The sequence below is a fragment of the Bufo bufo genome, chromosome 3, assembly GCF_905171765.1.
Source record: "Bufo bufo chromosome 3, aBufBuf1.1, whole genome shotgun sequence".
In the NCBI taxonomy this organism is placed as follows: Eukaryota; Metazoa; Chordata; class Amphibia; order Anura; family Bufonidae; genus Bufo; species Bufo bufo.
In genome coordinates, this window is record NC_053391.1 from 315,365,848 (window position 1) to 315,510,026 (window position 144,179).

General features: G+C 43.3%; 1 protein-coding gene and 1 long non-coding RNA gene across 2 annotated transcripts; one reads left to right on the forward strand and one right to left on the reverse strand.

The window, feature by feature from the left end:
• The first annotated feature begins 27,814 nt into the window (after positions 1-27,814).
• On the forward strand, positions 27,815-108,653 carry FOXO6 (forkhead box O6). Its single transcript, XM_040424310.1, has 2 exons — positions 27,815-29,551; positions 103,968-108,653. Exons 1-2 carry the CDS (start codon positions 29,243-29,245, stop codon positions 105,348-105,350), a joined length of 1,692 nt encoding a protein of 563 aa, XP_040280244.1. The 5' UTR covers positions 27,815-29,242; the 3' UTR covers positions 105,351-108,653.
• On the reverse strand, positions 73,160-87,892 carry LOC120995238. The gene is made up of 3 exons (XR_005777552.1): positions 87,880-87,892; positions 83,081-83,083; positions 73,160-73,345 (listed from the first exon to the last, which is right to left on the reverse strand). It is a non-coding gene; the product is annotated as an uncharacterized LOC120995238 (long non-coding RNA).
• Positions 108,654-144,179: the final 35,526 nt, after the last annotated feature.

Here is a 144,179-nt window from a genome sequence, read left to right on the forward strand (position 1 = left end):
ACCTAATATAGGGTGTTGATGTCATTAGACCACACCCCTTCTCATTACAGAGATGCACATCACCTAATATGCTTAATTGGTAGTAGGCTTTCGAGCCTATACAGCTTGGAGTAAGACAACATGCATAAATGAGGATGATGTGGTCAAAATACTCATTTGCCTAATAATTCTGCACTCCCTGTACATGTAGCTATGTTCAGTCATGTTATATATCTTTCCTAGGGTCAGTCATAAACGTTAAACCTCTGGGGGTGGATGGCGGCGCCTGTGTGAATCCACAGCTCAGAAGCGATACGGCCCAGAAGCTGCAAAAAAACACCTGTACTTGCCGCTCTCCAACATCTAGAGCTCCAGCAATCCAGCGTCCCTGATTCTCCATCCCATGATGGATAAAGGAAGGGGGAAAAAAGAGCCCATTGAAGCTCACACAGTTCTTCCCTGTAATGGAGTCCTCCCAAGATGGTGCCGCTCTGCCTCATGCTGATAGCGCACCTCTCCAGACAGTTACTATTTCTCGGCAGCAGCGCAGATACAGAGAGCAAAGGGGTCTCTTTCTTCTGTCAGTCCTGGCTCTTCCCCTGGCAGGACACTATCTGAGGCGGTTGTCAATGATGAGGCCTTGCCTATATCTTATGCCAGGCACAGGGGAAACCCTTGCCACACAGACACTAACTACAGCAAGCAGCCACTGAAGCTGCGGGTAGAAAATACTGCCCCTATTTCTAAATCTCTGATCAGAAACTTGTTGAATGACTTAAAGCTCTCAATACAGCAAGACGTCAGGTCAGCCATCTCTGAAATATAGCAGGAAATTGCTTCTCTGGGCAACTGCACTGGTCATATAGAATCTAAAATGGTGGGGCTCACTACTGGCCATAATAAGATTGTTGATGTGGATAATACTATGGATGATGAAGTTTCTGCGCCTAAAAGCAAGATAAGATTGCGGACATAGAAGATCGATCAAGGCGCAATAATGTCCGTTGTAGAGTAGTGTCCGAATCAGTGAAATTAGAATTGCTGATGGATTTATTTGCCATCTTACTACCTCAAGCAAGTTCTACAGATTTTCTCATAGATAGAGCCCATCATTTACCAAACCCAAATTGCTCTCAGCTGCTATGCCTAGGGATGTTATAGCCCACAAACATTGTTTCCACATAAAGGAAAATTTAATGACATCCTCAGATCTTTCCGCAGCTACCCTGGCAAAAAGAAGGGAATACAGCGTGGTCACGAAAGTGCAACGGGAACACCAAATCCCTTACAAATGGGGGTTCGCTGTAAAGTTGATTGTTACCAAAAGAGGGGAGAAACACGTGCTCAGGTCCCCGAGATCTGTATTACAAATTTGCCGAAACTCGAATTTACTTCTAGAAGAAGACCCTACAAGTTCTGTCAAGAGACATTTCTCCCAAACTCATTCCCGATGGGTGGATTACAGTCACACACAGGAAGTGTCAGACGGTTTGAAAACTCCAGAAGGGGACTGTCAATCATCTTTATTGAATTTCTCCTTTGGCTTCTGAACAAGTCAGGAGTGGCACCCGCGTCGCTCCTGATCCCGGTACAGCTGCCGCTGCATCTCCCCGTTGCGCGGATCAAAACAACCGGCGACCAGGGGGGGTTGCCAATAGCAGGCCGCGACAGGGACGAGTCTCCCTAGCATCATATGCTATTTGAAACCCTCTGATACGCCGGCTAACTCTAGACCAATTTCACCTAAAGATATATGCGAAGATATGGGGGCTGACATTCTCCATATGTTGATACACAATAACTAGGTTGGCTTTATTAAAGGACATCAGACATCCAATGGAACCTGTAGATTTCTCAATATACTCTTAGTAGTGGCTGGACGACGGACACCTTCTCTGTTTCTCTCACTGGATGCAGAGAAGGCGTTCCATAGGTTTCACTGGAGATACCTGGCGGAGGTTCTCAGAAAACTTGGCTTTATATACTCACCCTTCGGTGAGCGTTTTTACCTTAGGGTCTCTCTCTAGCCTCTTTGGTATTACTAATGGGGTTCGACAGGGATGCCCATTGTCTCCTGTCATTTATGATTATGGAGCCGCTAATGCAATAACTTAGATCATCCCCTAATATTGAGGGCATTAGAATTGGATCTGTTGATCACCGTGTAGGCCTTTTTGCCAACGATTTCTTATCTGTCTCAGTAAACCTGAAACCTTTTCACCACGTGGTTGACCTGCTTACACGATTTAGTGCAGTTAGCTATTACAAACCTAATACCACAAAGTCCCTGATCTTAGAAATGGAAATACCAACTGAGGTTCAGGCACACAATTCGACTTTCGTTGGACAGCTGAGGGAGTTCCATATCTTCCAAACTGCAATAAGTGAACTATCAATCCCTAATTAAGCAACTACTCAAAGATGTTAAATCCTTCACTTATCCCATCTCTTGGATGGGACGTATTGCAGCTGTGAACATGTTTTATAATATTTCTGTAGTCTTCTCATCTCCATCCCACTCCAAGTTATTAAACATTCAATCAATTCTACTTAATTTCATTGGGACCAACTGCAGACTGAGAGTACTTGCTTGTATTTTATTTCTCCCTATTAGGGCTAATGCACACGACCGCACCGTGTTTTGAGGTCCGTAAATTACAGATCCGCAAAACACAGATGCCTCCCGTGTGTTCCATAATTTGCGGAATGGAACGGGCTACCAATAAATTGAAATGCCTATTCTTGTCCACAAAACTGACAAAAATAGGACATATTCTATTTTTTTTTGCAGGGCCACGGAACGGAGCAACGAATGCGGACAGCACACAAATTGCTGTCCACATCTTTTGCGGCCCCGTTGAAGTGAATGGATCCACATACGAGCCACAAAAAATGCGGCTCAGATGCAGAGCCAGACAACGGTCATGTGCATTAGCCCTTAGTTATGGTGGCTGGGGATGCCCCTTAGTATTGTGGATAGAGCAACTTTATTAGACCCACTTAAAAGCCTATGGATAGGGGGTGAATATGAAAACGCACTTAGCTAATGGAACTGAGATGAAAGACTATTTATGGAGTGCCTCCTTGAGCAAAAAAAAAAAAACACTTTGCCCCTTCGCTAACTCTCCAGATGGAAATTAATTTGTGTTTTGCAGTCCCTAATTCCTGGAATGAATCTCTCTGGGTGGGTGGCTCGGTGCGCTATATATTTACACTTAGTGTTGTCACATCTAAATGTATTAACCATTTGGAAGCTTCCAGGAAGCTATTATATAGATGGTACTACACGCCATATAGGTAGCCCAAAATCTACCCTCAGACCTCTCCACTTTGCTGGCAAAGCACTAGACACATTGGGACCTCATTGCATATCTGGTGGCACTGCACGGGTTTGGGGAAATTCGGGGATGACATAGCTAAACTATTGTGGCAAGTAGGTAATTGGGGGTCAGACCCCCTGATGTGGCTTTACTATCTGTGGGGTTAGAGAAAATGTCCATTGCAGATGCAACTATTATATCCCACATACTTACAGTAACAAGAACTTTGGTGGCAAAGAATTGGAAGTCCACTGAATTGCCTACGCTGGAGGAGAAATGTAATAGTGTGCAATATACAGTGCTGCCCATAATTATTCATACCCCTGGCAAATTTTGACTTAAAGTTACTTTTTTTCAACCAGCAAGTAATTTTTTGACGGGAAATAACATAGGTGTCTCCAAAAAGATAATAAGATGATGTACAAGAGGCATTATTGTGGAACAAAAACGTTTCTCAGCTTTTATTTACATTTGAGAAAAAAGTGTCCAGTCCAAAATTATTCCTACCCTTCTTAATAATCAATAGAAAAGCCTTTATTGGCTATTACAGCAATCAAACGCTTCCTATAATTGCAGACCAGCTTTTTGCATGTCTCCACAGGTATTTTTGTCCTTTCATCTTTAGCAATGAGCTCCAAATCTTTCAGGTTGGAGGGTCTTCTTGCCATAACCCTGATCTTTAGCTCCCTCCACAGATTCTCAATTGGATTCAAGTCTGGGCTCTGGCTGGGCCACTCCAAAACATTAATGTTGTTGTCTGCTAACCATTTCTTCACCACTTTTGCTGTGTGTTTTGGGTCATTGTCATGCTGAAATGTCCACTGGTGCCAAAGGCCAAGTTTCTCTGCAGACTGCCTAATGTTGTCATTGAGAATCCTCATGTATTGCTCTTTTTTCATGGTGCCGTTTACTGTAATTAGGATCCCTGGTCCATTGGCTGAAAAACACCCCTAAAGCATTAGGTTCCCACCACCATAATTGACAGTGGGGATGGTCTTCTTTGGGTTGAAGGCTTCTCCTTTTTTACGCCAAATGAAGGAAATATCATTGTGACCAAACAATTCAATTTTTGTTTCATCTGACCATAACACAGAAGACCAGAAGTCGTCTTCTTTGTCCAGATGAGCTTTTGCAAAAGCTTTTGTGTGCCCTATCTGGAGAAGTGGCGTCCTCCTTGGTCTGCATTGTGCAGTGTCCGTTGGACTGTCTGCCTTGAGACATTGCCATCAGCAGAGCCCAAATTCACCAGGATGACCTTGGTGGTGATCCTTGGATTCTTTTTTACCTCTCTAACTATCCTCCTGGCCAGCACAGGTGTCACTTTTGGCTTCCGACTACATCCTTTGAGATTTTCCACAGTGCGGAACATCACACTGCCTCCGCCGTGTTTTACAGAGGATGTGGTATGCTTTGGATCATGAGCTGTACCATGCCTTAGCCATACTTTTTTCTTTCCATCATTCTGGTAGATGTTGATCTTGGTTTCATCTGTCCAAATGTGCTGTTTTTTTAAGAAGTTTTTTAGCAAAGTCCAATCTAGCCTTCTTATTCTTGAGGCTTATGAGTGGCTTGCACCGTGCAGTGAACCCTCTGTATTTACTTTCATGCAGTCTTCTCTTTATGGTAGATTTGGATATTGATACCCCTATATCCTGGAGAGTGTTGTTCACTAGGTTGGCTGTAGTGAAGGGGTTTCTCTTCAACATGGTAATTATTCTAGGTTCTTCCACCACTGTTGTTTTCCGTGGGCGTCCAGGTCTTTTTGCATTGTTGAGGTCACCAGTGCTTTCTTTCTTTCTCAGGATGTACCAAACTGTAGATTTTGCCACTTCTAGTAGCAATTTTTCGGATGTGTTTTTTTCTGTTTTTGCAGATGAAGGATGGCTTGTTTCACCTGCATGGAGAACTCCCTTGACCGCATGTTTACTTCTCAGCAAAATCTTCAAAATGCAAGCACCACACCTCAAATCAACTCCAGGCCTTATATATGCTTAACTGAGAATTAAATAATGAAGGAATTGCCCACACCTGCCCATGAAACAGCCTTTGAGTCACTTGTCCAATTACTTTTGGTCCCTTTAAAAACAGGGTGCCACATGTAAAGGAGCTGAAACTCCTAAACCCTTCATCCAATTTTAATGTGGATACCCTCAAATGTAAGCTGAAAGTCTGGACTTTACATCCATGTCCATTATATAACTATAACTTGAATATGTTTTAGTGAACAGGTAAAAAAAAAAAAAGTGTGTCAGTGTCCAAATATATATGGACCTAACTGTATATGAAAAAAAAAAAAAAAAAAGAATAAAGCTAAAATAAATTAACACAAACACATAATTTTTAAGAATAAAATATATTTTTATTCATAAACAGTGGTATAACGATTGCTGTTGGGGGAAGAAGGCCCACCTAGATCCCAAAGCAATCACCGCTTTCAACTGCATCCACATCCTCAGGATGCAGATCACAAAGAGATTTTGGTATCCTGCTCTGGTAAGAAACAGGCTGCTTAAGGCTTGTTGCCAGCCAGAATTTAGGATCATGCTCAGGACATCAGGCATAACTGTACTTCAGCAAAAGCGCCAGGCCAAGGACAGCAGGGTGTAGGCAGTGGACCTGCTGTCCAGCTGCTCATCGTGGGAATGGGGTTAGGTGACTTTTAGTTTTCTATTTGTACAAAACGGGCATGAAGAGGGACAAAAGGGGACACAAAGTGCAGGGGGAAAAGGGAAATTAGTACTAACTGTAGGAAAATACAGGGAGGACACTACTACTGCATGGGGGCACAATGCTATTAGATACTGGCACAAAGGAGGATGTTATTATTGTGAAGGGGGCACAATGGGGGACACTACTACTGCATGGGGGCACAATGCTATTAGATACTGGCACAAAGGAGGACAATACTATTGTATGGGGGCACGATGCAGGGATTACTATTGTATCGGACCAAAATGGGGAGGAAATTATTATTGTATGGAGGTACAATGAGGGACATTACTATTGTATTGGACCAAAATGGAAGGGCATTACTATTGTATAGGAGCACAATGAAGGCATTATTATTGTATGGGACCAAAATGGGGGACTTTACTATTGTATGGGGGCACAATACTATATAGTGGCACAAAGGTGGACATTACTACTCAGAGGGGGGATAAACTGCCAGATAGACACAAGGGGCATTATTACTCTTTGGGACACTATGGATAGCAATCTGCAGACATGAAGAGGTTGTGGCTGGAAGAGTTCTTCATGGTGGTCTGTGCTGGATGGATTTGTAAGTCACTGGATAGAACTGTACTGTACTCACTTATTTGGATTGCATGTCGAACTGGTATTTATCACTATCTGGTCACTGTATGATGGTTATATTAGTGTCAGCAGTTACTCCTCTATTCATAAAATACATAAAATGAAAAAAAAAAAAAAATACCACAGTCCCTACCAGACAGAGAGAGGACAAAGACGTGGTGTAGCAGCCACCGTGTGCTAGTCTTCCATCAAACTTTCTCAGCCGAGACTGATGCAGGATCTACAAGCGGCAATCAGGCTATATTTTGCCGTATAGTGCGGATAGTGGACCCATTCAAGTGAATGGGTCCGAGCCGCAATACAGGATTTACAAGGCTGGTGCCCATGCATTGAGGTCTGCAGTTTGCGGTCGGCCTATGTTCATGTGAATGTACCGTTAGGGTAGAAGGTTTCTCTGCAGGAACATCAAGGCCAAAGCCAGTGGAGTAACTAGAGTGTTATGGGCCCCAGCGCAAACTTTGGATCGGGCCCCCCTCTCCCCATTTTTACAAAGAGCCGGCAAATTTTCTTTACACTAAGGACTCTTTCACACAAGCGGATGCCGTGCGGTTAATACGCCGCGTGAAAGCGAGCCAAGCCCCGTTCCGGACAGCAGTGACACGGAGCAGTAACATGACTGATAATGCTCTTTGCCTCTCTGTGATCTTTTTGCTACAAAATCACCGTGACAACTTTATCTCACTGTGATTTTGTAGTAAAAAGATCACAGAGAGGCAAAGAGCATTATCAGTCATGTTACTGCTCCGTGTCTCTGCTGTCCGGAACGGGGCTTGGCTAGCTTTCACGCAGAGGATTATCCGCACAGTATCCGCTCGTGTGAAAGAGCCCTAAGCCCAATGCATGGCTACACTCACCCAGTCCTAATAAAATCTGATCCTACCTCATCCAGGGTATCGCTGGCATCGGTGTGATGTCCACTGGATCAAGAACAAGGTCCTTGTGGTGATAGAGAAAAAAAGAATAATTAAATAAGGAAGGGATGGTGACTGCCCCAGTGAAATCACCAGCAGGGGGCGCTGTGCTGGCCTGTAAGACTCAGCCATGCCAATGTATAGCAGGGTAATCTAGGACATTTCCCCTAAGTGCTACCACACAGTACTAATGCCCACATTGTGGCCCCTCACAGTACTAATGCCTCCCTCACAGTAGTTATGCCAGATTATGTGCCCCTCACAGCAGTTATAACCAGATATGTACCCCTCACAGAGGTCATGCCAGATATGTGGCCCTCACAGTGGTTATGTCAAATATGTGCCCCTCACAGTAGTTATGTCAGATATGTGCCCCTCACAGTAGTTATGTCAGATATGTGCCCCTCACAGTAATTATGCCAGATTATGTGCCCCTCACAGTAGTTGTAGCCAGATATGTGCCCCTCACAGTAGTTGTAGCCAGATATGTGCCCCTCACAGTAGTTGTAGCCAGATATGTGCCCCTCACAGTAGTTGTAGCCAGATATGTTCCCCTCACAGTAGTTATTGCCAGATTATGTGCCCCTCACAGTAATTATTGCCAGATTATGTGTCACTCACAGTAGTTATGCCAGATTATGTGCCCCTCACAGTAGTTATGCCAGATTATGTGCCCCTCACAGTAGTTTAGGGAAAAAAGCTGTGACCCCTGAAAATAAAATGGGGATCACTGGGGGAGAAGGCAGACACTACTGTGATTGCTGCTAGGTGCTACAGCTCCACTCCTAGTCAATATCATTTCTTTCCTCCATCCAAATGGGACTTGTGCATGAAATTTGGTGACTGTACCATGCTACCTGTGGCTCTCCATGCTTATGTCAGATCGGCTGATAGAATGGAATTACAATAACCTTAAAGATACATTCACACGTTGCAGTAATGCTGCAGATTTTCTGTCATGGAACTGCTGCAGAATATTTCCTCACAAGGTGCAGACTGCATGCGGTTTTTCTGCAGCGCAATACAGTTCCAGCAAAGGGAATGAGATTTGACAATTCTCATGTTCACTTTTGAGGTTATTTATTAAGATCAGAGTTTTAGAGGCCAGCCTTAATACCCCTTGCGCTGGCACATGACGCACCTGACGTTATGTAGAGGTAGCGGCTTCTACATAACTTAGGCGCATCCACCTCCGGACTAAGATCATTTTCTACGCTTAAAACATGCGTAGAAAATCTGATAAATGAAACAGGCTGGCCGGTCCGCCCCCCTTTCTCCACCCACACCAGGCCCCCTTTTTTAGACCTGGCGTGAGTGGGGAAAAGCCACAGATTCTGCCGCAAGTTCCCTTTGCGACCGAATCTGCAACAGATATACACCAAAAATTAGCGTCTATTGCTTTTATTTTTAGGTGAAGAAATTGACCTGTTGTGTGGATTTAAAAAACGTCAGAATGTTTCAATTGTCAGAATTGTTTGCGCAATTCCGTACCTTCTGTAGAGTGGTTTTCCTCATGGACTTCAATGGGGCTGAATTGCGATAATTATGTGATAAATAGTGCGGTTTTACATGTGGTGTTTGGTGCAGACAAATCCGCCAAGGGCCAGGGTGACACGTAACAGAAAATGCAGAGGAAAAATCCACTGCGGTTTTTGTTGGACTTTCAGTTTTTGCTGGATTTCCACAGCAAAAAACTGCAACAAAACCACACGTATCAAGTATGCGTTTTTTGCTGCGGAAAAGCCAGCACATTTCACCCTCGCCAATTGAGAAGGGTGAAATCCTCAAGAGAAATCCGCTGTATAAGCTGACATACCGCAGATTTCAAAACCGCAATACCGAAGCGGTTTTACTGCGTTTTTTTTTTACACAGTATGTTGATGAGAATTCTGAAATTCTCATCCGCTTTTCTGGAACTGTACAACGCTGCAGATTTGCTGCATGAAAATCCACAACGGCAAATCCACAGCTAATCAGTCACGTGTGAACCCAGCCTTACGGACGTATAGGCTGTAGATTTTCTGCTGCATCTGCCCTGTATCTGATGGAATTCTGCAGCAGCAAAAGCCACATCAAAGAGTGCAGAATTCATTGTGGAAATGCTGCAGGTCTGCCGAAAATTTCATCTCTGCACTGCGTAGTGGACGTAAAAGGAAGTTCTGTGTGGATATTCTTGAGGAAATTTATTTCTTTTTAAAGGGAATCTGTCGCTCAGATTTTAGACCATTATCTGCAGTAATACATGAGCGGGACATGTGCGTTCCCAGAGCCAGAAGCAATGAGCGCTTCCATCAATACAGATGGAAGCGCTCATTGCTGGAGTGCAGGGGAGCTGGGTCCTGTCACTCAGCTCCAACATTCAGGTTGGGAGGAGCCTGAAGCCTGGGAATCTGCTTGTGCTCCTCCCACATGGTGCCGCAAAGCAATCTGTGCCTGCAGGAGAGAGAGGCATCTGAGCTTCAGGAATGGGACAAGGTGAGTAGTTACTGGGTTTTTGTTTTATTAACACAGAGGGAGAGCAGAGGCCTTTACTACTATGAAGAGGACACAATAGGCATTACTACTATGAAGGGGGCACAATAGGCATTTCTACTATGGAGGGGCATAGAGGGCATTACTACTACAAAGGGGCACAGAGGGCATTACTACTGTGAAGGGGGCACAGAGAGGGAATAACTACTGTGAGGGGGGCACAATGAAGACATTACTGTCAGGGGGCACAATGAAGGGATAAATACTTTAAGGGGGCACAATGTGGGCATAACTACTGTGAAAGTTGCACAATGAGGGCATAAATACTGTGATGGGGCACAGTGTGGGCATAACTACTGTGAAGGTTGTACAATGAGGGCAATACAATGAGGGGTATAATTTTTTTTTTAAGTATTGGGGGTGCCAGAGAAAGGACCTGCCCCGGGTGCCAAACACCCTAGGCACAGCACTGGTACAGCCTCCCTAAATGAGAGACCAAAGGGTCTGTTTATGCAGCGTCCCACTAGTGTACGTGGGCACTGCAAAAGTTTATTATGTCATATGTTGTATCATGCTGTATTTTATTCTTATGTGAAATTCCTGTTACCAGGCTGTCAGGTGCATTCCACACATTCCACCACTAGATGGGGGTAGCACCACAATATATATATAGCACAGTTCAGGCCTAGTTAGTGAGTTGGAAAAATGTAGGCGTTGGAGTTAGAGTCTGGAGAAACGGAACCAGGCAAAGAGCTGAATATCAGTGAGTACATAACTATCTACGATAGCCTGAGACATAACTACATTTACAGCCTGTTACTGGGATTCATCACATCCAACCTGCATGTTTATAAGAGACTGTTTTATAACTGGATGTAAACTGTTATCAAGATCCTGGTTACAGTATAGTTCGTAGTTGGATTCAAACCTGTCTCATTCTTCTATCTCCATACTACAACCACTCTTATCATTTTGCACCACCAAGGTGCTGGCGTCACGACATTACCTAAGTCAGGGGCCCAGCCGCACAAGCACTCAGAAACCCAATCACCACCAAGGGCACCTCGATCACCAGCTGGCCAGTGTCCCCTGTAATAGAGCGTGCCTGTAACAGTACAGCCTGGATCGCAGCGGCTCCCTGTGACTCCGCCCACTTACCTCCGGGCCTTAAATAGAAGACAGGTGCTAAGCAGGGTGTTCCACTAATGGAGTGCGCACCCTGCTAGCTCCATTGCATCTGAGGACTCTGTCCACATATCCAGACCTGGATCCCTAACAACATTGTGAAGGACTGCCTACCTTCTTGCCACTGGCTTCCCCACTGCTGGCTTCCTAGCCAGGACCAACTAACCGCAAGTATATGCCTGTTACCTGCTCTGATTAAGGTCCTGGAACTGCAGGTGTGAGGCGATATTCCCAAACCAACTCTGAACTCAGGACATGCTATACAAACTCTCAACCTACTGCATATTATATACTAAACTGAGGACATGCTATACTAACTCTGAACCTGCTGCATATTATATACTAAACTGAGGACATGCTATACTAACTCTGAACCTGCTGCATATTATATACTAAACTGAGGACATGCTATACTAACTCTGAACCTGCTGCATATTATATACTAAACTGAGGACATGCTATACTAACTCTGAACCTGCTGCATATTATATACTAAACTGAGGACATGCTATACTCACTCTGAACCTACTGCATATTATATACTAAAACTGAGGACATGCTATACTAACTCTGAACCTACTGCATACTACATACTAAACTGAGGACATGCTATATACTAACCCTGAACCTATGGCATACTATATACTAAACTGAGGGCATACTATATACTAACTCTGAACTGTGCACAAGCTTATACTAACTTGTGACTCCTGTAATACTGGGGGACCTTCCTTTCCAGCAGTAACTAATTAGATGATAGCGGTAAATGATTTTGTTACCCCAAACTCTCCGCCCAAGACTGAGAGAGACGCCTGGGGTACATACTGAGTAACCGCGAATCCCACAGCCAAAAACAAGGGCGGTGGGATAATAGTGGATGTCCATTGCTTCCGCAGTTGAGATCCTAACTGATCAACTAGGTGCGTTACATATTAGTGGAACCCACATGGATCCAGCGGAGGTTGCAGGTCACCTCGTCACCCTCACTAAGAGGGTGGAGACCCTCAACGTGACTGTACAACATCTCCAGCTAGAAAACCAGGCACTACGGCAACTTGTCACTCAGGGGCCAGGACACCCCCGTGATGGACCAGAACCCAAGGTCAGCCCACCTGAGATATTCTCGGGTGACCGAAGGCAGTTCAGGGATTTCCTGAACGAGTGCAAACTAATGTTTGAGCTGCAGCCCCGGACTTACCCAACTGACAGAACAAAAGTACTTACCATGATCTCTCACCTCAGGGGGGAGCCCAGAGCATGGGCCAATACTTATTTAGAAAAGGAAGACCCAGTCCTGGATTCCTTCCCTCTGTTCCTTGAAAAAATGGCCCTTCTCTACGAGGACCATAGTAAACAGCTGACCGCTGAGACCGCTATACGCAGCCTTAAACAAGGGAGACGACCTGTAGAGGACTTTATTGCGGAATACACTCGCTGGGCCCGGGAGACTGAATGGAATGACCTCACCCTTAGGAATCAGTTCCGCCTAGGTCTTTCCGAGGCCCTGAAGGACGAATTAGCCCGAGGAGAATTACCACTTACACTTAATGCCTTGATGCAGAAGGCCACCACCATTGACAGACGGCTGAGGGAACGCAGAGCCGAGAGAGTCTCAGGCTTCACACCCAACCCAAGACCGTCCAGCCAGGGTCCTGCTGTAGAGATGATGGAGATTGGGACGATCCGAGGACCTCTGACCGAGAGAGAGAAAGCCAGGAGACGTAACCTCAACCTCTGTTTATACTGTGCATCTGCTGACCATACCGTTGACGGATGCCCCGCGATACGTAAGAAGTGCGAAGGTAAGAGCGGCACGTTTTGTACCCTAGGCAGTACAAAAAATAGTACTGGTGGTTACATATACACGTCTCTCACCTTACAGTGGGACCAAAACCGGATTATCGTTGAAGCCATGGTGGACACGGGAGCTTCGGGGAATTTTATCGACATGCATCTGGTTGAGCGAAATAAAATTCCCCACATGAGAAAAAACATTCCGATATCCGTGAGTTTCATTGACGGTACCACTTCTAGTCCTATCCACAGTCAGACTCAACCCCTCATGGTGACATGTGAAAATAACCACACAGAATTCTTATCCCTTGATATCATACACTCTCCATTGTTTCCCGTGATTCTTGGGTTGCCATGGTTGCAAATACACCAGCCAACCCTCCTATGGAAACAGGGGAGAGTTCAGTTTACGTCACCTTATTGTATGGAGACCTGCTTTCCTCTCAAATCTCTAATGCACGTGGGAGTGAACCAGGTTCCCAGCCAATACGCAGACTTTGCTGAGGTATTCAGCGCAAAGAAGGCGGAATCTCTTCCGCCCCATAGATCTTACGATTGCCCCATAGACTTGCTGCCGGGTAGTGAGATACCCACGGGTAGAATTTATCCATTGGCACAACCAGAACTTGTTCACCTCAAACAGTACCTAGAAGAGAACTTACGAAAAGGTTTTATTCAGCCTTCAACCTCCCCGGCAGCAGCAGGGATGTTCTTCGTGAGAAACAAAGACTAAAGCCTAAGGCCCATCATAGATTACAGAGCCTTGAACAAAGTAACAATCAAAAATCGGTACCCCTTGCCGCTAATATCCGAACTCATAGAAAGATTACAAACAGCAACAATCTACACCAAGCTGGATTTGAGAGGCGCATACAACTTAATTAGGATCAGAAAAGGTGATGAATGGAAGACAGCCTTCCGCACTCGGTATGGACTGTTCGAGTATACAGTGATGCCCTTCGGGTTGTGCAACGCCCCTGCCACATTCCAAAATTTTATTAACAACATCTTTAGGGATCTACTGGACGTATGTGTAATCATCTATCTTGATGATATACTAGTGTATTCCGATAACTTACACGATCACAGGAAACATGTCCGTTGGGTTCTTGCACGGTTAAGTGTTCATCGCTTATACGTCAAACAGGAAAAATGTGTGTTCGAGACTACTTCTCTTCCCTTCCTCGGATACATAATTTCCCCCAAGGGTATCCAGATGGATCACTCAAAAATCACTTGCATCCAAAATTGGCCGATTCCGGATTCCAGGAAAGCTCTTCAACGGTTCCTGGGGTTCTCAAACTTCTATAGGAAATTTATTAAAGATTTCTCCGCTACCACTAAACCACTAACCCACTTAACTAGTGTCAACACGAAGTTCGTTTGGTCCAAGGACGCCCAATCAGCGTTTGAGTTATTAAAGAACAGGTTCACTACGGCACCGATACTGACTCTCCCAAATGCGAACCATCACTACGTGCTGGAAGTAGACGCATCCCAGGCAGCCATAGGAGCCGTTCTGTCCCAGCGAAGCTCTTTATCACCTCCGTTACATCCTATCAGGTTCTACTCCCGGACGCTAAATACCGCCGAATTCAATTACCCCATAGGCGAAAAGGAACTCCTCGCCATAAAATGCTCCCTGGAAAATTGGAGGCATTTACTTGAAGGATCAATACACCCCATCACAATTTATACGGATCACCGTAATCTACAATACCTGAAAACCAATAAAACACTATCAGGCCGCCAAGTACGGTGGAGTTTTTTTTTCGACAGGTTTAACTTCCAAATTACATACCGACCAGGCTCAAAAAATGGGAAGGCCGACGCCTTGTCACCACTGGCTGAAATTCGCACCTCAGACACGGCCCCCACATGGATCATTCCACCGAAGAAACTCGTCCTTGCCACCATAACGTTGGAAACCCAGCTCAAGGATGCTCTAATTAATGACCATGCTAATACCCCCCCTGGTCTTTCGCAGAACCAACAGGGTCTCCTTTACAAGGACAGCCAACTGTATATACCACCCTCCCTCACCAATCAGGTGATCAAACTTTGCCATGATTTACCCCTCGCGGGACATCCCGGCATTGCTAAAACCACAACCCTGATACGCAGGAACTTCTGGTGGCCAAAGATGACCAAACAAATTGAGGAATACGTTTCCACGTGCGAGACCTGTGCCTCATGTAAAACTGACAGGAACCGACCTTATGGTCTCCTAATGAGTCTTCCCATCGCCAACAGACCCTGGGAATGGGTCTCGATGGATTTCATAGTTGAACTTCCCCTTTCCAGAGGAAACAATACCATCATGGTGGTAGTGGATTTGCTGACTAAGATGGCACACTTCGTGCCCCTCAAGAAGTTACCCTCCTCCAAGGAAACGGCCGTGGTATTCCTGTCTAATATTATTAAGTTACATGGAATTCCTAGCCAGGTCATATCAGACAGGGGTTCGCAATTCGTATCCAAATTCTGGAGAGCACTTTGTTCCAGACTTCAAATCGACCACAGAATGTCTACCGCCTATCACCCCCAAACTAATGGGCAGACTGAAAGGGTGAATCAGTGTCTGGAACAGTTTCTCAGATGTCACTGCTCATTTCTCCAGGATGACTTGCAGGGCCTACTTCCTCTCGCTGAATTTGCCAATAATAATTCTACGAATTCCTCCACATTACATACTCCATTCTTTGCTAATTACGGATTTCACCCTAGGTCTCTTCCTCAAACCAGCCTTCCCACAAACGATTATCTGACCACTTTGCAAACTACCCTTAAGACGCAAAAAGACAACCTTCAACGGGCAAAGGAAAGACAGAAGTTTTACTACGACCGTCGTAGGAGAGAAAATCCTCCCTACCAGGTCGGAGACTCGGTTTGGTTATCAACAAGAAACCTTCGGTTGGGGGTACCTTCCAAGAAATTGGGAAGACAATTCCTGGGTCCTTTTCCGATAGATAGGATTATTAACCCCAACACGGTGAGACTCACCCTTCCTCCTCGATTACAGGTACATCCCACATTCCACGTGTCACTACTGAAGCCGTTTAGACCTAGGCCGTTCCCATCAAATGATCCTCGACCCTTGCCGCCGATAGAGGTCCAAGGAGAAGAAGAATTTGAAGTTGAGCAGCTCATTGATTCCAGAAGAAGACGGGGGAAGATCCAGTATCTCGTTAGATGGAAGGGGTATGGTCCCCAGGATGACTCTTGGGAAGATGTGCAAAACGTTCATGCTCCCAGACTCCAAAGATTGTTCCATAGAAGATTTCCCAACCGACCCTCTCCTAGTGGGGTACCCCGGAGGGGTCCCTTAAGGAAGGGGTACTGTAACAGTACAGCCTGGATCGCAGCGGCTTCCTGTGACTCTGTCCACTTACCTCCGGGCCTTAAATAGAAGACAGGTGCTAAGCAGGGTGTTCCACTAATGGAGTGCGCACCCTGCTAGCTCCATTGCATCTGAGGACTCTGTCCACATATCCAGACCTGGATCCCTAACAACATTGTAAAGGACTGCCTACCTTCTTGCCACTGGCTTCCCCACTGCTGGCTTCCTAGCCAGGACCAACTAACCGCAAGTATATGCCTGTTACCTGCTCTGATTAAGGTCCTGGAACTGCAGGTGTGAGGCGATATTCCCAAACTAACTCTGAACTCAGGACATGCTATACAAACTCTGAACCTACTGCATATTATATACTAAACTGAGGACATGCTATACTAACTCTGAACCTGCTGCATATTATATACTAAACTGAGGACATGCTATACTAACTCTGAACCTGCTGCATATTATATACTAAACTGAGGACATGCTATACTAACTCTGAACCTGCTGCATATTATATACTAAACTGAGGACATGCTATACTAACTCTGAACCTGCTGCATATTATATACTAAACTGAGGACATGCTATACTAACTCTGAACCTGCTGCATATTATATACTAAACTGAGGACATGCTATACTCACTCTGAACCTACTGCATATTATATACTAAAACTGAGGACATGCTATACTAACTCTGAACCTACTGCATACTACATACTAAACTGAGGACATGCTATATACTAACCCTGAACCTATGGCATACTATATACTAAACTGAGGGCATACTATATACTAACTCTGAACTGTGCACAAGCTTATACTAACTTGTGACTCCTGTAATACTGGGGGACCTTCCTTTCCAGCAGTAACTAATTAGATGATAGCGGTAAATGATTTTGTTACCCCAAACTCTCCGCCCAAGACTGAGAGAGACGCCTGGGGTACATACTGAGTAACCGCGAATCCCACAGCCAAAAACAAGGGCGGTGGGATAATAGTGGATGTCCATTGCTTCCGCAGTTGACATCCTAACTGATCAACTAGGTGCGTTACAGTGCCCCGGAGAATCTAGTGCTGTTCTCCTCTTCACTGCACTGCTGGCCCAGGGAGGCATCTGCTAACCGCGAGTACCCGATGAACTGTTGTAACTTTCTCCCCTGCGGACCGGCACGCTGCAAATTAAAATTGGCACCACGAACAGGATCAATATCCTCTGTGCCTTATGTGAATGAGCCTCATTTGTTTTACTGGTTTATTGGGCTAAAGAACTGTTCAAAATACTTAAAAAGTGCATAAATGTGTTGTGCCAATTGTCTACTTTGAAAACACACTGTTAAAAACTGGAAAAAGTGCAGATTTTTGTGTCACTAGAATAGCTTGCTGTGACCGAATTGACTTTTACCTTGAACCTAAAATGGCCACCGGAGGCCTTCTTATCTAGTTTATGGCGCTATCACTCTGCAAAACACCCTGTTCGGCAGGAAAAATAGAGTGCCACCCCTTGAAAAGTGCGGGGAAATAATTTCTGCTACGCCATCACCTCATTACCATGGATTACAGTATGAGCGCCGCCTCCCCTGTGCTGCAGAACCTAAGGGGCATGTAAGAGGAAAAGTGGAGCCTGCATGATTAATGAATCACTCTGCTAGATGAGTGGCTGCTTACAGACACGCAGAGAGACGCTAAGATTACCGTTATGTCACAGCCTGAGCCGGAGTACGAGATGGGGCACCACCTGCATACCAATCAGGTGAAGGACTGCTACCCTATCCTTGCTCATGGCCGTGTGAAGGATTCTGGAATTACCAAGGCATTATCAAGGCATCTACGGGTCTACCGCACGTGAACTGCTGTCACCACGACAGCAAGAACGGTTCGCCCCACCTAATCCATTATGGCCTGCTCTTATGGCTGAAATTCGTGAATCTGCGAGAAAGAAAACCAATCGCACTAAGATTTATTATGAGGAGCTCACCAAGAGACTAATTGAGCATCCAGAAGATAATCAGCCTCGGCTGGAACGGAGAGCGGGGACAGTGCTGGCCTTCGATAAAGAAAAGGGCTATGGCTTCATAAAAGATCATGTTACGGGTAGGGATTTTTATGTGAATCGCCGGTCCGTGAAACGGAATTACCTGTCGAGTCACCTACATAACCTGACAGAAGGAGAGAAGGTGGCGTTCACCCCTGCTGAGGGACTGCAAGGTCCATACGCGACAGCTGTATCCAGATTGCGTGCCGAACCAGAAGACTGGGACTGCACACATGATGCCGCGGAATCGGAGAGCACGTCTGAATTCCCATCGGGGCCTGTCCGGTCCAATTATCAGCAGAAATCCTCTTTCATAGGCCCCAACATCTGGAGAGAAATGCCAGTTCTTATCCAGCATTTGACCGTAGTCGTCAAGCCCAAGTAATGGCCAAGATGGAGGTGCAAGAGAAGCTTCAGGCTTACCTGGAGAGCCAACGCCAGATGACTGCACCCCAAGGGATAAATGATCCTCCCGAATCAGAGCCTGAAAAACAGGTTGTCACACCGAAACTTGCACATGTTACAGAAAAATTGTGCTATGCTTGGTCGAGAATCTGTACCCAGGAGGAGATCTTAGCTGATGCCATCGAACCTACGGGAGTCCGGGTACAGATCTTGTCTCCCGACAAGAGTCCTTTGGCCCGTACCTGTGGAGGATCCAGAAGAGGAGGATACCTATTTGTGAGTAGGCCTGTAGGCCATTCTACAATAACTATGCCACTAGGGAGTTCTTCTTTGTTGCTCAGCATGGACTGTTGCCAGTTTTCCGAGGCACAGTGACAGTTTCCCAAGTCACTGCACAGCCTGCTGTCCCTTTAAGGAACTTTCCAGGATCCCTTCTGGCCTGTGTTCTTCTGACCCAATTGCGCCTGGTTTGCACAGAATTTCCCCTTCCTATTCCCCCTTCAGGTTGATAGGGGTTATGCAACAGGACTATCATAATGTTTAAGTCATGTACCCAGAAGGACATTCTTCTGTGCTTGTTTTTTATGCAATTCCTATGTTTACAAGTCACAGACTTTTTGCACTTTCCTTATTATGCTACACTAAAACGTTTTATATTCTAAAGACTTGGTTGGACTTTGCCATGGACTTTGCATTATGTTTGTGAGATAAACGCCCATTTGTGTCATCGGCAAGTTCAGAAGATACGCCGCCCCACATTCCCTTTTGCGTTGTGACTCACATCATTTATGATGTTTTTATAATGTGTATTTCTATAAGGTGTATTTTTATACTGTTTGTTATTTATGTCTGTATGCCTGCCTGCATGCTTTCCCTTTATATTTTTCAGGAGATTTCGTCAGGTCGTGGATGTGTCGAGGGCGACACATATTAAACAAGGGGGGTATGCAGCCTCCCACTAGTGTACGTGGGCGCTGCAAAAGTTTATTATGTCATAAGTTGTATCATGCTGTATTTTATTCTTATGTGAAATTCCTGTTACCAGGCTGTCAGGTGCATTACACACATTCCACCACTAAATGGGGGTAGCACCACAATATATATAGCACAGTTCAGGCCTAGTTAGTGAGTTGGAAAAATTTAGGAGTTGGAGTTAGAGTCTGGAGAAACGGAACCAGGCAAAGAGCTGAATATCAGTGAGTACATAACTATCTATGATAGCCTGAGACATAACTACATGTACAGTCTGTTACTGGGATTCATCACATCCAACCTGCATGTTTATAAGAGACTGTTTTATAACTGGATGTAAACTGTTATCAAGATCCTGATTACAGTATAGTTCGTAGTTGGATTCAAACCTGCCTCATTCTTCTATCTCCATACTACAACCACTCTCATCATTTTGCACCACCAAGATGCTGGCGTCACGACATTACCTAAGTCAGGGGCCCAGCCGCACAAGCATTCAGAAACCCAATCACCATCAAGGGCACTTCAATCACCACCTGGCCGGTGTCCCCTGTAATAGAGTGTGCCCCGGTGAATCCAGTGCTGTTCTCCTCTTCACTGCACTGCTGGCCCCGGGAGGCATCTGCTAACCGTGAGTACCCGATGAATTGTAACTTTCGACCCACCGTGAACCTCACGCGTTCTCCCCTGTGGACCGGCACGCTGCATTTATACCTAGAGATGATCGGGCAGAGTACTAAGAATGAAGCAGATGTTCCCAATAGTTGTCTGATTGTCAGTGAAGATGAGGGCTGTATTTAAATGCAGAAATCACCTCCACTGTATGGGGATAAGCAATTCATACAGGGATCACTTGTCCCCATAGAGAATCATTGTTCCTGAGCAGCAGATCACTAAATCTGCCTTCCAAAAACCATATGGCGTTCCTTTCCTTCTGCGCAATGCCATGTGCCCGTACAGCAGTTTACGACCACATATGGGGTGTTTCTGTAAACTACAGAATCAGGGCCATAAATATTGAGTTTTGTTTGGCTGTTAACCCTAGCTTTGTTACTAGAAAAAAAATGGATTAAAATGGAAAATCTGCCAAAAAAGTGAAATTCTGAAATTTCATCTCCATTTCCCATTCATTCTTGTGGAACACCTAAAGGGTTAACAAAGTTTGTAAAATCAGTTTTGAATACCTTGAGGGGTGTAGTTTCTAAAATGGCGTCATTTTTGGGTGGTTTCTATTATGTAAGCCTCACAAAGTGACTTCAGACCTGAACTGGTCCTTTAAGGGATTCTGTCACCAAGTTTTGGGCTATAGAGCTGCGGACATGCACGGCTAGATCGCCGCTAGCATGTCCGCAATATACCGGTCCTATAGGGCTGTGTGCTTTTATTTTCTTTAAAAAAAGTATTTTAGAGATATGTAAATTAGTTATGTATGTGTCCAAGGGGCTGTACTAACCTTCCTGGTGCCCAGCCACGCCCGCCTGTGAAGGAGCCCAGCACCGCCTATGTCCTCCGAATCTCCTCCTTTCATCAACGATAGATTGCCGTAATCTCGCGATGCGCGAGTTCGCGCATGCGCAGTTCTTTCCCTGAGGCTGATGCCAGCACCTGGAAGGAACACTATACCGGCACTGCGCATGCGCGAGCTCGCGCATCGTGAGATTACGGCAATCTATCGTTGATGAAAGGAGGAGATTCAGAGGACATAGGCGGTGCTGGGCTCCTTCACAGGCGGGCGTGGCTGGGCTCCAGGAAGGTTAGTACAGCCCATTGGACATATACAAGACTAATTTACATATCTCTAAAATACTTTTTTAAAGAAAATAAAAGCACACAGCCCTATAGGACCGGTATATTGCGGACATGCTAGCGGTGATCTAGCCGTGCATGTCCGCAGCTCTATAGCCCAAAACTTGGTGACAGAATCCCTTTAAAAAGTGGGTTTTGTAAATTTTATGAAAAATTTCAAGATTTGCTTCTAAACTTCTAAGCCTTCTAACGTCCCAAAAAATAAAATTGCATTCCCAAAATGATCCAAACATGAAGTAGACATATGGGGAATGTAAAGTAATAACTATTTTTGGAGGTATTCCTATCTATTATAAAAGTAGAGAAATTGAAATTTGCTAATTTCTCAAAATTTTTGGTAATTTTTTTTTTTATAAATAAAAAAGAAATATTTTGACTCAAATTTACCCATCATGAAGTACAATCTGTGACGAGAAAACAATCTCAGAATGGCCTGGATAAGTTAGGCTACTTTCACACTCGCGTTTTGGGCGGATCCGTCATGGATCTGCACAGACGGATCGGTTACAATAATACAACTGTCTGCATCCGTTCAGAACAGATCCGTTTGTATTATCTGTAACATAGCCAAGACGGATCCGACAGGAACTCCATTGAAAGTCAAAGGAGGACGGATCAGTTTTCTATTATGCCAGATTGTCTCATAAAAAACGGATCCGTCCCCATTGACTTACATTGTGTGCCAGGACGGATCCGTTTGGCCCAGTTTCGTCAAGCGGACAGCAAAACGCTGCAGGCAGCGCTTTGGAGTCCGCCTCCAGAGCGGAATGGAGACTGGTCGGAGGCAAACTGATGCATTCTGAGCGGATCCTTTTCCATTCAGAATGCATTAGGGCAAAACTCCTCCGTTTTGGACCGCTTGTGGAAGCCCTGAACGGATCTCACAAACGGAAACCAAAACGCCTAAAAGCGTTTTAAATTTATCACCACATAAAGTGACACATGTCAGATTTGCAAAAAATGGCCTGGTCCTGTAGTTTGTTTAAACTGATGATCTATCCTCTGGATAGATCATCAGCATCTGACCGGCGGGGGGTCCGACACCCGGGACCCCCGCCGATCACTGTTTGCCGCCGGCCCAGTGACATCACAACTACAGGGAGTGCAGAATTATTAGGCAAGTTGTATTTTTGAGGATTAATTTTATTATTGAACAACAACCAAGTTCTCAATGAACCCAAAAAACTCATTAATATTAAAGCTGAATATTTTTGGAAGTAGTTTTTAGTTTGTTTTTAGTTTTAGCTATTTTAGGGGGATATCTGTGTGTGCAGGTGACTATTACTGTGCATAATTATTAGGCAACCTAACAAAAAACTAATATATACCCATTTCAATTATTTATTTTTACCAGTGAAACCAATATAACATCTCAACATTCACAAATATACATTTCTGACATTCAAAAACAAAACAAAAACAAATCAGTGACCAATATAGCCACCTTTCTTTGCAAGGACACTCAAAAGCCTGCCATCCATGAATTCTGTCAGTGTTTTGATCTGTTCACCATCAACATTGCATGCAGCAGCAACCACAGCCTCCCAGACACTGTTCAGAGAGGTGTACTGTTTTCCCTCCTTGTAAATCTCACATTTGATGATGGACCACAGGTTCTCAATGGGGTTCAGATCAGGTGAACAAGGAGGCCATGTCATTAGATTTTCTTCTTTTATACCCTTTCTTGCCAGCCACGCTGTGGAGTACTTGGATGCGTGTGATGGAGCATTGTCCTGCCTGAAAATCATGTTTTTCTTGAAGGATGCAGACTTCTTCCTGTACCACTGCTTGAAGAAGGTGTCTTCCAGAAACTGGCAGTAGGACTGGGAGTTGAGCTTGACTCCATCCTCAACCCGAAAAGGCCCCACAAGCTCATCTTTGATGATACCAGCCCAAACCAGTACTCCACCTCCACCTTGCTGGCGTCTGAGTCGGACTGGAGCTCTCTGCCCTTTACCAATCCAGCCACGGGCCCATCCATCTGGCCCATCAAGACTCACTCTCATTTCATCAGTCCATAAAACCTTAGAAAAATCAGTCTTGAGATATTTCTTGGCCCAGTCTTGACGTTTCAGCTTGTGTGTCTTGTTCAGTGGTGGTTGTCTTTCAGCCTTTCTTACCTTGGCCATGTCTCTGAGTATTGCACACCTTGTGCTTTTGGGCACTCCAGTGATGTTGCAGCTCTGAAATATGGCCAAACTGGTGGCAAGTGGTATTTTGGCAGCTGCACGCTTGACTTTTCTCAGTTTATGGGCAGTTATTTTGCGCCTTGGTTTTTCCACACGCTTCTTGCGACCCTGTTGACTATTTTGAATGAAACGCTTGATTGTTCGATGATCACGCTTCAGAAGCTTTGCAATTTTAAGAGTGCTGCATCCCTCTGCAAGATATCTCACTATTTTTGACTTTTCTGAGCCTGTCAAGTCCTTCTTTTGACCCATTTTGCCAAAGGAAAGGAAGTTGCCTAATAATTATGCACACCTAATATAGGGTGTTGATGTCATTAGACCACACCCCTTCTCATTACAGAGATGCACATCACCTAATATTCTTAATTGGTAGTAGGCTTTCGAGCCTATACAGCTTGGAGTAAGACAACATGCATAAAGAGGATGATGTGGTCAAAATACTCATTTGCCTAATAATTCTGCACGCAGTGTAGTATCACTGGCCTGGGCGCGGCTAAGCTCCATTCAAGTGAACAGAGGCTGCTGATTTTTATTTATTCCTAGAGACAGGGCCGGCGCCACTAGTAAGGCGAACTAGGAAGTCGCCTAGGGCACCATTTAGCAGGGGGCGCCCACTGCGCTTTAAAAAAAACAAAAAACACATTGGTAATAACTAGTTAACATAACGGTGGCGACCGGCCGGTGGCGCCCCCTCATGATCGGTCATGCACCGCCTGCCGCAGCTCCCTCCTCATGCGCCGCCTGCCCGTTCATTCATGAAGTGAGATAAGCAGGCAGGTGGTGCATGAGGAGGGAGCTGCGGCAGGCGGCGCATGACCGAGGGAGCTGCCGGTCTGCGCCATCTTAATGCTATACATAAGGTACTACAGTAAGTACAGTACAGTAATTGCGGACACATTCGGATTGAATGCACTTAACAGCTGCGGCGGGGCCCGGTGTATTAGTGTAGAATCACTGCACCGGGCCCCACCATGAGTGTCTCTGCCTCCTCCCTCCACACTGATGCATCTGATGGGGGATCTGTAGATGACACTTATGGGGATCTGTGGATGACATAAGTGTCATCCACAGATCCCCCCCCATAACAGTGCGTCATCCACAGACCTCCCCATAACAGTGCGTCATCCACAGATCCCTCCCATAACAGTGCGTCATCCACAGACCCCCCATAACAGTGCGTCATCCACAGATCCCCCCCATAACAGTGTGTCATCCACAGACCCCCCCCATAACAGTGCGTCATCCACAGACCCCCTTTCCTAACAGTGCGTCATCCACAGATCCCCCCAATAAGGCTAAGTTCACACGAACGTGTGTGATCTGTGGCCATATTGCAGCCCGCAAATCGCGGGCCGCAATACACGGCCACAGTTCCGTGTGAATTCCGCATCACGGATGCGGACCTATTCACTTCAATGGGTTCACAAATCCGGAATCGCGGAACGGCCGCACGGGACGGGACCCCTCGGAAGCACTACGGAGTGCCTCCGTGGGGTTACGTCCCGTACTTCCGTTCCGCAAAAAGATAGAACAAGTCCTATCTTTTGGAGGAACGGCCGGATCGCGAACCCATTAAAGTGAATGGGTCCGCGATCCGATGCGGCTGACCTACGGCCGGCGATCGTGCATTGCGGCCCGCAGCACAGGAACGGGTCACACACGTTCGTGTGAACTCGGCCTAACAGTGAGTCATCCACAGATCCCCCCCCCATAACAGTGCGTCATCCACAGATTCCCCCCTATAACAGTGCGTCATCCACAGATCCCCCCATAACAGTGCGTCATCCACAGATACCCCCCATAACAGTGCGTCATCCACAGATCATGATATGGGCAGATCATCTGATAAGGGGGAGGGCGGCAATTTTTATCTTGCCTAGGGCGGCAAAAATCCTTGCACCAACCCTGCCTAGAGAACCCCTTTAATAAACACCGTGGCCAGTATTTCCCAGATAATGATGGTTTGTGTGTCGCTTACTCCTATTATTTTTATAATGGTTACGTATTGATTGGTCTGAGGGTGGTGCCTATGTTACCATGGTTTTTTACTGAAAACCACTTGTGTTTCTCTAAATAAAATTAAAATCTCAATAAAAAAATGTGTAGGCCAATCATTCTATTCCTATCGGTGTCTCAGATACCTGGCACAGGACAGGACCCTCTTACATTGGCATTACTGGGTGAATGGATCAGGAACTGTACAAGTGTATGATATTCTTCATATCCAGCACCATCAAGGCTCTGCAGTGGGGTGCCCCTATGCCCAGCTGGTAAAAGTTTACAGCTGGCACTTCCAACAGTGGCTGTGCCCCCTCGCCCAATACAAAGACTTGCCAGCAGAGGTCAAGGCAATGTATCAGCATGGCACTAGTGCCTCCATTATGACACAGCATGCAGCCGCTCTGCACATCCATTCATGCAATACATATAGTAACATGGCGCGAGCTAGACGTGGGCTATCATTTAACGCGGCAGTCGTGTAGTTTTCGGCGGAAATTCTGCAGTAAATAGCATTAGCAGAAGGACTGACAGGAAACCAGGAGACGTCCCTGGACGCAGCAGTGTACATCACGCCACATCCATGACCGTTGCCCTTGGCAACTACTTACAACAGTATGGTGACGCCACACGGAGGGATTTCCTGGACACGCCCCTTCTCCTACCGGCTCCCGAACGACCCACCAATCTCAGCAGGTGGAATGCTTCTACATCACAGCCCATCAGCGCACGGAGAGGCGTGGCTTAGCGCGCGTCCTCCACCTACTCGAGTCCCATTAAGCAGAGAGCCAATCCGCTATGTGGGCGGTGACCAAACGTCTTGTCTTCACACCCACGTGGACGGACGGGGCGGGGCCATTAGTGGCGGCGAGAAATGAAGGCTCTAGACGTCTAGGTCCGTAAGCCCCGCCCTTTGTCAGTTCACTTCAGTGAAGGTAGCGCGGTTATGCGGGGTGTCTGTCAGGGAAGCCAGTGCCCGGCTTTTCTGGAAGCGAGTCCTCCTATAGACTGCACAGAACGCACGCGTTATTACATTCGCCTGCGTATTCCTAGGCATTGTCAATTTTACTCTCTCGCTCGTTTATGTATATATGTCTTTGTGCATAAGGTGTGTAATAACCAAAAACGTGCATAGAAATGCAGACTGCCTGATGCATGCCGGATGATAGCTACTAGAATAACTGATAAGTGGATGCATGTAGATATTGTGCACCGGGTATTCATATGTCACCCTTCATAAATTGGTGTCACCGGGTATTCATATGGCACCCTTCATAAATTGGTGTCACCGGGTATTCATATGTCACCCTTCATAAATTGGTGTCACCCTTCATAAATTGGTGTCACCGGGTATTCATATGTCACCCTTCATAAATTGGTGTCCCCGGGTATTTGTGTGTCACGCTTCATAAATTGGTGTAAGTGGCAAAATTCAGCATTTGGAGTAATTGATATAGTGCGATACGTTTTTATGGTAATGAATAATTTTTAGCGTGTCATAGTGGCTTAGTCACTTTGGAAGCCAGCTCTGCATTCTGTGTGCGTCGTGACTTTTCAGAAATCCAACGCAGAAGCCGACCGTGGAAGTGGCGCGGCTCACACCGGTGTCCTGGCTGGCGTTTTTTTGTAAGGTTTTGCTTTGTGACGGATCACATTGACTAGTTATTTCTCCTCGGGTAGGATATTCCCGTTGACTATACTATTCCGCTCGTTATGGGGTGACCCTAAAAGGTGATCTTCCTGGTGAGTGACTCCCTTATTCCCATCGTATAGAGCATATTGAATCCATCCGATTGTCTTTTCATTTCTTTGTATTTCAGATGCTGCATTGTTATCTTGAAGTTTCTGTGTGGAATGGATCGGTGCCTTCTTCTGAGCGCCTATAGATGACACATTTCTCAGCCTTGTACAAATCCCAGCCAGACTCTCATGTGAAAGCAGGAGGAGGAGGAGGAGACAGGAGAGGAGGAGCAAAGGCTGCATCTTATTTATTTATTTCTCTCTGTCTCGCTCCCTCTCTCTAAATGCTTAAGGTGAAGAGTGCAGAGCAAGCCGATCCCAACACATGCTTTAATCCTGCTCTGTCCCAGGAGAAGAAAGACCCGGAGAGCCAGGGAGCAAGAGAGAGACTCCCAAAGAGAGAGAAGAGAGGAACGTCTTCCTTACCAGCACTGGCAAGCAGGTGTGAACCCCCCCTCCTCCTCCTCCTCTCACACCCAGCCTGCTACTATTCCTCCTCTGCCAGTGAGGGATCCCCTGCCTTTTCTGTGGACTTCTAGCTCAAGAATTGGGGGGGGAAGACGTACCCCATTAATTCCTCACTGGCCATCTCTGATGACAATGTGTCTTTCAGCGCCTTTTTCCAAAACCGCAGCATGTCCCCACGTGTGGCACTGGATTGTAGTAGGGGGGCACAAGTGAGCATTTTGAGAAGGGGGCTGTGCATTACTAGCTGACTAGGGCAAGTGATACCCAATATCACAAAGGTGTCATCTGGAGCCACCCCGGAATCAAGAACTGAAGAGGAGCAATGATATTCTTATTAAAAGGTGACTTGTAAATTAAAAAGGGGAGACTTTGTGCTCCCGCTCTACCCAGCCTCCGCCCATCAAATTTTGGGGTTGAAAGAATTGTTGGCTTTGAATTTTAATAGGATTTTTTCTTTTTTTATCTTCATCTATAGAACATCTGTTGCTGCAAAAGACACCTCTCTGGACAGATGTCAAACACACCTCCCTTTCTTTTCAATGCACAGAAACCTTGAAATAGATCATATCTGGAATTTACATTTTTTGCAAAATTGATGCTCTGTATTTAACCCCAAATATCCCCACTAGAGAATGATTGGCTGATATCTGTAGAAGAAATCACATCATTAATGCACAATAGAGCAGAATGCTGTAACCTGCTGGCATCCAAAATATGTATTTTTCTCAAGTTCACATTCATTTGTGTGTAGCTTTTTATCGGAGGATTACTATTAGCCCTTTGATACCTGCTTTATGCGGTCTGCCATTCTACTGAAATTAGTTTTCTGTAATTATTGCATTTGGCAGGCGCTATAGGTTCTGACTTTCGAGTTCTTACTTATACGTGAGTCCTTGTTGCAAACACATGATTGAATTTCTGTCTGACTATTCCTTGCGTGGCCATATTTTAAGACTAAGCACTAAAATCTCATTTTTTTCTGCAAATTACAAACCTGTCTTTCTAAATAATTACCATTTTTGCAATTAGCCCCCTTCCTTAATATTAGCTCTGGTTTTAGATTTTTCCCAGGTTCAGACTGATTTGCAAATTTACATGCACATTTCTTTTTTAATCATTCACTGGCTTGTCTGCAGGTGATCTTAGATACCGTCTGCCATAGACCTATAGTCCTGCCCTAAACTTACATATCTTTGGCTTAATAATTAACGCCCCCTTTGTCCTCAAGACTTTTTGCTGGATGACGATTTTCAAATGCGGATTTAAGTACTATTTTTCTTGAAGACAGAGGGGTATTTTTGAGAGCCAGTGATGGAGAAGTTGGAAGCTGAATCAGATGTGGAGCCTCAGGGTCGCCCTCGTTCTTGCACCTGGCCACCACTTCCAGAATCCTCGGATTTGCCCTTGCCTCCCCCTGGCCTCGACCCAGGGCAGATGCGAAAAGCCAAGAGTTCACGCAGGAATGCCTGGGGTAACTTGTCTTATGCTGACCTCATCACCAAGGCCATAGAGAGCTCACCAGAGAGACGTCTAACCCTTTCTCAAATCTATGACTGGATGGTGCGATTTGTACCTTACTTCAAAGATAAGGGTGATAGCAACAGCTCTGCAGGTTGGAAGGTGAGAATTCTGTTTTGGGTTTATAAGGGTGGTCGGCAAGGGTTGTAAACCCTAATATTCTAGATGCCAATTCATAGTTTGATCTAATATGGGTGAGGTAAGTGCATTTTAAATGGCAATTTCTAACTGGTAGTACATAGGTATCTGATGTTTGGCTGAATTATATCTGGTCCGGTTGTGTGAAGACTATGTGAAGGGCAACAAGTAATAGGCAACAGTGTAAAGGAAGAATATGGAACTGAGATAGTCTTACTACTGAACCTGTTAATATGAGAAGTATATTTCTCTAGATATCAACGTGGTATAGCTATCAGCCATGTAAGCTGAAATTTGATGGACAAGTTTTTGTCAGAAATATTTTCAGAGATGGGATGTTATATGATGCATTTTATATATGTTATGGTCTACATTTACACTATATAGATATCTGGTTGGCCATGGATGTATGAATAATATAAGGTGAGTTACTTCCCAGGTAAGTGAGTAGCGCTGACCCATATTTGGGGGTATAGTCTCATTTAATACCCCAAGGCGCAGCTTATGCTCAATCTTAGGACCATTTATTTCATGGAAGTTATAGGATGATAATATATGACTTGAAAAAAAGTAGTTAAACGACTACTACTAGTAGTGAAATGTAGACTATATACACATGACTCTCTTATGGGGAGATTCTGAGGATTCTGTACACCTAGATATCATCTGGTAAAAGCAATGTTTTCATGGATTACATCTTTTAGAATTTCTTCTTTAATTGAACAACAAAAGTGTTCATTTTTTTATTGAATAGAAGGCAAAAAGATGTGTAGTCTAGCTGGACTAAATACAATATAATATAACTTTGGTTGCTGAGTTTCATTTCCCATATTATAGGTTGACATGGAAACATGGCAACAATTAGGTAGAAGGATGGTTTCAGACATAAGGTTTTTGTTTTGTTTTTTGAAAAATGTTAGTTTTTTGAGCGAAAACCAGAAGTGGGTTCAAAAGGAATGGGAAATATAAAGGAAGGACTTCTTCATGCTGGAACAACTTATGGCTCAAAATAGTACCTCAAAACTAGAGTGGTGTGTCCCCCCCCCAAAAAAAAAAAAAAACCGCTATGTGTGAAACCACCTTAAAACTTTTATGTTAGGAAGCAAAAGTACAATGATGGTGCAAGTTTCATTTGGTCTAAAGCTGTTGAAGATCAGAGGCCACCATCTAAGAATGCTGTAATATCTTTGCAGTGTGTATTAGGGGGTAATACCTTGAATGAATGTTGGCGCATTGCTGGCCTCCATTGCAGACTCTGCACCTACCACCAGTTGTGTTTAAAAGCAGTGGATGGATGTTCTCAGAGGTTCTTTGGGACTGGCAATTTTTTTTCATTCCTAATGTTCCTTGAATAGTTATGAAAACAGTTGAGGATAATAGTTATGACCCTTGATCTATGCATTTAGCATGGAATGTAGACTTAGATCCAACTTCTTTCGCTTAAACTGTAATTAAAGCAGTTTCAACCCATTAGCAGTATCCAGCAGATGAAGTTCCCAGTTGGCCACCAAGCACAGTTTTTGACAAATGTTAAAAAGAAATTGGTAAAAATTACAGCTCCATGTTAGAGTGCATAATGCAGGAAATTATCAGATTAGTTTCTCTTTTCTGAAACAGTAGATTTTTTTTCATATAACTTATTTTTAATACAATTAGAGCAGGATATGGCTTCTAAATGTAATTCATATTTGAGTATGGAAAGTAGAGAAGAAGAGCATTTCATAGAGTCCAGTAGATACGATCAAAGCTTAGAAGAGAGAAATCACTGGGCATTAATGGAATTGAGAAAAGTATGTGTATGATGGTTAAAGGTTTGTTGGTCAGTATAACATATGTACAGTTCATATGAGCTCTTTACGTTATGCTGGACATTGAAACGTAACTCCTTTGGCTAGTCCTTTTGCGTAACGTTTCATAAAATATTACATAAGAAAGCTATAAAAGTCTCACAAATTCACATTTTTTTTGTGAAATGTAGTGTTGGGGAATAGGAAGCTATGTCAGGATGACTGAAATGATCTATTGGTAGGTGATAACATATTTCAAGTAATATGACCATGGCAATTCATTTAGTCACCATTTCTGAACTATGGTAAGGTCAGGGACAATTCCTCCAGGCTATGGTCAACTTCCCACAAACCTACTATAGGCGACTTCTCCAAATAAAATAGCTATATTACAGTTTGGTGATGATCCGTCAAACCATAGGCAGTTAGCTCCATTCTTAATTGTAAAATTCAGTATTTCACACTTTGTGGAGCTCTTGACTTCTTCTCAGATCTTAGCTGTGTCCCTGGTGTTTTACCAGCATCATCTGCAGAAGCCCCTTGTGTATGGCAGGTTGCTGAATTTCCAAGCTGGACTATTCCTGGATTTGGTATTTATATCACAAGTCCACAGTTGTTTTATTCATATCTTTAGGGAGTTTTAATCTCATGAATGCTGATTATTAATCCATATTATTCTTTCATTACTTTTATTTGATGTCTCTTGATCATAAATTTTGCAGTTGTATACAAGGGAGGCTGACTCACCGCAAAGTTTTTTTTTATGCCCTTGGTTATAAAAACTGATATGTGGTCATCATATATGCATATCATGTTTTTTAACTCATTGTGCTAAATAGAATCAAACATAGAAATAATATCAAGCTTTTCCAAGTCAATACAGGAATGTAGAAGTCCTTTTGAAATGGCTCGAGAGAGAGAGGCGATAGTGACCAAAAGAACGTGTAGCGGACTTGGGCATTCATTACACAGTAATAATTGAATAGTTTGTCCTATCAATGTTGTGGGTCATTCCTTTTAGAAGAGATGTTAAATGCACTTGCGTAACCCTCATGTGCCAGGTAATAGGCTACATTTCCAGTAGCTTGACTGAAGTGGCCACCATGATTTGAAAATGACTTGTATATTCACATGGTAACCACTCGTACACGTTTTGTGTTGAAGGAGTTGACTTGTTCATTTCTGGAGATTGTCTTATTTTCTCCGTAGGGTGACAGAGTGCACAGGAGTTTGTCACTCGTAAGTAGATCAGTCTTGTTAGGATTTATTGTTGCTTAATATTCTTTAACCAGCTTATTGGAGGCAGATCCTAGGCAGAGAGAATTAGTGACAATCATTCTTGTAAATGACAGATGGATGTATAGAAATACAGATAATCCCCAAGAGCCTACATAATAAAGATACTATAATTATAAGAGTGGTAAGTGTAGAAGTAAATGTTCAGTAGACCTACTGTGTTATTGAGATGAAAAGGCAGTATTCAGCTCCATGTCACTGTTGTATAGATTTTATATAGATGTATTTGTATACTTAGGAGCATTGTCAGTACACATAGGTGTTTAGAAATGAGAAATTACTACAGCATGATATGTATGAATCCACTATGCCCCACTGAAATTGTGCCTAGGCATATTTCCTTTCCTGACAACACCTTTGAGATGTGTAGAGGTGCCAATTTTGGTTATCATCCAGCTTTCTCAGAAACAGATATAACAACTTTAGTAGTAGTATAAGTGACAGTTGATTATCAACTCGATAGAAAAGAGCAATCTAGGTTTTCTTGGATTGCCTGTGATCAACCACGTCAAATGCCAGGAGGCCTGTGAAGCTAATGTCACCTTAACTCTGCCATCCCAAGTATGGACTTCTACTAGCTATGATTCTGTAGACTAGGGTTGTTGCGGGTATCGAAATTTCGATACTCAATCGATACTTTTGTGCCGGTATCGATACGATACCGGGATTTCCATTTTTTCGATACTGGGCTGTGCTGCTGCTCTCAGCGCACTCATGTTCCCTCGGCAGCACAGGGGAGAAGGAGGCAGTCTCTCCCTCCCCCCTGTGCTGGTGCTGCTGCTGCTGCCACAAATGGGGAGAGAGGAGGGGAGAGAGGGGCGGAGGAGGGGAGGGCGCACTGCGCCACCAATGATAGTACTTTTCATGGGTCCGGACTTTAAGCAGCAGGCTACACAGAGCGGCGCCCAGAGATGTCCCAGCACTTACTATTATTCCTGGGCGCCGCTGTGCGCCTGTGCCCCATTACCACCTCCTGCAGTCCTGCTCCATATGCTAATTACTATCGGAGCAATGGGGAGGAGACAGCAGCTTCTCTAGAGGGCGTTCCTTCTCCCCTGGCTGTAGCGCTGTCCAATCGCAGCGCAGGGAGAAGGAACGCCCATGAGAGAAGCTGCTGTCTCCTCCCGATCGCTCTGATAGTAATTAGCATATGGAGCAGGGCTGCAGGAGACGGTAATGGGGCGCACAGCGGGTACACGGAGCGGCTCCCAGGAATAATAGTAAGTGCTGGGACATCTCTGGGCGCCGCTCTGTGTAGCCTGCTGCTTAACAAAGTCCGAACCCATATAAGGTCGTCTTTAACTTTCTAATACAGGAGGCAGGTGCCGGCAGCAGAATCGCGACATCCTGCCTCTGTCAGGAAGCTGTGATCAGCGGCAGTTAACCCCTCAGGTGTGGCACCTGAGGGGTTAACCGCCGCTGAATTGCTGCCAGTACCCGCCTCCTGTATTAAGAGTTAATTATCATTGGTGGCGCAGTGCGCCCGCCCCCGTCAACCCACAGGGTCCCCTCTCCCCTCCTCCTCATTGGTGGCAGTGGCAGCTTCTGATCGGAGCCCCAGCAGTGTAATCCTGGGGCTCCGATCAGTTACCATGGCAGCCAGGACGCTACTGAAGCCCTGGCTGCCATAGTAATCTCTCTGCTGCTGTGTGCACTATGCACAGAGCAGCAGGGAGAGTGTGAAGTCCTATTCTCTATTAGGGTGAATAGGACAAGGGATTAGAAGATCCCAGGATAGTTATTTAAATAAACTGTAAAAAAAAAAAAAAAAAAGTTTAAAAAAACACACCAAAATATTTAAGTATAAATCACCCCCTTTCCCAATTTTACATATAAAATATATAAATAATAAATAAATAAACATCGCCACGTCCGAAAAGTCCAAATTATTAAAATATCAAAAAAATCTGCGCGATTCGCCATTTTTTAAAATGCGGAATGCACGTGGCTTTTTTGTTTTATTTTTTTGCGTGGTATCGAGTATCGCAATACTTTTTTATGGTATCAAAACCGAATCAAAATTTTGGTATCGCAACAACTCTACTGTAGACTGTGCAGAAATATTATGGACACTTTTTGGCATGCACTTCAATAAATTGTGACCTCTATACGATATGTGATAGCATTTCACTAATTTTCAAGGAAAAGAGTTGTTGTTTCCAATGACCATAGAAATGACAGCTATAAAATTTATCTGTGATGTATCTTGAGTTAAAGGGGTTTTCTGCGATTTTGATTCTGATGACCTATCCTATGGATAGGTCATCAGCTGTTTGAGAAGGCACCAGCGCTCCTATGAGCGCCGCAGCCTTCTCTGTGCTTAACAAGCATACCGCTGTACATTGTATAGTGGCTGCGCTTGGTATAGCAGCTCAGCTCCATTCATTCCAATGGGGCAGATCACGATACCAAGCACAGCCGCTATCCAATGTACGGCACTGTGCTTGGTAAGCATGAAGAAGGCCGCGACGCTCACAGGAGCGCTGGTGCCTTCTCAAACAGCTGATCGGCAGGGGTCCCGGGTGTTTGACCCCCCACTGATCAGATACTGTATCAGTATCAAAATCTCGGAAAACCCCTTTGAAGGGGTTGTTTGGCAAATATTTTTTTACACACAGGCTCAGAATGTTTAATTTTTTTGGTCATATTCACCTCACCAATCTAATGCTTAGACAATTCCTGAGTACCCTAGTGGTCTCTGTTTTCAGTCTCTCTTTACACACAGGACATGACCGCTCAGCCAATGGAAGTTTCCCACCCATGACTGGACAGAGTTAGAAAAATGAGACCACCCCGGAGAAACGCAGTGATTGCTGCCCCCTGTCTCTGTGTGTGTGTGTGTGTGTGTGTGGGGGGGGGGGGGGAGGTCATACCCAGACAGGACCACTACCACAATGCTCGGCGAATCAGCATCATTGTGGTGATGTACATAGTTTTAAACTTATGATCTAGCGACAGGTCCTCTTCAAGATCCCCATTTAGACACCATCTAGCCCTGATTTAAGTGGCTCTACTGACGTGTTTGTTTTCATGAAATACTTGCATACGCAAAAAATAAAAAAACACAACTCTGGAGCATCTTTTCTTAGAACTATACATTGTAGCATGCCTCTGTTATACCGCCAATAAATTTACGAATACATTGAAAACTGTTAGGTGTGCCTAAAACAGTCAGACACTGTCAAATAAGCGCTCACTGTGGGGACACGCCCCTTTCAGAGGAGGAATAGTAACACCTAGTTGTCAACGTATTCATAAATTCCTAGGAGAAATAACCGGAATGGAATTAACCCAGTCCCAGACTTCTAAGAAAAGATGCTCCTGATTTAATTTATGTTAATACAAGTATTTACTAAAACTGTCTTGTCAGGAAAGATGACCGGTCCTCTTTAATATGCATTTTATATTAGTTATCTGAAAGTAAAGAAAGTGACTTTTTTTACCCCATTACTGTGCGTTGGGGATGACAGAGAGTTTTGGAAATAAATGCAAAAGGTGAACAATGGTTTCTATAATTTTCTTAATCTGTATATGTTGGATGTGGTCAGATTTACTATACTCTGTTCTGCTCTAAATTCCCAGTAGCGTCCTTGCTGCTCACCAGCAGAATGTGAGGGGAGGGGCACTATCATGACGGTAATATTTGAAGTCAGTTTTACTTGAGCCTGCGTTGGAATACTTTGCACCAAATCTGTCAAATGTTGTGTGCTATTTATTACATTTGGCATATCTTTAAAGAGGACCTTTCACTAGAATAGAAAATCTAAACTAACTATACAGACATGGAGAGCGGCGCACAGGGACCCCCTGCACTTACTGTTATACATGGGCGCTGCTCCGTTCTCCTGGTATAGCCTCCGGTATCTTCATAGTTAGGCTCCACCCAGGGGAACCTGCTGGGGTCTCCTTCTCCTATGCTGTAGCGCTGGCCAATCGCAGCGCTCAGCTCATAGCCTGAGAGGCTTTTTTTTTCTCTCAGGCTATGAGCTGAGCGCTGCGATTCGCCAGCGCTACAGCATGGGAAAATGAGACGCCGGCAGGTTCCCCTGGGTGGAAGATACCGGAGGCTATACCGGGAGAACAGAGCGGCGCCCAGGGATAACAGTAAGTGCAGGGAGATCCCTGGACGCCGCTCTCCATGTCTGTATAGTTAGTTTAGATTTTCTATTCTAGTGAAAGGTCCTCTTTAAGCTGTACATTTTTATCTAGAAATGCTACCCCCAGTTTTCTTTACCACCCCCCTACTGGAGTAAGTTTGGGACTTTAAAAAAAGTTACAGCAATAAATATGGAGTAAAACTAATTAATGTAGCTTCTGATATACTTCAGGTCCATTGTGTACTCATTGTATAGCCAATTAAAGGGGGTCATTTACTATCCAAAATATAGGCCTATATTAGGGTGGCGATGGCGCCTCTTCATAAATTTGGGGTATCGACCACCAGCTATAGGGGTTATAAATGACCCCCAAAGTTTTTCAGTTTCTAAGGGCTCTTTCACACCTGCGTTCTTTTCTTCCGGCATAGAGTTCCGTCGTCGGGGCTCTATGCCGGAAGAATCCTGATCAGTTTTATCCTAATGCATTCTGAATGGAGTGAAATCCGTTCAGGATGCATCAGGATGTCTTCAGTTCCGGAACGGAACGTTTTTTGGCCGGAGAAAATACCGCAGCATGCTGCGCTTTTTGCTCCGGCCAAAAATCCTGAAGACTTGCCGCAAGGCCGGATCCGGAATTAATGCCCATTGAAAGGCATTGATCCGGATCCGGCCTTAAGCTAAACGTCGTTTCGGCACATTGCCGGACCCGACGTTTAGCTTTTTCTGAATGGTTACCATGGCTGCCGGGACGCTAAAGTCCTGGCAGCCATGGTAAAGTGTAGCGGGGGAGCAGCATACTTACCGTCCGTGCGGCTCCCGGGGCGCTCCAGAGTGACGTCAGGGCGCCCCAAGCGCATGGATCACGTGATCGCATGGCACGTCATCCATGCGCATGGGGCGCTCTGACGTCATTCTGGAGCGCCCCGGGAGCCGCGCGGACTGTAAGTATACTGCTCCCCCGCCCCCCACTACTACTATGGCAACCAGGACTTTAATAGTGTCTTGGCTGCCATAGTAACACTGAAAGCATTTTGAAGACGGATCCGTCTTCAAATGCTTTTAGTACACTTGCGTTTTTCCGGATCCGGCGTGTAATTCCGGCAAGTGGAGTACACGCCGGATCCGGACAACGCAAGTGTGAAAGAGGCGTAAACCGCTATCCCAGGTCACAAATATCTTTTCAGTTCAATCATTGCTTGTCTGTAATTTTTAGGCTCCACACATGGAAGTAAAAGGGCTCAGATTATTTTGAGTGAGTTTGTGACTTTTTTGCAACTTAAAAATTTATTACAGTAATAAATCTGGAGCAAAACTAAATAACATAGCTAACCACACCCACTTTCCAAAACTGGAGTGAGTTGTGTACAGGGTCTCCTACACCAACTTAGATCTTTTAGAGGAGTCAGCAGGTGCAGGCAGGAGCTCTGCTCTGCTAAAGCCTGACATAGCACATCCAATGTGCTATGGAAGGCTTTAGCAGAGACGAGTTGGCACAGGCCTAAGTAGTGATATGTGCTCTCCCAGTACAGTTTACTGCAGCCCCACAGTGGAATTCATCCACCCATACACCAATGACATGTCAGCCATGTATGAGTGTACAGATTCCAAAGTGCTACAGGCACCTGAACTTCATGTACCTATTTTGTAAGTAAAACGTGAAATAAATATATTACAAAAATTACCTTTATGGCATTTAGAATAGTTGTTTATTAGGCTTTTCAAAAGTTTAAGTACACTTTAAATCTGTCACTAGTTTTAGTGACAGATCCTCTTAGCAAGATGCTGGGCAACTTGCTCTAATTGACCCAGCCAATTTGCTAAAATCTTGTAATGAACAGCATTAGTGCATGCTGATGAGTCCTGAATATTCATGAGCTCCTGGCTTTCTCCACCCATCTGCTGCTAATTCAGTTGGAAAAAAAGCTGTCAGTCAGTGGCAGGGGGGTGGAGAAGACCAGGAGCTCATGAATATCAGGACTTGTTGGCTGGAGCTGTGAGAACCTAGCAACATAAAACTGGTGACAGATTCCTTTAACATTGAAGTCAATGAATGATAGATAAAAACAGAAGGTGTTCCGTTTGTATATGTTATTCATTCCACTCTAATGAAATGCCAACACAGATGTAAACTCAGTCTTAGGCCTCTTTCACACTAGCGTTGTCCGGATCCGTCGTGTACTCCATTTGCCGGAGGTGCCCCCCGGATCCGTAACAACGCAAGTGAACTGAAAGCATTTGAAGACGGATCCGTCTTCAAAATGCGTTCAGTGTTACTATGGCAGCCAGGATGCTATTAAAGTCCTGGCTGCCATAGTAGTAGTGGGGAGCGGGGGAGCAGTATACTTACAGTCCGTGCGGCTCCCGGGGCGCTCCAGAATGATGTCAGAGCGCCCCATGCGCATGGATGACGTGATCCATGCGATCACGTCATCCATGCGCCGGGGGGAGCCCTGACGCCACTCTGAAGCCCCCCCGGGAGCCGCATGGACTGTAAGTATACTGCTCCCCCGCTCCCCACTACACTTTACCATGGCAAACAGGACTTTAGCGTCCTTGCAGCCATGGTAACCATTCAGAAAAAGCTAAACGTCGGATCCGGTAATGCGCCGAAACGACGTTTAGCTTAAGGCCGGATCTGGATTAATGCCTTTCAATGGGCATTAATTCCGGATCCGGCCTTGCGGCAAGTGTTCAGGATTTTTGGCCGGAGCAAAAAGCGCGGTATTTTCTCCGGCCAAAAAACATTCCGGTCCGGAACTGAAGACATCTTGATGCATCCTGAACGGATTTCTCTCCATTCAGAATGCATGGGGATAATCCTGATCAGGATTCTTCCGCCATAGAGCCCCGACGACGGAACTCTATGCCGGAACAAAACAACGCAAGTGTGAAAGAGCCCTTAGCATGAACATAATGTGAACTAAGCATGAGCTTAAAGGTACACTTTCTGCATAGCCACCTACACATGGAGAACTTCCATCAAGGTGAAGATTACTCAAACAAAACAATAGCTGATCTTAAGGAGACCAGCTAAAGAAAACACCTTGTAAAAGAGCGGGATCTTGACTTAGGGGCCACTTAATTTGGTGGATCTGGTGATCTCTGTAATGGAGACACCCCTTTGCTCGGTTTTCCTTTCTTTGAAGGATATCTGGCTTTCTCTGTGTTGAAGACCCATAACTGGGGGTCCACAGTTATTTTGCATATCAAGGTGAAGATGGAAAGGTGTCAAGGCAGAGGGGACAGACACATTATGGCAGACTACTGCTGGGGCTTCCAGCTTGGTTGTCTTGATGACCTGCATCAACGAAAGTGATACAACAGCAGTTTTCTATGCATTAATTTGGATTATCTGAATCAGATTTCTTTGTTGTTCTGTTATTGTACTGAATCCACCATTTAATATTTCAGGTGTTCACTTTGTATGATTTAAGACAATTGCTATGTGATTAGTGAGAAGGCCTCATCATAGCTTATCAAGGACATAGCTGCACATTGTATAGCAGCTTTGCTTGGTATTGCAGCAAAGACTCATTCATATGAATGAAAACTGAGCTACTCATAGGCCATGTAAACGAGGAACGTGACTTCACTGACCTAGGATGAGGCTACAGCACTCACTAAAGAGATAGAAACTGTTGGCTAACCCAACATGTTTCACCGATTCATCAGAGGTCCCTACACACAACAGAATGTCTGATGCTCATTAAAGTAGTGTTGACCAGTGAATCGTTGAAGAGACGTTCTACTAAAATGTCTCTTTATTCAGAAAAATATAATAATGGAAATCTGCTTTTCCAAATTTGTAGGGCAGGATCATCCTTACCTAAACAGTTGCATAGATCCCATGCAAATCTTAACCATTAGTACCAACTGAGCTTAAAGTTTGTAGTACTATTATCTGACCTTAGGTTCTGTTCACATCATGTTTGGTGGGTGTATACCTCAGGAAACGCTCCTGTTACACAAATGTTAATTGAACGTCACAGATGTCATGTAAACTGAGCTTTATCCACAGAAGACATTCTGGCGGCTTTGATTTTGCTTATTCTATATGTAATCACATATAATAATCATAAATTAACTTTTATTTTTCCAGTTTGCCGGTAAGTAAAGGAAATAAGGGATCTGATTGGTTGCTATTGGTAACTGCTCCACTTTTTGCCTACTCAAGCTGTGATACAGGTCCATTGGGTACTCACTGTATACACAATTAAAGTCTTTCATTTCTAAACCTCTATTCCAGTGTCATAAAAGGTCACAAAGGTCTTTTCAGATCCATAATTGCCAAGTTTTCTGTAATTTTTAGGTTCCACTCATGGAAGTAAAAGGGCTCAGGTTAGTTGATTAGGACCTATGAATTACTATTTCTATATTCTATCAATGTTAAATAATGTCCAGGGGTTTGAAAATAATGGCCCCTTACTTCTCCTACAGAAAAGAGACTGATGGGATTATATTGTGCTGTAGACACATCATTTTCATGACATGTCAGTGCGTTATTGATTACACAGTTTAGAGCTGCTACAGTTGTTATTTATACACCCAAAACTGAGAAATATTACTTTGTACTACTGTACGAGACCTACACCTGTGGAAAATAATAGAGTTTAACTGCAGTAAAATAGACATTGTAGCACTCCTGCTTTCCAGAATAACACAGCTCTACAGTAAAACCCCATTGACACTGCTCAGATAGTTCTGTTACTAGGAATCTGACAAAACTCTCTAAGCAGTGCAAAGAAGCTTTGTTGGCATTAACATTTTCGGACAGTGCTTTTAATTAGTTTTGTAATATACTTTATTAGGGAAATGTGTGTTTATTTTTATTTTAAAAGAGCATGTAAAGTGTTCCCATAGCAACACTCTAACAGAATGTTGCTAAGAAGAGTCCGTCTTCAGCATTTACTATACATTGAAGATGGCTATGTGTAACATACAGAGGCAGGCTTCTCAGCCTACCTCTTCTTTCTCTGCTCCAAGCCCGGCCTCCCTACATGTGCCCTGTGTTTTTTATGACCCATCCCTTCTGTCCTCTTCCTACCCTAGCCTCTGCCTCCTGATATGTGCCTTACAATATTTCTGACCTGTCCCTGCCTTTGTGACCAGCACTGGCAGCTCATTTCTATCTGCTCTGCACTACTCAGGAGTGCATTGATTAGGTCAGACAGTAGTTATAGAGAAACATACTGCAACCCTGTTTGATGCAGTCCTCTCCCTGACTTTCCAGCACTTACCAGAGGCACACTGAAAAGATAGAGAAGAGTGGAATTGCAGCGCCTATAGTAAGTGAAATAAGTAAGCGCTACTTGCTGCACTCCCAAAAAGGGAAGGGAAGATGGAAATGAGCAGAGCTGCCACTGATCAGTGCTGGCAACAATTCGGATAGTGAAGGACAGGTCAGAAATAGGGTAGGGAGAGAAGAGGCTTTCCAGTGTATGTTACACATAGCCATCAGTACATTTTAAAGTTGGGATGTCCCTATACAATATTAAAACAACAGTTAAACTTTAAAGGGGTTCTGCCCCTAATAACACATATTTCCTAACCATAGGATATGAGATGTGTTTGACTGCTGGGTGGTCTGATCTCTGGGACCCCAAGCGATCACGAGAACAGGGGTCCACAAGTGAACTGCCCCATGAGAATGGAGTGGTAATGCACCTGTGTATCCACTTTTAGGGAGCTGGTGAGAGCACTGTACCTGGCAGTCCCATGGAAGTGAATGGAGTAGAAGATACACCTGCTCACCTCCACTCTGTTTTCATAGGACAGTTTACCGACACTTGCACACCCCTTGTTCTCATGATCCCTGGAGGTCCCAGCAGTCTGACCCCCAGCAATCAAACACTTACCCTCTATCCTGTGGATTTCTAACTGATGGTTACAGAATATTTTTCAGTTCACATATTGTGCAGAAATGCCCTATGAAGTTTGGTACAAAGTGTACAAGATAGGCTACTGGAATTATTTTTTTTTACAAATCAGGAAAACTGAATGAGCTTTATTTACCATAAACAGAATGTTTTACTTTTATGGTTTTCAAGCTGTTTAATTAAAAAGAAGTGAGAAGACAACATTAATATGACAGTGACTATATAGATTTTCATTCTTTTGGTGGATGCAGTAGATGACCTGTATTTTACATCATTGTAAAAGGCTCAGATGAGATCCCACAATGCCCAGTTATAAAATGTTCACATCATTCTGACATAATTGGCCAGGATTTGCGTTACATGCACATCTGTCCAAATGTATTATTGCTGGGTTTTTCTCCGCGTGACTCTGACTAATTGAATTCTTCCTGTTTTTGGTTACTGTAAACCTTCCCTATGAGAAGGCAAATTGGCTTCTCTCCCATTCTCCTCAACTTACTTCTCTTCTTTCTCTTGATTTTTTTTTATTTTTTATTCTCCGTTCTCGTCTTGTCAGTAAGGGTAGTAACTAGGTTTGGTTTTTTTGGCTCTAGATTTGTTTAATCCAGATCCGGCTTCTCTGGTTTCACCTGTTCAGTGGGTGGATCCGACATTTTTCTCTATGATTTGAGATTACTGTGGGGCCCATACGTAACTGCTTGCTATACTTTGGAACTGAAAGTCTATCCTGACTTCCAAAATGAATAGGCTCTTTACTTCTGACATTCAGAAGAGAGAATCTTAATATGTGTTAAACTTGATTTATTGAGGTCCACTTTCGTGTTGTGGTTTCTCTATTATAGCCAAACAGTATACATTTTGGCATTAGATTCAAGAAAATGTGCACGTGAATATGTGATTACGTTAATTTTCATATATAAAGCTGAAATGTAGTTTTGAATTTTTTTTGGGAAGCCCCATAGATTCCAATAACGTGCAGTATTGTTTACTGACAAGCACGTGTTTTATGTACCGGTAAGCCATTTATTCTTCCCATTAAAAACACTTTAGCGTCCAACAGAAGCTTCTGACTGAATATTCCATGACTTTAGAACTACTGTGACACTGAGTAGGACAGTACAAGAGTCAGAGTAGGTGACTGTTCCTTTAGACAGTATAATGGCTACCTTTAGGATCTCCTGGCTCAGATGCAGAAGGAAGGACCGTGCCAACTATGTCACAGAGGGAGATTTTTCGGTTTACTCCATCACCAAGCTGGTGTCACTTGATTAATACCTGCTAAGAAAGAATACTGTGAATAGTTACGAGCCTGCTACAATTATGAGGATAGCCCTCTCCCTGCCTTCCTCATCCATTTATGGCCACTATGTATATGCTTGTATACACACCGGTCATTCATGGCCAAGGAGTCATGAAAATACAAATTTAACTAGCCCACTGACTTCTTTATTAGTGACTATTAACCAAATGGCACAAAGGGCAACATATTAGGATGACAAATCAGCTTTAAAAATAGGGATTGATAGAAAGCTATCCTCTGGTAATAGTTTCCTGTGACCTTTCATGGTCTATTTCATGCACAAGGCAGTCATAGTCGTATGGCTCTTTTCCTATTTAAAATCATTCAGGCATCTTACAGTTTTTTTGTCCATTGGGGATGTTGTCGGTTTTCAGATTTTTTATTATGTGGTCAAAACCCCTAGGCAGTTTTACAGACCTCATTATTGGGCTATCAGTAAGCCTCAATGCAGACAGAGGGAATAATCAACCAAGAAATCACAGAAAGAAACATCCCCCAAAATTTTAACTATATTGAAACATTAAAATACTCCTAGGAGAGTGAGAGTTCTAGGGGCAGATTGTAAGACAGTGGGTTAGTCCTCATCATGGCAGGAGTTCCACTTTAGGCAAGGGCGGACTGGGAAATAAAACTACAAGTGACCATATGTGGTAGGCGGGTCTAAATTAACAGAAGGAAGGTCTAATACAAGTAGGCAGGTCAGCAATACCATATTGAGGCATAAAACACTGCCCAAGCAGAGCCAAATACCTTAATGCAGCAAAATAACCTGGCCCAGCAGCATAAAAAACGAAAATGCAGCACAATATAATGCCTCAGGAGAACAAAATATTTCCTTAGAAGCTGCTCAGTTGAATTCTGGAATCAGGCGGGCACCTGTGGTTGCTGGTCAGGTACATAACTACCTGACGTCCCCAGCGTTAATTAGCTCATGAAGCAACAGATCATTACACATGGCCGGCGGCCCCCTGGGGATCTGCCCACCAAGAAATTTCCCTGTAGAGTCTATGGCCAATCCGCTCCTGACTTTAGGTAGGGACACATTGGAGTTACTGGGATATTTTTTGGCTAAACTCTCTTAGGAGTATTTTACTGTTTCAATAAAGGTCACATTTTAGGGGGATTTTTCTTTTGTATGTATGTGGTTTTTTTTTGTGTGTGTGATCCCTTGTCATGAGTCCAGCTTCATGTACCACAAACTTATGGTTAGAAGTTCTTGCAAATGACAGATCGGAAATTGAACTTCCCTTTACACTCTCTTTTCCCATTGATCTATACCAGAGATGCCCCTCCTGCGGCCCTCCAGCTGTTGCAAAACTATAACTCCCAGTATGCCTGGACAGTCTACAGCTATTAGGGCATGCTGGGAATTGTAGTTTTGCAACAGCCAAAGGGCTGCAAATTGAGCATCCCTGGTCTATACAGAGGGCTGTACCCAGACTTACCCCAGGGTATCCTTAGCCTGCTACACTACTTGACAGTATGGGACCTCCACCCTTACTTCCATGGGACTAATTATGCCAAAAGTATCTCCATCCACTGTACAGCAACTGCAGGATGTTATAAGTATTGCTGCCAGTGAAGCCTGGCATTCCAATCTTGGCGCAGTCCTTTGGTTGGCTTCATACATACATGGGAAGGTTTATTATGAGGGTATTTTTGAAGGTAATTTTGCTTGAATTTGTGTCCCATGTATCAAAAGGCACACATTGATATAGTTAAAGTGTAGAGAAGGCACTCCAGTTTTTGGTCCTTTCCCCTACTGGAATGAAATTGGTACCTTTTTGTGATGGAGATTTACCAAAGACTGGCGTTTCCTACTTAGCAAAGAGTACACTGGAGTATGATGCACCAAGTTCATTAGAGAGTCGGTCACCTACATAACATGATTTAAACTGATTATATAGCTCTGTGGGAGGCAGATTCATAACACTGATGGTACCCGGGTTTAGTTTTTCAGAGCCACCAAAGTGCCAAAAATGAAGTTTTAAAGATATGCAAATTACCTATTGCAAGTGCCCAGTGCTCCCCGCCCTACTTGCGCCTAACTCCTCCCCCTGTATCGTATGGCCAGCCCTGTAACCTTGTGGCGTCATTCTCATATCATTCATAATCCAGCTCCTGTGCGCTTCACCACTGGTTCTGGGGCAGAGGCAAACTAATATGCAGTGCGCATGCGTCGGTTAAGTAATGGGCCCGGCAGTGAAGCGCACCGGCGCTGGATTATGAATGGAGATGAGAATAATGCAGCAAGGATACAGGGCTGGCCGGACGATACAGAGGGGAGGAGTCAGGCGCAAGTAGGGCGGGGAGCATGGACTCCCATATTGTTGAGTGGATTAGGCAGTGGCTGAGTGACAGACAACAGAGGGTTGTAGTAAATGGAGAACATTCAAAACAAGGTAATGTTACCAGTGGGGTTCCACAGGGATCTGTACTGGGACCGATTTTGTTTAATATCTTCATAAGTGATATTGCAAAAGGCCTCGCTGGTAAGGTTTGTCTTTTTGCTGATGACACAAAGATATGTAACAGGGTTGATGTTCCTGGAGGGAAACGCCAAATGGAAAAGGATTTAGGAAAACTAGAAGAATGGTCAGAACTCTGGAAACTGAAATTTAATGTGGATAAGTGCAAGATAATGCACCTGGGGCGTAAAAACCCAAGGGCAGAATATAGAATATTTGACACAGTCCTGACCTCAGTATCTGAGGAAAGGGATTTAGGAGTAATTATTTCAGAAGACTTAAAGGTGGGAAGACAATGTAATAGAGCAGCACGAAATGCCAGCAGAATGCTTGGATGTATAGGGAGAGGTATAAGCAGTAGAAAGAGTGAAGTGCTTATGCCGCTGTACAGAACACTGGTGAGACCTCACTTGGAGTATTGTGCGCAGTACTGGAGGCCATATCTCCAGAAGGATATAGATACTCTAGAGAGAGTTCAGAGAAGAGCTACTAAACTAGTACATGGATTGCAGGATAAAACTTACCAGGAAAGGTTAAAGGACCTTAATATGTATAGCTTGGAAGAAAGAAGAGACAGAGGGGGATATGATAGAAACTTTTAAATACATAAAGGGAATCAACTCGGTAAAGGAAGAGAGCATATTTAAAAGAAGAAAAACTACCACAAGAGGACACAGTTTTAAATTAGAGGGGCAAAGGTTTAAAAGTAATATAAGGAAGTATTACTTTACTGAGAGAGTAGTGGATGCATGGAATAGCCTTCCTGCAGAAGTGGTAGCTGCAAATACAGTGAAGGGGTTTAAGCATGCATGGGATAGGCATAAGGCTATCCTTCATATAAGATAGGGCCGGGGGCTATCCATAGTATTCAGTATATTGGGCAGACTAGATGGGCTAAATGGTTCTTATCTGCCGACACATTCTATGTTTCTATATGTTTCTATGGAGCACTGGGCACTTGCAATAGGTAATTTGCATATATTTAAAACTTCATTTTTGGCACTTTGGAGGCTCTGAAAAACTAAACCCGGGTACCATCAGTGTTATGGATCTGCCTCCCACAGAGCTATATAATCAGTTTAAAACATGTTATGTAGGTGACAGAATGCCTTTAAGATGCACAAGCCACAGTTCTGGCTTTCTGTGCGCCAGAGAATGAAATCTACTCCAGCTACAACTTATGGTGTACATTATAGTAAATGCGATGTGCTGTGGTACACCCTACGCCCTGCCCCCTGCTAAGCCCCACTCCTTTTCTTCCCCCTTGAAAAAAAGTACTGAAAGTTGAAAAGATTACAAATTATGGCACAAATATGGCAGGCACCATAATTTCCAACTTTCTTACACCACTAAAATCATTGATAAATCTCCCCCTTTGTCAGAACTTTTGGAAAATTACCATTTCTTAAATCTGCTTATTTTCCCACCCACTTTTCAAATGTGGAAAGAAAGATGCAAAACTACAAAATGTTTTAATTTTTGTGCAAAAAAAGTGGCATACAACGCTTCTTAACCACCTCCGGACCGCCTAACGCAGGATCGCGTTCCGGAGGTGGCAGCGCTGCGCAGAGTCACGCATATACGCGTCATCTCGCGAGACGCGAGATTTCGCTCAAAGCCGGCCCGCGCATGCGCATCGCGGGCCGGCAAAATTAAAAGAAGTATTTCGTCACCAGCCTGCCAGCAACGATCATTGGCTGGCAGGCTGGCGATTTTCAAAAAATCCAATCAAAAGTCATATAACAGATCATATTAGTAAATATGATCTGTTATATGGCTTGTCTGCTCCTGTGCTGGTCCTTTTCGTCGGTTGGATCCAGCACAGGAGCAGACTGAACTGTGAGTACACCAACACTACACCTTAGCCCCAGATCACCCACCTGCACCCCAATTAACCCTTTGATCACCCCTTTGATCGCCCCTGTCAATCACTAGTGAAAGGAAAAAAAGTGATCAGTGTAAACTGTCACTTTTTTTTTTTCACTAGTATTGGCTGTTAGGTTTTAGGGATAGTTTAGGCCCCTTGGTTAGGTAGTTAGCGTCAGTTAGCGCCCACCCCACCGCACCGCAGTCACTTTTATTCGCTGTTTAGCGTATCGCTAATCAGCATTTGTACTTTTATAGTATCTGTAAGTGATCAAAACTGATCACGGTCAGATCTATAATAGTATTAGTTTCACCTTAGCTCGCCCTCCACCCAAAACGCAGTGTTTGCACGATCAGGCCTGATCGGTCGCCCACACGTGCGTTCACCCACGCCCGCCCCACCGCAGTGACAAAAAATATATATTTTTTGATCACTGCACATTCATTTTACACGCACTGCGGCGATAAAAAAAATCTGTTTTGATATTTTTTATCAACCGCAGCAGCCTCCGGTACTTCGCTAGCCTCCCCTTTGTAAGACAGGTTTGCTTTTTTTCTTGGGTAGTCTCAGGGAATACCCCTAAATTTAGTAGTCCAAAATGTCAAACAGGGGGTATTCTTCTGAAGAGGCCTACAGGATTCTGACCCAGTCGGATGAGGAGTGGGAACCCTCATCTGACGAATCTAGCGGGTCAGAATATGAACCTGTGGAAAGCAGTGGCTCTCTGACCCAAAGTTCGGACGAGGAGGTGGAGGTCCCTGGCAGCACCAGGCGTACCCGGCCCCATGTCGCTAGACCACAGGTTACGCAGGATCCGCTTCAAGAGCAGCAGAGTGGGGCTGTCGCTGCCGGATCACGTGGTGAGGCATACACCAGCAGCGCAGCCCTTCCTGGACCTAGTACCAGCACTGCCGTACAACCTGGTGAAGTAGCGAGCACCAGAAGGGCAGTTGAAGCTGGTACGGTGGCACGTGCAATAGTTACCCCGTCGCAGCCACCGCACAGACAGGCCCGTAGAGTCCCTGAGGTGCTGGCAAATCCTGATTGGCAGTCACCAACTTCAGCCGCACCAGTAGTTCCCCCTTTCACCGCCCAGTCTGGAGTTCGGGTTGAGACGGCTCAAATCGGTTCGGCCCTGGGATTTTTTGAGCTGTTCTTGACTGCGGAGCTCTTGGACTTAGTCGTGGCAGAGACCAACCAGTATGCCACACAATTTATAACCGCAAACCATGGAAGCTATTATGCCCAGCCTTTCCGGTGGAAACCAGTCCAAGTTTCCGAACTTAACATTTTTTTGGGCCTTCTCCTCAACATGGGCCTGACAAAAAAGCATAAATTGCGGTCATATTGGTCAACGCACCCAATTCATCACATGCCCATGTTCTCTGCTGCTATGTCCAGGACACGATTTGAGACCATCCTCCGTTTTCTGCATTTTAGCGACAACACCACCTCCCGTCCCAGAGGCCACCCTGCTTTTGACCGGCTCCACAAAATTCGGCCCCTCATAGACCATTTCAACCTGAAATTTGCAGATTTGTATACCCCTGAGCAAAACATCTGCGTAGACGAGTCCCTAATACATTTTACCGGGCGCCTTGGCTTCAAACAATACATCCCAAGAAAGCGTGCCCGGTATGGGGTCAAATTGTATAAGCTCTGTGAAAGGGCCACAGGCTATACCCACAAATTTCGGATCTATGAGGGAAAAGATCAGACCCTGGAGCCGGTCGGTTGCCCTGACTACCTGGGGAGCAGTGGGAAGACAGTCTGGGACTTGGTGTCACCCTTATTCGGCAAGGGGTACCATCTTTATGTGGACAATTTCTACACAAGTGTGGCCCTCTTTAGGCATTTGTTTCTAGAACAGATTTGCGCCTGTGGCACCGCGCGAACTAGTCGCGTGGGCTTCCCCCAATGGCTTGTAACCACCCGTCTTGCAAGGGGGCAGAGGGCTGCCTTGTGTAACGAAGAACTGCTCGCGGTGAAATGGAGAGACAAGCGTGACGTTTACATGCTCTCCTCCATTCACGCAGACACGACAATCCAAATTGAGCGAGCAACCCGTGTCATTGAAAAGCCCCTCTTTGTCCACGACTATAATGCGCTCATGGGAGGGGTGGACTTCAATGACCAGATGTTGTCTCCGTATTTAGTTTCCCGCAGAACCAGACGCTGGTATAAGAAGGTGTCTGTATATTTGATTCAATTGGCGCTGTACAATAGTTTTGTTCTCTACAGTAAGGCTGGGAGGTTCCGTGGCCCCATCCACCAGTGTAGTTAGCCGTCTACACGAGCGACATTTCCCCAGTGTCGTTCCTGGTACCTCAACCCAACCGTCACCCCGAAAAAGATGTCGTGTCTGTAGCAGGAGTGGAATAAGGCGTGACACCCGCTATTTCTGTCCTGACTGTGCTGACCACCCTGCCCTATGCTATGGAGAGTGTTTCCGGAAGTACCACACACAGGTACACCTAGCATAGGGATCACATCTCACCAGGACAGGCACACAGAGCTATTAGGGCCCATTCACTCACAGCTGCTGCAAACCTCTCCTTTCACCTGGGATAAAGTGCATAACGTACTTCGCCACATCTTTGGGCGATTTGCGCTTTGCACATTGTCCCATGGGGAAGGAGAGGTTTGTTCTATAAAGGTAAAGAAAACTAAACAAAAAAAAAAATACCGGTAAGTAAAAAAGTTAAACGTTCAGTTAAAAAAGTTCAAAAAAAGTTTCTATGTTCTGTTCAACAGTTAATAAATTTATTGCGTTGCGGCCTGGTTTTTTCTTTTTTTTTTTTTTTTTTTACCTTTCAGGTGGACCAACCGATCGACTAGCTGCAGCACTGATGTGCATTCGGACAGAAGCATTGTGCTGCTGTCAGATTACACGCAAGTCTGTGTATGCGGCGCTGCAAGACGAGATTTCTCCTCTGCAGTAAAAGATACGTTTGCCGAGGCATATGAGCTGAGGAGGTGGCGGTGTTCATATACTTTGGCAAACACTTTGTATATATAAAAAAAAAAAATCCCGGCAATGATTTATTCATCCACATCGATTGATGTGAATGGAGAAATCTGGTTTGCCAGGGCATACGAGCTAAGTGGGCATGGATGTTGGGCGGAGCTCCTATGTCCTGGCAGACGCCTTTCCCCTCCTTTTTCTTTTTTTGGCAGAGATTTTTTCATCCACATTGATCGATGCGAATGAAGAAATCTGTGCCGTTCATTTTTTTCTTTCAGCCCAGCGGCTGAACGGAAAAAAAAAAATCTCATTACCTGTATGCTCAATATAAGGAGAATAGCAGAAACTCCTAATGCTGGGCATACATGTAATGATTGCGGAGACCCTCAAATGCCAGGGCAGTACAAACACCCCACAAATAACACCATTTTGGAAAGAAGACACCCCAAGGTATTCGCTGAGGGGCATATTGAGTCCATGAAAGATTGAAATTTTTGTCCCAAGTTAGCGGAAAGGGAGACTTTGTGAGAAAAAAATAAAAAAAATCAATTTCCGCTAACTTGTGCCAAAATTTTCCCTCATTGAATACCTTGTGGTGTCTTCTTTCCAAAATGGGGTCACATGTGGGGTATTTATACTGCCCTGGCATTTTAGGGGCCCCAAAGCGTGAGAAGAAGTCTGGTATCCAAATGTCTAAAAATGCCCTCCTAAAAGGAATTTGGGCCCCTTTGCCCACCTAGGCTGCAAAAAAGTGTCACACATGTGGTATCTCCGTATTCAGTAGAAGTTGGTGAATGTGTTTTGGGGTGTCATTTTACATATACCCATGCTGGGTGAGATAAATATCTTGGTCAAATGCCAACTTTGTATAAAAAAATGGGAAAAGTTGTCTTTTGCCAAGATATTTCTCTCACCCAGCATGGGTATATGTAAAATGACACCACAAAACACATTCCCCAACTTCTCCCGAGTACGGCGATACCAGATGTGACACTTTTTTGCAGCCTAGGTGGGCAAAGGGGCCCACATTCCAAAGAGCACCTTTCGGATTTCACAGGTCATTTACCTACTTACCACACATTAGGGCCCCTGGAAAATGCCAGGGCAGTATAACTACCCCACAAGTGACCCTATTTTGGAAAGAAGACACCCCAAGGTATTCCGTGAGGGGCATGGCGAGTTCCTAGAATTTTTTATTTTTTGTCACAAGTTAGTGGAAAATGATGATTTTTTTTTTTTTTTTTTTTCATACAAAGTCTCATATTCCACTAACTTGTCACAAAAAATAAAAACTTCCATGAACTCACCATGCCCATCAGCGAATACCTTGGGGTCTCTTCTTTCCAAAATGGGGTCACTTGTGGGGTAGTTATACTGCCCTGGCATTCTAGGGGCCCAAATGTGTGGTAAGGAGTTTGAAATCAAATTCTGTAAAAAATGACGAGTGAAATCCGAAAGGTGCTCTTTGGAATATGGGCCCCTTTGCCCACCTAGGCTGCGAAAAAGTGTCACACATCTGGTATCTCCGTATTCAGTAGAAGTTGGGGAATGTGTTTTGGGGTGTCATTTTACATATACCCATGCTGGGTGAGAGAAATATCTTGGCAAAAGACAACTTTTCCCATTTTTTTATACAAAGTTGTCTTTTGCCAAGATATTTCTCTCACCCAGCATGGGTATATGTAAAAAGACACCCCAAAACACATTCCCCAACTTCTACTGAATACGGAGATACCAGATGTGTGACACTTTTTTGCAGCCTAGGTGGGCAAAGGGGCCCATATTCCAAAGAGCACCTTTCGGATTTCACTCGTCATTTTTTACAGAATTTGATTTCAAACTCCTTACCACACATTTGGGCCCCTAGAATGCCAGGGCAGTATAACTACCCCACAAGTGACCCCATTTTGGAAAGAAGAGACCCCAAGGTATTCGCTGATGGGCATAGTGAGTTCATAGAACTTTTTATTTTTTGTCACAAGTTAGTGGAATATGAGACTTTGTAAGAAAAAAAATAAAAAATCATAATTTTCCGCTAACTTGTGACAAAAAATAAAAAGTTCTATGAACTCACTATGCCCATCAGCGAATACCTTAGGGTGTGTACTTTCCGAAATGGGGTCATTTGTGGGGTGTTTGTACTGTCTGGCCATTGTAGAACCTCAGGAAACATGACAGGTGATCAGAAAGTCAGAGCTGCTTCAAAAAGCGGAAATTCACATTTTTGTACCATAGTTTGTAAACGCTATAACTTTTACCCAAACCATTTTTTTTTTACCCAAACATTTTTTTTTTATCAAAGACATGTAGAACAATAAATTTAGAGCAAAATTTATATATGGATGTAGTTTTTTTTGCAAAATTTTACAACTGAAAGTGAAAAATGTCATTTTTTTGCAAAAAAATCGTTAAATTTCGATTAATAACAAAAAAAGTAAAAATGTCAGCAGCAATGAAATACCACCAAATGAAAGCTCTATTAGTGAGAAGAAAAGAGGTAAAATTCATTTGGGTGGTAAGTTGCATGACCGAGCAATAAACGGTGAAAGTAGTGTAGGTCAGAAGTGTAAAAAGTGGCCTGGTCTTTCAGGGTGTTTAAGCACTGGGGGCTGAAGTGGTTAACTTCCCCCAAGGACTCTCCTAGTCTTCATTTCCAGATTTTTTTTAAGTGTTTCCTCTGAACCATTCCTTTTGGGTGGGACCAGGAGGTCATCAACTGTTCAGCACATTACTACCTGACCATAAACATTTTAAAAACAGAAGAGACATAAAGAGTGAATTACAAAGAAATAAGGTTGACACACCAGTCTTATACTCGTATAGTCTTATACTCGTTCCTATACACTTCGATAGGAGCGATCCGTCCCGTTGAAATGAATGGGGGGCGGCTTGGGTGTAATTACACCTGCTAACCGCTGCGGATGTGACGGCAGGCAGGTAAACAATGAAGAGGAGGCAGCACTGGCACGGCGCGCATCTTCTCTTCAAACAGCTGATCAGCAGGGGTGCTGGGTGTCGGAACCCCGCCGATCTGATATTGATGACCTATTCTAAGGATTTGTCATCAATAAAAATTGGACAACCCCTTTAAATGTTTAGGATTTGGACAACCCCTTTAGGATAAAAATTGGACAACCCCTTTAGGATGTTTTTAAGAATTTTTCCCAGGAGCTGACTTACATTCCCATCTTTTGGCAGGGAAAGATGGGAGCACAAAACCTCTGAATTGGATAAGAACGAATTGAATAGTACAAATCAATTCGTTCATTGATTCATCATCTGTCCCTCTACACATGATTCCTTACTGTATTGGCAGATTGTGCGGCCTTGATAATCTCATGCATGCGTCATTACTGCTAGTATCGGCGCATATGATGTGCCTACAAAAACGAATCAAACATTGTTCATGCACCGCATGCAAATTCATTAATGCGCATTTGAAGGCATGTGACCCACGCATGCATTGATACTCTAGTAACAGCTCATGTGCGGTCATGTTAATCTTCTGGCAGAGGGAGCGTCTAGAGCAGGGATGCCCAACCTGCGGCCCTCCAGATGTTGCAAAACTACAACTCCCAGCATGCCTGGACAGCCTACAGCTATCAGTCGACAGCAGGCTATTGTGGGAGTTGTTGTTTTACAACAGCTGGAGGGCCGTAGGTTGAGCATCCCTGGTCTAGAGCTGTGGGGACGCTCCCTCACAGGTTTAAATTTGTTCAGGTAAACAAATCGATTCATACAAATCAATTCGCTCATCCACACTCTGAATACATTCATGGAACATTTTTGTCCAAAATCTGCCACATGACCATCCCCTAAGAAACCAAATGGACCGTGATTGTGCTCAACCAACATTTCTACACTGGTTATTAACGATGAATAAGTATGAAAATGACTTTTCATATCCAGAAGTCTTTTGATTCATATTATTATATGTACAGATTTGCTAAAAAATACAGTTTTCTGAATTCTATGGAAACAAAAAATAATTTCAAAAGAGGAATGGATAATAGGAAACTAAAAGCAATAGTGAAAAGAGAGGGGTTAGAAAATGTAGAACTGTAACTGGTCTGTTTACTGTGAGTGACATCCATGTACTGATCTTCGCACATAGACATGGTATTCACATTTGATTATTTTGACCTTCAAATGTGAATTGGTTGTAATGTCAGACTGTGATGAAATCTGTAGGATGTGGATTTCATTGTAGATGCTTATGTACATCATTTCAGTCTTTTTAGTTTTTGTAAGTATTCAGCTTTTTTACATCTACAAGGTTAAAGTGATAGTTATTTTTTGCATAAAGTCATTCTTTCACCTGTTGGCTAGTTGCCTGCTCCTCACCCATACACACATCCCAATAGTATAACCTACATACAGGATGTATGGAAGATTTTCCCAAGGGGGTGGACAAAGGAGGGGGGGGGGGGGGCTTTAGCTGATTTCCGCTCCTATTACAGCAGGCTAAGCTGAGGATATGGCTTCTGGTGATCAGGGAAAAATTTTCCTATTGCCATTTTCTAGAGAAGAGATTGGGATTCTTTTCTCCCCAAACAACAAGAGCCACATCCTCTGCTCAGTGAAATCTGCTCTACTATAAAGTCTCTCCAAGCTCTGCTGTGCCAGGAAAGAACACTTACTAACAGTAGTGCAAGTCAGCACATGTTCTCTTCCAGCATTAGGACAGGCCGGGCAGGTTGCACAGTACAGCAGTGAGATATGTACGTAGGGGACACATTGAAATCTGTACAGGAACACAGTGGGATGACTGGTATAATGTCTGAATAATACTACCATACTGTCACAAACTAATACCTGCACACCAGGACCACATACTACCCACCAAATAGTTACAGAATAAATACAGAGGCCAGTGTTCCAACATATGGTGTCCCTATAATGTAGATACCAGGTACACACAGGCACCTTGAAGATGTCTCCATTTAGTTCTTGGGAGTCTTGTAGGCCTCAGACCCAAAGTGGCTTGTGGCTTATGAGAGTGTATGGTGCTAAACCATACTATTCAACTGTTGTTATTTAGGATACACTTGAAATTTTAAAGCTAACTGTTCCCTTGCCCTCCCTAATCATGCCTACCTTTTACCATAGTGTGTGTTCCATTTATCATTACAGATTACTAGCTGCAGTAGGTAATATGGCACCTGAGGAATAAACAATGGAAGTGGACCCCACTTTACTGCTGTAGCAGCCTCCATTTTTTCAGATTTCTGTTGGAGTTTGAAAGTTGGCTTCAGGGATACTTGTCCATTTATCCGTAAGAACATTCAAGGGGTTCTCCAGGATTTTCATATTGATGGCCTATCCTCAAGACATGTCATCAATATGAGGTCAGCGAGGGTCTGACACCCAGCAGCATGATAATCAGCTGTTTGACAAAGCTGTGGCACACACCAGAGTTCCAGTGAGCACCATGGCCTTCTCTCAGTTTACCAAGCACAGCACTATCTATTGGATAGCGGCTGTGCTTGGTATTGTATTACCCATTGCAATACCCATTCACTTGGAAGTGACTGAGCTCCGTCTAGGCCATGTAACTGATGAATGTGACGTCAGAAAGTCTAGAAAGAGGAGCGCTGCTGCCTCTTCATACAGCTAATTGGCGGGGGTCCCAGGAGTCTGCCCCCCACCAATCTAATATTAAAGAGGACCTTTCATGGGTCCAGACTTTATAAACTAAGTATCAGGGTATGTTAGAAATCTAATAGCGCTTACTATTTTTTCAGGGTGCTGCTCCGTTCGCCCGCTGTGGCCACAGTTAAAGTCTCCCGCTCTGTATGCTAATTTTCGCATCGGTACAGGGAGGAGGAGACTGCCCTGTTTCTCAATGAGCGTCTCCTTCTCCCTGTTTGTGAGCTTTCCAATCGCAGCGGAGAGCGTCACAGCCAGGGAGAAGGTGAGCTTTTTTTTTCTCCCTGGCTGTGACGCTCTCTGCTGCGATTGGAAAGCTCACAGCCAGGGATAGAGAGACGCCCATTGAGAAACAGGGCAGTCTCCTCCTCCCTTTTCCGATGCGAAAATTAGCATACAGGGAGGGAGAATAGTAAGCGCTATTAGATCCCCCGTTGTATGCCCTACACACCCTGATACTTAGTTTATAATGTCTGGACCCATGAAAGGACCTCTTTAATGGCCTATCCTGAGGATAGGCCATCAATACAAAGATTCTGGAAAGCCCCTTTAAAGAACAAGAATACATGCATAGCACATTGCCTCAAATTCAGTGTTAAAAATCATGAATTTTTGCAATTATAACCAATTTTCAAAAATGAAGGGGTAACAAGTTCTTATCCTAGGAGAAGCTCAATCCTCTGGGTTTGTTTTTTAATCATTGTCTATGACCATGGTCTGTTGTCGTTCTCTAGCTAAGCAGCTGAGCATGCACAGATCAAACTCGCTCACAGAGCATAGTCTCGTCTCCTTGCGTATTAAGATGGCGCATGCGCGTTCTTGCTCTTCTCACTGCACTGGGTGAGCATGCACAGTTCATCATCTTACCCAGGCAAATGCAACAAAGCCAAAGGGGTGCCAATTTGGGGCAGAAGGACATAGAGGAGGTGACTGAATGTACGGTTTACTGTGCATTTACAATATCTTAAAGATACTGGATCTTGGTACAACCCCTTTAACGAGATGTGCTACTGATATTGGATGATAAGGCCTGCCTCAGAGGGTTCCAATTTATCCTGAATTTAGTCGTACTGCATTTAGGGTTCAGGTCACACCTTGATTTTTGCACTAGACATAGTCATACGCAAAGAGAAAACAGACCTCTTCAAGTTTCAAAAAAATGAAGTAGCCAAGAGCAACATGTCAGAAATAATCCAAGACTATTATTTCTCTTCCACCAAACTGTACAGGTACTGCTGGGGAATTGAAGAGGAAGAATTTTCCTGAAGTTATTTTGTGTTTCTGACTACCAAAAGTTAAAGTATGATATCAGTCCAGCTGATGCTTGGTGTCATTCATGGTGATCTTAGACTTATGGGTTGCTTGGCCATAGAAATACAATCATACACAAGACCTGTCAATCAAGCTAAGCTGGGTGAAAGGAGATGGAAGTCACCCAGTGGACAGTTGTGCCCATGTCCAACTGTTTTAAAATTTGTGTTCTCTGAATTGCTGCATTGTTTCAAGATAAAAATATAGTTTTTTTTTATCATGACAAAGCCTGTTGGTATTTCATACCTCCTATGGTTTGGGCAACATGACAATGCTGACAGGCTACCTTTTACAATTTAGTTTCTGTGGGTTCTAGAGACAATTTGGAACTATTTTTTATGTGCTGTGTTGTTTAGTGCTCAGCAGCCCTGTTATGTGGCTTGTGTTTAGTTGTTGCTGATATTTTTATTTCACAATAGCAGCACTTCTAATTGACCAGGGTAGCACAGAGATTTGACAGTTTAACATATTGGAAAGGTGGCACTTTGTGACAGAGCCAAGTCACCAAGCTCTTCATAATGGCCAATTCTATTGCTGTTTATGAAGAGTACTTGTGTGCCTGATTTTATGCATTTATTATGCATATTTTACAGAATTGCTATGGGGATACGCAAACCAGATTTTTGGGTAGTAGGAGAATACAGAATAATACAGGTCACTGTAGCCCATTGCCCATATGTCTTTGTTACTACCTGAGATTGAGGTCTTTCTATAGGGTAATGACATATGAAATCCCCGACAAATTTCCTGTGGGACTTTGAGTCCCTAAGGAGAGAGGCAGCATGAATGCTAGTCTCCCGAAGGGCATAGATGCTGTAACATTGCATCATTAACAACGGAGGGGTGTGCCCATGAAAATAGGTCTCTCGATAGTTTCTCTGATTAACCCTGTATATCAAGTAGAAGTTGTCACCTGCCCTCTGTAACTCTTTCAATGCTAGAGAGATTTCTGATTCATTTACTGATTAATGTACAGTAGGTTAGGATTTTTCTCCATCTGCCAGAGAATATACCATGGATGTACCAGTACACGGCTGTGTATAGATAAAACATTGGAATCTTCAAAGAGTGTTCCGCCTTTGTTGAATGTTCCACACATTATCCATAATCTGGTTATGGCCAGTCCATTCCAGGGGGCAAAAAAGGCTATATCCAGGGTATGACCTTCCACTCATGATGATGTGCCTCATCATGACTGTTAAAATGTGTATAGAAAACCCTTTAAACGATTAAAGAACTGTTTAAAAAGGATGTTCACTTTTATAAAATCTAATTCTTTTACTGACAACTATGATATTACTTAAATGTGTTGTCCATCCTTTACTAAGGGATGGCCGACCTTCAGAATAGGCAATTGCTAGCTGATTGGCTGGAGTCCCGCATCTCTGCTAATCAGCTGTTTGAGTGTTTCTCCAGAAAGTCAGTGGTGGAACTACAACCTTGTAGCGGACAGAGCTCATTACTACTTCCCACTGAAGTCAATGGGAGCAGCACTGTAATAAGATGCTCCCTCTACTACAAGGTAACGACGTCTGCTGATGGAGCTACACCTGAACAGCTGATCGGCAGGGGTGCGGATCGGCTAGAGATGGCCTTTCCTGAGCATAGGTCATCACTTAGTAAATGCTGGAAAAATTGTGACTCCCTAAATTATCCAATTCCCCAGTCATTACATAGACAAAACTGTTGCCTATTAGCTTGTATGCACTTCTGCTGCCTCAACCATGAAAAGGCAAACAGTGGGCTGCTTCACTATGGTGTAATGGGCAGAAGGGACTCATAAGCTAACCTACGATGTACAAATCAATAAAGATGTCATGGTAGGCCTAGGCCAGCAAGGGTGATTACACCAATACAGCATTAGTGGACATTAGGCAAAGTTTGGGCTAAAGTTTGTAGCGTATGTTCTCTGGGTTTTCATCGTATGGTTCAAAATATAGCACACTTATGAAACAAAAGAAACGTGGAAGAGAATAAAAGAAGCTGAGCACCCCTAATGTAATACCATAAAAATAGCTACACAGATGTGGGTATTTTCAATATATCGCCTCATTTTTTGCAGTTGGGGTAAATATAGTACAATTCTACTGTTCACATTTATTGACGCTATGGGCATGCTGCTTCTAAAGCGGCAGGTCCTGAAATCCTATCATGTCTTGTGTAAATTTTGCCAGCACTTCCTTACATTATCGTAGTTTTCTAATTCTTCCTCTTTTAAATTTTTTAAGTAGATTCCCAAGAATTTAAAATAAAAAAATGTGCATGAACCATTTTATGAAGTGTAACACATTGATACATATGCCCAAGTGTGTAATCTACCAACTTCTTCAGGAGTGGGACTATAGCTGCAAATCTGTAAAAGGTAATCATTGTGAATTTTGTCTTGCGGGACCTTATGGCATTAGGTATTCTGTTTCTGGTTTTATTTAAAACCTGGAAATACAATCAGTAACTGAAAAAGTGGGGGAGGGGGAGAACGTGAAATGATAAAGGCAAGGGTCACACAGATGCCAGGTAAGCTGGTTTTGCTGTAATTGGTCCCTGTGTGTGAATGCTGTAACTTACAGGTAGAATTGCATACAGCGTATGCAACACATGGGTGTATTACATTAAGCGTAGCTCCCCCTTGAATTTCTTTGTGCTGCTTCTACCTTAACTTACATTATCCCCAATACAATATTGTTCTCTAAAATATCTGCACATTATACTGAAGAGCTATATAGCAAGGCAGTACAAAACATGGGTAAATTCCAGAGGTGCAAACCATGCATTCTGTTATTTATTTTTTTGTCTGTCTCATAGACTTTTCGATGCATTTCTTTCATCCCTTTCTCACTCTTTCGTGCTTCATCTTTGCTGCTCATGGTTTTTATTTATTTTTTGCTGCTGCTTTTTGTCCTTTTCACTGTAATCATTTATTGTCTGCACCTTTACGTTGTTCCTTAAGTTCTGTCACTTTTGCTCTGATTTTCTTTGTCTCCTTGCAGTCTATGTGTTTCCTTCTTTGTGTCCCTATATGACCCTGCACTTCCTCTATATATGCAGTGAAACTACAGGGACTTCATCCCCTCCACATGCCTTGCATCAGGAAGTCAGGTCCTGTCCTCAGATGAACCCCGTAAAACCCCACTCCCACTCACTCCCAAGTACTAGCGTAACTGGCTGCTTGCTAGATAAAGTATGGGAGATTTTGTACGGAGGAATTTATTGGACGGCAGAACGGAGACTGTCTGTGCAGAGTGTGTGGAGAGTAATGGGAAAAATTACAAGGGAGATAGCAGCATCATTTTAAAACTGTTGAGTTTGTTCTAAAATATATTAGATGTAAAGTGTCACTTGAGTAGATTTATATACAGAGCGATTAATTATAAGAAGCAGTTATATCCAGTAATAGGAATATAGCCGTTGCAGTTACAATACATCTCTAGCTATATGTTAAATGCAGGGGAGTAGCTATAGTGGAAGGATGGGATGCGGCTGCTACAGGGCTCGAACTTAGAAGGGGCCCACTCTATAGGAAGACTAAAAGATTTTATTGTTGGGGCCCCCTCAACAGAAAAAGGACGGAGCGGCTGCCTGGCCTGGTCTAAGAGAGTTATCTTGACTAGCCGCAGGAGTGGTGGTTGCACAGGCGGAGGGGGATGCTGGGTGTGGGGGAAGGCAGACCATTCTAGTTATACCACTGGCTGAATGAGAAGACTGTAAAGGCTATGTCTACCTCCACAATCATTTTTTTGCTGTCTCAATAAATCTAAAGCAAAAATTAAGAAACTTCTTAATAGGTCCTAATAAAAATGCAATAATTTTTTCTCCAGCGCTTATGCAGGTAATAAATCTCCATGGTAACAGATATAATCGTATAGTCTTGCAGTCTCATACTTTCTTAATTTGTCCCATACTTGTGCTAACATACATTTGGTAGGTTAGCCAGATGTATAGGCTGGGCTGGGCCTGAAATTCAGGCCTGGCATTTTAAAGCAGACAGACCCACTTGCTATGTGGTGAATGGGAAATATCTTTATGTGAGAAGGTGCAGTGACAGCAGCAAGAATATATATAGTCATGGCTATACCTGGAATTACAGCTCCGTCCCGGTAACTTGCATGAGACGGTTCTGAATTGCAGTGCTAGGCACCGTCACTACTGAAACTGAGCTGTGTCTGGTAAACAGTGAAGCCAATGCTGCAGTGCCATAACCCCTTCAAGCAGCCGATTGGCAAGGGTGCCAAGAGTAAGAGCCCCACCAAACTAATATTCATAAGCGGTCCTACCGATAGACCATCAATATTTAAAGACTAGATCATACCTTTAAAGTTCACAGTAATTTATTGTAACAAATATAATTTAGTGCATGTAAACCTCTCCAAAATACACTAAAAACTGAAGATGATGTCCCAGATACCACGACCACCAATCACTGGTCTCAGCATTATACCACCCGAGACCACTGAGGTCAGTGATTGGCTGCAGTGGTATACAGGTTGTTACTGCTGCAGCCACAATACGTCACTAGCTGTAGCCCAAGAGGAAGCCAGTCCAAATAATGAATCAATTAGACAACCCCTTTAAAGGGAACCTGTCACCAGGATTTTGTACATAGAGCTGGGGACATGGGCTGCTAGATGGCCGCTAGCACATCTGCAATACCCAGTCCCCATTGCTCTCTGTGCCTTTATTGATTTAAAAATCGTTTTGATCCATATGCAAATGAACCTGATATGAGTCCTGTGTCCGGAGATGAGTCCAGCGGAAAGGAGCCCAGCACCGCCCGTGTCCTCCGAATCTCCTCCTTGCTGGCTGACGTCACAGAGCTGGAGCGCCGAAATCTCGCGATGCGCGAGCTAGCACATGCGTAGTTCGTTCCCTGTGCTGATGCCAGCACAGGGAATGAACATGATGCCGACACTGCGCATGCGCTAGCTCACGCATCGCGAGATTTCGGCGCTCCAGCTCTGTGACGTCAGCCAGCAAGGAGGAGATTCGGAGGACACGGGTCGGTGATGGGCTCCTTTCCGCTGGACTCATCTCCGGACACAGGACTCATATCAGGTCATTTGCATATTGATCAAAACGTTTTTTTAACACAATAAAAGCACACAGAGCTATGGGGACTGGGTATTGCAGATGTGCTAGCGGCCATCTAGCAGCCCATGTCCCCAGCTCTATGCACAAAATCCTGGTGACAGGTTCCCCTATAAGTACCTTGGGCACTGTAAAAAAATTAATAAAAATGTACCGACCATTGTTAAAGTTTTATACCCTACTTATACATTTGTAGCATATGCATAAAATATGCCATAAATGCCTACAGTTGCATAAAGGTGGCTGCATTTGCATGAAGCCACATCTCCACAGAAGTATTGGTGGGAATCAGCAGGGAGTGGACCCCCATACTCCTGATTACAGAATCACAAGGTGGCAATTATGGCATAAACTGTAACTCAATACCTCAACTCCTAGCAGGTCCTGAAGGTCTACAGCTGTCATCCTGGAAGTTATAGTTCCCCACCGTAGGGGCCACAGTAATTTTAGAATTGCACTTCATTTACCAAGTTGTGGAATGGAGCCTGGGTCTGAGGACACACTTTTCAGAAGCCCATGCATGCAGCAATTCTCGGCTCTGTGTGTTCCGTTATTTCGCTGGGGCACTGTGCCTGAGGATGGAGGAAGTGGGCAGGCTACTGACTGAAAAAAGGTCATGTAACCAGGGACATCACGTAGCCTCCTCCATTCTAATACACTCCACCTGCGCTAAACTCCCAACAGTGCAAGTACAGATAGCAAGTGTAGTGTATTTTAAATGGAGGAGACTGAATAATGTGTTTGGTCACATGACCCTCCATCAGCAGCCATTTTATGGACAGGACCTCTGTGTGGACCGCACAAAAGACTTGGCCAACAATAAATGAAACAGAATAACAATAAAGGCTATATTAGTTAATGCCATATATTTTTCTTGCAGACACATTAAGGGAGATATATCAAGACCGCTGGATCCATCCACTTTTTTTTTCTTGTGATATCTTTTTTTATTCTTCTGTCGATGTAGCCATGCGTGTTCTTTTTGTGGGACAAATTGTATTTTATTTAGTTACACCATTTGGGGTACATACAGCTTATCGAGTAACATTTATTAATTTTTGGAAGGTGCAAATGGAAAAAACAGTTGCCCCATTGTTTTTTGCACTTTACATTTTCGATATTCACAGTTTAGCATAACTTGAGTGTTACTGTTATTTTATACATATTTGTATAGTTTTGTTTTATAGTTTTGCACAATAATAGAACATCTTAGGTAAAAGATGATTTCGTTATGTTTTGCGTTCTTTTATGTTGCTCATGGGGTGGTTTAAATAACGTTATCTTTATTATAACAGTTGTCGAGAACACAGCGATATCGTAGATGTGTGCATGCTTTTATAATGCACTAGTTTACCTTTATACCAATGCATTACAATCTATCACTGTAACAGTGACAGGCTGCCTATTAGGCTGTGCCTGTGGCACAGTCTAACAGGCATACAGTTATGGCATACCTAGTGGCCTTTCTTAGGCTCCCAGCTGACATAGCGACACATTGGCACCCCACAATTGCATTCGTTGGGGGACCATGGTGACAGGGAGCCCCATACCTACGTGTAACTGCCTAGACGCCGCAGTCGTTATTGACTGTGGCATCTAGGAAGTTAAAAGGCTGGAATTGAAGTTATCTTCATTCAGGTTGTTACAATGACTCCCACATTGATCTGGAGTACTGTATCAGTGCAGTCTGTGCAAGGTCTCCTCAGTCCTTGCTGCCTGCACCAGGATTATTGGCAGGTGGCAGGGACTAAAAAGACAACACAGGCTCCAGGTGAAAAATTTATGTGACCGGGCGGCGCTGAAAGGCCAAATGGATTCAATTAATTGCCTAGCACTTACCTGAATGCGTCCTCTGGTATCTGGCACAAAAATGTTAGCAACAGCAGCAGAAATGATGGTATAGGGTGCTGCATCAAAGATGCTTTCACCTGATTACTGAGCATTTGCTTGTTCATCGGGTGATCAGTGGCACATTTACACAGGCCTATTATCAGGAACAAGTCTTTGTATAAACAGTTGTTCCCAGTAATCAGCCATTTAAAAAGGCACCTATCACATCAACTTCAATAGCTGACTGTTCACATGCTGCCTAATATACCCCCCTTGACAGGTGACATTATCATGAGATAAAGCTATTCACTTCCCCCCGGTTTTACTGTTCTGGCTGAACGGTGCATTTGTGCGTATTATCAGTGCTTGACATAAGTGTATCTCTATACAGCAAGCTTTAATCATGGAGAAAAGATATGGGGTAAGGGTCAGAGACATAGGCATTAGGTGGTATCCTCTGGGGCAGTTAAACAGAGAGCTGGGAGGAGTTAGGCAGTAGATATACAGATGGACTTATAGGGAGAACATAAAAAGGTGAATTAACAAGGGAACCTTGAGTCAAAGGAAAGTCCCTTCTCCTTATCTCTGCCTCTCCCTTCTGTCTGCTTAGTATTGATTCTTTCTCCCTCCAGTGGCTCCAGGAACTTGAGGTCACCCGAGGAGAGCAGACGCTCCCTGCGCATATTTCTATTTACTGCCGACATAATTTTTACGGTCACACCATAAAAGGTCTGAGAAGTTAAAGAGTAAAGGGGATCATACAGATGAACAGACTGTTCTGCATGGTGATGGTGTACATTGATGAACAGATAAAACAGTACATTACAGAATGATGGTATCTATAATAGTTGATAAACATACAGCCCACATTCGCAGTGATGCAAACACTCTAAAACGATAAGCAGGATTTTGCTTTACAGACTCCTTCCAAATATAGCTCCTGTCTTGTCTGATCACTGCGCGAGAATACAATATATCTTCGAAATGATAAGCCTTGCTGTACCTTCCTGAAGTGCAGAATTCAGCATTACAATTCAATGGATCTTCCAATTAAAAAGCACAATAGTCTTAGCCGCTAAATTATCCTAATCGGGTCCATGGCGGCTGTGATCCGAGAGGTGTTCTGCTCCCTCACTCTATACCCCTCAAATTGAGATTTAACTGGTGTCACTAAGTTGTCACTGGTCAGCACTACTTGCTTCCTTATAGGAGAAAATAACGATGTCTTCGAACTTACAATTTGTGTGAATTGGTGAAGATTAAGAAGAGAGAGACGAGTGTCACTCCACAGATGTGCTCCATTTTGGTTAAGAACTGCAATTTTTCATGAGGTAAATTCAGTGCAACATCAGAACATGCTAGCAAAACCCTTCACAGGCTGCATATCACAACACAACCACTGGGTGGCCACATACACAGTATTTGATCAACATCTCTTGACACAATATCAGCAAATCATGTTTTTGTTTTTTAAGGGTACTTTCACACTAGCGTTTTTTCTTTTCCTTCCTAGAGGCTCTATACCAGAAAAGAACTGATCGGTTTTATCCCCATGCATTCTGAAAGGAGAGCAATCCGATCAGGATGTCTTCAGTTAATTTTTTTTGACTGATCAGGACAGAGATAAAACCGCAGCATGCTACAGTTTTATCTCCGGCCAAAATAACTGAAGACTTGCCGAAAAGACGGATCCGGCATTTTAATGCATTTGTAAGACGGATCAGGATCCTGATCAGTCTTTCAAATGCCATCAGTTGGCATACGCTTTGACGGATCCGGCAGGCAGTTCCAGCGACGGAACTACTTGCCGGATCACTCTGCCGCAAGTTTAAAAGTAGCCTAAACCTTGTCATCTTGTACAACACAGCTCAAGAAAGTAATTACTATCTACTGTGATCAGTATTGTCTTTCTGCAAACAAGCTTCAGAAACTCCCAGGCAGCTATAAGCTGGTACTGTATAGTGAAGCTGCACCCAGACAGGCAAGTGTGGTATCACATGCCAGCCATTCTCTTCACATATGGGTCATGAGACACACCCTTTAATTGAATAACCAGATCAATTTTATTTCTTCCAAACCTAGACAGAGGATGTTTCAAGTTTATTTTGGGACTGATTATTACAAAAAAATGTATATACAGGGTGGGCCATTTATATGGATACACCTTAATAAAATGGGAATGGTTGGTGATATTAACTTCCTGTTTGTGGCACATTAGTATATGTGAGGGGGGAAACTTTTCAAGATGGGTGGTGACCATGGCGGCCATTTTGAATCCAACTTTTGTTTTATCAATAGGAAGAGGGTCATGTGACACATCAAACTTATTGGGAAATTCACAAGAAAAACAATGGTGTGCTTGGTTTTAACGTAACTTTATTCTTTCATGAGTTATTTACAAGTTTCTGACCACTTATAAAATGTGTTCAATGTGCTGCCCATTGTGTTGGATTGTCAATGCAACCCTCTTCTCCCACTCTTCACACACTGATAGCAACACAGCAGGAGAAATGCTAGCACAGGCTTCCAGTATCCGTAGTTTCAGGTGCTGCACATCTCGTATCTTCACAGCATAGACGATTGCCTTCAGATGATACGAGATGTGCAGCACCTGAAACTACGGATACTGGAAGCCTGTTCTAGCATTTCTCCTGCGGTGTTGCTATCAGTGTGTGAAGAGTGGGAGAAGAGGGTTGCATTGACAATCGAACACAATGGGCAGCACATTGAACACATTTTGTAAGTGGTCAGAAACTTGTAAATAACTCATGAAAGAATAAAGTTACGTTAAAACCAAGCACACTATTGTTTTTCTTGTGAAATTCCCAATAAGTTTGATGTGTCAAATGACCCTCTTCCTATTGAAAAACCAAAAGTTGGATTCAAAATGGCCGACTTCAAAATGGCCGCCATGGTCACTACCCATCTTGAAAAGTTTCCCCCCTCACATATACTAATGTGCCACAAACAGGAAGTTAATATCACCAACCATTCCCATTTTATTAAGGTGTATCCATATAAATGGCCCACTCTGTATTTTTATTCAGAAAATAGTGTGCATATATGAATAAAATGGTCATTTTTCTAAAATATTTATTCAGAGATGGGTTCTGTTTCTTTAATATGGAGCACAAATAGCCCTGTTCACAGCAATGTTCTTGGTGGCCTGCTGCCGCCACTATGGGGTCCGATCCATATATTTTTTTTTTATAAAGGTCAACTGAAAAGATGTTTTGTGAATAGAAAACTGTAGAACTGTATATACATTGGAATTCCTATTGGCAGAATTAGGGTACTTCACACTTGCGTTGTTGAATTCCAGTAGTCAGTTCCGTCGTCGGCAATCTGTATGCAAACAGATGCCATTTGTAGACGGATGTGGATCCGTCTCACAAATGCATTGCAATACCGGATCTGTCTCTCTAGTAGTCATCCGGAAAAACGGATCCGGTATTTATCTTTTTCACATTTTTAAAGGTCTGCGCAGACCGCAAAAGCAGATCCATTTTTCCAGAACACTTGGGGCCGGATCCGGCATTCCGGCAAGTTTTCCTAAATTTTGGACGGAGAAAATACCGCAGCATGCGGCGGTATTTTCTCCGTCCAAAAACCATACAGTGACTGAACTGAAGACATCCTGATGCATGCTGAACAAATTGCTCTCCATTCAGAATACATTAGGATTAAATTGATCAGTTCTTTTCCGGTATTGAGCCCCTATGACGGAACTCTATGTCGTAAAAGTTTAATGCAAGTGTGAAAGTACCCTTATTAAGTTTTTCTTGCGTTTTGATACTGATAAAATAATAAAAACCATGGGGAAAAAATCAATTTTATTTTTTGTTGCTATATTCTGACTCCTATAACCTTTGTGTAGCTATGTGTATGGAGCTGTGTGGACATTCATTTTTGCAGGGCTTTCTGTACTTTACATTGATACCATTCTGCTATCAATGCGAATCAGCCAGTTTTAACATTTTTTTTTAAGGTTTTGTCGTTTTTTTTATAGTATGGATGTTTTTGCACGTGTCAATACACATGATGTTTAGTTTTTTTCATATTTTTATTTTGGGGAAAGGGGGTGATTTGAACTATAACAAGCAATCATTAGATTGCTATTCTCATTGACTCTATTGTATTAGCATTAGAGTCTATGAGAAATGTATTCGTTTCCTAGGGAGCCCTGCTACAGACAGAGGTTCTATAGGAAACACTATGCAGCAGCCTCCTTGTCATTCTCTATGACAGGGGCTGCTGCATACAAGGTTCGGCTTCTCCAATTGCCTCCGGAGGGAGCATACCCGGAAGTGTGGTTCCGGGTTTGCACGCGCTCAGATGCCATGGCCAGGTTTGACCACGGGTGTCTGCTGAATGAAACATCTTTAAAGACGCGGCTAGCGCCGTACTAGTACGGAGCTGGTCTTAAAGGATATATACCTAAAACATCTTTTGTATCATGTATACTACCACACTTCTCAAGGAAATAACTAACAGTGTCAAAAATTATTTGTACCATAGCCTCTATTTATCCAGCAGCAAATATCTTAAAAGAGCATATGTCAGCAGATTTGTACCTATGAAACTGGCTGACCTGTTGCATGTGCACTTGGCAGCTGAAGCTGTGTTGGTCCCACGTTCAACCCCCCAACTGATGATCATAAACAGTTTTTTTGCAAGCAGGGAAGGACAATACTGTTTTAGGCTACTTTCACACTGCCGTTTGGTGCGTATCCGTCATGGATCTGCACAGACGGACCCGCACCAATAATACAACCGCATGCATTCGTTCAGATAATACAACCGCATGCATCCGTTCAGAACGGATCCGTTTGTCCTATCTTTAACATTGCCAAAACTGATCCGTCTTGAACACCATTGAAAGTCAATGGGGGACGGATCTGTTTTCTATTGTGTCAGTAAAAAACGGATCCGTCCCCATTGACTTCCATTGTGTGTCAGGACGGATCCGTTTGGCTCAGTTTCGTCAGACGGACACCAAAACGCTGCAAGCAGCGTTTTGGTGTCCGCCTCCAAAGCGGAACGGAGCCAAAATGATGCATTCTGAGCGGATCCTTATCCATTCAGAATGCATTAGGGCAAAACTGATCCGTTTTGGACTGCTTGTGAGAGCCCTGAATGGATCTCACAAACTGAAACCAAAACAGCAGTGTGAAAGTAGCCTTAAACGCACACTGTTCTGGACTGTGTGGCTGCAGAAGGGGGAGGGGAGGCATGTCTTAGGGCTATTTCATAGGCTATCATTGGGCTGCAGTCACAATTTTGGTCTTGTTTTAAAGCTGATAATCTTTTAAAAAAGATCAAGATTATGTCACTAGCCCTAATACATTGCAAGATACATCCCTTAGACATGGGCCACAGTGAAAGCTGTATATACCTGCAGCTTTCACTCCTGACCCGATTTTTAATAGCTGTATCTCTCCATGTATCTCACCTAGCACTGTGATCTTGGTCTTGTTTAAAAGCTTAAGTTGTCAACGCTCAAACAAGACTACCATCTATACAGCTCGAAATACAAAGGGTTAAAGCAGCCCTACCCCCTTCAGCAGGCTGTGATGTCAGCTAGCCAGAATGAGGTGGGGGACTGCTGACAGGCTGCAAGAGAAAAAAAGATTCTTTCTCCCTGTTTTACCTCTACATGTTCCCAGGGTGATGGTATTATAGATTTCTGTGCACTATAGTCTCTTTAAGGCTTCAAACCCAGTAGTGCGGTCACTTGCTTGGTAGGACACACAGGATGCCAGTAATTTCTGCCACAAGTCCAGGAAGTAGTGGAGCTGAGGATGAGAGTGGCAGTAGCACTGGCTGCAATAAATATTCCCAGTGGCAATCCACACACCGATGCTCCCTTGGGCCAGGGCAGTGATAGGAGGATGCACCCTTTTTTCTCTCCGGGCACACTCTGATATTAAGGCTCCTATCTGATGGTAGTTGGGTGCCTATGGTGTTATAAGTGTTGTAAGTGTGCAAGGCAGGTGATGTAGATGCTGTGGCCGACATATGGTGCTGGAGTCAGTAACCAGGCCACTTGTAGAAAATAGACAACTTGCTTTTTACTAAAGTGCAGAATGTGAGTTGTAGTACTTCCAACAGTATCAAAACACAGTTCCAAACAATTCTCAGTGCAAATCTTCCCAGATAGTAATGTATGAATATAGGCCAAGATGGGGATTGTATTCAGAGGCGGACTGGGAACTTAAAGTGGCCCTAGAAAAAAAAAAATAGAAGTGACCCCAAGTTGAAGACGAGTCCAAATTGAAAGAAGGCAAGGCAACACAAGTCGGCAAGGCCAACAGAAGTAGCTGTTACCAGCAATACCGTAGTGCAGCACAAACTACCGCCCCATCAGACCAAATACCACAGTGCAGCATAAAATACTGCTCTATAACCATACTGAGGACAATACAGTTGAATTCAGGAGAGCAGCTGCTGGCCAGGTGTATATTAAATAACATTAAGGAACAATAACCGTTTGCAAGTACCCTATTATGGGGTACTGCATCTGCTTTACAGCAGTTATAATAGGCCATAGGCACAATAGATTGGTCGAGACTCATTGACTTATATGGGAGAGTTTTCTAGGCATGCTCTGTGACCCGTGCAGAGGACATTGTAGAAGGAAGTTGTAGATAAGCAGTGATGTCACCTATTGTGAATGGTGGATCCTGTGTTATCTATCTATCTGATAACCTGTCATTGTAATCCCGCCTGTAATAATGAGATGACTGCTAACAAGTGACCTGAAGAGACCAAGAAGTGGCTTATTACGATTAGTGGCCAGAGCAAAGACTGCAGGTTTATAGGATTTTTTAAAATATAGGTATTGACATGGAAAATGAAAAATAACATCACCAAAAATATGTTTTACATAAAAATTGATTTAAACAATAGGTCATTTTCTGATGACCCATCCTCTTTAACTGTGCACTTTACAAGCTATCCCTAAAAATGTGTAACTGTTCTTCATATTAACCTATGTAGTTGCATATTGCTAGTTAAGTTTATTTTTTTTAATGCATACGACCGTATGTATTTTGCGGTCCGCAAAACACGAGCCAGCGCTCGGCTATTTTCGCCGGCCCCATAGAAAATGAATGGAGGGTGGCTGCGCATGCGCAGTGCGCCCTCCTTCACTTTCGGGGCTCCGTTCTCTATATAGGTGCGGGTCCCAGCTATAGGTCCCACACCTATAAGACAATGGGGGCATATCCTAGCAATATGCCCCCATTGTCCATGATGAGACAACCCTTTTAAGTCCATCAGATAGTTTGGTCACGCCCGGTCCCATCCCCTTCCGCTGTTTAGAAAAGTGGTGGTCATTTAAAATTTTATTAATAGAAATCTATTTGCAATAATGTATCTTAAACTAAATCGGATTTTAAAACGGCAAGGCATTTCAGTCCCTGAACATCTTCAGACTGTATGGCATCCTGCACTATTTTAGCATTCTCTTCTTATGTCTATCTTATATTGTGTAAATTGGTGTATTTAGGCAGTGCATTGTTTCTTTAATATCCTGAATTTATAATGCCTAAATGAAGGACAAACAAGCAGTACTTGGGGATACTCAAATTAATGAGAGAGAAATCCCTACATGATTATAGTCGGTGCTTTGATCTTAATGGTTTGATTCAGTTGTGCAATTTATTCAACCTTGACTATCACCAGTACTGGATTTACATCTCAGGAGCCTCAAGGCAAAAAAATGTTGAGTGTTTTAGCCCCACTCTTGTTAATTCCCACTAAAAGCCATATGCAGTGTGCAAATAAACATGTACATTTCATCTAAAATACATGTATACTGACTAAGAACCCAGAGCTACGGTACTTCACATGAATCATCTATAATATGCCACTGTCCCTGGGTAATCCTCCTCTTCCCACAGGGTGCCCCCAGGCACAGGCAAATCTGGCCCTAATTGTGATTGTGAAATTCATATGCACAATTAGATGCAGGAGCAGACTGGCCATAGACCCTCCAGGGAAATGTCCCGGTGGGCCAATGCCCAAGGGGCCACCAGAGCCCCCATCACGGCTGTTGGCTGGGTACATAATGATCTGATGCTCTCAGCGTTAATTAATGCTAGGGGCCTCAGGTACTTATGCACCTGGCTGGTGGACCCAGATGCCCTCCTGAGTTCAACTGTATCGCCAGCCTCAGGACAGTGAGACAATTTAATACTGCAGTGGGGCAGCAGTATTTTGTGATGCACTCTGCTTGCCTCTCCTGCAGCTGTTGATCCTACCTATTTTTGTTGGTCCTACCTAGTTATGTTGCTCTTCTGTTAGTTTGGACCCACCTACAACTTGGGGCCACTTTTAGGTTTATTTTCAGGACCACTTTAAGCTCACAGTCCACCCCTGAGATTAGTTCTTGTGGTGGGACCATACCTAAGGCAAGGCAGGGAGGATCAACTAATTCTCTTAACAGTGACTGCTGCAGAGGAGAATATATTTTTCTCCTTAGGCCAGTTTTCTGGCATGAAAAGTTGCGAAACCTGGTATTGTGACTTTTTAAATGCCATTGCCACTTTTTAGTCGCAACTGGCATTTTTTCGTCGCCCTCGCCAGTTTCCAAAAAGGGGGTGGGGCCCATCGGTCTCAGCACATTTATCATTATTTACTCCTGAAACTGGTGTAAATAATGACTAATGTCTACATCAGCTATGAGCTGAAGTATATCTCAGTCTGGAGCGTGGACCACCACAGGAGGCATTTAATTTATATTGAGGCCTGTGCCTTGTCATAAATTAGATGACAGCTCCAGCATTGCAGGGCTCATCCAGACCGACTCTGAGCCTAAATGTTAAGAATCAATTCTCAATGGGGTAAAAGCAAGAAGGGAACTGTGGTTGGTGCACCCCTTTGTCATCCAACTTAAAAATGATGGGTATTACCACCTCCATGCCACACAGAGTAGAATCCTCAATTTGCACGATATTGTATAATGCAAACACAGCTCTGTGTGGTTACTTACTGCGCCATAGTATGCCTTTCTTTGTTTTTGTGTTTGTATATTATAGTATTTGAGTCATTCCTATTCTTTTCATGGTTGCACGTCTTTCCCACCTGTTAGAGTAATTTTCTGTTCTTTTGTTCATGTAAATGTATAGCCCGTGGGAGGAATAAGCTATACCTTTCTATTAGTAAGTAATGCTGAGGACTGATTTGCAAACTTCATGCCCTATATATGTATGATGCTCTAAATGCCTTGGTTTAATTATTTCCATGATTACGATGGGTTGACATAATGGAAGGGGTTACAATTAGGCTTCATTTTTGGGGGGAAATGTGATTCTTAGACTAAAAAGATGCTTTTTTTTCCCTCTTATTAAGTAAATCTGTAGTAAATAAGGTTTTTCAGGGTCAGATAAGTGGATTAGGTTATTCTGCTCCTGTCTCACTAGCTAGCTTTTCATTAATGTAATCAGTATATGGTTCACTCATTATAAGTGTTACTTATACGGTACATCTCTTTTTTTAGAAGCAATATGAGGTGATACACAGTATCAGTATATATCACCAAAGCACTTTCTCTCTCACTCTGTCCCCACAAACACCCAGTTACGTTTCTATGGTAACACTCCTGTCGCCGGCCGTCATGGCAACCGTCTGGGGCTACCGTAACCACGGCGACATGTGTGCCCCCCCCCCCCCTCCCATCCCCACACACACTCTTAGAGGGAATTCCCTGCCTTTCCAATTGATTTAAAGGAACAGTAGATTCATTCCTCGGCAAAAAAAATTGGATTATTATTTGATATTATGGAATTAGTATACTCTGAAGCAACAAAGCACTACCTTTCCTTCACATTTTGTTCTACTTTCTTTTTAAAGTTAACTTTTTTTCACTATTTTTTTGTTTTTATATGTCATTATCCCTTTATAGTCTTTATCCTATTCTTTTATCTCTTTTATTTCCACTTTCTTTTCCGTTTATTTCATGTCATTCAAATCTTCTGTACTTATCCTTTTTGTACTTATCTTCTTGAACGTTTGTTATATCATAAACTGTGCTACAGTATGTCCTTGCTATCACTGCATGTTTTTTTTTTGATACTTTTTATTATGAAATCATATAAAATCTGATTTTTTTACTTTTATAATGCTTTTCTGATTTATTGTAGGTACTCTATAAACTAGTCATTTTATTATCCTTTTTCAGACATTTAAAATTCCTTTATGTACATTCTTAATTAGCCTCTTGCCTAATTTCAAAGATTTGTCTATGTCCCTGCACTGAGAAACTCCCTCCCTTGTGCCGTGTCTCCTCTAGTACACGGTTAAATGCTCCATACTGCCAGTGTCGTGTGACTGACTGCCTCCAGCAGTGCCCACACTCTGGAGCTGATAGATCTGGCAGTGCCAGAGAATACAGTTTCTTCTGTCACTGAGCAGAAGTTTTATCTATCCCTCTATCTATCTATCTATCTATCTATCTATCTAATTGGCAAGGCAGTCCAGAGCACATCTTGTGAAATGTATGCAGTCCTGGAACAGTCGCTTGAGGGTGCATATTGTGCAAGATGTGAGCAAATTGCACTGTTGGAATCACAGATCCTGTGTCTAAGCAAGTGAATTTCAACACTGAGATACCTTGGCAATATGGAAAAGAGTTTGCTGCTCACTGAACAGACACTCTATGGGATAGATGAGGGGGAGGGTGGTAGTATGGAGGATCAGGAAAGTGAGGTAGCTAGCTGGATAAAAGAAAACAAGGTAGAGGGAGGCTAGCCCAGATCTGACACACCCCAACAAGTTTGCAAGGTTGGCAGATGAGGGGGATGTCAGTTTAGGGATGACACTGCTGTAGTAAGACACATCTTCTGCTAGTCAGGGGAATGTCATCTTCAGTAAGCAGGAGAGCAGGACAGGCCAGACAGGTGCCGGTAGAGGGAGACTCAATTATTAGGGGTACAGAAAGGACAATCTGTCACAAAGACCAGGATTGTCATATGGTGTGTTCAACACATCATCAAGTTGATAGATTACTGGGGGGAACCAATGGCAAAGTTAAAGGTAGGTGGAGGATCCTTAAAATGATTTATGGAACTTAGGTCACACGCTCAGGGAAAGGACCTCAAAGGTAGTATCTTCTGAAATGCAACCTGTACCACTAGCCACACCAGAAAGGCAGTGGGAGATTAGGAAAGCAAATAAATGGCTCAAGAACGTGTGTATGAAGGAGGGGTTTGGGTTCCTGGAGAACTGGGCCGGACTTCTCTGTCGGCTACAGGCTCTATCGTAGGGATGGGCTGCACCTCAGTGGAGAAGGTTTGAGGAAAGTTTAAACTAGGGACTGGGGCTTGGGGGTAATTACATTATAGGAGGAGAATATAGGGCAGATAGAGACCTGCGGCGCGGTAATGGAACTGGGGTGAAATGGAGGGAGGGACCATAACACTTCATATGGAAAAGTGTAGGGTAATAAATATACCAAAACCTCCTAAATGTATGTATACTAATTCCAGAAGCCTGACTAATGAAACTGGTGAACTGGAATTAGTGATGTGTGAGGAGACATGGCTGGATGATGGCTATGACTGGGCGGTTAGCATACAGCATTACAGTCTGTTTAGAAAAGAACTTGAAAACCGGAGAGTAGGAGGTGTTTGACTCTGAGAAGATATAAGTGAGGGAAATGAACATGTGGAGTCACTATACATGGAGGCAAAACCAATAATAAAATACTGATAGGGGTTTGTTATAAGCCACCTAATATTCTAGAGGAAACTGGTTCTTGGCAATAACCAAAGACTATTACCTTTCCCAACTGCCCAACTGGTTCAGGACCCAACTAGGGGGGCGGACATACTGAACTTAGTACTAACCAATAGACCTGAATGAACAACAGATGTGCAGGTTGGGGGACACCTGGGAAATAGTGAACATAAAATAATAACCTTCCAATTGTCATTCAAAAGAGTGTTTATTCAGGGAAAGCACAAAACCCCCAAACTTCCAAAAAACAAAATTTGAACAGCTAAAGGGGGCAATTGGCCTCACTAACCGGGACAATGTCGTTAAAAATAAAAATGCAGCTACAAAATGGGATATTTTTAAAACCATCCTAAACTCTCATTGTGAGAGGTACATGTTTTATGGCAATTAAAGGGTGAGGAACAAGAAAAAAACAATGTGGATAAATAGTAATGTAAAGGGAGTAATAAATGGCAAAAAAAAGCATTAAATCACTAAAACAGGAGGGTAGCGAGGAAACATTGAAAACTATAAAGGAATAAAAACAGCCAAGCTGGAGACAGAGAGACTCATTGCCAATAAAAGTAAAACAAACCCTAAAATGTTCTTCATTTAAATATATGGTAAAAAGTTTAAACCTGAAATTGTTAGCCATTTACAAAGAGTGATGGAAAATGATCAGTCAGATGAAATGTAGAGTCTAAAAGTTAATTCCCTTTTAAAATTGGCCTGACTGACCAAGGAAGAAGTGCAGCGGCATTTTAAAAAGATTAAAATAAACAAATCACAAGATCTAGATGGCATACACCCCCGTGGTGCTTGGGCAGAGAAGTGGCAGATGAGGTTTAACACTGACAAATGTAAAGTTATGCACATGGGAAGGAATAATGCAAGTCACCCATACATACTAAATGGTAAAACACTGGGTAACACTGACATGGAAAAGGACCTAGGAATTTTAGTGAACAGCAAACTAAGCTGTAAAAACCAGTGTCAGGCAGCTGCTGCCAAGGCCAATAAGATAATGGGTTGCATCAAAAGGGGCATAGATACCCGTGATGAGAACATAGTCCTACCACTTTACAAATCACTAGTCAGACCACACATGGAGTACTGTGTACAGTTCTGGGCTCCTGTGAACAAGGCAGACATAGCAGAGCTGGAGAGGGTTCAGGGCAACTAAAGTAATAACTGGAATGGGTGGACTACAATACCGAGAAAGATTATCAAATTTAGGCTACTTTCACACTTGTGGTAGCCTTTTTGCGGCAGCCTGTTTCGGCGGGGGAACAGCCTGCCGGATACGTGCTACCACAAGTCCACCGAGAGGCAGTTGGAATAAAACTACAACATGCTGCGTTTTTTTGTCTGACCGCCTCTTGGCATGTTTGCTGTGCTGCGGCCGGACCTCCGGCCCGCCCCATTATAGTGAATAGTGCCAGAGCAGACCTCTGGCAGCACGGTGGACTTGTGGTAGCTTGGATCTGGCAGGCTGTTCCCCCGCTGGAAAAGGCTACCGCAAGTGTGAAAGTAGCCTTAGGGTTATTCACTTTAGAAAAAAGATGACAGAGGGGAGATTTAATTACTATGTATAATATATCTGGGGTCAGTACAGAGATCTATCCCATCATCTATTTATCCCCAGGACTGTGACAAGGGGACATCCTCTGCGTCTGGAGGGAAGAAGGTTTGTACACAAACAGAAGAGGATTCTTTATGGTAAGAGCAGTGAGACTGTGGAACTCTCTGCCTGAGGAGGTGGTGAAGGTGAGTTCACTAAAAGAGTTCAAGAAGGTTCTGGATGTAGTTCTGGAGTGTAATATTATTACTAGTTCTGGAGAAGGGTCATTGACGCCCTAAAATTAGGAAAATTGGCTACCACCTCATGGAATTTTTTGCCATCCTCTGGATCAACTTGCAGCATTACAGGCTGAACTGGATGGACGTATGTCTTTTTTCAGCCTTACAAACTAATGGGGTTACTTAGTAAGACCGGCGTTTTTATTAATAATAAATTATTATCTATCTATTTCATAACTATCTATCTCATATTTATCTCATAGACTGGTATGCCCATCACAGGCAATTAGTAGTTAACCTGTGACCTCTCAGGTACTGACCAGTGTACAGACAAGATCATGAAAGGAGCACGGAAGTATTGGCTCCTGCCACAACTGCCGGTATCAGAGACAATTGTGATCTCAGCACTTCATCCGCTCTGTCAGCTCTTCCGCACCCCACATTGTTAGGGTTCCCATGGTCTAACAAATACCCCCAGGTCTGCTATTGATATCTGGCTATAAGGCTATTTCAGACACACCGGGAAATACAGTGCAATCTGCAGTCAACGTGGCCTACTTCACATTTCGTTGATTTGGTCAGTGTTTGATCAGTGATTTCCATCAGCGGCCATGTCCATTTTGTGAGCTGCAAATCGTGGATCCGCAAAATAGTGATGCTGCCAGTGTGCATCCCACACTTTTTGCGCGCCCCATTCAAAAAATCCTTATGCTTATCCACAAAACTGAGAAGAATAGGACGTCTGCATTTTTTGCAGCCCCATAAAAATGAATGGACATGGACCAAAAATATGATCGTGTGAATGCACCCTTAGGGCTCATTCACACGAACGTGTAAAGCCTGTGCTGTGGACCGCAAATTGTGCTCCGCAATGCATGGGCACCGTCAGGCGCATTGGGATCGCAGACCCATTCACTTGAATGGCTCCGAGATCCTTCCATTCTGCAAAAAGATAGAGCAAGTTCAATCCTTTTGCGGTGCAGAAGCACGGAACGGAACCCCAGAAAGCACTCCGTAGTGTTCCGCACTGTTCCGCATCTCTGGATTTGCGGACCCATTGAAATGAATGTGTCCACATCCGTGATGCGGAATGGCCACGGAACGGTGCCTGTGTATTGCGGATCCGCAAATGTGGTCCGCAATACAGCAACGGGCATCACATGTTTGTGTGAACAAGCCCTAAGGCTAGGTCTACATGACGAAATTTGTTGCACAACATTTTGTCGCACCAATGTCGCGCGACAATTTTTATAATGGTAGTCTATGGTGTCGCACTGCGACGGCGAAACGACAGTCGCAAAAAAAACCATTCAAGATGGATTTTTCTGCGACTGTCACAGCATGTCGCTGTGCGACACCATAGATGTCTCGCGACACATGTTGCAGTGTAGTTGTGCCCTATGTGTCGCATGTCGTCGTGTAGACCTAGCCTTAGGTTTCCTGCACACAATGTGTGCGCCCTGTGGTCGTACTGCGGGCCGCAATGCACAAACACCGTCCGTGGGGCAGTGGATCGCGGACTTATTCACTTTAATGGAAACGCGATCCGGCCGTTCCGCAAAAAGATAGGACATGTTCTCTCTTTTTGCGGAACTCCGTAGTGCTCCCATAGGGTTCCGTTCCGCACCATTCCGCATCTCTGGATTTGCGGACCCATTGAAGTGAATGGGTCCGCATCCGTGATGCGGAATGGCCACGGAACGGCGCCTGTGTATTGCTGATCCGCAAATGCGGTCCACAATACGGCAACGGGCAGCACACGTTTGTGTGCAGGAGGCCTTTGTGTGTACAGTCGTGGCCAAAAGTTTTGAGAATTACATAAATATTGGAAAAGTTGCTGCTTAAGTTTTTATAATAGCAATTTGCATATTCTCCAGAATGTTATGAAGAGTGATCAGATGAATTGCATAGTCTTTCTTTGCCATGAAAATTAACTTAATCCCAAAAAAACCTTTCCACTGCATTTCATTGCTGTCATTAAAGGACCTGCTGAGATCATTTCAGTAATCGTCTTGTTAACTCACGTGAGAATGTTGACGAGCACAAGGCTGGAGATTATTATGTCAGGCTGATTGGGTTAAAATGGCAGACTTGACATGTTAAAAGGAGGGTGATGCTTGAAATCATTGTTCTTCCATTGTTAACCATGGTGACCTGCAAAGAAACGCGTGCAGCCATCATTGCGTTGCATAAAAATGGCTTCACAGGCAAGGATATTGTGGCTACTAAGATTGCACCTCAATCAACAATTTATAGGATCATCAAGAACTTCAAGGAAAGAGGTTCAATTCTTGTTAAGAAGGCTTCAGGGCGTCCAAGAAAGTCCAGCAAGCACCAGGATCGTCTCTCCTAAAGAGGATTGAGCTGCAGGATCGGAGTGCCACCAGTGCAGAGCTTGCTCAGGAATGGCAGCAGGCCGGTGTGAGCGCATCTGCACGCACAGTGAGGCGAAGACTTTTGGAAGATGGCCTGGTGTCAAGAAGGGCAGCAAAGAAGCCACTTCACTCCAAAAAAAACATCAGGGACAGAATGATCTTGTGCAGAAAGTATGGTGAATGGACTGCTGAGGACTGGGGCAAAGTCATATTCTCCGATGAAGCCTCTTTCCAATTGTTTGGGGCATCTGGAAAAAGGCTTGTCCGGAGAAGAAAAGGTGAGCGCTACCATCAGTCCTGTGTCATGCCAACAGTAAAGCATCCTGAGACCATTCATGTGTGGGGTTGCTTCTCATCCAAGGGAGTGGGCTCACTCACAATTTTGCCCAAAAACACAGCCATGAATAAAGAATGGAACCAAAACACCCTCCAACAGCAACTTCTTCCAACAATCCAACAACAGTTTGGTGAAGAACAATGCATTTTCCAGCACAATGGAGCACCGTGCCATAAGGCAAAAGTGATAACTAAGTGGCTCGGGGGACCAAAACGTTGACATTTTGGGTCCATGGCCTGGAAACTCCCCAGATCTTAATCCCATTGAGAACTTGAAGTCAATCCTCAAGAGGCGGGTGGACAAACAAAAACCCACTAATTCTGACAAACTCCAAGAATTGATTATGAAAGAATGGGTTGCTATCAGTCAGGAATTGGCCCAGAAGTTGATTGAGAGCATGCCCAGTCGAATTGCAGAGGTCCTGAAAAAGAAGGGCCAACACTGCAAATACTGACTCTTTGCATAAATGTCATGTAATTGTCGATAAAAGCCTTTGAAACGTATGAAGTGCTTGTAATTATATTTCACTACATCACAGAAACAACTGAAACAAAGATCTAAAAGCAGTTTAGCAGCAAACTTTGTGAAAACTAATATTTTTGTCATTCTCAAAACTTTTGGCCACGACTGTATATATGGATAGCTGTCCATCACTGATAACACCTCCCAGGTGTACTCAGACAAATCAGGGATTCAAATCTGTAAATTACACGCGTTACCGAATGTTTTCCCATAAAACTATATATCAATCTGCTCAACTCCCTCTGCTCTATAACATGCAGCCTGCAGATGGCATTGCATTTCATGCTGACAGATCCTTAATAATGCTTTGAAATACTTAGGGAGCTGATACACATCTCGGTTGTGCTGCATTTCTGGTGCAGCAAATAAATGCATGCAGTTTTTGCAGCACCATACCTGCATTTATGGTGCGTTTTCTTCCAGAAGAGAGAGAACACAGCAGAACTGAATTACATCAATTACAAAATAGTTATATTAAGGTAATTTGTCTGCTGTGTTTTCCCTTTTTTGGAAGAAAGCATTAGTTTTTTTGTGCATTTTTTCTGCAGAAATGTCCGCTACTGAAAATCTGTTGCATTCATATGAATGGAGTGGCAAGCGCATGGATTTCCGCAAGCCTTCGGGTGAATGGAACAGATTTTCAGTCTTCAAAATGTCTGCAACACAATTTGCAGCCTATGAAGGCACCCTCAGGCCTCGTTCACATTTCTGTTTTTCACTCGTGTGCATTTTCCACGGACAGCACATGTACCCATTGATTTTAATATGTTTATTCACGCATGAGTATACTCTTAGGCCCCTTTCGCACGGGCGAGTGTTCCGCGCGGATGCGATGCGTGAGTTGAACGCATTGCACCCGCACTGAATACCGACCCATTCATTTCTATGGGGCTGTTCACATGAGTGGTGATTTTCACGCATCACTTGTGCGTTGCGTGAAAATCGCAGCAAGCTCTATTTTGTGCGTTTTTCACGCAACGCAGGCCCCATAAAAGTGAATGGGGTTGCAGGAAAATCGCAAACAAGTGCGGATGCGGTGCGATTTTCACGCACGGTTGCTAGGAGACGATCGGGATGGAGACCCCTATCATTATTATTTTCCCTTATAACATGGTTATAAGGGAAAATAATAGCATTCTGAATACAGAATGCATAGTAAAATTGCGCTGGAGGGGTTAAAATAATAATAATAATTTAACTCCCCTTAATCCACTTGCTCGCGCCTCCGGCATCTCGTCTGTCTCCTTCTTTGCTGAACAGGACCTGTGGTGAGCATTCATTGCAGCAACAGGACCTGCGGTGACGTCACTCCGGTCATCACATGATCCATCACATGATCTTTTACCATGGTGATGGGTCATGTGATGACCAGAGTGACGTCACCACAGGTCCTGTTCAGCAAAGAAGGAGACAGACGAGATGCCAGCAGCACAAGCAAGTGGATTAAGGTGAGTTAAAAAAAATATATTTTTTTTTAACCCCTCCAGCGCTATTTTACTATGCATTCTGTATTCAGAATGCTATTATTTTCCCTTATAACCATGTTATAAGGGAAAATAATACAATCTACACAACCCCGATCCCAAGCCCGAACTTCTGTGAAGAAGTTCGGGTTTGGGTACCAAACATGCGCGATTTTTCTCACGCGAGTGCAAAACGCATTACAATGTTTTGCACTCGCGCGGGAAAAATCGCGCGTGTTCCTGCAACGCACCCGCACATTTTCCCGCAACGCCCGTGTGAAAGAGGCCTTACAGACCGTAGGTCAGTGAAAAATCACTGACACAACATGGATGGCATATTTGGTCTGTTTTTCACTGACCATGGGTAGGAGAGGCTCTGCAAATGAATTTTCAGCTGAGCAGTGTCTGTATAATATGGATGACACATGGATCGCAAAAAGCAGACACACCGACTAAACAGAGGTCCCTCATGGACATCTTCACAGACTCGGAAATGTGAACGAGGCCTAAAGCTGCTTTCACACAAGGGATATTTCCAACTGTGTGCTCTCCGAGTTTAGAACAGACAGCACCTGGACTGAACACTGACCTATTCAACTGAATCAGAACACACACACGGTTGATTTTCCTACAGACTTTAGAGAAAAAACATGTTCTTTGTCCATTTTTCTTGCAAAACTCACTCATTCAAATGACTGAATCCATGTGCGGTCAGTTTAAAAATTTGTCCACTTTTCTGGATAGAACATCAACAAGTTTGCTCATCTGCAAGGGGCCTTAGTGTCCCTCTCCACTAAAATAATTATGTTAACTAATATTAACATATTTTATTTTTCTAAAAATGCTTCACCTTTACAAATGCTACATATTTGGTACTGCTGCAATGGTAATGACCTGTAGAATAAAGATAAAATAATTTATGGACGTAACCCATGGCTTAGATTTGCTGTTGTTTTGTTCCAGTCCACTCAAAAAGTGGATAAAAATTAGTGACTAAATTATATGTATCCCATCCTGAAAAAAAACAAGTTCCTGTATGGCTACACTGACAGAAAAATAAAGGAGTTAGGCTACTTTCACACTTGCGGCAGTGTGATCCGGCGGGCGGTTCCGTCTTCTCACAAATGCATTGCAAGGACGGATCCGTCTCTCCGCTTGTCATGCGGACAGGCTGATCTGTCTTATATCTTTTTTCACATTTTTACCGGTCTGCACATGCGCTGGCTGGAAGGACGGATCCGGCATTCCGGTACTTTGAATGCCGGATCCGGCACTAATACATTCCTATGGGTGCGGCATTTAGGCATGTCTTCAGTTTTTTGGCCGGAGATAAAACCGTAGCATGCTACGGTTTTCTCTTTTGCCTGATCAGTCAAAACGACTGAACTGAAGACATCCTGATGCATCCTGAACGGATTGCTCTCCATTCAGAATGCATGGGAATATGCCTGATCAGTTCTTTTCCGGTATAGAGCCCCTGTGACGGAACTCTATGCCGGAAAAGAAAAACGCTAGTGTGAAAGTACCCTTATGGCTTGGATTGCGGTGATCTAGAAATGACTCTTAGGCTACATTCACACTATCGTAGTGTTTTGCAGATCCGCAAAACACGGATACTGGCCGTGTGCGTTCTGCAATTTGCGGACCGCAAATGGCTGCCACTACCATAGAAAATGCCTATTCTTTTCCGGACAAGAATAGGACATGCCCTAAACGTTTTGCATTGAAATGAATGGGTCCGCGTCCGTTCTGCAATTTAAGATGCGGACTCATTCATACGGCCGTGTGAATGTAGCTGTAGGACTAGTTCGCACTTCAGTTATTTCCATCGGTGATTGTGAGCTTAAACCAGAAGTGCAGGCTACATAGAGATAAAATATAAGGCCTCATTTGCGGATCCGCAAAAAACGGAGGCCGTCCGTGCGCCGTGGGCGGCCCATTGTAGAAATGCCTATTCTTGTCTGCAAAACGGACAAGAATAGGACATGTTATATATTTTTTGCGGGGCTACATAACGGAGCAACGGATGCGGACAGCACACATTGAAGTGAATGGGTCCGCACCCGAGCCGCAAAAACTGCGGCTCGGATGCGGACCCGAAAAACAGTCGTGTGCATGAGGCCTAAGGGAAAGATCTGCTCCTGTTCTGTGTTTTTGACCCTCACCTGGTTTTGGCTCATAATCACTGATTTGAAATAACTGATCAAATAACTGAAGTGTGATCTAGGCTTTATCCTTAAAACATTTTTTATTGTGCAAAAGTATTGAAATGCAAAGAAACACTGTACTTATTTGGTGTCAATGTATTTGTACCGTCCCATAAAATAAACACTAAAATAAAAAAAACACAATAAACTATTGAGGAATTGCAGTTTTTTTTTTTTTTACATTCCCTGCCCCACCAAAAAATAAAACCTAATCAATAAATTATATAACCCCAAAATGTTGAAAAAACATAACTTATCTCACAATAAACAAGTCATCACACAGTTACATATAGGGGTCAAGTCCTGGGAAAAAAAAGTGTGGGAACTCACCCAAGATCCACTATCAACGCCCCCCTTCCCGAAAAAAAAACAAACGTGCAACATAAAACGTAAACAAAAACTGGAATTTGCGCTATATGTCTGTTCAGGCGTAATTCGTCTCTTTCTTATTTTAAGCTCCCCTTATATATAATTTACTTACAGTTCTGAAGACTCAGGGGTGCTGACAGGCTTGGCCTCAGGGGTGCTGGCTGGCTTGGTCCAGCTGAATGAGTGTGGGAGACTGTGAGGCCTTTTATTTATTACACCTCAGGTCAGACCACCAATCAGACCCAATAAGCCCCAATGTTAATGAGACCCCAATAAGACCTCAGCTCAGACCCCAATATGAATGACCCCCAATCAGACCTCAGATAAAAGCCCAATGCCTCATAGCAGCCCCCAGTAGCCTCATTGCAGCCCCCAGTAGCCTCATAGCAGCCGTCAGTAGCCTCTTCATCAGCCCCAGTTCCTCTTCATCAGCCCCCAGTGCCTCTCCATCAGCCCCAGTGCCTCTCACCAGCCCCCAGTGCCTCACACCATCGGCCCCCCAGTGCCTCTCCCATCAGGCCCCCCAGTCAGTGCCTCTCTCATAAAATAAAAAAAAACACTTACCCTCTCCTGCTCCTGGACACCACCACTCCTCTCCTCCTAAGAGATGATTCGGCTGTGCTGTGAAGGCTGCGCACAGTGTGACGTCACAGAGCTTCCTGGTCCTTTTGCCCGGCGTTAGAGACTGGCGGCCCTGAAAGGGAACAGCGTTTCTGCTATGAAAAAAGTGCAGGAACGCCGTTCCCACAAGTTCCTGCAGGACTCGAGCCCTGGTTACATAGATAGAAAACTACAAATGTTATGCCTCTTGGAATACGAGGATGAGAAAAACTGCTTGATGATTAAAGGAGTTGATGGGGAACCTGAAAATGATATATACATATATATATATTTATATATATATATATATATATATATATACCTAAATGAGCTCCCTTTTTTGTATTATGATCTTGCTTTGATGGCCCAATGTAGCGGGTGCAGTGGTGAGATGCAAACAAATGAACTACCAGTCCCTGCGAGTTTCAGAACTGCAGAGACTGCACTGCCCACAGTGCCTGAGCCATCCTCAGTAGATCTTATAGCACAGGGATCAGCGACCTTTGTCACTCCAGCTGCTGGGAAACTACAATTCCCAGCATGCACACTGATTTGGCCGTTCTTGTAACTCCCATAGAAGTGAAAGGGGGATTCTGGGAGTTGCAGTTTTAGAACAGCTGGAGTCCCGGAGATTGCTAATCCCTGTTATAGCAGCTTCAGCCTTAGCCCTCATGCACACGACCGTTCCATTTTTTGCTGTCCGCAAATTGCGGATCCGCAAAACACAGAAGCCGCTTGTGTGCCTTCCGCAATTTGCAGAACGAAACAGGCGGCCCATATTGTAGAAATGCCTATTGTAGGACAAGTGCTTTCCGCATCTTTTGCGACCCCATTGAAGTGAATGGGTCCGCACCAGAGCCGCAAAAACTGCGGCTCGGATGCAGACCAAAACAATGGTCGTGTGCATGAGGCCTTATTGATGAAGTCCCATACATTCAGTACTGAGATCAGATGCAAGGGATCATAGAAAGAAACCTTGTAGGTGACCCATGGTCAGAACCAAAAACCTGTACGCTTTTTGGAACGCGAGTATATTCCAAACTTGCCTACACGTTTAGTTAATAGCTGGTAATATTTGGTCTTGAACTACTTGAAGACCCAACCAGTCCTGGTCATTAAGAGGTTAACATTGTTTGCTCTTGATTTGTGTCATAAAGCTTTCAGCATTCATGCTTTTGTGAGCTTGTGTGGTCTGCTTCATGACAAAGCCACTGTTGACCCTGTTCCATTGCATTCTACAGTAATAGCACTTTCCGTTGACCAGGACGGCTTTAGTTGGACAGAAATTTGACAAACTGATTTGTTGAAAAAGTGCCATTCTATGATGGTGCCAAGTTGAAATTCACTGAGCTCTTTAGTATGGTCCATTGCACTGATATTTGCCTCGGGAGACAGTGTGGCTGTATGCTTCTTTTTATGCACGCATTCGCTTTGGGTATAGTTGAAATGGTTGAGATCACTAATTAGGGGTGTTGGCTATATACTGTAGGTATCAGTTTTTTCTTTCCACAAGATGAGAATTTTATGTTATAACATTAGCTGTGTACATGACATATTGTAGTAAGCCATCATTTCACATAATGTATCTATGTGTTTAGGAAAGAGATGTGACTTAGGTTTGGGCCTATACTTTACATATGTTAAGGGTACTTTCACACTAGCGTTTTTCTTTTCCGGCATAAGAATGTCTTCAGTTCAGTCATTTTGACTGATCAGGCAAAAGATAAAACCGTAGTGCCGGATCTGGCATTCAGAATACCGGAATGCCGGATCTGTCCTTCCGGTCTGCGCATGAGCAGACTGGTAAAAATGTGAAAAAATACAAGACGTATCCGTCTGTCCGCATGACAAGCGAGAGACGGATCCGTTCTTGCAATGCATTTGTGAGACGGATCCGCATCCGGATGCATCTCACAAATGCTTTCAGTCACATCCAGATCGGCGGATCCGGCGGGCAGTTCCGACGACGGAAGTGCCTGCCGGATTCCTCTGCCGCAAGTGGGAAAATAGCCCAAGGCAGATTTTCCCCAGAAAATGTCATATATTTCTATTGACATTTTTTGAGTATAATTCATGTAAACTATAGGTGTGACAAAGGTAACCCTTTACACTCTCAGTTGCAACCAAATACTATAGTCTGACTAAACAGATATGAGCTCCTTGACTACAGTCCCCAAATATCTGGTTGAGACACAACAAATGAAGAGAAACATTGGGTCAGATTTACTAATCCTAAAGATGGTGTGAGCAAGGGCATGACTACCATAGCGGCAGACCAGGCAACTGCTATGGGGCCCAGGGCAAGAGGGGGCCCAGTCATAGTTGGGAAACTTGGTCAGGACTCTACCCTCTAAAGGAACAAGTTTTAGCAAATGAAGCAGTGGAAAAATGGCCCAAGGGTCATTAAAAAGGGTTTAGGCAGAAACAATTCTGTCCGGTTGGGGTGGACCTGGTTTGATCCTTGCTATGGGGCCCTTACTTCTCTAGTCCGGTAGGGGGGGGGGGCTGCTTTGATCCTTGCTATGGGGCCCTTACTTCTCTAGTCCGGTAGGGGGGGGCTGGTTTGATCCTTGCTATGGGGCCCTTACTTCTCTATGTACGCCACTGGGTGTGAGCTTAGACATTGTATCTAGATCTGCTCCACATTTATCGCAATGGCTGATAAATCTGCAGCAGGGATAGACATTTTTATCTAACTTTATACCAACTATTAGGTGGTTTGTTTTGAGACAGAATTTTACCAGAATCGTGGTGCAGTTTTGCTCTGGTGGCTGGGGCTTCAGGAGTACGCTTAGGCTGGTGCTTTTTCCTATAGTGTGGAAGCACGGCCACCACTGCTGAATTTCAGGGTGGTCGTAACCGTGGAAAGATGAACCAAGCCAGCAAAGAAAGCAATATGGACAATAACAATACATTAGATGTGGCTTGTATTAACTTTTTCTACATGATACATGCCATTTGCTGAAGTGAGACAACCCCTTTAAATATTAGGAATGGCTTTCAAAGACCTCAGAATTGGATGTTACAAAAAAACCTCTGTTATCAATGTTGCAGTCCCAAAAAACCCTAAAGAAAACACACATCCTTATAGTTGGAACTGAAGGGTTAAAGAGTATGTGTGAGAAATGAGAGACCCCGCTCCAGCATCACCCTGTTGTCACATTTAGCGGCAACCGTTAAAGTGTTGCCTACCAATCCTGGTAGACGATCACATGTTGTCCAAATAACAATGCCAAACATTGGGCAAATAACACCTTATAAAAATGCCTAAATAATAACCCTGTACAGTGCCACCACCATACGCAGCAAATAGAGCATTTTTAATCAATGGCTCAGTGGTAAGCCCTGGTGCCTTGGGTTCAAATCTGACCAAGGACAACATCTGCATGGAGTCTGCATGTTCTCCCTGGGTTTCCTCCGGGTACTCCGGTTTCCTCCCACACTCCACAGACATACTGATAGGGACCTTAGATTCTGAGCCCCATTGGGGACAGTTGGATGGTAATGTCTGTAAAGCACTGCGGAATATAGTAGCGCTATATAAGTGCATAAAATAAATTAATAAAGTGTTCAAATATTTTGGTGATCACAAGCTTTAGTTGCCAAGTCCCCCCCCTTCAGCAAATGTGGCTCATGCATCTTGTACGACTGCACAGATGGCACACCCTTATGTCCAGCACGGCTCAGCACGTAGGGCTGCTTTTGTGCTTTCATGTAAAGTGTGTGGTTATCATTTTTTTTATATATTTTTTTTTAACTTTTTTGTGCATTGTGAATAGTGCAAGACATGATACGAGAAAAGTGACAATGAAACTTGAAGGTTTCTGTTCATAAGAGCTGCACACAGCAGTTGGTCTGAAAGTAATCTGATGATTGTCGAGCTATGTCTGTACTAAAGACATTTAAAGGGCACCTGTCAGCAGAATTGTGCCTACAGTATGAAACTGCCTGACCTGTTGCAGGTGCGCTTGGCAGCTGAAGACATCTGTGTTGATCCAATGTTCATATGTGCCCGCATTGCTGAGAGAAATATATGCAAATGAGCGGTTACACCTAGAAGCTCTACTCTCTCTGCAACTGCCGCACCCCTGCACTTTGACAGGGCCAGGCCGGATGACGTATTCACTGCCTGGCCTTGTCAATCAACATGCAGAGAGCGCGGTAGTTGCAGAGAGAGCTGAGCCTCTAGTAGTAAGGGCACGACCCACTGTCCTAGAGGCTCATTCGCATACATTAAAACATCATTTCTCTCAGCAATGCGGACGCACATGAACATGGAACCAACACAGATGTCTTCAGCTGCCAAGTGCACATGTAACAGGCCAGGTACAAATCTACTGACCGATGCTCTTTAAACAATGGAAGCAAGAAAGAATGTATACCTTCATACCAACATCCAAGTGCCTTGTACTTGCTTTATTTTAAAAGAGATATAGTGGCCAAATAGTAAAGCTGGCCACAGACATGAGACTATTGTCATCTGAAAGGTCTTTCTGCTGACAGTGATTTTACCTGATGTTATAAATGTGATATATTGACAGCAATAGGTCCAGGCAAATTGAAACCTGGCCTGTCTGGCAGGTAGTGAGGGTAGCTGAGTTAGGTTGCTACAAACACCGAGATTTAAAAGAAGTCATGGAGCATATCATGGACTAGGAAGATCGGCGAATGAGGACTTTTTATTTATCATGGGTCAACTTGCAGGATAACAGGCCGAACTGGATGGACAGATGTCTTTTTTCGGCCTTATGTACTATGTTACTATGGACTACTGTGCGCATACTATCAGAGATCGGGAAGGGGGATAGGGGGGAGGGCGGGCTGGTATGTTATGTTTACCTGTTTCTGGATGTTGAAAAACCTAATGAAAAATATCTGACAATAAATAAAAATAAGAAACCTGGCCTGTCCATTTATTGTGTCCCCCTAATGACAGATGCCAAGGGACAGTCCTCCTCTTCCTTGATATCTTCCTATGGACTTCATACTAAAATGTAGTTTTCCCATAGAAGCAGTCCTAGAAAGTTTAAAGGGGCTGTCCAGCCTTTCATCCTTTTTTAACTGTCTGTAGTGAAAAAAATCATCCACACCAGGTTCTGTTCAGTTATCTTCTGGTCCTCAGCCTGTAAGCTCCTGTACATGTAGCCAGACGTCGCGTCACTGCTGGTCACGTATTTTGGATTACTGCACATCTTTTACTATAGTATTCAGGTGCAGTAGGATTGCAGCTTTCTGCCACGTGGGTCATTGACTAATGGCAAGGTCAGCCATAATTATTAGATGACTATGGTCCATTTTATGAGATTATGTTAAATATGTGGCACGTAGAGAGAGCATGGCTCAAGATGTGCCGAAATGCGCTACAGTTGTACCACAACCACCAACAGGTGTTGCAAAGTTACACACAACAGTGTCTAAAGATGCACCGCGCATCATCCACATTGATAAATCTGGCACATCTTTAGACTACTTTGCACGGTCTGTATATTAGGAATAGTAAATCTGCCCTAATGACTTTGTGGAGTAAAGTTAGTTTATCAATATAGAATATATTATTTAATAGATGGCATTTAAATGACCAGGTATATGTGTTGGACGAGCTGTTTACATTCCAATATATCTACTTGAAGAAGAATGTTGATCCCAAGAGAATGGCTGGGAGGAGATTCTCCTGCTACGCCCATGGCCCAGCAAGCCACAGCTTGTTTTCATAGGTCCAGCTTTATTCTTCCTAATGTCACCAGCATTCTCTAGGGACAATGGTAAATTAAGCATCTTCCGTACACTTGGATTTGTGTTTCTTAAAGGGGTTCTGCAGTTTTCTTTTTTAGTTCATCAGTTTAAAAAACTGCAGAACCCCTTTAAATTCTTTCTATACTCTTACATCTCAGACAATACAAAAGCCCTTTGCCATATGAGATGTTTGACCACTTTTCTGAAGTCTACAAGACATTACTAGACATAGCCAATGTAATGCTGACTGAACTACAACACGTATTCCATGGCCATCATATTCCACAGTCTCAGTGGCAATATAATATACAGCAACTCTGTGCTATGAGCAGGTCTGGAGCTGCAAGGGCTCATGGATGGGGGAATCTAGAGAGGAAGCTGACGATCTGGAGCTGTCAAGCAGCCAAACAGAGTTGAAACACACTTGGAGCAACAGTAGCAAGTCCAAATGAGCAAATGAAATATGGCAGGAAGGCCGAACAACAAAGGGTCCTACTGTCAGAAGCTTAAATAACCTGCAGTTGTGACATTACTATTGGGCCTGGCTTTCCCATGGAAGTCTGATATGCAGAGGAGGCAGAGGCTTCAGAGTGAAGAGGGGAGCAGAGCAGCACAGCAGTGGATCTGGAACAGGCAGCAACATTCTTGGATCCAAATGTTTTAGTTTTTTTGTTTACATAGGTTATTGGGTTCCTTAAATATGTAGTTCTGGATTTTCTATGTAGTCCCTTTTTTAATGGGTACTCAAATATGTAGTTCTGGATTTGCTATGTAGTACCTTTTTTAATGGGTACTCAAATATGTAGTTCTGGATTTGCTATGTAGTACCTTTTTTTTTATGGGTAAACACTTATTCCCCACATTTATAGGACCGTATGTATTTTGCGGATCCAAAAAAATGCGAATGACATCCATTTGACGTCCGTGTTGCATCTGTTTTTTGCGGATCAATTGTAACAATGCCTATCTTTGTCCGCGAAACGGACAAAAATAGGACATGTTCTATCTTTTTTGCGTGGCTACGAAATGGACACATTTTTTGCAGACCCATTGAAATGAATAGGTCCACATCCTATCCGTAAAAAATGCGTATCGGATGCAGACCACAACTACGGTCGTGTGAATGCACCCTAAACGTGGTCTAAGGGTACAGTCACATGACAATGGACATTAAAAATGGATAAACTGTCAGTTTTTTATGTCCATTTTAAATCCATGTGTGCATCCATTTCTTGGCCATCTAACCGTTACAAACTGATGAATTTCTTATTTTTTTTTTTTTTACCCCCAACTCATACAGTACACTCAGTATATATTATGCCCCCTTATAGTGCCCTCAGTATATATATATATATATATATATATATATATAATGCTTCTCATGGTGCCCTCAGGACATATAATGACCCCCATGGTGCCCCTGGTATAAATAATGCCACTCTGTTATACATATTGGCCCCCATAGTCTACCCAGTATAAATTATGCCACCCTCACAATGCATTCTATATATATAACACCCCCCCACCCAGTGCCCCCAGCATATGTAATGGACCCCCATTATCGCCTCAGTATATATAGTGCTCCCCCCTCTCCAGTTAGTACTGACAAATAAAAAAAAATACTCACGTCACCGCAGTGTACTCAGTGTCGTCCTGATGATCATTTGACGTCACAACAATGGGAGTGTCAGGTCCTGTTGCCACCTATACCCACACTACTAAAAGGTCCTTCTGCACAGGTCCTAGTGTACCTGTTTTTAATGGCTGTCAGATGGATGCACTTCTGTTTAAACATCCTTTAAAAATGGCCTATTGATTTCAATGGGGTCCATCTGGCCGTGAAAATAGCCAAAAATAGGACATGTCCTATATTTGGATGGCCATTATGTGAATAAAGACCTTAATGGTTGTTTAAAAATGGGTGTCACACAGTTGTTTTTTACCGTTGTGTGAATGTACCCTAACTCATTTAATTTTAGGCTGGAGCTATGCAGTTATCTTGGCGATGGCACTCATCACACAACCACAAATCACTGTGTAGCAATGCAGCTATAGAATTGGATTGTCATGACCACAACCCCAGAACTGCCCAAAAAAATCCAATGCTGCTGGATTTTTTACACTGAATGCAACCTCATTTAGTTCAATGGCTGTACTGCTACACAGTGATCATTAGTCGTGCAACAGGTGCTGCCACCAAGATGGCCATGTAGCCCCAGCCTAAGGGCTCATGCACACAAATGTATTTCCGATTAAAACCAAAACCTTTTATCATTCACTTCTTTATATGTTTCCATGGTTACGTTTCAAAGTCAAAATTTTGGCTATTTGCCCTTTATTCCAGCCACAAATTGTGATAGTAAATTGGTGCTTTTATATTTCATATTTGAAGAAAAAGCTAAACTACCAGTTGTATTGTAACCAGCAGGTACGCTAAAGATGACTTTCTGCTATAAGATACATGGTTCCATATTCTAATTCTGATGTTAGTATTTACACTGAGCCTCGGTAACTAATTTATGTAATGTATATTTTTTTTCCTGGAGAGCTGTCACCAACCCTCACATGAGCCAGGATGAAAGAGTAAGATGTGTCAGAGAAATATATTGTTATCCTGACAATAGGAAGAGGTCTCCTCTGAAAAGAACGTCCATCTATGACTGAATGTTTAATAGACTTTTATTTTAATTTTATTTTTTTATATCCTTATCCAGTTCTTTGTCTCTCTCTTATCCCTTTATTTCGTTTTATGCCATGACTTTCGGGCACAGAAAATGACGTGCTCAGCCGGTGCATTCACAGACAGCGTGGGGTGAGGCGGTGACATTCAGTGACCCAAACAGACCAAACACGCAACGCTGTGCTTTGGAGGGAGGAGGAGGCATAGTGGGAGAGAGAAAATTCTCATCTTCACTGTGTAGAAATACTCTACATTAAATGTTCATTATTAGCTGTTAGCTGCTCGTCATCAGTATACAAGGCTGAGTCTAGCACATAGCAATTAGTTTGAGTTCTACAAGTCCGCTATCTTACCGTGACATTATATGTCCATGTTTGTGGTTGAGACTCCTTATGAGCACACCTCAAATCATCCTCACTATCACCTTGGGGTATGAACTATATCATAGAACTGCATTTGCATCAAGGCTGTGTTGCTTTATATGGGGGATGGCCTATCTTGAATAAGATTAGAATTATTTATAACAGAATATTGAACGCTGCTCAATAAGACTCTCATGCAATATTTGAATTATATGTAGATGTTTAGATGGAGAGCATGTAAGGTTTAAATTTATCTTGAAACATCCTGAAGAATTAGGCTGGGGCTACATAGTGATTTTGGGCGTGACAAGCGGGGCATGACTGAATATTGTTGTATAGCAGTGCAGCTTCACAGCATCCTAGAAGCGATTGAGGTTGCAGTGCAACTTACATCTTTCCATGACCGTGACCCCAGCATTGTTACCATGTAGCCCTAGCATTATGCTTGAATTGCATAATGTCCTTGACTTTTTTAAAGGGGTTGTCCAGCAATTTTATCTTGATCGCCTATCTTCAGGATAGACCATCAATATCTGATTGATGGAGGTGCGACATTCCGCACCCCCACCTATCAACTGTTTGGTTGTAGTTCCTGTGACAGAAATACACATCAGTCCCTTGTGTAGTTGTTGGAGCTGGTTAAAGCAGTGCTGCTCCCATTGAAGTGAGGGCAACAGTGCTGCAGTAACCAGCTCTGTCCACTACCCAATGGGCAGAGTTGTGCAGTTCCATTGCTTACATCCAGTGCTGGAGATGCTTCAGAACAGCTGATCGTGGGGGGGGGGGGGGGGGATAACGGACACCATTCAATCAGATACTGACGGCCTAACCTGAGGATAGGCAATCAATATAAAAATCCTAAGAATTTATGACATTTTATAGCCCATCGCTGTAAACCAGTCTTTATGTGCCTCCTTCAATAAGAAAACCACCCAAGAATTGGCAAAGGAGGAGTAGGAGAAGGAGTAAAGATTATTCTTCAAACCATTCTACATATTCCCACTGCTTAGAAGGACTATTTTTTTGCTCATTATGTTCTTGCACATTGGCCTTGGTTACAAGTGTCCTTCAAATTGAAGACCTGTGTCACTCATGACATACGTTTTGTTGAGGCGTGATCACAGAATTCGAGGTATCTTGCAGTGCAAGGAATATAAGCCACATATAGAATCCTTTACAAATCTGTTCTTTCCTTTGGAACTTTCCATTTTTAGCTTAACTTTTGCCTTTGTTGCAGTATTCTTTTGATTGGGAGGTTGGCTGCCAGTAATATATGGTATGAAAGTATGGAGTTCATTTGCTCATTGTGCGCCTAGAGACGCCTTTAGGTTTCATGTTGGCTCATTTTATTTATTGTTCTTAAATGTTCTTGCTGAGAACACTTAATTCTTTGAATGAAAGAATAACTTTGGCCGAAATGTCTTCAGATTGTTTCAATAGAAAAGTGGCCAAATTTTCAAATGTAAACCTGCATCGAGTTGTTCACATACATTTTTATTTTTGTACGTTTCATTTTCACACAACTTCATAAAGAATGTTTATGATCAGTACAGCAAGAATAAAAAAATTAAAAATAATTATTTTTGAAAGGATCCTTTTTAACTATATGTCCACTTCGGGTGAAAAGTTTTTGTTAGAAGGGTTCTCCCCCCACACATAAAATGATCGTAGAAAGCCATGATAATAAGACTCCTAGTAATCAACTATGATATAGGGGGAAACCGGAAGCAAGGAAAATGAAACATTACATGGTGTCTATTAAAATCAATAGACTGCATGATGCACAGAAATTTTCGTTCCTCCTTAGTGATTGAAACATTTGTAACTGAGTATATTGAACAGGAGAACTCCTCTGTAGTCCCTAATAGGGTATTTTAAAGTTATCTTTAATTCTAAAATGCTAATACATGCTGTATCTAGATGCACACTTGCTAAATAACTGTAGGGTGTGCTCTTCATAAGTCACTAGATGTGGAGCAGAGGCTCATTATAGACACAGTATTCACAGTAGATAGACTGGTCTTTCAGTGTGAATATCATATCATGTTTTTCCATGAAAAAGGAAATAAACACTATGTGAGCTGTATGTGGCTCCATGCAGTGCTATGTTATCTCCTTGCAGCAATCTAGATGAAGCATTTGTAGATAAGAATATCTCCAAAATATGGAACGTAATGGAAGGTGCCAAAACCTAATTGTGCCTGTAGAAAACTATGGTCTCTGTGGCATGATTATGTTTTCACTGCCTGGTCCTGTCAATCAAAGTGCAAAGGCCGCAACAGTTGTAGAGAAAGTGGAGGCTCTAGGTGTAATGGCAATGCCCTTGTTGCTCCTAGAGGTTCATTTGCATATATTAAAACAATTTTATTCAGCAGTGTGGGCACATATGAACATGGACCAACACAGATGCCTTCAGCTACCAAGCTTACATGCAACAGGTCAACCAGTTTCAAAGGTGAAAAATTCTGTGAAAACAATCATAGCTCTTGTTGCAGACAGTGGGTGTAGAACCACCGTGCCAACCAATTGGTTTGACTTTGGGCTAGTCCAAAGGGGAGTATCCTGGCAGTCTCTTGGTTTTCAGCCTTTAATCCTCTACAGGGATCTGGACTTAACTGTAGGGAAACCACCAGGCCGCTACCTCCTGGAATAGTCCCTGTGTAGTTGGCTGCTGACCCATGGGGATCAGAGTCACTGGTCCGTGGCACTGAGAGAACAGGCAATACATGTAGGGAAACAGGCAGAGGTCTGGGCATGCAGAGTTCATGCAAATCCGTGAAAGTATCCTGAGGTCAGGGCAGACAGGGAAGGGTCAATATGGTAAACAGGCAGGGTTAGGGTCAGGTAGCAGAGGTCAGTACACGGGAACGGAAACACGAACAGCACAGCTTCATTTGGAACTAGCGATCTAGACAACCTAAAGTTCAGGCACCCTCCTTCTGGGGAAAGTGCCATATATACCCTGAAACAGCCAGCTATAGGCTGGGAAAGAATTAGGGCATGCACACGCTGGCCCTTTGAGAGCCAGGAAGTGCATGTGCCCTACGGGTGCAAAGAACAGGCTTGACAGAGAAGCGCAGGCTATGGACTGCAGGGATAAGAATTAGATTCCAGCAGCTGGGTCTGATGTGGGTGAGGAAGAGGAAGGACAGTGTGTCTGGGCAGGATGGGAGGGTGAGTAAGGTGGCACCCATGCCCACTGTTGTAACAGCCCTGTCTGTAATACTAGTATGCATGAATTGTAAAGTAATTCAGTATTTAAAATAAATGTAGGATAAATATAAATTATAAATCAAACCAAAATCATTCCCTATTCTGAGAGGGAACTGGGGGAAGGGAATGAGTTTATAATTAAATATTATATAGTGATATATTATTCTGACATATGTGAATCAATAGAGAAGATGTCCGATTGCTATTTTTTGCGGGGCAGTCTGTAGTTTTCATTGGTTGCTTTTTGGGTATGTATAACTTTTTAATCCCACTTTATAAAAATTTTGCTAACCGAATGGCATCTGTGATCTTGTTGCCGAAGGGGTTGCTTGGTCACAGGGAGCGGGCTGCAGTTTACCACTGCATCTTAGGGATTCAATGTCTGTGATCTGAGTTGTCTCAGACCGCGGAAAATGGTGACTATGTCAAATGCCTGCTATGTAGCTCATTCATGGTTTGATTTAATAATTACGTTTCTCAGTTAATCAATCTCACAAGAGGTCTGTAGGTAACAAAATGTTGACCTTCCTCCAAGAATGCATGTTAATGTGAAGACCGATATATGGTTTTACATATGGCCATTTCTAGTAGCTAAGATTGTTGTAGTGTGCAGTGGCATACCTTCCAGGCAGACAATGCAACTTTTTCTAATTTTCAGGGACCGAGGGGGAGGGGAGTCTCAGTGCAACATAGTTACAGTACATAATATGGTTGAAAAAAGACATAAGACCATCAAGTTCAGCCAAGAGATGAGAATAAGGGGAAGGGAAGTGAGAAGCCAGAATCCTACCCATTTTTATAAGCACTAATGTTGTTTAATTCTAAGAATTCATCTAAGCCTTTTTTAAACCCTCCACTGTTCCTGCCGTTACCACTTGCTGAGGTACAGTATTCCACAGAATCACAGTTCTTACGAGAAGCCTTGTTGTCTCTAAAGAAGGAACTTTTTCTTCTCCAGACGGAGGCAGTGCCCGCTTGTCTTTTGTGGGAATTTTACATGGAACAGCTTTTCAGTGTATTTTTGTACAGGCTATTTTATACTTATATATATGTGAATCCCGTTCTCACTTAGACACCTCTTCTCAAGACTAAATTTGAATTCTTTTGAGCTAAGATCCTCCATTTCCCTTATCAGTTTGGTCACTTTTCTTTTTACTTTTTCCAGTTCCAGGGCATCCTTTTCATATTGTCCTAGTGCCCAGAACTGAACTGCATATTCCAGATAAGAACGTACTAAAGCTTTGGGCAGGGGTAATATTATGTCCCTCTCTGTGAGTCCATGGCTCTTTCAATACATTACACTATCTTGCCTGCCTTAAAAGTGGCTGATTGACATTGAATGCTGGTATTTAGCCTATGATCTACAAGTTCCCTCAAATCCTTTTCTACAAGTAACTCTCCCTAGGAATGTTTGATGCATGCTCACTAGGAAACTGACTGATACTTAGTTTTGCAAGGAAGCCTGAAGAGATCTATGTACGCCCCTTGTAGTGTTTAAATACACTCCTGTGATAGTCCACAACTTGTCGTTATTGTTGTAAATGCAGCTCAATGTGATCTTATATGCTAAAAGTTTGGCGGAAAAACAACAAAATTACAGTATGTGAATTAGACCTTGGGGTGTCAGAAATTTTTGTGACAATTTGTTCCATTGCATAATTCCATGTGTTTGCCACCAAAACAACTCATTTAAATGAGTAAAACCGATTTTCAGCAGCAGAAATTTTTGTGAAAGCACCTCTATGTTGCCTTTTAGAAGTGAATTTACTCATCCCAGGCACCTGCATTATAAAGGATTATTATGTTGAAGAGCAAACCATTTTCTTTCCATCTTTTTAATAGTCTGATAATATTTCATTCAGAGATTGCTGCAGAACATTTAGTATTTCTAGTTACTCATTACGAAATTGCTTGTAAAATACAGTCTGTATTAGAGGCCCTCTAATGTCTTTGCTGCTCTATACAAAAGACACACTGGGCATGTGGACGTGGGGGATGGGAAGTACCCTGAGAAGAACAGAGCAGGGAAGAAAAGCACCTGAAAAAACAAAATGTAGAAATAATTATTATAGGTTATCATTTTGCTAGGTTTGTGGACCTGAAGTGAAGTACACTACTTTCTTTAGCCCCCGTGGAATGGCAGCAGTCACAAACCTGCATTAATGGCTTGTATTGGAGTAAAATGAACTGAGTTCCGGCAAAGTGAAAAGGACCCGTTGATGTGCCACCATGAAACCTGGAGATGTTATCATTTGGTTTACTTTTTATATACAAGCAGCTGAGGTTCTATGAAAGTATGCCCTACCATACGCCTATGTGTACATTGACTTAAGGTGGATTTACACAGCCCGATATTCGGACAGATTATCGGGAATGGACGCTCGTTCCCAACAATCTGCCCATCTAAATGTGCTGCCGATGAGCAAGCAAAACGCTCATTCATCGGGTGATCCTGTAGTTTGTGCAGGCACATAAATTATCGTTTCTGGGCAGCAGATTTTGTGGTCTAAACAGCTATCTGCTACCCAGAAACAGTGCAGCTGAATGAGGACGAGCAATGGCAATCGTGACCCCTCTTCCTCTTCATACTGTGAATGAGATCTTCAGTGGTCTCCTTCACTGAACAAGCTTCCTTCTCAACAATCGGCTTTAGCTCAGCCCATGTAAACCAGCCTTAATGTACGGGCATATAGCCAGTACAGACAAAATGGAAAAACATTACATATGAAAAAATAATGATTAAAAGGCAAAAAAAATACAATAAGCACAATAAAAAATATATTAAGTATATATAAAATAAATCATATTTAAGATAACCATTAAAACCCATTCAGTAAAGAAAACACATATTTAAAACATATCTCACAGTTCTTTAAAAAATCCTCAATGTCTCCAAAAAACAAGGTCTTATACAGAAATGTAGTATGAAAAGGCCAGTGGCTCTTGTCTATAGGCAGTAGCTCAGAACCATTAATTTGAAGGCGGTTGAACCTTAATACCAGAGGCAAATCATGGAGAGGAGTCAAAGTGGAACTACTGTATTATGCTACTTTTAATGAGGTGAGCACTTTGGGCACTACAGTGAGCACTGTATGCACTACTGTGGGCCTGGCATTATAAACTTAAAGGGGTTGTCCATAATTTTGATATTGATGGCCTACCCCACCTATCAACAGTTTCGTTATAGCTCCCGCACTGGAAGTCAGCACCAGAACTACACAGCTTTGCCCATTGTCTAGTGGATGGAACTGGTAACTGTAGCCCTGCTCAACTGAAGTGAAGGCAAGTTGATTGGCAGGGGTGCAGGGTGTCACACCCCTGCCAATCTAAGCCTGAGGGTAGACCATCAGTGTTAAAATCCTGGACAACCCCTTTAAAGGGGGGATTCCAATCTCAGTCATTCATAGCTGAGATCCAAATACTGTTGTATGCAGTGGCATACAAAACTGGTTGATCTGGCTGTGCTGTGCTACGCTGTTTCTGTAACTTCCATACACGTATATGGGCACTATTGAAACAGCTTGACTGTTTCCATAACCCCGGTCAACTCTGGCCACCGCATACTATGGGTATTCTGATATTATCCATGAATGGCTGAGATACCCTGTTTAGGCGACTTTCACACTAGCGTGCTGCCGGAAGTTGGGCCCAGCCCCATTGACTATAATGGGGACGGGCCGGAGGTCCCGCCGCTGCATGGCAAACAGGCCAAATGGGGCAGCTGACCTGTAATTGCACTGCTCGCAGCTGCAATGTCAGTGGCTAGCAGGTAAACGGAGAAGAGAAGGCAGCGCTTGTATGACCGCCTGAGAATGGTCATCAATATAGCAAAGGCGGAAAACTCCTTTAAAGACTTCAAATGTTTGCATCTTTTAAATAATATTAGTTTCTGAAGCATGACGTTCAAATTCATAGATATTAAATATAAATTAGTCATAAGACAGATTCTGTGCTTACGCACAATGTCCTAGTGTAAGACGCCAATCCTGATAATATAACACAAATAAAGCTCATTAGAGACTAATTATGTCTGGATCACCATCTGCAAATTTTGCTCCAAAGATAAAAGACGTGCTGTGTTAAAGTGTACCTCTGCGTCATAACATAATTTACAGGTTAATTCAACCTATGGTTTACATAGGTTATATAGATACATGTCCATCAGGTTCAGGCTATCTGATGTCCCACTGTTCTGTAGTTTTTAGGTACAAATACAGATCACTGGTTCATTGCCTGTGTGTAAAATACCCTAGTCAATACAGATAGGTATGCGGAAGCCTATAGGTTGCCATACACCTCCTGTAGCTGCTGGCCAAACACTTGTTCCTCCATATCTCTCTGATAAATGTGAACAGTTGGCTGTTTTCTCTATTGAGAGAGGGGATAAGCCGCTGCCAGACTCCTCTGGCAACGGCTTACCTCCCTTGAGAAGACTTGAAATCCAGCATGCTCAACACTTCTTTTCCCTGGCATCAGCCAAATAGAGAGAGTCAGAACCTCCATAAACATTAGATGGCAGGCTGGTCCCACAGAAATCAGCAGGTTCAGCTGATGGTTATCTATAGCCTATGACCATCTTAAGTTCACACAGTGTTTGGAGTGAAGGTTTATTATATAGACTGCAAACATTTCCTGACCTGCGGCACATCATTATGCCCATAGACTTGAACTGATATCTGCCCTTATGCCAAAAGTGTGTACTTTTGGTATATATTTATGCAGTATATGACTCTGACAATAAAGGAGTCCCACTGCAGATTTTGGGCTGTGTCCACTTCAAAGATTTTTATGCACAGCAGCTTCCAAAATCTTCACACTGTAGGCCGTATATTGTGTCAGGTAGCCATCTGAAAAGGATATTTGGTAGGGTCATTGTAAATAGAATCGCGGCGATCATCTGCTGTCAGCCAATGTAATGTAAGAATGAAGAGAACAGTTTTGACATTGCTGATTGGCTGAAAGCAGCTGACCGATGGGCAGCAGTTCACAGTACTCCTCCTGAATGTCTTTTCCAACTGGATGTCAGCCACAGCATACCTTTCACATTACCCCTGGCGTTCCCTACGCGTTTATCCATGTCTACTAGTTATACTATTTTGTCAGCAAAGAGAACAGTATATTATAGACATTTAGATGCAATATGTATTATGGTTTTATAAAACTATCCCCCGGGAATTACTGCTTGAGCATACTGCCCTTTCTTCATGCTGTTATTACCTACATCTTGTAGTTAATTATCTATGCCATATTCTTAGGAGCAAATTGAACTTGAGCATTGCCACTTTCAACTTAATTTACCTTAAATGATTATTTTTGTGTAGGTTATTTCATTATATTCTTTGGCTAGAGTAAAGTGTTCAATTTTTATGTTGGTCAGATAATGGATTGGTATCACTGGTCATTGATGGGTAAATTGTAAAGTTGGTACACGTTCCCACTTTTCTCTAAACTTTTTTTTTTTTTTTACTTTTAGAATTCCATCAGACATAATCTTTCTCTACATACACGTTTTATCCGTGTTCAAAATGAAGGAACAGGAAAGAGTTCTTGGTGGATGCTAAACCCCGAAGGTGGAAAGACTGGGAAGACTCCACGAAGGAGAGCGGCCTCTATGGACAGCACAAGTGGAAAATTTTTAAGGATAAAGAGCAAAGCTGGGAAGAAGAAGCAGCAACAGCAGGTACAGACTGCACCAGAGCCAACTGTAGAAGGCAGTCCTTCTTCTCAACAAGCAAAGTGGTCTGAAAGTCCATCTTCCCACACCAGTGATGACTTTGATGTTTGGGCTGAATTTCACAGTAGAGCCAACCCTGTGGCAGCAAATATGAGTGGAAGACTCTCACCGATTTTGGGAAATGATGAGCCAGATGATCTGGATGATGATGATGTGACACCTTCCTCCCCTCTCATGTACCCCAGCCCATCTAGTGCCCTATCTCCTAATGCCCGCTGTTCAGTTGAAATGCCACGGCTTACAGAACTAAGTGGTACTATAAGTATGGGTGAGGGACTTTCAGATAATTTACTGGATGAGCTCCAGGATGGTTATAGTGTGAATGCTGCTGCTGCTCTACGCCAACGCAACCCTGGATTCTCCTTTACAACAAAGTGCCCAACTTTAGGCAACAACTCTAATGCTTTTTGTGGCACTGTTTATAGCCAACCAGCTATGGGAATGATGAGACGGTTACCCATGCAGACAATCCAAGAGAACAAACAAGCTGCTTTCTCTCCAGGCAGTACATACAGGAATTCATCCCTCCAGGATCTTCTTACTGCCATGTCCTATGGACATAAAGAAGGAGTTGTGCAAAGTGAACCAGGTTTATCCACTATGCTAGGGCCACAGCGTAACCATAGGCAGAACACAGGCATGCTAAACAATTGTGACTCAGGACAAGTGCCCTACTCTGCCAGTCTAATAAAAAGCCACAACCTGTACCACCCACCCACGCTCAACCATCACTGCTCTGTTAACAACAGTGCCTTAGCTAGCTCAAGTGGACTGATAAATTCTGAATCCTGTGGCTTGTCATCTGTTCCACATCACCCTTACTTCAGTAGTCAAGGTGGACATGGAAGCCTGCTGGAAGGGCCATACCAAGGCACATATCACCATCACCACCACCACCATCATCATCATCCTCAAGTGTACAATCAGGACAGATTCCCAACAGACTTAGACTTAGATATGTTCAATGGTACTTTAGAATGTGATGTGGAATCCATTATTCTCAACGACTTCATGGACAATGATGAGATGGACTTCAACTTTGACTCTGCTCTGCCACCACAAGGAGGGTTTAATATGGCTGCCACAGCACAGCCTGCAAATCAAAGCTGGGTACAAGGTTAGGTTGCAGTGACAGCCAGTTTGCAATGTTAGGTTAGAGGCATTTCCTTCATGGCAATCAGACAGATATTTATCTGACATAAGTAAAAATGTTTGGTTGATATATTATATTGGTTTAATTGGGCCTTTCTAATAAATGGTTAGGTTTTTAGAGCTGTTTTGTGGGACAAAATTATGGTTTAAATCACATTATGACAATAATTCCAATTGCATTTTGTTCCAAAGTGCTATCTCCCACAAAACAAAAAGTTTGTGAAAAAGTTGTCTTTGTTTTGACGTTTTTCGGAAGTGAATTTGAGACGTTTGTTCCCACTGCAAAGGTCCAACCTAATGGATGATAAATTGTGAAGTGTTTCTTTTCCCGAGGAAACAAATCTCAGTTCCTGTGCACTATGTTCAGCGTATTCATTACAGTGTATTTATTTTGTAATGTCAGAATAGAGTTTAAATTCCAGTATATCACTTTGTATAAGACACGTCATTAAATAACATTGAGTTGTATCTCGTTACATATCGAATGAGATTGACATTATCTGGGTCCCTCTAAAGTTTGTAAGCCATTCTGAGCACTAGACTACTTCTGTATGGTACTATTACATGCTATCTGATTTTATATACTATTCTTCATTCTCAAGTCTCAAAAAGGAGGTAACAAAACATAGAAAGATTCTGTGCAAGCATATGAACTACAACAATTCTCATGTGAAGTGTGTTCCATCTATGTGTATAGCCAACGTCTGGTGGTGTGATGAATTCAAAGAGACATAAAAAGTGGGTGCATTTATGGGAAAATTTTACAGATGGGCATCTGCCAAAGAGCATTATACAGGACCGAGGGTTGGTGGAAAAAGCTTGGATTACTTTATCATATGACAGCTACTCAGTGTTTATATACCACTATCTAAAAACTCATGAATTATTGCTGTGTCCACAGTTTTTTGGCAGAAAATCTTTACGTGTGTGACCTGATTCTGTGTCACTTGCCAGAACACTAGCTTAAAACCAATCATAAATTATCTGGAACAGCATTTCTTAATTCCAGTACTCACAGAAACTCGGCAAGTTAGGTTTTGAGGATTTCCTTAATTTTGCACTTTTTTAAAATTAGGGTTATTAGATGAGTAATTGCTAAGGTGTTCACTTAATAGAGTCTGTTTTAAAACATGATCTGTTTGGGTTCCTTGAGGACTGGATTTAAGTAATCCTAGGGCAAGGGTTAGCAAGTACATAACAATGTTCTTAATAGGTCTACCCTATAACGATCTGTATGAATTTGTGTTTTAAGGGTATATTCATACAGTGGAAATGTATAAAAAATACCCTTAAGACAAACTCAGGATAATTGACATGATAAATTTAAACAAATGACAGATACAAAACCAAACAGTGGTTGGTCAGTTTTATAGTAAATTTATTTTATGAAAATTCTGACCAATAGGACAGTTTCAGACAGCCATAATGTGACCACGTGTAACATCCGTATTGCAACCACAGTGTCCAGACCTCCCATGGCTCAACTAAATTCAACTTAGATCCATAGAACCATATGGTGATCATAGTCAGTTTAGAAGAACCTCATGGAAGTTCTGAGTACTGCGGCCATAACATTACAGCCTTTGGAACCAGCCTAATACCATATCCCCCTTTTCTGTAAGAAAATAATGAATGACAGCTGTTAAGAGGAAAAATTGCAAGGTGAACATATGACATTAAGAATCACTGCACTTAATAGCACTAAATGATTTGTTATATATGAATCGGTATTTATTAACAGCATCTTCTTTCCTTATACTAAAAGAGGACAGTTACTGAAACTGGCACTTTTTTCTTCCACAAAGCACAATCGAGATTGATGGGAGCGTCCACCTTCAGAATAGCAGTAAAAGGGCATTTTCATTGAATAAAGTTGCACATACATTTCTGTTATGGTGCTACATCTATTGTAATGGTTATTATGGCTATTTTTATATACTCATCCAAAATAGATTTACAAGTATACAGATTAGAGGAGATTTATGAAATCTAGTAGAAATAAACCCACATTGCTCATAGTCACCAGGTGGATTACAGATGGTCATTTTCCATGACACGTTGGGCCTACTGATATCATTCATATATCATAGCAGATCATTTTTTATTAAGAATTGTGCCAAAGGTTAACCCCCAAGAAAGTACAAAAACAAAAAGGGACATGTTTTATATGCTCTTGACAGAGATGTAGGTGAGAAGCTCCATGACGTAGCTTTACAAAAACACCCAGTGACAATGTACAAAATGTTGAAGATTCTGCACATACATAAAATGGCACAAAAATGTTGCAGCTAATTGATGGGAGTTTTTTTTCATGCCAAGATCACGTTTGGAGATGCTGTTAAAACTCATGCCACATATGTATAAAGGGTAACAAGGCATTTTGTGATTAAGTATTGGGAATAAATTAATAAGAGTTCGACATCTATGATCTCCCTGCAACATGTTCTACTTTTCTACACCATTTATAAAGGGAATCTGTCACCAATTTAATGCTGCTAGGTTCTAACAGTTTCAGCGCATGTTATTGAGTCCCCATATTCATGAGCACATGACGGAGACAGCCAGGAGCTCATGAATATTCAGGACTCATCGGCATGCTCTGGACCTGTTCAATATAAGGTTTTAGCAACACGGCTGGGTCAATTAAAGAAAGTGACCCCACATTTTGCTAAAGGGATCTGTCACTAATTTCCGCTACCCTTTGGGCACCATAAAACTGGTGACAGATTCCCTTTAAATATAAAAAATGAGGTTGAAACACTTTTAAACGCACCCTTTGCCTTCTGAATATATCAAGCTTCTTCCTGCCAACCCAACAGTAATCATTTGAAACAAATGAACAAAAAAGTGTCCAAACCTTTGCATTTTTGACAGATCTGTCTTTTCTTCAGATAGATCCAAACATACAGTGCTAATGTATTCCCATACACTGGACACATCTGACATATAAAGGGGAAAAACGCCACTTTTGTAGTGCTAAAAAAAGAGGCAGAGACTTTTTTACATGCCAGATGTGCTATAACATGTTGGAAACTGGGATTGGTAATAAATAAGCTGGGGTAGATTTGATTTTCTGGCAAATTTGGGCCGAAAGAAGCATTTGCCTCTTAATAAATTACCGTAGGCGCATCTCACTCTGCTGCACAGGGGATCAAGGCTTGCGTATGGAAACGGCAGTCTTGATAAACCTCCGCCATACTTTTTTGTGGTGTCCTGTACTTTTTAAATCTCATAGAACACATTTTCTGTAGAGTCAAAAACTGGCATCCTTAGGCTGGGTTCACACGGGCGTGACGGATTTGTTCAGGATGCGTCCCAGGTGTATTGCAGCAAACCCGCGCGAGTAGGTACCCAATTGCAGTCAGTTTTGACTGTGATTGCGTTCCGTTGTTCAGTTGTGCAATGTGTTTTGCACGCGCGTGATAAAAAAAATGAATGTGGTACCCAGACCCGATCATTATTATTTTCCCTTATAACATGGTTATAAGGGAAAATAATAGCATTCTGAATACAGAATGCTTACTAAAATAGGGCTGGAGGGGTTAAAAATTTTTTTTTTAAAAATTTAACTCACCTTAATCCACTTGTTCGCGCAGGCGGCATCTCTTCTGTCTTCTTCTTTGAGGAATAGGACCTTTGATGACGTCACTGCACTCATCACATGGTCCATCACATGATCCATCACCATGGAGATAGATCATATGATGGACCATGTGATGAGCGCAGTGACATCATCACAGGTCCTTTACCTCACAGATGAAGACAGAAGAGATGCCGGCTGCGCGAACAAGTGGATTAAGGTGAGTTAAATTATTATAATTTTTTTTTTTAACCCCTCCATCCCTATTTTAGTAGGCATTCTGTATTCAGAATGCTATTATTTTCCCTTATAACCATGTTATAAGGGAAAATAATAATGATCGGGTCCCCATCCCGATCGTCTCCTCGCAACCGTGCGTGAAAATCGCACCGCATCCGCACTTGCTTGCGGATGCTTGCAATTTTCACGCAGCCCCATTCACTTCTATGGGGCCTGCGTTGCGTGTAAAACGCACAATATAGAGCATGCTGCGATTTTCACGCAATGCACAAGTGATGCATGAAAATCACCGCTCATGTGCACAGCCCCATAGAAATGAATGGGTCGGTATTCAGTGCGGTTGCAATGCGTTCACCTCACGCATCGCATCTGTGCGGAATACTCGCCCGTGTGAACTCAGCCTTATACAGGTGAAACTTGAAAAATTAGAATATCGTGCAAAGTTCATTTATTTCAATAATGCAACATAAAAGGTGAAGCTAACATATGAGAGAGACTCATTACATGCAAAGTGAGATATTTCAAGCCTTTATTTTGTTATAATTTGGATGATTATGATTTATAACTTATGAAACCCCAAAGTCACAATTTTGAGGTACCCTTTGCTCAGGGGGTATGGATTAATTAGCTGTCTAGAGTGTGACACTTTGAGCCTAGAATATTGAACCTTTTCACAATATTCTAATTTTAAGTTGTATTAATGCAATTTCTTTTAAGTTGCATTACTGAAATAAATGAACTTTTGCACAATATTAAAATTTTTCGCGTTTCACATGTAGTAGGCCAAGAGAGAAACTTTCAGTATATGTCTGTCACACTGAAATCTGTGGACACCTGTATATCATACATATTTCGCTTCCAGACATATACTGTCGACTATATGCAAATTTTTTTTATATGAATTGAGTTTAATTATCCTTTTAGGCCAAAATCACACATTCTGCTGCTGTGGGTTTTTCTAGAACAGAACATTATGTTTGTCGCTTCTAGTCTCAGAAAAATCCACTGTACCTAACTTGTCAAGAAGGCGTGCCTTAGTGGGAAGGGAATACCAAAATTATGGCACATAATAAGCCAACCAATAGTTGGTATAAAATTAGACAAAGGTTTTCAGCCATGCACCAAATTTATCATCCAGCCTGAGCCACTGTGATAAATCTAGCACACCTTTAGGGTGCGTTCACACAACTGTATGTATTTTGCGGTCCACAAAAAATACAGATGATGTCTGTGTGACGTCTGTTTTGAATAGTTTTATTTTTTTTGTGGATCCATTGTAACAGTGCCTATCCTTGTCTGCAAAACGGACAAGAATAGGTCATGCTCTATCTTTTTTGTGGGGCTGCAGAATGGACAAACGGATGCGGACATCACACGGTGTGCTGTTCGCATTTTTTCAGACCCATTGAGATGATTGGGTCCGCATCCTATCTGCACAAAAATGCCGATCGCACGCAGACCAAAAATCCGGTTGTGTGAATGTGGACTTATACTGCCTAAGTTTACACTGCCTGCAGGATTAGTGAATCTGCCACTGTTTTCAAAAGGAGGACTAAAATACCACCACGTAGCTGTTATTTACCCTTGGTTTCACACAGCTGTAATTTGCATCTATCGCATCCACTGAGCCAAAATTAAATTATAAAGTACATAGTGTGCTCTTTTCAACATTTTTTTTATAGAAAGCCAGAGGTTTCTCTAAGGAATCTTAAGAAATGTTGGTCCAAAGAAAATGATTTTATCTATGGAAATCTTTTCAATTCCAGTTCACAGGAGGATCTGTACTCATTGGGAAACAGCACTACTTTCATGAACTTGTCTTTATAAATTAGGCAAACTATTGCAATGTAAATGAAATGCCATACCTTACATGCCATGCACTTTAAAGTTCTGTTCCTACAAGGCAGCAGTATCTGATCAATTCGCACATGTAGTACATAAATCTACTAATATAAGCTAGAATCGTTTTATTACAGGATCAGAGCAGACAATCTAACAACCCATATCTCTTGAAATTCTTTCCTACCTGTGAAGAGTAAAGGGTTGGCCATTGTATCTTAATTCTAGACTTTCCCAGCAACTCCCAGAGAGTTACACCATTAAAACAATATTTATTTTAAATATATTTCATAATATAAATTGTTAATATATTTGTTAGTGATATTATTAGTGTTATTTTCCTGGACACATATTAAGGAACTGCTGGGTTCAATCCCCCCACCCCCAAGGTGCAACACAAGAAATGAAACACTTTCCGAATTTAAATTGCGGATTGTACTAATAAGAAAAAAAATCTAATTCATATAAATCCATGAGTATTTAATGCTGAGTCGATGAAAGTACACACACCTCAGCAAACCATGCATACGGAAACAGAGAACATTAAGATTGATGTGAAGGGGTTAATAATTGTAATTGTGATTGATTTACCCAGTTCTGGTCAATTAGGTGTTCTTACTTCCTTGGTTGAATATAGTCAAACTTCTCTTGGTACGTGTCCTGTTCTCATGCTTTTCTATGTGTATGCTTAATGAGACTGCATTGCCATGGCCTTCTCCCCTCTGTTCTTAATGTATGATTTGACACAGATATGGTATATGGTCTAGCCTTTAACGTTTTGCCATCTATGCTGAATTCCTATGGTAAGCAAAATTCAATAAGATATATACAGTACATCAATGGTTAAACTGCTTCCAGTCATACTTATTAAAAAGGTCCTCCTGTCCAATGGAAACTATTGTATCCAACTCTTGGTTAATACAAATGTGATCCTATTTCTAAATATTGTGGCTGTTTACATGTTACTTTTTATGTTTTTGTTGCATTTTATTTGATATACAGAATTTAATATATACAAATCCATGTACATACAGAAAATATATTAGGAATAATTTTATTTTATTTGTATCTTGCTGTTTTTGTTTTGTATGAACAGAACATTTTACGTTCAGATTTTTAGGACTGTTAATTTTTATGACCTCTGTAATAATAATTGAGGTATTGTCATTATGGCAATGGTGCATTTATGTGCCATGCAGCATAGTGTAGGCTAAAATACTGTAAGAGGGGCATAAGCTAAAAAGGCCATGGGTACCAATGCCTTCCTCTAGAACAAAAAGGAAGGTGGATTATGAGATTTGTGTCTATTAGGGAAGGGGGGAACCTACAAGGCTAACTCCGAAAGTGCCTTACTGCACCTGGAAATGCCATGTAGTATCTCACAGTTTCAATAATGTCTTCTGTAAATGATCACGCCTCCTTATATAATTATACTGAATATCTAGACTCTGTTCATGAACAACTGCTGCATTGTATAATGGTTATGAGTATCCAGATATCAGTTCACCATGCAGTGTACCCATGCTCAGTAACACTATACATTGCTTCACCTTGCCCATATGGATCCCCCCTTGTCCTCCTCACTGCAGTGTAAAGCGATTGTAATGTTTTTGAGTGTGTTGTTGTAGTGTGTGACTCTCCAGATGTAACATAAACCTGTGTATACTGACTGTACAGAATATTTTCAGGAATAAAATCGTTTTAAATATTGTATGTCTTAATTAAGGTGACTTTGCATGTTTAAGTATATGGAAAGCTTGGCTTTAAACAAATTTTCCATACATTCACATAATTGCATTTGTAGTGACATCAACACGTACAGGTCAATGTACATCACTACTACTAATAAAAAGAGGGTCGTCGTCCCCGAGACAAGAATGGTCATAAAGTAATAAAAGTACTCGGGAGTTGCCATTTCCAGAACCACTGCTCTGGTCCACCCCACCAGGCTTTATCTGTTTGGCTGAAGCGATGACGTACTTGTATACTGCACTCAATCACCGGCCTCATGGGTCAGTTTCCACATACTGCTGAGGCCAATGATTGGCTGCAGCGGTGTCTGGGGTATACGGCCACTTTATCGCTGCAGCCAAGAGGATGGCGTCATGACGGGAAGGATAGAAAATGTGGCATTGGAAGTGGTGGTGAGTGAAATAGGTGAGTGTAGGTTGTTTTATTATTTCATGAATCTCTCCTACCTGGGACACCTTTTTTTTTATAACGCTTGCAACCCTATTAAGAATAGGTATTGCAATAAAGTACATGCTGTATTTAAAAGACTATTCCAAATATGTGCTAGGGACCCATTATGTACCCGTCATAAAGCAAGAAATATAAGGATCCTAAACGGGGAAAAAAAAGCTTTCAGATGGCACATTCACCATTCCTTCTAATACCCATGTCACGGATGAGAGTGGGGGAAACCCTCATCCGTGCGATGTTAAGGATAAGGAAGCTGCTAGGCCTGGACAACAGAATTAGGGAGCAGGTCACCTCCTAAAGCGTCCCTAACTCTGACCCTGACTCCTAACTGTATGAGCCAACCCAGATGGTAGGAGGGCTCATACTCAGCAACCTCGAGTCCCTACTAACCCTCGAGATCCCTGGACTAGGAGCAGGGTAAGACGACCTGTTCCTCCTAGACACGGAGGAACAGGAGTCTCACTGGCCAAGCTGCAAGGAAAGGGGAACATCAACAGCATATGGATATGGCAGGCGAGTGAAACCACTTCCACACCTACCTGCCACAGACACACTGACTGGAACCCGTGCTCAATAGCTGTTATCCACACCAAACACAAAAGGACACAGCACACAACATAAACTCACACAGGAAACCAGATGCATAACTGCAATAAGGTGAGACTCCACACAAACATAAGCATAACATCAATACATTAGTTTTATGACCACAAGGGTGGCCCTCACTGTATAGATGGCATCTGGATACCAGGAGGATGACTCCAGCATAACATGCCTGGAGTACCCCTCAGCTACAGGCTTCCAGCAGAGGCTAAATAGCCCAAGTAGCCCCACCCACACAGACATACTAGGAAAGGAATTAACCCTTCCAACACCAGAGAAGGTTAGTGTCACTTAAAGGGGAAATGCACACATAACTTAAATCCCGTGCACACCAAACATACAAAGTGCACACCTACAAAGAGAGGTTGCCAGGTGCAACCGCATGCACTTGACAGCAAGCTGCCTAGCAACCAGCTCAGGCTGCTATACTGCCAAATAACATCATGTTGCCAGCGGCAACCACACATGAGGCATAATGCTAACAGCCCTCACCTGTGATTGACAACAAGACCAGACCGCGGGCAACTGCATGCAGCTCAAGGAGTCACGACCATAACCATGGTCGTGACAACCCATCCCCATGCATTACAGTTATAAAGACTCAGGGGGTCATTTATTAAGACTGGCATTTTAGACGCCGGTCTTAATAAAGCCCCTGCACTGGCGGTGGATCGCCGAAGTTATGAAAAGGCACTGGCCTGTACATAACTTTGGCACATCCAGCACAGCTTCTAAATGTAAGCCAGCTTTCTAGCTGGCTTACATTTAGACCAGTGATGCCCAACCTACGGCCCGCGGGCCAAATGCGGCCTGCGAAGCCGGGGGGGATATCTGTGGAGGACACTGAAGGGGGGGGGGATCTGTGGAGGACACTGAAGGGGGGGATCTGTGGAGGACACTGAAGGGGGGGGATCTGTGGAGGACACTGAAGGGGGGATCTGTGGAGGACACTGAAGGGGCGGATCTGTGGAGGACACTGAAGGGGGGGCTCCTTGGAGGACACTGAAGGGGGGGATCTTTGGAGGACACTGAAGTGGGGGATCTGTGGACGACACTGAAGGGGGGGGATCTGTGGACGACACTTAGGGGGATGTTGAGGTGGGAGGTCCTGGAGGGGTGGAAGGTCCGATAGGTATGTGGGGGAGGGGGGTCCCATAATTTTTTTTGCTATGGGGCCCAGTCATTTCTAGCTACGCCCCTGATTGTTAAGATTGGGCGGGCACTGGAGCGATAGAGCGCCCTTCTGTAGGAGAAGCCAGCGGGAGATGAAAGGAGGAGGGGCCAGCTCCTGGTGGTGTCGGGCACACAGTGCAAGCATGGCGGTGGAGGATCTGACTGAAGCCTAAAGACCAGACATCAAGGTAGACCTGCAGAAGAAGGTCACAGCGCAGTATGTGATGTATACATGTGTGTAATGTATGTAATGCAGTGTGTGATCATCACATACTGCACTACATACATTACACACATGTATACATCACATGCCCCCTCACAGTAATAATGCCAAGATATGTGCCCTCTTCACAGATGTAATGCTCATACATGCCCCTTAACAGTAGTTATGCCCAGATATTTGCCCCCTCACAGTAGTTATGCCCAGATATGTGCCCTCCTCACAGTAGTTATGCCCAGATATGTGCCCTCCTCACAGTAGTTATGCCCTGATATGTGCCCTCCTCACAGTAGTTATGCCCTGATATGTGCCATCCTCACAGTAGTTATGCCCTGATATGTGCCCTCCTCACATTAGTTATGCCCTGATATGTGACCTCCCCACAGTAGTTATGCCCAGATATGTGCCCCCTCACAGTAGTTATGCCAGATATGTGCACTCTTCACAGTAGTAATGCTCACTCGTGCCCCCTCAAAGTAGTTATGCCCTGATATATACCCTCCTCATAGCTCAGAGTAGTTATACCCTGATATGTGCCCTCCTCACAGTAGTTATACCCTGATATGTGCCCTCCTCACAGTAGTTATGCCCAGATATGTGCCGCCTCACAGTAGTGATGCCAGATATGTGCCATCTTCACAGTAGTAATGCTCACACGTGCCCCCTCACAGCGTTTGTGTTAATTTCTGGCAAAGCTACCTGGTTCCGGGAAATTTTTACCAAGTCTAGTGCGGCCCTCAGACGAAAAATGGCTGGGCACCACTGATTTAGACCATTTTCTACGCCTACACCTAGAAAATGATGAATGAGTCGGGCCTACCAGCCCTTCTGTGCCCATGCCACGCCCACTTTTTTAGACCTGGCATGAGCAGGGAGAAGTTGCAGATTGCGCCATAACTAACCGTTGCACCGCCATCTGCACCTGAAATATGCCTAATATAGGCAGATTTTAGTATAATAAATGACCCCCTCAGTTTAAATCTATATGTCTAACATACATGTAAAACCACATGGTAGTAGCTGTAGGTAAACTTTATCAGACATTCTACGGTATAATAGATCATCCCAGTGATAAAATTAGGTGCACATATACTCTTTATTTGTGTGGAAGGCTATATAATGCCTAAAACATTTCAGCATACAATAAAGTATGACCACATTCCATACCTTAGAACCAAAGCCTGCTATCAATGGATGAACTATTAAGAGCTGTGACTCACTTTCAATGTGAAGCTCTTGTGGAATTGTAAAGTTCATCTAGGAGCATAAATTTCCATACTAGGATATAATCCGGTAGCCAAAGAATAGAGATAGCGTTGTGAAGACACCAACCTGCATGCGCCAGAGACAAGTGCCGGCACTAGCGCACGTATCAGCGAGGTAAAGAGCGCTTTACAAGACGTGAGAAACTGAAGCAAAGTCACGTATGTATGATCCTCCATTGAAAGAAGTGCCAAGCTTGGTAAGCAACTGACATCGCAGTTGAATATTACATACAGCAACTGTACTGCCTACCAAACATATCAAATGGTGACTGCAAACTTACTTGATTACTATTGCGTGTCCTAAGGACTCAATAAGTGACAAATTGAAAACTCTACAACGGCCACATTTGGATACATATATGGCCATATCGATCTCATGGCAAATTAATTAAGAACAGCACTACGGGTAAGTCTGTCCTAATAAGACACTTTATCTATTACTCCTAACACTGCTGTGAAATGTATTTAATTAGCAGTGGTGCGTGAGCTCCGCACCAACAGCTTATGGAGGGAACGAGACTGTATTGTATTGTATTTTATGCACATTTTACTTTATGTATATTTGTATAGTGTTCATATATAGTTTGTGGCATTTTATGTAAAATGAAAACTTCCCACTAATTAAATCCTGTGAAAAGAGCCCAAGATCAGCTACTACATGGACGTCTGTAATAAAGTGGCTGTACAATGCACATCTATCTATCTATCTATCTATCTAGAAAAAAAAATGAGAGTTGGGCAGCACTGCACTTTCTTGCGTATAGATGGAGTGCCAGTGGCTGAGGAGACGATCCTGCTCCAAATGAATAAATAGAAGAAATTCCACGGCACATCCAAAGAGTAAAATAAATAAAGTGACTTTAGTCACCAGGCATGCAACGTTTCGATCCGCTTCCTGGTATCTTTCTCAAGCAATGGCAAAGTAACATTGTGCTGTGTGCATATTTATACAGGTCCATATAATCAATAAATCAATAATCAAATCAATCCAGTAATTAATCAATTGTGCAAAAAATACAATAAATATCACCTAAAACATAATGTGTATAGTGATTTGCAATAACCATTATTCATATAATAAAGTGACAATAGTGCAATGATTCAACTTGCTTAAAAAATCAGCAATATGAACATACATTAATATAACATATAGTAATTCTCATGATTAAAATCCAATTCATGTGTGCTGTGATAATCAAATACCTTATTGCAGGTGTGTGGTTAAAAGCAATCTGGGAAAGAAAGGGGGGATCCAAGGGAGAGTGGGGGATGTGGTCCGCGTGGATGTCGGCGTATTCATTTTCTTACTGCGCATGTCAAAGGACCTGTATAAGACTTCAGGTCACATGATCACACACTCGGTCACGTGATCGGGACTCCCATGTCACGTGATGTCCTCTTTATTATCGCGAGACCGCATAATATGATGTGTGCTGCGTTCCACCAGCTCAGAGGCGTTAACTGCAAGCCACACATTAGAAACCATCAACCTAATCCATACATCCCACTGGGAGGCACAACATCCGACTGAGTCCATAGTCCAATCAGGTTAAAGTTCAGGATCCAGAGTATTCAAAATATTTAAAATAGTCAGAGACAGCAAAAAAAAAACAATATAATGTCTATAATAATCGGGAATAGCAGGGGGGTCAATATAGTATATATGATAGGCATACAATATTCTAGATATTAGTTCAAGTCCCATATAGGGAGTTAGATAAGTAACATTGCGGGACTGCCGCCTAATGTCATGTCCAAAACATTAGTAGAGAGACAATGCTCGACAATACGAGCACACAATCTCAATATCATAACGTGATGGATCAGTAGTAAATCAGTAGTAAATCGCGATAATAATGAGGACATCACGTGACATGGGAGTCCTGATCACGTGACCGAGTGTGTGATCATGTGACCTGAAGTCTTATACAGGTCCTTTGACATGCGCAGTAAGAAAATGAATACGCCGACATCCACGCGGACCACATCCCCCGCTCTCCCTTGGATCCCCCCTTTCTTTCCCAGATTGCTTTTAACCACACACCTGCAATAAGGTATTTGATTATCACAGCACACATGAATTGGATTTTAATCATGAGAATTACTATATGTTATATGAATGTATGTTCATATTGATGATTTTTTAAAGGATAACTGTCTTATTTATTTATTTTTTGGAGTATTGGATTGTGGTGATTAATATCACCTTGGTGGCCCTATTTAAACTTTTCATTGTGTATTCAATTACCCCTTAATTCCACATTTTTGTTCCCTGTACTGCCTACTTTTACCTGTGCTTAAAATAGGGTTGCTAGGCATGGTCCGTCTATCTGTTGATAGACGGAGAACTCAGCGTGCAGGCTCACATTACTGACAGCCAGGGACTGTAAGTAAATGATTAAAGCCAGGTCCTCCCCAGCAGCTGATAACAGTGCCTGGGCTGTGTGCACTTCTCCCTGTCCCTGCGCTTCGCAGACGCTCCCTCACTCAGCAGAGCTGGCGAAGTAGAGTGGAAGCAGCGCAGACCAGGGAAGGGAGATCTGCCATCTGCTCAGTGTATAAATGAAAGCAACATGTGGTAAGAGGACCCCTTTGTGCTGCTGGAGATTAACCCTTTATGGGGGAGAGCTCTGGTTACTGACACTTTTGGGGGGCTATTGTTACTGGCTAGTGAGGGCAGGTGGGATTAGCCTCAGGGTGAGGGCAGTGGCGGCCATCTTAACTGAATAGTGAAATTGCAGTTTTATGCAGACTGGTTGCTAAGAGCTGAATCTTATTAAATATGGGGTAAGTCAGTCTAATAGTAACTGATTCTGGAATATCATGTTATTAGTAACTACATATATGAAAATTGAAATTGGGGTCTAAATGTGACAGTTAACCTTTAAGCAAGTTGAATTATTGCACTATTGTCACTTTATTATATGAATAATGGTCATAGCAAATCACTATATACATTATGTTTTAGGCGATATTTATTGTATTTTTGCACAATTGATTAATTACTGGATTGATTTGATTATTGATTTATTGATTATATGGACCTGTATAAATATGCACACAGCACAATGTTACTTTGCCATTGCTTGAGAAAGATACCAGGAAGCGGATCGAAACGTTGCATGACTGGTGAATAAAGTCACTTTATTTATTTTACTCTTTGGATGTGCCGTGGAATTTCTTCCATTTATCTATCTATCTATTTATCTATCTATCTATCCATCCCTAATCAGGGGTATAGCTAAAGGTTCATGGGCCCTGGTGGAAGAGTTTAACTTGGGCCCCCTTACCCTCTTTGTGGTAGGGGACAGAGGTGAACCTAGCTTTTCTGATGCCTGGGGTGAAAATTGAAACTGCAATCCCACCCTCAACCTAACCCCTTTCCTCCTGTCCTACTGTTAAAGACATACTTGAAAAACACTACATACAGGGCGACAAAATATACAGGGTAATACAGTGCCACATACCTTTTACATCCATTGATGTCTCCTCTGATGTAGATGTTCTCTTTCTTCATCTTCTCCATTCAGACCAGACTTTCATGATGATTTTTTTTAGCCATCTCTTGTCTTTGCAGAGTCTGATGAACAAACATTTTAGTTTCGTACTTTTCCATCATCCTCCCACCTTCTGAACACTGCCCCCTAAGGCGTGCCATTGCAAAAGTGCCCCGTTATAATGACCGCTAATCCCCCCAAAAAATCCCCCCTTATAATGTGTGCCAGAGCAAAAAGGGCTCCTAAGTAGTGTTGATCGCGAATATTCAAATCGCAAATTTTTATCGCGAATATCGGCACTTCGAGAATTTGTGAAGATCTAGAATATAGTGCTATATCTTCGTAATCACGAATATTCTAGCTTTTTTGCATCAGTACCCTCCTGCTTCTTGTTTGTGGGCCAATAAGAAGGCTGCAATATCTTTGTCTGAGCTTAGCAACATCCCTAGCAACCAATAGGAAAGTTGCTTATCCCTTACTATATAAGAACCTCCCCAGCAGCCATTTTCTGCAGTTTTTTGCAGTTCTGAGAGAGACAGCAGTGTCATTACTGTGCTCTGTGCTTTGCTGAGTCATCTGGATCCTTATTCATCTACATTAGATAGTTAGTTAGCTGATATATATTGTAGTAACCTAGAGGGGAGAATCGTGGATGGTCAGTACGTCTCACTGAGAATGTATGCCTCAGTGATATAATTCCCGAAAATAAGTATACCAGTAACATTAGGTTGCTGGGAGGTTTTCGTTAAAGTGGATTTTTGGGTCCGGGTTTTAGGAGTGACCAGAGAGCTTGGGTGGGACAGGTCACTCCCGTACTCCATCCAGGGTTTTCCTACTGTGTGGTTAAAAAGGGTGTGGGAATCTCAGCTGAGGAGATCAAGTGTGCACAGGCTAAGTAAAGCTGAACAAGCTAAGAGGGAGGACTTGGTTTCTGAAAGACCCCAGAGAGTGGTGAGACCATATTGTTGTTACCTGATTTGGACTGAACACAGAATGTGGGACTTTATGTTATGCAATATTTGAGGGCTAAAGAAAGCTTAAAGCTAAAGTTTGAACATGTTTACCTTTGTTTGCTGAAATAAACACTGCTTGTGGTGAAGAGTGAACTGACACGCGTGTATGTGTGCACAGTGACGGAGTTAAAATCCCCACAATATATATATAATTCAGATAGTTAGTGGGAGATAGTCAGTGTAGGCTAGATAGTGATATAGTGTAGCTGATAGGTTCCAGTGCAGGGTGTTAGGTAGTGTGATAGGAATTACTGTGCTGTGATAGGGATTAGTGAAAACAGTGCTGTAATGTAAAATTACTTACAGTGATCAGGAGTTCTTCCTTACAGTCACGAAAGTTGCTGCCAACCATTTTCTTCAGTCTCAGGAAACTTCTAGCAGCTTGAAAAATGTTGCAAATGCCTGTATTGCGCTCAGAATACGCGCATATTACATTGCCAATATTTGCAATCAAGAAAATAATGACTAGAGATCACGAATTCTAGAATTTGCGAATTTATGGCGAATATTAGGCCAAAAATTTTGCGAAATATCATGAAAAACAAATATTGCCTATGCTGCTCATAACTACTCCTGAGTCCTTATAATTAGAAATGAGCAAAGTTTTCAAAAATTAAATTCAAACGCTTCGCTGAATTTTCCCAAAAACTTTGATTCGATCCAGCTATTTCCCGGCTACAGGGAGTCTGTATATTGGTGTACATTACTGTGCATTGCAGAAACATACATAGGTAGTCCGCTGTGGTAGTGAAACAGTTACTGTGCATCAGTATGACAGGCAGGTGACAGACTTCACTCTTAGAATCAGTTCACACTTCACTTATTTGGTCAGTTACAGGCCCAAAACTGACCAAATAACTGAAATGTGAACTCAGTCTTACAGGTCAATGTTAGCATCAGCTATAAAGGACTTAACCATGCAGGGGCCCAAGATTTTACTATAGAGTGAAAGAGCGCTTTCCTTTTACACAGTCTGCTGATTCCACATAGATTTTCTACAGAACCAGTTCTGTTACATGCTGATATAAGTAGTGGGCCCATGACACAGTGGAGTGGGTGTCAGCAGTAAGTTTGTGTTGGTGTCACTGTTTATTTTTCTTCTGATCCGTCACAAGAACAACTCCAAAAAATGGATCCTGTCTTTTGAGCATCCTCCTTCACACGGTCAGCATTTGGCCAAGATCAATATTGCTGAGGCCAAAAAAAAAACAGCAGTGGATCCAAAACAGAGATGACACGTGATTGGAATATTTGCATGTCTTCTGTGTTTTGTACCCACTCCAGCTTATGGCTTCCAAATCATGAGCAAATCCTGATGCAAAATAGGGACCATGTGATAGAGGCTTTATGGATGCTCCAAAGACAGGATCTGTTGTGTTTTTCATTTTCCTGTTCTTCTGATGGGTGAATAAATGGTGATGTCAACAAGTCCAACTAGGCACACTGGTGGCCCCGTCACACAGTGGTAAGGGTGGCAACAGTGAGAGGAGTCAACATAGTGGCCCTGTCACAGAGTGGGGAGGGTGGCAACTGCATGAGGGGTCAACATATTGGCCCAGTCACAGAGTGGTGACAGCACAAATATAGTTGCAGTAGGAGAAGATGGCAGCAGAGGCAGCAGGTGTGTGGCAGCATTGGTATAGTGGCTGAAGCAGGTGGTCAGAAGAAACAGGCCTTTTTTCACAATGTTTTGGTGTGGCACCCAGAATGATCTAGTCTGATGCATCAGGCACTGGCGTGTGGAAATCCTGGCTGATCTACGCCTGATTCACTTTACAAAGGTTAGTCTCTCAACATTTTTGGTGGAAAGGCGAGTTTTCTTTGGGGTAACTATGCCCCAGCTGCACTAAACACCCGCTCTGATACCACACTACTGGCAGGGTAGGAAAGCTTGGCCAGGGCAAGCCCGGCCAGTTGCGGCTATAAATGAAGTTTTGCTGCCCAGTAGTACAGGGGATCTTGGATCTGGGGTGGCAGGATGAAGTCCAATTATGCCCCCACTTTCTGGTTCTGCTCCAAGTCCTGCTGCTGCTCGGTGGTTTCTTTAGTAGGGGGGTGAAGAAAAGTGCTCATTAGAGACTCCAGGCTTAAGTTGTTGCTGGTGGAGCTGGTGCTGCTCCTGGCCCCCCACCCCCTTCCAACAGTCAAGGCAGTGGATAATGAGCGCAGGGGGGCCACCCTCGGTCAGACCTTTGTGAGGATGGGCGATGGCGCACATAGGCAGTGGCCAACTGACTACATAGGATGTCTCGATAGTAGTTAAGTTTATCCTTCCTCTCAGCAGGTGGCAAAAAGACCCCCATTTTGGACCTGTAGCGAGGGTCTAACTTGGATGAGAGCCAGTAGTCATCCCTCTGCTGAATGGTGATAATGGTTTGTGCGTGAATGTCCTCCTCCTCCACCAGACAAGCCCCCACAGGGCTCCAGTGGGCGTGATATGTAGGTGCCACGTCTCCTGTCCCCTGACCAGCAAGATTTATCAGCATCTGCCTCAGGACATGAAGTAGTGGAAAGCCATCATTCATCCTGTAGTCGTAACGACTGACAAATAAAAACTTGAAAATTTTCCATATGCTTCTTGTAATGGTAATCTGAAAACTGAATATAAATTGTTTTAAAAAAAAAAAAAAAACTTGAAGGGCCTGAGCAAATGGCAGGTGTCCCGCATGAGCTGTCACTGGCTAACATCAAAGTTATACAGGGGAGTACTCCTGTCCGCCCGCATCATATAGTCGGTCCAGAATGTGGAGGGTGGAGTTCCAATGTGTGGAACCGTTGCATATGAGGCTATGTTGGGGAACAGTATTCTGCCTTTGCAGCTCAAGGATGGTGTGTTTTGCAGGGTAAGAGTGGCTAAAGTGCATGTACAGTTTCCTGGCCAAAATGTCTTGCAGTTTGGTGGAAGACGGTTATTCTAAGCTGAACGTACCTGCACTCGTCATATTGCAGAAGATAAACAGCTTAAGGCCGGGTAAGTATCAGCTTGGGAGATTGGTTGGGAATCCCTGGTTCTGTTGACTCAACCAATGACAAAGTTAGAGGCAGGTGGAGCATCCTTAAAAATGATTTTAGGGATTTACTGTAACTGGCTGAGTGATAGAAAACAGAGGGTGGTTATTAACGGTACACACTCAGATTGGGTCACTGTCACTAGTGGAGTACCTCAGGGGTCAGTATTGGGCCCTATTCTCTTCAATATATTTATTAATTATATTTATTATATTTAATATTAATTAATCTTGTAGAAGGCTCGCACAGTAAAATATCAATTTTTGCAGATGACACTAAACTGTGTAAAGTAATTAACACAGAAGAGGACAGTATACTGCTACAGAAGGATCTGGATAGATTGGAGGCTTCGGCAGAGAAGTGGCAGATGAGGTTTAACACTGACAAATGTAAGGTTATGCACATAGGAAGGAATAATGCAAATCACCTGTACATACTAAATGGTAAAACACTGGGTAACACTGACATGGAAAAGGACCTAGGAATTTTAGTGAAAAGCAAACTTAGCTGTAAAATCCCATGTCAGGCAGCTGCTGCCAAGGCCAATAAGATAATGGGTTGCATCAAAAGGGGCATAGATGCCCGTGATGAGAACATAGTCCTGCCACTTTACAAATCACCAGTCAGACCACACATGGAGTATTGTGTACAGTTCTGGGCTCCTGTGATCAAGGCAGACATAGCAGAGCTAGAGAGGGTTCAGAGGAGGGCAACTAAAGTAATAACTGGAATGGGGGGACCAGTGGCAGATCCAGAGCCTGGTCTCGGGAGGGGCACTTTCCGATTATTTTCTGTCCGCCGCCACAAGACTACACAGTGTAGAGGTATACTGTATATTGTGTGGCACAGTGAATGCTATATGTGTATAACAAACATATTTCACATGAAAACTTACAATTACTTGGCTTGGCCCTTGGGGATCTCGGACACTACTTCAACACTTTGGCCGGGAGCTCGTGGAGCTGATGTTGTGTTATATCTAGAGTTGAGCGGACACCTGGATGTTCGGGTTCGACGGGTTCGGCCAAACTTCACAAAAAAGTTTGAGTTCGGGACACGAACTTGACCCGAACTTGACTCCGAACCCGAACCCCATTGAAGTCAATGGGGACCCGAACTTTTGAGCATTAAAATGGCTGTAAAAATGTCATGGAAATGGCTAGAGGGCTGCAAATGGCATCAAAATGTGGTTAAGAGCATAGTAAGTGCTCTGCAAACAAATGTGGATAGGGAAATGACTTTAAATAACATAAAATACGTAAAAATAAAAAATAATAATCTTGATCTAGGAGGACCAGGTCCATATGGAGTAGGAGGTTGAGGAGGCGGTGGATATGGTGGTGAAGGTGGAAGTGGCGGTGAAGGAGGAGGAGGTAGCCTACACTGCTTTTTGGTTTAAAATGTATTTATATTTTTTTAAATTAGGGTACACCCCAAAACATTGGGAAATACACTCACCTAAAGAATTATTAGGAACACCTGTTCTATTTCTCATTAATGCAATTATCTAGTCAACCAATCACATGGCAGTTGCTTCAATGCATTTAGGGGTGTGGTCCTGGTCAAGACAATCTCCTGAACTCCAAACTGAATGTCAGAATGGGAAAGAAAGGTGATTTAAGCAATTTTGATCGTGGCATGGTTGTTGGTGCCAGACGGACCGGTCTGAGTATTTCACAATCTGCTCAGTTACTGGGATTTTCACGCACAACCATTACTAGGGTTTACAAAGAATGGTGTGAAAAAGGAAAAACATCCAGTATGCGGCAGTCCTGTGGGCAAAAATGCCTTGTGGATGCTAGAGGTCAGAGGAGAATGGGCCGACTGATTCAAGCTGATAGAAGAGCAACGTGGACTGAAATAACCACTCGTTACAACCGAGGTATGCAGCAAAGCATTTGTGAAGCCACAACACGCACAACCTTGAGGAAGATGGGCTGCAACAGCAGAAGACCCCACCGGGTACCACTCATCTCCACTACAAATAGGAAAAAGAGGCTACAATTTGCACGAGCTCACCAAAATTGGACTGTTGAAGACTGGAAAAATGTTGCCTGGTCTGATGAGTCTTGATTTCTGTTGAGACATTCAAATGGTAGAGTCCGAATTTGGCGTAAACAGAATGAGAACATGTATCCATCCTCTGATGGCTACTTCCAGCAGGATAATGCACCATGTCACAAAGCTCGAATCATTTCAAATTGGTTTCTTGAACATGACAATGAGTTCACTGTACTAAAATGGCCCCCACAGTCACCAGATCTCAACCCAATAGAGCATCTTTGGTATGTGGTGGAACGGGAGCTTCGTGCCCTGGATGTGCATCCCTCAAATGTCCATCAAATGCAAGATGCTATCCTATCAATATGGGCCAACATTTCTAAAGAATTCTATCAGCACCTTGTTGAATCAATGCCACGTAGAATTAAGGCAGTTCTGAAGGCAAAAGGGGGTCCAACACCGTATTAGTATGGTGTTCCTAATAATTCTTTAGGTGAGTGTATAACCCTCCAGTCGTGCTAAACACACGTTCAGACAATACACCGGCTGCAGGGCAGGCCAGCACCTCCAAGGCGTAAAGGGCAAGCTCAGGCCATGTGCCCAATTTGGAGACCCAGAAGTTGCAGGGGCTGACCCCTGTCAGTTAGTTCGTGTAGGCCTTTGCATACTTACTGCCCCACCATGTTGCATGTCCCCGTGATATTCACGATCCAATTTGATTTCTGCTCTATCAACTTTTGATGTTCTTTTATGCGCCTACCATGGTGATCACGGGTGGCGGGGAACCAGGGATCCAGGCCGGAGAGGGCGCGTGAGAAAAAGAGACCAAATTTAAGGGAGATAAATTTATTTTAAAAAATTGGGATCGAGCAGAAATGTGGGAAAAGCTATTGAGGCGCAAATGTGGGACAAATTACAGAAGTCCAAATGTGGGCCAAAAGAGTCAAGCGGAAATGTGGGAAAAGATATTGAGGTGCAAATGTTGGCCAAAAGAGTATAGAGGAAATGTGGGACAACTTGTGTAAGTTTAAGCATTGAATCAAAGGAGGTGGCGTGCATCAATTAAAGAAACATTTCAGAAATTTTATTCCCTGTCATCTATGCAGAGCAGGGGTTTATTCACGTCTAAAATTGTATAATGTCAACCCAAAAATTTAACATTTAACAATATTACAGAAATGTATTAACCTGTCTACTTGGTAGAGCAGGGGTCTATGACAGAAAACAATTATTTATTGTCACCCAAAAATGTAAAATAAAAATTATTGAAATTTATTAAGCTGTCAACTAGGTAGAGGAGGGGTATATTACACCCAAAAATTTGTGAATTTGACCCTAAAATGTAACTGACAAATGTTTTTTTTTTTTTTTTACCGGTCTAATAGGTATAGTAGTGGTACATCACACCAAAAAATTGCTGAAATTCACCAGAAAATGTAACTGCCAATTTTTTTTTTTACCGGTCTACTAGGTATAGCAGTGGTACTTCACACCCAAAAATTTTTACATTTTAACTGAAAACGTAACTGACAATTTTTTTTTTTAATTTTGAATTTCAACTGAAAATGTAACTGACAAATTATTTTATTTTTTTAACCTGCCTACTAGGTATAGCAGTGGTACATCACACCCAAAAATTGGTGAATTTCACCCGAAAATGTAAAAGCCAATTTTTATATTTTTTTTAACCTGTCTGCTAGGTATAGCAGTGGTACATCACACACAAAAATTGGTGAATTTCACCAGAAAATGTAACAGACAATTTTTTTTATTGGAATGCAAATAAGATGGTGGCTCACTCCAAACGAGATACAGGAACAGGTGCTACAGTTGTTTTCAAAATTATTCAACCCCCACTGAAATTGAGTGTTTTGGCCAGTTTGACATTGATTTTGATCATTTCAGTCATCTTGTTTACAATTAAATAAAAGAGGCACTTGTAAGTCAGACAAATATAACATAACATTTATAATGAAATAACCACAAATGTCTTTTCTGTGCTTACATCATTATCAGTTTTATTCAACCCCAAGTGACATTCAATCTTAGTACTTAGTACAACATCCTTTTCCAGTTATAACAGCTTTTAAACGTGAAGCATAGCTTCCAAAAGCCTCCAGTTCAGTCACATTCTTAGGCTTGCGTGCTGCAACTGCTTTCGTTAAGTCCCACCAGAGGTTCTCAATCGGATTTAAGTCTGGTGACTGCGATGGCCACTTCAAAATGTTCCAGCCTTTAATCTGCAACCATGCTCTAGTGGACTTGGAGGTATGCTTGGGATCATTGTCCTGTTGAAAGGTCCAACGTCTCCCAAGCCTCAGGTTTGTGACGGACTGCATCACATTTTCATCCAATATCTCCTGGTACTGAAGAGAATTCATGGTACCTTGCACACGCTGAAGCTTCCCTGTACCTGTAGAAGCAAAACAGCCCCAAAGCATGATTGACCCCCCGCCATGCTTCACAGTAGGCAAGGTGCTCTTTTCTTCATAGGCCTTGTTCTTCCTCCTCCAAACATAGCGTTGATCCATGGGCCCAAACAGTTCTAATTTTGTTTCATCAGTCCACAGAACACTATCCCAAAACTTTTGTGGTTTGTCCACATGACTCTTGGCATACTGCAGTCGACTCTTCTTATTCTTTGGAGACAGCAAGGGGGTGCGCCTGGGAGTTCTGGCATGGAGGCCTTCATTACGCAGTGTGCGCCTTATTGTCTGAGCTGAAACTTCAGAACCCACATCTGACAAATCTTTTTTCAGTTCCTCAGCAGTCACACGGGGACTTTTCTCCACTTTGCGCTTCAGGTAGCGCACAGCAGTCGAAGTCAGTATCTTCTTTCTGCCACGACCAGGTAGCGTTTCAACAGTGCCCTTTGCCTTGAATTTGCGAATGATGCTTCCTATGGTGTCTCTTGGTATGTTTAACATCTTTGCAATCTTCTCATAGCCATTGCCCTTCCTGTGAAGAGAAATCACCTCTTCTCTTGTCTTCCTGGACCATTCTCTTGACTTCACCATGTTTGTAAACACACCTGTAAATGTCTAGAAGGAGCTGAGTATCACAGTCCTTTTTTAAATCTGCCTAATTGGTGCTTATTATGCTTGATTGCTGCTCCTTGACATCCACAGGTGTTTTCAATACCTGATCGAAAACACTTGAATGAACCTCTGTTCTTAAGAGTGGTAGTCTTTAAGGGGTTGAATAATTGTATCAATGAAGAAATCACAAAAAAAACATTTAATACTGTATTACAAAAACAATTGATGTCATTTTAGTTGCATTTGGTTCTTTAAAAAGTCCTTGTAAGATTTCATTCTGAACACAATTACAAATGTACACTAAATTCCCTAAAACCCTTTGCAGCATTGGGGGTTGAATAATTTGGAACACAACTGTACTAGCCCAAATTGGAGGGACACCCACCCTTTGGTAGAGTTTGAATAATAGAAGCTATAATGATGGGCGAGCACACTTCATTTGGACTGATACAATTTATAAAATTTAATTAAATCACACAATTGTATACTGCGCACGTGTATAACATATAGTAATAAAATCAGATATAAACCAATATACTGTAAAATAAACTAAAATCTGATAAAATATAAATAAAATGCACTTGATGAAAGCTAACACCACCACATATATCTGGCAAGGTCCACAGGATTTGGCAGGAACTGCCGAGATAGTTCCTATTTCACACAATAATAGGCTGGCTATGTTGTGTCAAAGTTCTTAATAGTATTTAATTAAAGTCCCATGAGGATAAATCCACATATAGATACAGGTGTATATCCAAAATATTGTTGTACGGGTATTCAGACACTTTGGCGTTTCATGAATTGTTGGAATGTCAGTCTCTTGTGCCGGATCGGACACCTGTAAAGAACATCTTCGCAGTCATAAGCGTGGCCACGCTATGGAAATTGAAATCAAAAGACAGCTGAAAAACTATCGGAACTAAGATCTACAGACCGAAAAGACACCCTCCTCTGTACTACGCCGGAAGAGAAACAAGCACGGACGAAGTATACACTGAAGTCCCGTCCGAATTCCCGCAATATCTCGAGTAAGCCGGCTAGAGGAGTACGGAGTGAGACGCCGGTATTCTCCCGCGCCGCCCGACCCTCACCAGAATATACTATTAAAGCCGAGGAAGGTAAGAGGACTTAACCTACAAATATATCAACCATAATATATGTGGGTAAAATAAAAACGAACGGTCATTGGAGTATATCAGCACAAGAGACTGACATTCCAACAATTCATGAAACGCCAAAGTGTCTGAATACCCGTACAACAATATTTTGGATATACACCTGTATCTATATGTGGATTTATCCCCATGGGATTTGAATTAAATACTATTAAGAACTTTGACACAACATAGCCAGCCTATTATTGTGTGAATTAGGAACTATCTCGGCAGTTCCTGCCAAATCCTGTGGACCTTGCCAGATATATGTGGTGGTGTTAGCTTTCATCAAGTGCATTTTATTTATATTTTATCCGATTTTACTGTATTTTACAGTATATTGGTTTATATCTGATTTTATTACTATATGTTATACACGTGTGCAGTATACAATTGTGTGATTTAATTAAATTTTATAAATTGTATCAGTCCAAATGAAGTGTGCTCGTCCATCATTATAGCTTACATTTTTTTTATTGTTTAACCTGTCTACTAGGTATAGCAGTGGTACTTCACACCCAAAAATTGTTAAATTTCAACTGAAAATGTAACTGACAATTTTTTTTTTTTTTAACCGGCCTACTAGGTATAGCAGTGGTACATCACACCCAAAAATTGGTGAATTTCACCCGAAAATGTAAATGCCAATTATTTTTTTTTATCCGGCCTACTAGGTATAGTAGTGGTACATCACACCCAAAAATTGGTGAATTTCACCCGAAAATGTAAATGACAATTTTTTTATTTTTTTAAACCTGTCTGCTAGGTATAGCAGTGGTACTATACACCCAAAAATTGGCGAATTTCACCCGAAAATGTAACTGACAAAGTAGTGAAATGATATAAAATAAAATACGTACAAATAAAACATTTTATTTTTTATTTATGAGGTGGAGTTCCATATGGAGTAGGAGTTTGAGGAGGCGGTGGACGTAGCGGTGTAGGTGGAAGCGGCGGTGGAGGAGGAGGTAGCCAACACAGGTTTTTGGTTTTAATTTAATTTTTTTAAATTGGGGTACACTCTAAAAGAGTGTGAAATATCCAAAATACAAGAATGAGCAATTGCGCTGCAGTATAACAATGGCTGGTTAGTGCCGGTATACATGTCTATTCTGCACAAGGTACGGACAAGTCCTGAGGGATCCATGCCTGGTTCATTTTAATGAACGTGAGCTTGTCCACATTGACTGTGGACAGGCGGCTGCGCTTGTTTGTGATGCCCCCTGCCGTGCTAAACACACGTTCAGATAATACACTGGCTGCAGGGCAGGCCAGCACCTCCAAGGCGTAAAGGGCAAGCTCAGGCCATGTGCCCAATTTGGAAACCCAGAAGTTGAAGGGGGCAGATCCATCATTCAGTACGTGTAGGCGTGTGCACACATACTGCTCCACCATTTTGGTGAAATGCTGCCTCCTGCTAAGACATTCCATATCAGCTGGTGGTGTTGGTTGTTGTGGCGTGCTGACAAAGCTTTTCCACATTTCGGCCATGCTAACCCTGCCTTCTTAGGTGCTGGCGGTGCCCCCGCTTCGTTGGCAACCTCTTCCTCGTCCTCTGCCTTCGCCTTGTGCTTCCACTGTGCCCCCGCTGTCAGGTGGGAATGCCACCAGCAGCGCGTCTACCAGCGTGCGCTTGTACTCGTTCATCTTACGATCACTCTCCAGTGAGGGAATTAAGGATGGTATGTTGTCCTTGTAATGGGGATCCAGCAGCGTGGCCACCCAGTAATCAGCACAAGTTAGAATGTGGGTAACTCGGCGGTCGTTGTGGAGACACTGCAGCATGTAATCGCTCATGTGTGCCAGGCTGCCCAGAGGCAACGAAAAGCTCTCCTCTGTGGCAGGTGTATCGTCTGTGTCCTCTGTATCCCCCCAGCCATGCACCAGTGATGGCCATGAGCTGGTCTGGGTGCCACCCTGCTGTGAACATGGTTCCTCCTCCTCCATCTCCTCCTCCTCATCCTCCACCTCGTCATCCTCCATAACTGTGCCCTGGCTAGACAATTGTGTACCTTGGGTTTGTGGGTGCAGGAACCCACCCTCGGAGCCACTTGGGAATTACTGGCCGGAAACCCTACGAAATGATCCCTCTTCCTCCTCCTGTGCCACATCCTCTTCCATGATCGCCAGGAGTGTTTTTTTAAGGAGGCATAGAAGTGGGATAGTAACGCTTAGAACGGCGTTATCGGCACTTGCCATGTTGGTGGAGTACTCGAAACAGCGCAACAAGGAACACAGGTCTCGCATGGAGGCCCAGTCATTGGTGGTGAAGTGGTGCTGTTCCGTGCGTGCTGCAGCTGAAACTCCACTATCGCCTGCTGCTGCTCGCACAGTCTGGCCAGCATGTGCAAGGTGGAGTTCCACCTTTTGGGCACGTTGCATATGAGGCGGTGAGCGGGAAGGCCGAAGTTACGCTGCAGCGCTGACAGGCAAGCAGCAGCAGGGTGAGAACGTCGAAAGCGCGCACAGACGGCCCGCACTTTATGCAGCAGCTCTGACATATCGGGTTTTAAGTAATCTCTGCACCACCAAATTTAGCACATGCGCCAGGCAAGGGATGTGCGTCAAACCAGCTAGTCCCACAGCTGCTACAAGATTTCGCCCATTATCGCACACCATCAGGCCGGGCTTGAGGCTGACTGGCACAAACCACTCAACGGTCTGTTGTTCAAGGCCTGTCCACAGCTCCTGCGCTGTGTGGGGTTTGTCCCCCAAACAGAAAGGTTTTAAAACTGCCTGCTGTCGTTTACCCCTGGCTGTGCTGAAGTTGGTGGTGAAGGTGTTACACTGACCGGATGAGAAGCTGGTAGAGGATGAGGAAGCAGAGTAGGAGGAGGAAGCAACAGGAGGCAAATTGAAGCGCCCTGCAATCCTCGGTGGTGGAAGGACATGCGCCAAACTGCTATCCGCCTCAGGCCCAGCCGCCACTGCATTTACCCAGTATGCTGTTATGGAGATATAATGTCCCTGACCGTGCTTAGTGGTCCACGTATCCGTAGTGAGGTGCACCTTGCCACAGATGGCGTTGCGCAGTGCACACCTGATTTTGTTCCCTACTTGGTTGTGCAGGGAAGGGATGGCTCTCCTGGAAAAGTAGTGGCGGCTGGGCACGACGTACTGTGGGACAGCCACCGCCACAAGGCCTTTAAAACTATCCGTCTTCACCAGACGGAATGACAGCATTTCAAAGGACAGTAATTTAGAAATGGCATTCAGGTCTAGGGATCGCGGGTGGGTAGGGGGGTACTTCCTCTTCCTCTCCATCGTTTGGGAGATGGAGAGCTGAACGCTTCCGTGGGACATTGTGGAGATGCTTGGTGACCCAGGTGGTGGTGTTGCTGGAAGATCTGTTTGCGGGGTGGCAGGTGGCACTGTCACTCCAGAGGTGGATGAAGAGGCCGAGACTGCAGCAGAAGAGGGAGCAGGAGGAGCCAGAGACCCTTCTTGGTTTTTGAGGTGTCTACTCCACTGCAGCTCGTGCTTAGCACTTAAATGCCTGGTCATGCAGGTTGTGCTCAGGTTGAGAACGTTTATGCCTCGCTTCAGGCTCTGATTGCACAGCGTCAGCACATTGTCTGAAGAACTGCCACGCCAGGGAACTCCTTGGAGCTGGCTTTGGTGTGCTTGGTCCCTTGCTGCGGTGGGCAGTAGCGGGCGTACTGTCTAGAGGACGGCCGTTCCGCTTTTGCACTCTGCTACTTCTTCTGCTGTGCTGGTGGCTCTGTGCGACCACCGCCTCTTCCTCTGAACTACATAGGTCACTCGCATGACCTTGATTCCATGTGGGGTCGGGGACCTCATCGTCCTCCACATCATCTTCCACCCAGTCTTCACCCCTGCCTTCCTTGCACACTTTCGAAAGCCCCAGCAGTTGGCACCTGTGTTTTGTCATTATCCGAGACGTGCTGCATTAGTCCACCCATGTACTCATCTTGAAAAATAAGTGGTTGGGCATCGGTGCACTTAATCTCTTCTACTTCTGAGGCAGGGCTAGTTGCAAATCAGACTGCTTGTCTGATTTGCAAGGGGGTGAGGTGAAAGACTGATGGACATCGGTTGCAGGTGCCAACTGTGGTCTTTCAGCAGGAGACTGGGTGGGTGTCACGAGGGTGTCAAGAGCCACGCCTGACTCCGTTATACCCGGGGTCAGGAAGTCTCAGCGGGTGGCTGCGCGCTCTATGTCTAAAGACAGTGCTGTTTATTAATGGTAGCTTTCTGGGTTTTCCTTGCAATCCTTTTTGGCTCACTCAGGGATCCGTAGCTTCTCCTCCTCAGCTGTTTCTTGTCCAGCAATCCCAACCTCCTTATATTCCCATCTCTCACTTCTCTGGTTGCCAGATATAGAGCTTCCTGCCTGGACTTCTATACTGACCCACTGGAGCTGTGTAGCTGTGTTCCCTGGTTGTTGTTCCAGAACGTTACCCTCCAGATCCCTGTTGGGCCTTGGTGGTCTGCTGTTGTCGCCCACCTGGGATTATATGTTTGTCTGTCCTCTCCTTGGTGTTTTCCTCTTAGTGTCAGTGGTGCGGACTAGTGATCCCACCGCCCCGTTCACTACATAGGGCTCATCTTAGGGAAAGCCAGGGTTTAGGCACGTGATCGGCGTACGGGTGAAGAACCCATCTAGGGACGTCACGGCAGTCAGGTGCCAGCCGCAAGGTGAGTCAGGGGTCACTATCTTTCCCTCTCCCTTGGACAGGTCCTTCCCATTTCCCTCCCTTTGCGTGACGCCGGTCATTACAGTGGGAGACAATGTGAAGGAACTGGATCCACTGTCAGCAACCCAATCTACTATCGCCTGTACTTGTTCAGGCCTCACCATTCGTAGAGCCGCATTAGGCCCGACCAAATACCGCTGCAGGTTCTGTCACCTACTCGCACCTGAGGAAGGGTTTTCACTTGTTCGTGTAGCTGGCACAGATCGACAATGTCCTCTCCCTGCAACAGGAGCTTCACCAGCAGCACCACGACCTAAGCCACATCCCTTATTTGACGCTCTTCTCATATTTCTCGAATTTAGGATCTTGCCCTAAATGGGTGTTTAATTAATAGTAGAATATAACGACAGTATGTAAAGGGTGTATCTCACACGGCCTGACCCAGAGTAGGCCTCATTTAAAGATTTGTTTGCCCAAAATGGCTGTATTTCAAATACCTGAATCAAACCCCTGTATTTAAAGGGTGTATCTCACACGGCCTGACCCACAGTAGGCCTCAATTAAAGATTTGTTTGCCCAAAATGGCTGTATTTCAAATACATGAATCAAACCCCAGTATGTAAAGGGTGTATCCCACATGGCCTGACCCACAGTAGGCCTCAATTAAAGATTTGTTTGCCCAAAATGGCTATATTTCAAATACATGAATCAAACCCCAGTATGTAAAGGGTGTATCTCACACGGCCTGACCCACAGTAGGACTCAATTAAAGATTTGTGCACCAAATGGCGGAATTTCAAATATCTGAATATAACCCAAATGTATAAAGGGTGTATCTCACAATGACATATGCAGCAAAGGCTGTCAAATAAACTTTTTTTTGCCCTAATGGGTGTTTGTTTAATAACTCAATATGGTGATGTAGAAATATTAATAGGTGTAATCCACTCTCCAATGTCTTTGTGTAAGGAAAGGTAAAAATCTCAACCACAGTCAGCCAAAGGTGTTTTCATGTTAAAGAGGACCTTTCACTAGAATAAAACATCTAAACTAACTATACAGACATGGAGAGCGGCGCCCAGGGATCCCCTTGCACTCCCTGGGTGCCGCTCCGTTCTCCCGTTATAGCCTCCGGTATCTTCATAGTTAGGCTCCACCCAGTTGAGCCTGCCGGAGTCTCTTTCTCCCATGCTGTAGCGCTGGCCAATCGCAGCGCTCAGCTCATAGCCTGAGAGAAAAAAAAACTCTCAGGCTATGAGCTGAGCGCTGCGATTGGCCAGCGCTACAGAATGGGAGAATGAGACGCCGGCAGGTTCCCCTGGGTGGAGCCTAACTATGAAGATACCGGAGGCTATAACGGGAGAACGGAGCGGCGCCCAGGTATAACAGTAAGTGCAGGGGGATCCCTGGGCGTCGCTCTCCATGTCTGTATAGTTAGTTTAGATGTTTTATTCTAGTGAAAGGTCCTCTTTAAGTTCTGCTGAGCAACTTCCCCCCCCCCCCCTGCTCAGTCTGTTCACTTTTATTTACTCACAAAAGGTGTAAAAGGGGCTGGCCCATAACAAGGATGCAGAAAGTGATGACATAGGAAGACAAGACACCATCATTTAGAATAACCTAGCCAACAAACACATGTATGCAATAATCTACCATTACCACTGGAGTTAATTTTATCTAGCCTTGCTCAGTGATCAATGCCAGATAAAGTTACTATGATCCTCATGCATGTTTATTTACAGGACAACGTCATTATCTCCAGCGGCTGATCAGATTCCTTTCGTTATATTGTTCTCTTAACAAATGCATCCACGCCAAGCCAATAAATCTGCGTCTTGCGCGGGGGCCCTAGCCAGCGTTCATACATCAGCCAACAAAGCACTGCTCTGCTGAACACATCAGTCTCCCCAAGCCCACAACCCAGTGCTTAGCACATGGACCATTCGCTGACGGAGACCTCTGCGCCCAGCAGCTGTGACAGGACATACACAGGAAGATATCCACTCCAAAGGTTTACCCTGACACTGAGAGACATGATGACAAAACGCAATATATTAGAAACACATCCTAATAAAATTTCCACAACAGTCCCTCCTCTTTGTCATATGCTCCCCAGTGTCCCTCGATGAATCTCGATCTTCTTCTTTGAAAAAAACTGTCTTGTCTACGAAAAGTCCTGGATCCATAAAACAAAACAGATGATGGAAAACAGAATGTCAATCTTGACACGTAGCTTAAAACAAATCTTGACTGAGATTCTTTTCTTCGGGAGCTGACACAGGAGGTGGTGTTTCGCGCTGGTCGTCGGCTGGTTTGGAATCCTCTGCATCTGGTCCATGGTTTGGTCTTCAGGGCATCTTGTCTGTTCGGGCTTCAGTAACTCAGTCGATTAGACATCAGGAACATCTCACTCCGGCGTATAGAAGGAATGGAAACAAAAAACATAAGTACATGTCCTATTTCCTTTAGCCCGGATCCAATGGAAAACCAGTGAGCCCCAAGTCCTCCCAAAGCTTTAAAAAGGATTCTGACCCTCACTAGTCATAGCTCTGCCTCTGCCCTGCTCCTGTCAGAATGGGCCTGACCCTTGTCAATGGTGTCTGCTAGCCAGGCATAACCGTCATCTAATTCACAGAAACCCTCCTCTGGACGCGCTACTGATGTTTCTCGGTGATCTCTCTCACTGCCTCAACGGTTTGATTGAACATCTCATCCACTATGGACGAGAAATTGTTCAATCGCTTCATAAGTCCAACTCCCCATCCCGTCCAGCCACAAAACAAATCCCTTCCAGCTCTCCCTGCCTTTCTTACCTCCTTCCACACCATCAGTTTCTCCCAATCGGCTGCAACGTAAGATACAGGGACAAGCTTCACCAGGACACATGAATCTCTGGCATTAGGGGGAATTACCTTATAAGCGGCTAAAACCGCATAGGAAATAGTATGGTCAACTCCACACAATAACTTCTGACAGTCACGGGCCTCCAGTAATAAATGAATAGACTGAGGGATCGCTCCCTGAGTCTGAACGTCACACCCTTCTTTCCAGCAGATATAATCTGGTCTATGGGTGTTATGGTAGAGATCAGGGGTTTCATTAGTAAGGTTGACCGTTATACCTTCCTCACAACTGGAGGATCCCACAAACTTATGCCCTTTACCACATCTACGGGCCGCCTAGCTGCCCGGACACCCATACAGGATTAACAAGCGAGGAGCAGGAGCCAGAGCTATTATTAAACCTATAGCTTATATTACCCGATAGGAATGTAAAACCAGTGCTATCAACAATTGTCTCCTTGTGGCCCTTGCTAGTTTGAGGTGCGTTTACCTCCCTAAACATTAAACTAAACAAATAAACAAAAGTGATACTCTTCATTCTTTGACGTAGTTGAGCAGCTTCTTGCAGTGACCCGTGTGGATCTAGTTGTCTCGTCCCTCTAACTTCAGAGAGGTTGGTTTCATCGGCAGCACCTGGAATGGCCCAAGATATCTCGGCTCTAGTCCCATCCTTGGATGTTTCTTTAGCACGACCCAATCACCTGGTTGACTAGAATGAACACTGGTTATAGAGTCTGGGTCCGGGAGAGACTCCCGAACCCGGTGGTGGACATCGGGTGATAACCCGTGGGGCTGCCTGTGGGCATACCTGATGGAATAAAGGGTTACAGCGGAACATTCAGGCCATGGATCGGCCGTGATTTTTACCTTCTTTGCAAAAATCTGACCCAAGTACCGTCAAAGAAAAGGCAGTCGTGATGGTTCTCGACGTAATTCTCTACTAGGTTAGAAAAATGATTGACATTTGAGAGGTTAGAATGGTTAGTAAAATGTTTGAAGATTTTTGTTTTCTGCACCACTTTCCCCCTTCTCATCGTCCTTAAAACCAGGACGAAGAGAAGTTGGATTCAACATGGTGCATCATCTCAAGGTTAGATAGAGAGATGAGGGAGGGATGAGAGAGAGATAGAGAAAAGAAAAAGAAAAGCGACCCTGTCAGTAATGGAGGTGGAAGTGACAGTTGGGGACTCACAAACCTCGGGTACTGGTTGTTTCAGTAGGCCCGGGTTTAGTGGATCCAGCCTGTTTCAGCAAAGTCGGCCCAGTTAGAGCCTCCACTGCTTCCTGCATCGGATCCCTAAACTCAGATTACCCCTCAGGCCAGGCGTACATCACTCGGTTCTTCCGGATTGAAACTGGGTTCTGTACGTCCTGCTTAATTACCATGATTGACTTTTGCAGCCACCATTGCGCTACCTACCTTCCAGAGGAATACTCCAATTAGTTCCCTTGGACCACCTACTCCATTCTTTAAGGGGCTTTGTGGCCTTCACCCCATAACTAGATCTCATGTACTAAGCAGCGGTGTGACCCCACGAGGGGAACTATGTTTTCCCCCCCGGAAATGGATCTGCCACAACCCATCCTTGGTTAACCAAGCCTTACCAGTGTTGCCTGTGTCCAGGGACACGCTTTTGACCGTACATAGAGGGTACCGCCCGGCTCATTCTTACTGTACGTCTGTCTGACCCCGACTTTTACACAGCCTATGTCGGACAGCTAGAAATCTCTTGCACTGAGGGCGGCCTATTGCTACTCCCAATGCTATTTCCACTCCCACAGGGCATTTAAGCCAGAGCTCCTTTTCCTAGATTCCCAGTATGCCTCCTAAAGGGCTATACACAGCTGAGCTATGCCTGTGTTTGGCCAGCAACGGCTAGCCAATATATGAGACCCGCTTTTCTCCAGCTCAATGTGGCTCCTGTAGTCAATCTCCTGCTGATAAAGTAAAAAGAAATACGGGGTTAACCTCTGGTTGTTAAAGAGAGAAGAGTCCTGGAGAACCGTCACTTGGAAAAGAGCAAGGCCCCTTTCACACGGGCGAGTATTCCGAGCGGTGCAATGCGTGAGTTGAACGCATTGCACCCGCACTGAATCCTGACCCATTCATTTCTCTGGGGCTGTACACACGAGCGGTGATTTTCACGCATCACTTGTGCGTTGCGTGAAAATCGCAGCATGCTCCTCTTTGTGCGTTTTCCACGTAACGCAGGCCCCATTGAAATGAATTGGGCTGCGTGAAAATCGGAAGCATCCGCAAGCAAGTGCAGATGCGGTGCGATTTTCACGCACGGTTGCTAGGTGACGATCGGGATGGGGACCCGATCATTATTATTTCCCCTTATAACATGGTTATAAGGGAAAATAATAGCATTCTGAATACAGAATGCATAGTAAAATAGGGCTGGAGGGATTAAAAAATTTTTTATAATAATTTAACTCACCTTAATCACCTTAATCCACATCTCTTCTGTCTTCATCTGTGAGCAATCGGACCTTTGATGACGTCACTACGCTCATCACATGATCCATCACCATGGTGATGGATCATGTGATGGACCATTGAAGGGGGAATGACATTGAAGGGGGAAGTTATCATTATGGGAGACTTCAATCTTCCAGATGTAAACTGGAAAACCAAAATAGCTAGTTCTGCCAGGAGTACAGATATTCTAAATTCCATACTGGGATTATCTCTACAGCAAGTAGTGGAGGAGCCAACCCGGAAGGAGGCCATTTTAGATTTAGTATTCACAAATGAGAATTTGGTATCTGAAATTACTGTAGGGGAAAGCTTGGGATCTAGTAATCACCAGTCAGTGTGGTTTACTATAAGTACAGTGACTGAGTCACACCACACAAAAACAAAAGTTTTAGATTTTAGAAAAACAGACTTTTCTAAAATTAGATTAGTGGTATACAAGTCCCTATCAGACTGGAACAGTTTCATTGGAGTCCAGGAGAAATGGGACTACTTAAAAGTGGCACTATTGAAGGCAACAGAAAATTGCATTAGGCTTGTCAGTAAAAGCAAAAAAAGGAAGAGACCACTGTGGTACTCAGTAGAAGTGGCCAAAATCATTAAAAACAAAAAGATAGCATTTAGGAATTATAAAAAAAAACAAATGAGGAGGACAGACAAATTTATAAGATTAGGCAGAGAGAGGCCAAACAAGTTATAAGAGCTTCCAAAGCACAGGCAGAAGAGAAATTAGCTCAGTCAGGGAAAAAAGGCGAGAAGGCATTCTTCAGATACATAAATGAAAAAAGGAAACTAAAACAAGCAATTACCAAATTAAAAACAAAAGAAGGAAGGTATATGGAAGAAGATAAAGAACTAGCTGACTGCCTCAATGAATATTTCTGTTCAGTTTTTACAAAGGAAAATGAAGGAGAAGGACCTCAGTTAGGAAAGAAGACTAATGACTCTTTTGATGCATGTGTCTTTACAGAGGAAGAGGTTCTAAGTCAGCTGTCTAAAATTAATACAAATAAGTCACATGGGCCTGATGGGATACACCCAAAGCTATTAAAAGAGCTCAGCGGTGAACTAGCAAAACCATTAACAGATTTATTTAACCAATCACTGGCAACAGGAGTCGTCCCAGAAGATTGGAAATTAGCAAATGATGTGCCCATTCACAAGAAAGGTAGTAGGGAGGAATCGGGCAACTATAGGCCAGTAAGCCTGACATCAATAGTGGGGAAATTAATGGAAACCATACTTATGGAGAGGATTGTGGAACATCTAAAATCCCATGGATTGAAAGATGAAAAACAGCATGGGTTTACTTCAGGGAGATCATGTCAAACTAATCTTATTGATTTTTTTGATTGGGTGACTAAAATAATAGATGGCGGAGGTGCAGTAGACATCGCTTATCTAGACTTTAGTAAGGCTTTTGCTACTGTCCCACATAGAAGGCTTATCAATAAATTGCAGTCATTGGGCTTGGACTCCCATATTGTTGAATGGAATAGGCAGTGGCTGAGGGACAGACAACAGAGGGTTGTAGTCAATGGAGTATATTCAGACTATGGTCTCGTTACCAGTGGGGTACCTCAGGGATCTGTTCTGGGACCCATATTATTTAATATCTTTATCAGCGAAATTGCAGAAGGCCTCGATGGTAAGGTGTGTCTTTTTGCTGATGACACAAAGATTTGTAACAGGGTTGATGTTCCTGGAGGGATACACCAAATGGAAAAGGACTTAGGAAAACTAGAGGAATGGTCAAAAATATGGCAACTAAAATTTTATGTTGATAAGTGCAAGATAATGCACCTGGGACGTAAAAACCCAAGAGCAGAATATAAAATCAGTGATACAGTCCTAACCTCAGTATCTGAGGAAAGGGATTTAGGGGTCATTATTTCAGAAGACTTAAAGGTAGGCAGACAATGTCATAGAGCAGCAGGAAATGCTAGCAGAATGCTTGGGTGTATAGGGAGAGGAATTACCAGTAGAAAGAGGGAGGTGCTCATGCCGCTCTACAGAGCACTAGTGAGACCTCATTTGGAGTATTGTGCTCAGTACTGGAGACCATATCTCCAGAAGGATATTGATAGTTTGGAGAGAGTTCAGAGAAGAGCTACTAAACTGGTACATGGATTGCAGGATAAAACTTACCAGGAAAGATTAAAGGACCTTAACATGTATAGTTTGGAAGAAAGACGAGACAGAGGGGATATGATAGAAACTTTTAAATACATAAAGGGAATCAACAAGGTAAAAGAGGAGAGTATATTTAAAAGAAGAAAAACTGCTACAAGAGGACATAGTTTTAAATTAGAGGGGCAAAGGTTTAAAAGTAATATCAGGAAGTATTACTTTACTGAGAGAGTAGTGGATGCATGGAATAGCCTTCCTGCAGAAGTGGTAGCTGCAAATACAGTGGAGGAGTTTAAGCATGCATGGGATAGGCATAAGGCCATCCTTCATATAAGATAGGGCCAGGGGCTATCCATAGTATTTAGTATATTGGGCAGACTAGATGGGCCAAATGGTTCTTATCTGCCGACACATTCTATCTTTCTATGTTTCTATGTTACCATGTGATGAACGCAGTGACATCATCAAAGGTCCTATTGCTCACAGATGAAGACAGAAGAGATGCCGGCTGCGCTAACAAGTGGATTAAGGTAAGTTAAAAATTTTTTTTATTTTTTTTAACCCCTCCAGCCTTATTTTACTATGCATTCTGTATTCAGAATGCTATTATTTTCCCTTATAACCATGTTATAAGGGGAAATAATACAAACTATACTACAAATAACTGTCACGGCCTATGGTGTGCACTGTGACACTGTTGCTACACTTGCGGTTGCCCGCGGCAACGTGTTGCTGTGTGAGCATGCAGTGGCAGTGTCTCGGCCTTCTGGGTGATTGCTGTGTAGCTTTCTATGCTTGTGTGTGCACTTCCCCTTTAAGTGGCTTTCTTCCCTTGTCTGGTGTTGGAAGGGTTAACTCCCTTCCTAGTGTTTTGTTAACACTGGGTTTATGTGTGTGTGGGTGTGGCTGCTTCGGCTATTTAGCCTCTGCTGGATGCCTGAAGCTGAGGGGTACTCCAGCCATGGTGTATGCTGGAGCTATCCTCCTGGTCTTCATATTCCATCTGTCCAGTGAGGGCCACCCTTGTGGTCATAGATACTAGATGATGTTCTTATGGTGTCTCATGTTTTTTGCAGCTATGGGTGTCCTGGGTTCCTGTGTGGTTTGTGGTGTGTGCTGTGTCCTTTTAATGTTGGTGTGGACACCAGCACTTGTGCACGGGTTCCAGTCAGTGTGTCTGTGGCAGGTAAGTGTGTTGCTGGTCTTGCTTACCTGCCATCTCTATAGCTTTATGTGTCCCCCTCTCCTTGCAGCCTGGCCTCAGATAGAGACTCCTGTTGGTCCGTGTTGTGGAGGAACAGGTAGTCTTTACCCTGCTCCTAGTCCAGGGATTTCCTGAGGGTTAGTAGGGCCCCGAGGTTCCGGAGTATGAGCCCTCCTACCATCTGGGTTGGCTCATACGGTTAGGAGTCAGGGCCAGAATTAGGGACGCGGTAGGAGGTGACCTGCTCCCTTATTTCTCCTTTTGGCCAGGCTGATCCCCTTTACCCTTTGATACCGCACGGTGGGGGATTTCCCCCACTCCCTGCCGTGACTCTAACCCAAACCTGAACTTCTGTGAAAAAGTTCGGGTCTGGGTACCACAGTCGGTTTTTTATCACATGCGTGCAAAACACATTGCACCCGCGCGATAAAAACTGAACATCGGAACGCAATTGCAATTACGTTCCTACTCGTGCGGGTTTGCCGCAATGCACCGGGACGCATCCGGACCTAATCCGGACACGCTCGTCTGCAAGGGGCCTAATAGAAGGAAAAAAAGTATGCTAAGATTGAATATAGAACTGCAGAAAAATGTAAATATAAATTAATCAAAGACAAAAATAACTGAAAATAAAACCGAAAAAGATGA

Bases quoted from the DNA above. Each gene is read 5' to 3' on its own strand.
- FOXO6 (XM_040424310.1), top strand. From the start codon at position 29,243: ATGGAGAAGTTGGAAGCTGAATCAGATGTGGAGCCTCAGGGTCGCCCT. The intron at 29,552-103,967 runs GTGAGAATTCTG...TTTTACTTTTAG, and splicing joins ACAGCTCTGCAGGTTGGAAG to AATTCCATCAGACATAATCT.